General features: G+C 48.3%; 10 protein-coding genes, 8 pseudogenes and 1 gene segment (V, D, J or C); 13 read left to right on the top strand and 6 right to left on the bottom strand.

Moving 5' to 3' along the window:
* The first annotated feature begins 3,341 nt into the window (after positions 1-3,341).
* On the top strand, positions 3,342-3,668 carry LOC117006573 (feather keratin Cos2-2-like). Its single transcript, XM_033079099.1, has one exon. It carries the CDS (start codon positions 3,342-3,344, stop codon positions 3,666-3,668), a length of 327 nt encoding a protein of 108 aa, XP_032934990.1.
* Positions 3,669-4,907: 1,239 nt separating this feature from the next.
* LOC117006624 lies at positions 4,908-5,693 on the top strand (annotated as a pseudogene).
* Positions 5,694-10,192: 4,499 nt separating this feature from the next.
* On the top strand, positions 10,193-10,489 carry LOC117006622 (feather keratin Cos1-2-like). The gene has a single exon (XM_033079161.1). The coding sequence runs from the start codon at positions 10,193-10,195 to the stop codon at positions 10,487-10,489; it is 297 nt and encodes a 98-aa protein (XP_032935052.1).
* A 4,510-nt stretch (positions 10,490-14,999) lies between these two features.
* LOC117006641 (feather keratin Cos2-2-like) lies at positions 15,000-15,305 on the top strand. The gene has a single exon (XM_033079187.1). The coding sequence runs from the start codon at positions 15,000-15,002 to the stop codon at positions 15,303-15,305; it is 306 nt and encodes a 101-aa protein (XP_032935078.1).
* Positions 15,306-16,572: 1,267 nt separating this feature from the next.
* LOC117006566 lies at positions 16,573-17,341 on the top strand (annotated as a pseudogene).
* A 2,536-nt stretch (positions 17,342-19,877) lies between these two features.
* On the top strand, positions 19,878-29,501 carry LOC117006313 (annotated as a pseudogene).
* An 8,761-nt stretch (positions 29,502-38,262) lies between these two features.
* On the top strand, positions 38,263-39,042 carry LOC117006564 (annotated as a pseudogene).
* Positions 39,043-45,952: 6,910 nt separating this feature from the next.
* Positions 45,953-46,700, bottom strand: LOC117006535 (annotated as a pseudogene).
* Positions 46,701-51,552: 4,852 nt separating this feature from the next.
* Positions 51,553-52,332, top strand: LOC117006466 (annotated as a pseudogene).
* Positions 52,333-62,670: 10,338 nt separating this feature from the next.
* On the bottom strand, positions 62,671-63,433 carry LOC117006557 (annotated as a pseudogene).
* Positions 63,434-69,057: 5,624 nt separating this feature from the next.
* Positions 69,058-69,826, top strand: LOC117006559 (annotated as a pseudogene).
* Positions 69,827-79,077: 9,251 nt separating this feature from the next.
* On the bottom strand, positions 79,078-79,898 carry LOC117006469 (feather keratin Cos1-1/Cos1-3/Cos2-1-like). Its single transcript, XM_033078942.1, is given in 3 exon segments — positions 79,078-79,404; positions 79,765-79,860; positions 79,863-79,898. Coding segments are annotated over 3 exon segments (459 nt in total).
* Positions 79,899-86,029: 6,131 nt separating this feature from the next.
* On the bottom strand, positions 86,030-86,745 carry LOC117006546 (feather keratin Cos1-1/Cos1-3/Cos2-1-like). The gene is made up of 2 exons (XM_033079071.1): positions 86,717-86,745; positions 86,030-86,356 (listed from the first exon to the last, which is right to left on the bottom strand). Exon 2 carries the CDS (start codon positions 86,333-86,335, stop codon positions 86,030-86,032), a length of 306 nt encoding a protein of 101 aa, XP_032934962.1. The 5' UTR covers positions 86,336-86,356; positions 86,717-86,745.
* Positions 86,746-90,015: 3,270 nt separating this feature from the next.
* Positions 90,016-92,653, bottom strand: LOC117006550 (olfactory receptor 6F1). The gene is made up of 2 exons (XM_033079074.1): positions 92,517-92,653; positions 90,016-91,250 (listed from the first exon to the last, which is right to left on the bottom strand). Exons 1-2 carry the CDS (start codon positions 92,604-92,606, stop codon positions 90,306-90,308), a joined length of 1,035 nt encoding a protein of 344 aa, XP_032934965.1. The 5' UTR covers positions 92,607-92,653; the 3' UTR covers positions 90,016-90,305.
* Positions 92,654-94,518: 1,865 nt separating this feature from the next.
* On the bottom strand, positions 94,519-108,878 carry LOC117006396 (feather keratin Cos1-2). Of its 2 annotated transcripts, none has more exons than XM_033078819.1 (3): positions 108,802-108,878; positions 95,585-96,139; positions 94,519-95,235 (listed from the first exon to the last, which is right to left on the bottom strand). In XM_033078819.1, exon 3 carries the CDS (start codon positions 95,212-95,214, stop codon positions 94,909-94,911), a length of 306 nt encoding a protein of 101 aa, XP_032934710.1. In that variant the 5' UTR covers positions 95,215-95,235; positions 95,585-96,139; positions 108,802-108,878; the 3' UTR covers positions 94,519-94,908. The 2 variants fall into 2 exon arrangements, with proteins under 2 accessions (XP_032934710.1, XP_032934711.1); XM_033078820.1 differs by lacking the exon at positions 108,802-108,878 and adding an exon at positions 108,670-108,753.
* On the top strand, positions 102,002-104,175 carry LOC117006312. The segment is given in 3 exon segments: positions 102,002-102,053; positions 102,622-103,100; positions 104,134-104,175. Coding segments are annotated over 3 exon segments (573 nt in total).
* Positions 105,145-110,069, top strand: LOC117006311. Its single transcript, XM_033078685.2, has 3 exons — positions 105,145-105,702; positions 108,926-109,404; positions 110,016-110,069. The coding sequence occupies exons 1-3, from the start codon at positions 105,426-105,428 to the stop codon at positions 110,067-110,069; spliced, it is 810 nt and encodes a 269-aa protein (XP_032934576.1). The 5' UTR covers positions 105,145-105,425.
* Positions 110,070-117,457: 7,388 nt separating this feature from the next.
* On the top strand, positions 117,458-120,284 carry LOC117006310. The gene is made up of 3 exons (XM_033078684.1): positions 117,458-117,646; positions 117,792-117,916; positions 118,067-120,284. Exons 1-3 carry the CDS (start codon positions 117,458-117,460, stop codon positions 120,108-120,110), a joined length of 2,358 nt encoding a protein of 785 aa, XP_032934575.1. The 3' UTR covers positions 120,111-120,284.
* Positions 120,285-126,280: 5,996 nt separating this feature from the next.
* Positions 126,281-127,960, top strand: LOC117006309 (inositol 1,4,5-trisphosphate receptor-interacting protein-like 1). Its single transcript, XM_033078683.2, has one exon. The coding sequence runs from the start codon at positions 126,425-126,427 to the stop codon at positions 127,958-127,960; it is 1,536 nt and encodes a 511-aa protein (XP_032934574.2). The 5' UTR covers positions 126,281-126,424.
* Positions 127,961-139,495: the final 11,535 nt, after the last annotated feature.

The raw sequence follows: 139,495 nt of genomic DNA, 5'->3' as shown, positions 1-139,495 counted from the left end.
CCTGAGGATTTCCCACAAGCTCCTCTCTTCAAATCCCTCGCTCACATTAGCCTTCTTCTGCTCAGCTTCTCACCCCACAGGCAGTGTGGAGGCCCAAGGCCACATTGAGGCTGTGGCCCTTCCCTGGAAGGAAAGCCCTTAAGGCCAAATGCTCACACCTGTCCTCCAGGGGAAAGCACCCTTAGGGGATCTCCTTCCTCGCTCATGGGAAGAGAAAAATCTCTCCCACCGTGACACTCATTTACACATTAATACTGTGTATCCCATTGGCCTTTCCCCTTTTTTCTGCCCCTCTAATCTCAGAATATTGTCCTTTTTGCTGTGCCCACCCCCCTGCCTTTCCTATATACAGTAAAGCACAATTATAAGCCGCACCATTTTGACTAAAATATTGCTCCTACCCTGGAAATGTGGCTTACACTCAGGAGTAACTGATATGTGAAAAATTTTCTGAAATTTCCAACCCCGGAAGTGCAGCCGAGTTGCCGAGCCGAGCACCTGCCAGTAAAACCGGGATTGTGCGATTGTTACCAATTGGTTGCTCTGTTGCGCGGCGGGTGGAGGTGGGTTCTGTGCCGGCAGCGTGGGGGCGCGGGGGGGGAAGTGCAGGGCTCCGTGCTGCAATCCGCATGGCTCGGGGGGGTGGCGGGGACACCTCCTGCCAGCCCCGTGGCCCTGGGGGGAGGCAGGGGACTCCTGCCACTGTCACTGCAGGAGCTGGCAGGCTTCGTCCCCGCCTGCCACTGCTGCCGTGGCTGCAGGGGCGCTCCTTCCCCTCCTCCCGCCGCCGCCATTGGTGCCGGCAGGCTCCATCCCAGCCTTCCACCGTGGGGCAGCGCCAGGCCAAGGCAAGCGAGCCCGGTGGCAGCGGCGGCCGGCCCTGAGGGGCCCCGCTGAGCGGTAGCGCCGAGCTGGGCCACCTGGGCCTGTCGGCAGCCCCGAGCGGGCCGAGCGCACACAGGCCGAGCCGAGCCAGTAAACCACACGATCCAGCTATTCTGTTACTAATTGGCAACTTTGTTGTGCGCAGGTCCTCGCTGCAAACAACAGAGTGGCTCATAATCAGGTGTGGCTTATGTATGGACAAAGAACGCAATGTTGCCGGCACCCGGAGATGCGGCTTATAGTCAGTGCGGCTTGTAATCGTGAAATTATCGTAATCCCAGCTCCCTCAAACCCAGCCAGCACTTCCTTGTCCTTGGGCCCCTTTGCGAGAGAAGAATAAAAGGACTCCCTCGAGCCCCATATAAACACTCCCGTCCCATTCTTCCACATCACCCTCAATGGCTCACACAGGAGAAGTGAAATCACTCAGGGGAGGGCAGACATGCCTGTGCACCTTGCGGTGTCTTTCTAAGGCGCTTCCACAGGAAGCTCACCACGCTCTACCATGCTCACCCACTGCAACAAGGCAGAGTTTAGGGGTTTCACAGGATCAAATGAGCATGAGGACAGAACCCAAACCATGCTACCACCGATGTTGGAGGCTGCCATTGTTTTTCCCCATCTAGCTATGGAAGAGGAGCAACTCTCCCATCTTCGGGCCTGCACCTCCCAGACATTGTCCAACACTTTTCGCCACACACCTCATTCTCTTTGACAGAAACCTTTTCTTACAGATAATGGCTCAGGATGAAGACCACTTTGGCCACAGGGCCACTGACACATTGCCAGTCTGCCCAGCTGTGCACAGAGATGAAGCCAGACACACAGAGGCCGGCACACGTGCACCGGCACACGGGTAGGGGGGCTGCACACAAGTGCTCTGTCCTGTGCACAACCATCCCCACATAGGCCAGAGGCTCTCAGGGGTGTTCCCACGAGGGCACAAGCACAGGTATGTGCAGATACTCGCACACACTGGGGCACAGCCACACTCCCACACACATCACTGCACATGGCTGAGCACATGGACCACGGGCTGTGGCAAGGGATGGGACTGAGGAGATGCTGGTGAGGCAATTATGAAATGGGGTCTTAAGGATTGTATGCATGAAGCCATAATTAAGACAAAAACCAGAGTTGATACACATTTTCACCTATTGGTAAAAATAGCGCACGTATAATATTTAAACAATTGCTAAATTTTCACTATGTAACATTGCTAAATCAAAGCCTCCCTCCGAGCTAACCAGGGATGTACAGCACTAGTGTGATACCCACAAAGCAGCATACTCAGCACCATGTGCCAAGCACTTCCTCTTATATTCCTTCTTAAAATTCTTGGTAAATCTTGTCAAAGCTGGGCGTCTACTGCAGCTCACACATCCTTGTCGGTTGTGACAAGCTGAGCAGTGGTCGCAGTTATGCTCTCTTGCTGTATTCCCACAAGCAGATGCTGGGCAGCACCTCTCCAGAGCTGCTTCAGAGCACACAAAGCAGGACCCAGGCTCAGGCAGCAGTGCTACATGAGTCTCAAGGATGGTGCAGGGTGAAAAGGCGGGCAAAGAAGGTTCATTAAAAAGACAAGGCAGATACGGAAACGTTAGGTGCAGAGCAAAAGACTGGAAGGGCTCAGAGAAGATAAGGCCCTTGCAGTCAGCAGGAATTACAAACATCTGGCAGCATTATAAACCCCCACCAGAGTGCCCCAGGCTGCCATCACCTGCCATCCTTTGCATCCCTTCTGCACTTAGTTCTCGTCTTCTGCCCACACTGACGCATCCCTGCCCCCAGGAAATCTGGAATAATCTTGCATACCAGCAGTCAGAAGAAGTGTCCTTGAGGGAATGGGAATGATGTAAGCCGGGAAATGCCAAGTCATTGTAGAGGGAAAATCCAACTCATGCTGTACTGTTCCCAGAGATGTTTCCATTCATCTGGGATCATGCAGGAATATTGTCACTCATGCAGCATGAACTGTGGGCCCTGAGGCACTGTGGGACCAGGATAAAAGGCAGCCTAACCGGTGGCTCTGTCATCCCCTTCTGTCACCTCCTTCTGCTTGGGAACCAGGTGAGTTGCAAGCCCCTTTCTCCTCCTCCTATCTCTCTAGGACACCACTGAGCTATCCTGCCCTTCTTCTGCTTGTTTTTCTGGGAATGTTCTGCAATGGTGGTGGTGTGGGCAGAGGGGAGACCGTGTGTTCTGGCCAGAGGCTGAGGCTGGGCTGAGGTGCTGATTTTCGTGCAGGCCAGGCAGGAGCACGGCTGGGCCTGGCTGAGCTCTGCAGGACTGTGCTGGTGAGGCAAAGGATGCCCAGTTTGGGGCTGCACAGCCTGGAGCTCGGCAGGCAGTAGGGCCTTGTCTTGTTTGGGGTGCCTTGTGAGCTGTGTCTCAGGTGTGCGTGTGCTCTGCTTCCTCCCTGCCCTGTGTGCCAGCTGCAGCGCCAGGCTCCAGACATGTCCTGCCCTGAGAAGTGCCAGCAGTGCCAGCCCTGCAACCCTTGCTGCCAGCCCTGCGGCCCCTGCCCGCTGGCCAACAGCTGCAATGAGTGCTGTGTCAGGCAGTGCCAGAGCTCCCACGTGGTCATTGAGCCGCCTGCTGTGCTGGTGACCCTGCCTGGCCCCATCCTCAGCTCCTTCCCCCAGAACACCGTGGTGGGATCCTCCACCTCCGCTGCCGTTGGCAGCATCCTCAGCTCTGAGGGAGTGCCCATCAGCTCCGGGGGCTTTGACATCTCCTGCATCACCCACGGTTATGGTGAGAGATGTTGTCGTCCCTGCTAAAGATGCTGCAGCCAGCATCCTTGGGCAAGAACCTCCAAGACCTCTGAGCACACTGCGGCAATGAAGACAGAACTTTAAGGCTCTGGATTTAGAGGATCAGACGGTGGGTTTCCTTCTGCTCTTCCTCCTCTCATTTATCTTTTCCATTCCTTTCCTTACCCCACCACTCTGAGTCATCCTAGCGGCACTGTGGCCTCCTTCCCTCGGTAGGCCAGCACGTCAGACATTCCCACCGCATCTTAATGGTTACCTTAGTGGATACCTCTGGGAGCCACATCCTTTCTTCTTTTGACTCAATAAAGTTGCTTTAGCATTCAAACTTCAGCCTCTGATTTGTCCTTCTTTCTCTGACAGCACTACAATTGGTCATTGTCAAAGATGTGGAGAATAAGGGCACTGCAATCACTGTAGTGCAATTTTCTTTTTTGGCTTCCTTTAGAGTAAACAAAGATTACACTCTCTGTGCGGGTGGTGAGGCATGGAAAGGAATTACCAGAATGATTTGGGTACCTCAGCCTTGGAAATCTGCAAGACCTGGCTGAACAGTGCCCTCTGCCAAGTGATTCTGAGGGTGGCATCACTGCCCATCTGTTGAGGGCAGAAGGAGTGGAATGAAATGGCCTTGAAGTGTCTTTCCAGCCCAAACCATTTATAATGAAATCCAATTTCACATAGGCAGCAGCAGCGTGACAAATGTTCTCAGTGTCGAGCAGTGCTGAATGTCCTTGGGACACAGTTGGAGCTGACTCTGTCACACATGGCAGGAGACCCTTGACTCTTCTAATAGAGACCATTCCTGAAGCCGTATTTCCAAAGTTTTCCTTTTGAGCAACCAGTACACATTAGGAAGCCCCGCCTCCTGGGGAAAATGCAGACATTACTTCCTGAGAGCAGTAGGGCATAAATTTTTTTTTCAGTTCACATGTGGATGCATTGGGAGGGAGAGTTGGGCAGCTACACAAGAAAAATGGAGGAATCCCCTGAGAATTTGCCACAACAAACCCACAGGAATGAACACACATTCATGTCATCTGTCTGCATGGAATGCCACCAGACCATGATCCAAGCGTTCTGCCGACTCTGACGTGTTTATATCCAGGAAATTATTGGTGCTCTCATCCAGGTATTTATAGAAGTCTTCAGATAAAAAAAAAAATGGCAGAAGCCAGGAAATACAGTCAATTGTGCAGGAAACCAGGACAAAGCCCCTAGGATTAGTTGTGAGGGCGCACATTTTACATGAGCTGGTCACAAAATTATGACTTCCACTAAGTCACCTCTGGACCTGAGGCAGTGCAGGACTGCTATAAAAGGAAGCCCAAGTCTCTGTGCTCTCATCCACTGCTCCACACCTCCTTCTCCTCAGGAATCAGGTGAGTGGGAAGCCTCTTCTACTACTTGCTCATCCTCCTCTGATGATGATGCTTCAACACCAGTCCTTTCCTGGCTCTAGGTCTCAGCTGACGGGGGCTGTCAGAGTCAAGGGGCTGGGAGCTGCTTGTGCTGGGAGAGGGCAGGGGAGAGAAGATCTTTTGCATACAGAGAGAGGCAGGGACTTGGCTGAGGAGGCTCCTGGGCTTTGAGCTGGGCAGTGCAATGTGTGCCAGCAGGTGCTGACCTGGCTGCAGGCTCTTTGGGAGCAGTGCTGCTCCTCATGTGTCCTCACTTTCTGCTTCTCCCTGCCCTCTGTACCAGGTGCTCCTGTGACCCCGAGCCATGTCCTGCTGCCAGCCCTGCAACCCTTGCTGCCAGCCCTGCGGCCCCTGCCCGCTGGCCAACAGCTGCAATGAGTGCTGTGTCAGGCAGTGCCAGAGCTCCCACGTGGCCATTGAGCCGCCTGCTGTGCTGGTGACCCTGCCCGGCCCCATCCTCAGCTCCTTCCCCCAGAAACACCGTGGTGGATCCTCCACCTCTGCTGCTGTTGGCAACATCCTCAGTTCTAGCGGAGTGCCCATCAGCTCTGGGGGCTTTGACCTCTCCTGCATCACCAACTGCTATGGCAGCAGATGTTGTCCCCCCTGCTAAATCTGCTGGCAACTTCCTCGCACAAGAACCTCTACGACCTCAGAATGTGGAGGTGCACTGAAGATGGATCTTTGGAACGTTGGATTTGTGCCCTTGGTTTTCTGTTGTTTTCTTCCACTCTCTTGCCTTCTCTTCCTTTCCCATCAGGTTTTCCCTGTGCCAGCCCAGTGGGACCTGTTTGCCTCCCTCCATCCCTCTGCAGGCCACCCGAATGGACACCCCCTCTGCACCCCAGTGGCTGCTCCTGGTGTCCTCTTTCAACTACCTCCTTTCCTTCCTTACACTCAATAAAGTTGTTTTGCATCCAAACCTGGCCCTCTGCTTTCTCCTTCCTTGCCTGGGAACTCTTCCATTCAGCTCAGGACAAAAGGTGCAGGAAGCCGAGGGTGCACACTCCGTGGTGGATTTCTCTTTGTGCCTTTACTATTGGAGCTCACAAACACAACCCTGTCTTCTCTAAAATAGTGACCATCCGGAGAAGATTATGTCAAAAGGTCACAAAAGAAGGAATGGGAAACAACAATACCTGAGGATTTCCCACAAGCTCCGCTCTTCAAATCCCTCACTCACATTAGCCTTCTTCTGCCGCTTCTCATCCCACAGGCAGTGTGGAGGCCCAAGGCCACATTGAGGCTGTGGCCCTTCCCTGGAAGGAAAGCCCTTAAGGCCAATGCTCACACTTGTCCTCCAGGGGGAAAGCACCCTTAGGGGATCTCCTCCCTCACTCATGGGAAGAGAAAAATCTCTCCCACCGTGACACTCATTTACCGCATTAATACTTTTTACCCCATTGGTTCTTCCCCTTTTTTCCACACCTATAACCTCAGAGTATTATCCCTGTCACTCATCCCACCCTCCTGCCTCTCCTATATTTTCCCAGCTCCCTCAAACCCAGCCAGCATTTCCTTGTCCTTGGGCCCCTTTGCGTGAGAAGTATAAAAGGTCTCCATTGAGTCCCATACAAACACTCCCGTCCCATTCTTCCACATCACCCTCAATGACTCACACAAGAGAGCTGAGATCACTCAGGGAAGGGCAGACATGCCTGTGCACCTTGTGGTGTCTTTCTAAGGCGCTTCCAGGAAACTCGCCACACTCTACCATGCTCACCCACTGCAACAAGGCAGAGTTTAGGGGTTTCACAGGATCAAATGAGCATGAGGACAGAACCCAAACCATGCTACCACCGATGTTGGAGGCTGCCATTCTTTTTTCCCATCTAGCTGCGGGAGAGGAGCAACTCTCCCACAGTCGGGCCTGCACCTCCCAGACATGGTCCAACACTTTTCTCCACACACCTCATTCTCTTTGACAGAAACCTTTTCCCATAGCTCATGGCTCAGGATGAAGACCACTGTGGCCACAGGGCCACTGACACATTGCCAGTCTGCCCAGCTGTGCACAGAGATGAAGCCAGACACACAGAGCCTGCACACCACGCACCGGCACACGGGCAGGGGGGGCTGCACACAAGTGCTCTGCGCTGTGCACAACCATCCCCACATAGGCCAGAGGCTCTCAGGGGTGTTCCCACGAGGGCACAAGCACAGGCATGTGCAGATACTCGCACACACTGGGGCACAGCCACACTCCCGCACACTTCACTGCACATGGTTGAGCACATGGGCCACGGGCTACGGCAAGGGATGGGACTGAGGAGATGCTGGGGAGCTCTGGTCCAGAGCTGCTTCAGGGAACACAAAGCAGGACACACATGTTCAGGCAGGAGTGCTACAGGAATCTAAACGATTCTTCATGAGGAGGCAACAAGGATTGATTAAGAGGACAACGCACATAGTGGAGCAGATAGGTGCTGAGAAAAGGACTCAATGTGCTGCTAACAGAGGAGGCTGTTCCAGTCGGTAGGAATTACAAGCATCTTGTCACATTATAAATCTTCAGAACTCCCCAGACTTGCATCCCCTGCCATCCTTTGGATGCCTTTGGCACTTAGTTCATGTCTCTTGCTCACACTGAAACATCCTTGCCCCCAGGAAACCTGAATCTCGCACACCAGCATGCAGGAGAATTGTCCTTGAGGAATGGGAATAATGAAAGCTACGAAATGCAAAGTCATTTTAGAAGAAAAAACCAACTCATGGCATACTGGTCCAAGAGATCATTCCTTTCATTTGATTGTGCTGTAAATTTGTTACTTCTTTGTCACACCATGGTCTTTGGACCCTCAGGATAAAAGGCAGTCTACCTGGTGGCTCTGTCAACCACTTCTGCCACCTCCTTCTGCTTGGGAAGCAGGTGTGTTTGGAAATTGTTTCTCCTTTTTGAATGCCATTCTCACACCCTTCTTTTGCTTCTTCAGAAAGGCAAGAGTATATTTTGTCTAAAGATGCATCTTCATGCAGTTTCTTCTAGGTGAGCCAGTACTATCTCTGGAATGTGTCAAATGTCAATCTAGCAGCCACTTCAATCCTGCTGTATGTATCAGAGTTGACCAAAGAGCTGGAAAACCTGTGCTATGAGTGAAGGTTTGGAGCCTTTCTCTCTCTAAAGCAGAAGGTTTTGGAAAACTCCATCCAGTTTTTCAGCAGTTCAAGGATTGCAAGGAAAATTATGGGCCTCTTTCCTTCTAAGCAGTCCCATGGAAAGGGACCCATTTCCAATGGGTGCACTTGTTCAACAGAATGCTCCAGTGCAGGTCCCAAAAGGGGAAGAAGTCCTGCCCACAGGACTGGTTCCATCTTGGCTGTCTCTCCACTGCAGTGGAAATTCCTGCCAGGAATCTTTTCTGGTGCAGGCTCCTCCTGGGGTTACAGCATCCTTCATGGTGCATTCAGCTGCAAACATCTTCTGGAAACAGCTCAACCCAATCAACTCTTCTGTGTGGGTGATGCCAAACCTAAGCCATGAAACTCCTCATCCTGTGTGTCTGGACAGCAGCTGGGCAGAACAGTAAATGTGAGGGAGGTGCCAGAAAAGAAGAGGTTAAGGGCTATCCCAAGCACTGCTGATCCCCATCTACCTCCTTTCACCCTCCCTTTCTGTCAAGTTTTGAAATCAGCTTCTTTCCTATGTATTGCAGTGGAGTAGTGAGGGGTGTGTTTGTGACCTCCAAAAGAAAAGGCACAAAGTAAAATCCACTGTAGGGAGTGCCAACCTGAGCTTCCTCCACCTTTTGCCCTGAGCTCACTAAAAAAGTTGACACAGATGGAAAGAGAAACAGAGGCCAAGCCTTGGATGCAAAACAACTTTATTGGCTCTAAGCCGTGAGTTGATTCCAAGAGTACCAGGAGCAGACATTTAGGTGCAGAGGGGGGTGTTTGTCTGCTGGTCTGCAGAAGGATGGAGGGTGGCAAACAGGTTGCACTAGGATGGCATTGGGTGTTGCTGACGGGAAAGGAAGAGAAGGGAAGAGAGTGGAAAAAAGCAAAAGAAAACCACGGGCACAAATCCGGTGTTCCAAAGATCTATATTCAGTGCACAGTCATAAGAATTATGCTTTAGCATACATTCAAATCTTAATATTCTAGTTGCTTTCCTTCCCATTTTCTCCTCCTTGTGCATCACAGAAGGCGAAATGATAGAGTGGCTGAAGGGCTCTGGCCATGCAGCCAAGGTCAAGCCATCATAGCTGGTAATAAAACCAAGGATTGACAGTAAGAGTATGAGGTGAAAAAGACAAGCAAGTGGCTGGGGTCCAACAGAGGTAGGGCAGCAATTTTCTGGGAGAAGTGATCTTGTGGTGGTTGCTGGAGAGAAGTAAAATGAGAGAGGGGAAGAGAAGGAATGAGGTGGATAAATGGGCATGGACTGATGACCGAAGGCTGACCCAGTAGGGAGGAATCAAGACATATCATGTGCCTACATGGAATGCCACCAGAACCATGATCCAAGCCTTCTGCCAATTCTGACATGTTTATATCCTGGAAATCCTGGGGGGTCTCATCCTGGCTTTACAGAAGTCCTCAGACAGGAACGCACATGGCAGAAGCCAGGAAATACAGTCCCACAGTGCAGGAAACCAGGACACAGTCCCTATTATTAGCTGCAATGATGCACATTTTAACATGAACTGATCACAAAATTATGACTTCCAGGAAGGTACCTCTGCGCATGAGGCAGTGTAGGACTGCTATAAAAGGCAGCCCAAGTCTCTGTGCTCTCATCCACTTCTCTCACGTGTTTTTCTCCACCGAAATCAGGTGAGTGGGAAGCTTCTTCTCCTCCTTCTCTTCCTCCTATTGCTGCAGCTGCTTCAAGACCAGCTCTTTCCTGGCTGTAGGTCTCAGCTGACACGAGCTGTCAGAGCCCAGAGCTGGGAGCTGCTTGTGGTGAGAGAGGGCAGGGGAGAGAAGGTTTTGTGCAGACAGAGAGAGGCTGGGACTTGGCTGAGGTGGCTCCTGGGCTTTGAGCTGGGCAGTGCAATGTGGACCAGCAGGTGCCTTGGCTGCAGGCTGTTTGGGTGCAGTGCTGCTCCTCATGTGTCCTCACTTTCTGCTTCTCCCTGCCCTCTGTGCCAGGTGCACCTGTGACATTGAGCCATGTCCTGCAACCCTTGCTGCCAGTCCTGCGGCCCCTGCCCGCTGGCCAACAGCTGCAATGAGTGCTGTGTCAGGCAGTGCCAGAGCTCCCACGTGGCCATTGAGCCGCCTGCTGTGCTGGTGACCCTGCCTGGCCCCATCCTCAGCTCCTTCCCCCAGAACACCGTGGTGGGATCTTCCACCTCTGCTGCTGTTGGCAACATCCTCAGCTGTGGCGGAGTGCCCATCAGCTCTGGGGGCTTTGACCTCTCCTGCATCACCAGCTGCTATGGCAGCAGATGTTGTCCCCCCTGCTAAATCTGCTGGCAACATCCTCAGGCAAGAACCTCGACAGCCTCAGACCATGGAGCGGCAATGAAGATGGATCTTGGAACACTATATTTATGCCTTAGCTTCCTGTTTGCTTCCACCACTCCCTTCTCTTTCTCTTCCTTCCTTTCCCGCAGCATCAACCAATTCTAGCACAGTGGGACCTGTTTTGCTTTGCACCATTCCTCTGGAAGCCAAGCTGACAAACACCCTCACTGGTACCCTTGTGGTGGCCCCTGGTGCTCCCTGGGAGCTTCTGCCTTTTTTCCTTAGACTCAGTAAAGTCATTTTGCATCCAAACCTGGCCTCTGCTTTGTTCTTTCTTTCATGGGAGCTCTTGCATTGGAGGTGGAAGAAGCCAAGGGTGGACACCCCGTGGTGGATTTTATTATTTGCCCATTCCAAGGGAGCTGATAAACACATCCCTGGCTGCTCCACAGAAATGACTGTCAGGTTGAAGATGGCAGGGAACGGAAAGGAGCAAGGCCTGGGATAGCCCACAGCCTCCTCCCTTCCAACTCTGCCTTTCACAGTTAGTGTTCAGCTCAGCTTCTGTCCTTACAGACAGGACTGAGGCATTTCATGATTAGTATTGGTATCTGACAAAAAATAGAGCTCATTCAGAACAACTTTTCTGTGGACTCCTTTGCTGGTTCATGCAGGAACCACCAAACTCCTCCAATGTGAAAAATGCAACCAAGTGGGGATTTCTTACCATGCCCTCTTTAGATTTTCCACTGCACATTTCCAAATACTAGACCAAAAATATTACTGTATTGATACAAATACAAACACAAGACTATTATCAACTGATGAACCAAGTCAAATATAAGATTCCAGATTACCAAAAAACTCATGCCAGTACCACAAGATCACACATCTTATACAGGTAAGATTGCCCAAAGAAGGCCTTAGTATCAAATGGCATGTTACTTGTGTCCCAGATTGGTTTGTGGGTCTGTGGTCTTCCCCAGAAAAGTCACAGTGTGTGCCAGAGATCTGCCAGATCAAAGGAGATCAGCAGCCAGAAAAAACAGAACACGTTTTTGAGTATTAGAAAGGAGGAATTCTTCACTGCAGCTTTGGGCACTCGAGGGCATCCATCCTCTAACAGAGCACACCAGGCATACAGGTAAAGAGATTTTTATTCAGAGGTAGTGATTACATACTCATTAGTTAGCCCAAACCGACTTTATTTTACATAGTTGTCATCCATATCCGCTGTCCTTCTCTGCTTCTTTGGGAAGTATCCTCAAGTCTGATGTCTTTCTTTGGTAGCTGGTCCTCAACTGCCACATTTGAGTAGGCCCAATATTGTTGTCTTGCAGAACATCTGTTTTATCAGCCTTGGAGAACTGAGAGGTCATCCTGCTTGACTTCTGCATAACTTCTGTTTGTCCATGTTAGATCCTTTAGGTATTTCTCCAAGGATGTGCTCTTTGAGGATGCTGTTTTTATTGGAATAAAATGCAGTTCTATTCTGTTGTGCTTTTTACCTCCGCACATCTACATCCAAAGCACAGTAAACTCTTCCCTCCATCCACTTCATGCTGTGTGACAGAAACTTATTCCCATTGGTTATGGTTCAGGATAAATGTTATTGTGGCCACAGGACTCTCCAGTCACCCCATTCCCACCAGAACACTGTAACCTCAAAGCCACTTCATGAGGCAGAAGCAAGGGCCCTGGGAAAAAAAGCTGAGTGCACCAAGGCTGCCTGGAGATGACATCAAGGGAATGGCCTGGCTTTGGGATTGGGGTCATTGAGCCGCCTGCTGTGCTGGTGACCCTGCCCGGCCCCATCCTCAGCTCCTTCCCCCAGAACACCGTGGTGGGATCCTCCACCTCTGCTGCTGTTGGCAACATCCTCAGTTTCTAGCGGAGTGCCCATCAGCTCTGGGGGCTTTGACCTCTCCTGCATCACCAACTGCTATGGTGGCAGCAGATGTTGTCCCCCTGCTAAATCTGCTGGCAACATACTTGTGCAAGAACCTCCACAACCTAAGAAGACGGTACTGCACTGAAGATGGATCTTTGGAACGTTGGATTTGTGCCCCTTGGTTTTCTGTTGTTTTCTTCCACACTCTTCTCTTCATTTCCCATCAGCACCACCCAATGCTAGCCCAGTGGACCTGTTTGCCTCCCTCCGTCCCTCTGCAGGTCACCCAATGGACACCCCCTCTGCACCCAATGTCTTCTCCTTGTGTCCTGTTTCAGTTACCTCCTTTTCTTCCTTACACTCAGTAAAGTTCTTTTGCATCCAAATCTGGACCTCTCCTTTTCTTTCATTGCCTGGGAACTCTTGCATTCAGCTCCTGGCAAAAGGAGCTGGAAGACAAGGGTGAACAGTCCATGATGGATTTTACTTTGTGCTTTTAGTATTGGAGCTTACAAATACATCCCTGGTTTCCCTAGAATGGTGACCACACAGAGAAGATGATGTCAAAAGGTCGGACGAGAGGGAATGGGAAACAGCAATGCCTCCTAATAGTCAACACGGTTCTCTCTTAAAAAAATTCACTCTTTCTCTTTGACAGAAACCTTTTCCCATAGCTCATGACTCAGGACGAAGGTCACAGTGGCCACAGGGCCACTGACACATTGCCAGCCCTGCCCAGCTGTGCACAGAGATGAAGCCAGACACACAGAGCCCGGGACACGTGCACAGGCACACGGGCAGGCGGGCTGCACACAAGTGCTCTGTCCTGTGCACAACCATCCCCACATAGACGAGAGGCTCTTAGGGGTGTTCCCACGAGGGCACAAGCACAGGCATGTGCAGATACTCGCACACACTGGGGCACAGCCACACTCCCACACACATCACTGCACATGGCTGGAGCACATGGGCCACGGGCTACGGCAAGGGATGGACTGAGGAGATGTTGGGGAGCTCTGGCCCAGAGTTGCTTTAGGGCACAAAAAGCAGGACACATGCTCAGACTGCAATGCAACATGTGTCTCAAGGATGGTGCATGTCATAAGTACATATTATATTACTGTTTTTTCGTCTATATTGAGATGGATATTATGTTTGCGATGTTGGAAATCTTTGCGATATGAATACATGTTATTTATCTTTTGCTATTAACAAAACTAAGAAATCGTAGTGCCATCAATATATTTTTCTTGGATTGTAGCATGGAATGTAGGAAGATTTTATTATTTTAATAACTAAGAATGTCAAAAGATAATCAGGACATTCTATACAGCCTTGGATTATCCTATCTGGATGTAGATAGCAGCGACAGAAACCAAAACACCAGAGAAAGAAACTTATTGATCATCAGTTATCAGGGGATGCGTGACAGGACGGAGGCACAAGGAGAAATAAAAAATAGTGGATTAGAGGATGGAAGGAGGGCCAGGTAGGGGGAACTCAAATCGACGGGTTTGGTATAATGTATGATAGTCTCTGACTGAGCAACCTGTGGATGCATTTAAAGAAGTGCTTTCTGAGCTAGGCTGTGCACTTGGCAGAATGCCAGAACCCAGAAGTATAACCTTTGGATTATTGTCTGTCTCTTATTGTGCTTTATTAAACTTTTAATGCTACCAAGAGAGTGAACCTAATTTTCACAGTGCAGGCTGAGAGGAGGGAAAAGTGGATTCATTAAAAAGACAAGACACACAGTGGAGCCATTAGGTGCTGACAAAAAGACTGGAAGGGTTGGGAGAAGATAAGGCCCTTGCAGTGAGCAGAATTAAAACATCTGGCATCATTATAATTACCTACAAGACTGCACCGGGTTGGAATCAGCTGCCATCCTTTGAAACACTTCTGAACTTAGTTATTGTTTTCTGCCCACACTGACACATCCTTGCCCCCGGAAATCTGGAATAATCTTGCATACCGGCAGTCAGAATAAGTGTCCTTGAGGGAATGGAATGATGTAAGCCGGGAAATGCCAAGTCATTGTAGATAGAAAATCCAACTCAAACCATTCCATTCCCAAAGTTGTTCCATTCATTTTGGGATCATGCAGGAATATCGTCACTCATGCAGCACGAACTGTGGGCCCTCAGGCACTGTGGGGCCAGGATAAAAGGCAGCTAACTGGTGGCTCTGTCATCCCCTTCTGTCACCTCCTTCTGCTTGGGAACCAGGTGAGTTGCAAGCCCCTTTCTCCTCCTCCTATCTCTCTAGGACACCACTGAACTATCCTGCCCTTCTTCCTGCTCCTTGTTCTTCTGGGAATGTTCTGCAATGGTGGTGGTGTGGGCAGAGGGGAGACCGTGTGTTCTGGCCAGAGACTGAGGCTGGGCTGAGGTGCTGATCTTCATGCAGGCCAGGCAGGAGCACGACTGGGCCTGGCTGAGCTCTGCAGGACCATGCTGGCCTGAGGCAAAGGATGCCCAGTTTGGGCCTGCACAGCCTGAGTTCGGCAGGCAGTAGGACCTTGTCTTGTTTGGGGTGCCTTGTGAGCTGTGTCTCAGGTGTGCGTGTGCTCTGCTTCCTCCCTGCCCTGTTTGCCAGCTGCAGCGCCAGGCTCCAGACATGTCCTGCCCTGAGAAGTGCCAGCAGTGCCAGCCCTGCAACCCTTGCTGCCAGTCCTGCGGCCCCTGCCCACTGGCCAACAGCTGCAATGAGTGCTGTGTCAGGCAGTGCCAGAGCTCCCACGTGGTCATTGAGCCGCCTGCTGTGCTGGTGACCCTGCCCGGCCCCATCCTCAGCTCCTTCCCCCAGAACACCGTGGTGGGATCCTCCACCTCCGCTGCCGTTGGCAGCATCCTCAGCTCTGAGGGTGTGCCCATCAGCTCCGGGGGCTTTGACATCTCCTGCATCACCCCGCGGTTATGGTGAGAGATGCTGTTCGTCCCTGCTAAAGATGCTGCATGCCAGCATCCTGGGCAAGAACCTCCAAGACCTCTGAGCACACTGCTGCAATGAAGACAGAACTTTAAGGCTCCAGATTTAGAGAATCAGACCGTGGTTTTACTTCTGCTCTTCCTCCTCTCATTTATCTTTTCCATTCCTTTCCTTACTCCACCACTCAATGTCATCCTAGTGGGATCTGTTGGCCCCCATCCATCAGCAGCCAGGACGTCAGACATTCCCCTCTGCATCTTAGTGGCTGCCTTCTCCCGCCCTCTGGGAACCACATCCTTTTCTTCTTTTGACTCAATAAAGTTGCTTTAGCATTCAAACCTCTGCCTTCTTATTTCTCTTTCTTTCTGTGACAGCTCTTCCAATTTGGTCATTGTCAAAGAAGTGGAGGAAGAAGAACATTGCAGTCACTGCCATTCAGTTTTTTTCATTCCTTTCCCTTGGAGCTAACAACTATGTCCCTCTCTCTGAGGGTGATGAGGCATGGTAATAATGATCAAGAAGGGTTTTTGGGTTCCTCAATCCTGAAGTGTGCAAGACCTGGTTGAACAAAGCTTTTACCAAACTGGTTTAGAGGGTGGATTCATTGCCAATTGTGTTTAAAGCAGGAGGAGTGAAATCAAATGACCTTGAAGTGTCTTTCCAGCCAAACCATTTTTATGAAATCCACTTTCACAGAGGCTGTAGCAGTGTGACACATGTTCTCAGTGTTGAGCAGCGCTGAATGCCCTTGGGACACACTTGGACCTGACCCAGTCACACATGGCAGGAGCCTCTGGACTCTTGTCATAGAGCCCATTCCTGTAGCCTTATTTGCAGTGTTTGCTTTTGAGAGCAAGCACAACATATGAGGAAGCCCTGCTACTTGAGGAACTGCCAACCATTACTTCCTGAGAGCAGTGTGGCATATTTTTTTTCCAGTGTACACGTGCATGCTTAGGAAGAAGTGATGGGCAGGTATACAAGAAGAATGAGAGGGATGCCCTGAGAACTTTGCCACAAACAAACCCACAGTAATGGCAAAGGCTTATGCCTGTGCTTGTATGGAATGCCACCAGACCATGATCCAAGCCTTCTGCCGACTCTGACGTGTTTATATCCAGGAAATTATTGGGACTCTCATCCCAGCACTTCTAGAAATCTTCAGATAGGAACACACATAGCAGAAGCCAGGAAATAGAGGTCACAGTGCAGGAAATCAGGACACAGCCCCTACCATTAACTGGGAGGGTGCACATTTGAAATGAGCTGGCTACAAAATTATGACTTCCACTGAGGTGCCCTCTGGGCCTGAGGACAGTGCAGGACTGCTATAAAAGGCAGCCCAAGTCTCTGTGCTCTCATCCACTTCTCTCACCTCCTTCTCCTCAGCAACCAGGTGAGTGGAAAGCCTCTCTCCTGCTGCTGCTGCTTCAAGACCAGCCCTTTCCTGGCTGTAGGTTTTAGCTGACAGGGCCTGTCATAGCCAGGGCTGGTACCTGCTTGTCCTGTGAGAGGGCAGGGGAGAGAAGGTCTTGTGCAGACAGAGAGAGGCTGGGACATGGCTGAGGTGGCTCCTGGGCTTTGAGCTGGGCAGTGCAATGTGTGCCAGCAGGTGCTGACCTGGCTGCAGGTTGTTTGGGTACAGTGCTGCTCCTCATGTGTCCTCACTTTCTGCTTCTCCCTGCCCTCTGTGCCAGGTGCTCCTGTGACCCCGAGCCATGTCCTGCTGCCAGCCCTGCAACCCTTGCTGCCAGCCCTGCGGCCCCTGCCCGCTGGCCAACAGCTGCAATGAGTGCTGTGTCAGGCAGTGCCAGAGCTCCCACGTGGCCATTGAGCCACCTGCTGTGCTGGTGACCCTGCCTGGCCCCATCCTCAGCTCCTTCCCCCAGAACACCGTGGTGGGATCCTCCACCTCTGCTGCTGTTGGCAACATCCTCAGCTGTGGTGGAGTGCCCATCAGCTCTGGGGGCTTTGACCTCTCCTGCATCACCAACTGCTATGGTGGCAGCAGATGTTGTCCCCCCTGCTAAATCTGCTGGCAACTTCCTTGCGCAAGAACCTCTGTGACCTCAGAAGGTGGTACTGCACTGAAGATGGATCTTCGGAAAGCTGGATTTGTGCCTTTGGTCTTCTGCTGTTGTCTTCCACTCCTTTCTGTTTTCTTCCTTTTCCATCAGCACCACCCAATACCAGTCCAGTGGGACCTGTTTGCCTCCCTCCATCCCTCTGCAGGCCACCCAAATGGACACCCCCTCTGCACCCCAGTGGCTGCTCCTGGTGTCCCCTTTCAGCTACCTCCTTTCCTTCCTTACACTCAATAAAGTCGTTTTGCATCCAAACCTGGCCCTCTGCTTTCTCCTTCCTTGTCTGGGAACTCTTCCATTCAGCTGAGGCCAGAAGGAGCAGGGAGCTGATGATGCACACTCCGTGGTGGATTTTGCTTTGTGCCTTTACTATTGGAGCTCACAAATACATCCCTGGCTTCCCCAGAATGGTGACCATGAGGAGAAGATGATGTCAAAAGGTCACACAGGAGGGAATGGGAAACACAATGCGTGGGGATAGCCCACTCCGTCCCCTCTTCAAATCCCTCGCTCACATTAGCCTTCTTCTGCCAAGCTTCTAACCAGACAGGTAGGGCTGAGGGAGTTCACAGGATCAGCTGAGCATGTGGAGCACCCAAACCCTGCTCCCACCGTGTTGGAGGCTACCACTCTGTCCCCTTGTTGCTGTTGGAAAGGAGCAACTCTCCCGTCCTTGAAATGGAGACTAAAACCAGGGGATTCACCTGGTTCCCATCTGTTTGCCCAAGAAGTTCTTTGTAATTTTGGGATTTTTTTCCCCCTGTGACAGCAGTCAGCATCATCTTTCCCCTTACCAATTTCCATCCTGTTGTGAGTTTTTTTTCTTTCCCTGCCATTATGGGTTTTTTGGTGTGGGGTGTGTGCAGGGAGTAATGTCTGACTTTCAATATCTACATTTATTTACCTTTTCCCCTGCTGTGTGGGCACCCTGTCAATATATGGTTGGGGTTTTTTCACTTTCATTCACTGTTTATTCACTTCTTATTGGTAGAAATGGATTTCTGGAACTTTTTTTTAGTGTAAACACTCATTCCAGTGTGTTTTTCTCCCAAACTTGTCTCTAAACTGGGACAGTGTGGTCCTTTCCTGTATGGATCCCCAGTAAACATGTCCTGTGAGAAAAGAGATACCCTGTGTAGTGGACCCTTTTTATTTCTTAGGTGTTAGGAGTTCCAGGGGCTCTGGGATTTTCAGGAGGTCCCAAGCACACAAGGAAATGTTCCTCTTGCTGTGGATCGACCTGTGCTGGAGAAAGGTTCTCAGATAGAAAATGGCTACATAGATAGATAGATAGATAGGTAGATAGATAGGTAGATAGATATACCTTGGCTTGAACCCAGATCCTCTGCTTCACCTTCCCCCCATGTCCAGGAGAAGGGGCATGGAAAGGCAAGGATACCTCGGGCAGTTCCCCTGCTCCTCTGGCACAGCCTTGCAACGCCCTGTGCAACCCCAGCTGTTCACCGCACACATTGCAGGGCTGAGGTGTCCTGCAGACAGAGCATCACCAACTCCTATCAGACAGAGCACCTCTGGGACAAGAGAGCCTGGAGCCCATGGGGGAGCAGCCCTAATGCTTGAACCTCAGCAGTTTGGGGCTACCAGACAGTTAAGACAGTCTGAAAGACCTATCTGGGAAAACATGGCGAGTGGCTGGGCTGGAAAGTACTGGTTATGAGGGGTGAATTGTTCAGGGAAAAAATGTGTGTGGAGGGGTGTTGAGACAATTGAGGAAGCCACTGTCTTTTCTTTGTCATCTGTTCTGATGTTAGATGTTTTCAAACAGAGTCAAAAGCAGCCAAAGGAAGCAGATCCATCAGCACAGCAGCTCCCTTTTACAGCTTTTCCCTGACATTTGCCTTAAAGGTCTACTTGTTCAGCTGTGGCTACTGCAGGAGGTTGGTGCGCTGAGCTCTGCCTGTGCCTGCAAACCTGCCAGTAGCTCCCAGATCACAGCACAAAAGCCAAACGACAGCATTGCCCACTGTCCTCTGAGGGGAACAGTGGGAGAAATAAATTTGCTCCTGGTGGCACACATAGAAATCAGACAAAAACTCATGTAAATGAAATACAAGAAAGACATTTCTAATTACCATAATTGTTACAAAGCAACAGAGACCTTAACTAGCTTCCAGACACCCCAGCTGCTGTCTTACTCTCTATCTTTTATGGGTCACAGGAAAGTAACTTGGAAAAGGATGTGAATTAAGTTCAAGACAGTGGGATTACTCACCATTACCATCAGAGGAAAGGCAGGCTTGACTTGGGGAACATCCATTCTATTGCAAGAAATAGACAAAAAAGACTAAAATGCCTTCACTCCATCCTCACCTGTTTTTCACCCTTTTCCTCTTCTGCATTCCTGATTCTTCTATTTCCTCCACCCTTAACCAGCACTGTCAGATGCACAGTGGGGGATTGCAGTTGGTAGCAACAATTTCATTCTCTGCAATATTGCTGGACCTGCATAAGAAAACGCAGCATGAATTTGTCAGTGTGTCCTAAGACACATTTTTCCTGCTCCAAAGACACACTTGCTAGGCCCTGAGATTCAGGGGTTTTTTTGCAGGATATAGAAAACCTCGGCTAGAAAAGCCAAGGAGTCTGACTCAAAGCTGTTGACTCCTCCAGAGAAACCCTCCTACATCTCACAGCAGAGCAGTACATGAACACAGTGCCTTCAGTTCAATACATACTTGTAAGGAAGGTCTCAACCTTTGCGTCAGCTGAGCTGTAGAAATGCATCTGGCATTGACCCTGACATGAGAGGCTGTGTACCAGCCTGGTGACCAGCAACACCACAACTGAAGGAATTGATTCAGGATGATTCAGCCTTCAGAGGCCAGCAGGATTTATTGGCCTTTCTCCCCGAACATAAAGCAAGAAAGGAAGGGTACAGGAGGCAGTGGCTGTGTTTCAGTTCTCTGGACACTCCTCTGCAAAGATTGAAGGCTGCACCATTTAGCTGTAATTGGTCCCTTCTACAGGTGCAACTGACAACACTTTGGAGCTCAAGGATATACTGGGGAGAATCCTCTGGCCATGACCTGTACTCATGCTCTCAGGATGAGGCTTCCAGGCTCAGACTGACACACATGTGCTCACACACATTTACATGGAGCTAAACAAAAAATCTGTGCACTCGTATAAGGCCAAAAAACATCACCATCTCGGAACTCTGCTGTGGAGATACAGCAATCGCCTCACAGTAGAGTCCTTGGGCCTGTGGAAGTGAAGCACATGAGTGATGCTTAATTCCTGACAACTTGGACAAAAACAAACCCTCAGGAATGAGACAGGTGAACATCATCTGCTCACAGTGGATGCCACTGGCCCTTGAAAAGAGACTACTGCCTGTGCTGACACCTTTATGCCCAGGAAATCATTGAACCTCTCATCCCAAGCACTTACAGAAAGAAATCTTCATACAGGAAAGCACGCGGAATTAGCCAGGAAATGAAAAGGCAGCAACGCAGGAACCCAGAACACAGCCCCTACCATTAGGTGAGATGTGCAAATTTCACGAGCTGGTCACAAAATTATGACTTCCACTAAGGTGCCTCTGGGCTTGAGGCAGTGCAGGACTGCTATAAAAGGCAGCCCAAGACTCTGCTTCCTCATCCACTTCTCTCACCTCCTTCTCCTCAGGAATCAGGTGAGTGGGAAGCCTCTTCTCCTGCTGCTGCTGCAGCTTCAAGACCAGATCTTTCCTGGCTGTAGGTCTCAGCGGGCAGAGGCTGTCATAGCCCCGGGCTGGGAGCTGCTTGTGCTGGGAGAGGGCAGGGGAGAGAAGGTTTTGTGCAGAGAGAGGCTGGGACTTGGCTGAGGTGGCTCCTGGGCTTTGAGCTGGGCAGTGCAAGGTGTGCCAGCAGGTGCCTTGGCTGTAGGATGTTTGGGTACAGTGCTGCTCCCTCATGTGTCCTCACTTTCTGCTTCTCCCTGCCCTCTGTGCCAGGTTGCACCTGTGACATTGAGCCATGTCCTGCAACCCTTGCTGCCAGCCCTGCGGCCCCTGCCCGCTGGCCAACAGCTGCAATGAGTGCTGTGTCAGGCAGTGCCAGAGCTCCCACGTGGTCATTGAGCCGCCCTGCTGTGCTGGTGACCCTGCCTGGCCCCATCCTCAGCTCCTTCCCCCAGAACACCGCTGTGGGATCCTCCACCTCTGCTGCTGTTGGCAACATCCTCAGCTGTGGCGGAGTGCCATCAGCTCTGGGGGCTTGACCTCTCCTGCATCACCAGCTGCTATGGCAGCAGATGTTGTCCCCCCTGCTAAATCTGCTGGCAATGTCCTTGGAACCTCCGTGACCTCAAAACATTGTATTTAGAGCTTTGGACCGTCACTTCCTTTCTACTCTTCTGTCCTTTTCTGTCTCTCCTCCCCAGGCCAGTCTGATGTGGACCTCTCGTCCTTCCTCCCTCTCCAGACCAGTGTAAAGAACACCATATGGGAGCTCTGTCTTAGTGCTGCTCCTGGTTCTCCCTGTAAGCCATCTGCTTTTCATCTTTAGCTTATTAAAATTGCTGCATTCTAGCCTCAGCCTCTGAGTCGTCTGTTGTTCTGCAGCAACTCTTCCAGTCTGCTCACAAAAAAGGTGGAGAAAGCAATATGTGTGGCTGGCTGCAGTGGATTTTACTTTGTGCACTTTTCACTTGGAGCTGATGAAGAACATCCCTGGCTACTCGGCAGCCAAGGCCATCATGGAGACTTTAGCTCCAAAGTGTTTTAAGGAGTGGGGATTGGAAAAACAATGCCTCAGGACAGCCACAATTTCATCTCCTCCTATCCTTCCTTCATTACGTGGCCTAGGGTCTGTGGCCAGCACACCTGGAAAGAAGCAGATGAGGGGAAAGGGTTGGGGGGTGAGGGGGGGAACTGAAGTAGTGTGTTTTCTAGCAATTTGTTAACTGCAGTAGTTCCGTCCTTACTGGGTTGGGAGTATAGATTGTCATGCGGTGCTTCTCACCTTGGAGCTCTCCTATGCCGCTATTGTTTTCAACACTGCCATGCAGCTCTGCCCGTTGCCAGTTTGTGAGCCCATTTGCTCGCAAGAGACAAACACAGAGAGTGACATGGTCCACCTGGATGCCAGGGTGGGAGTCATCCCTTTCCCCCTCCTCCCCTGGGGCCGCCCTGTGAAGGGCTGCCTGGAGCAGTGCAATACCCCTAACAGCCCTTTTCTCTGTAGAGTAGTGCAACATCATGGTAAAGCCCTGCCTCCCTTCCCAGTGTGTACCGGCTGCTCTTAACAGTGCCAAAGACTGATCACTGCTCACGTGGGTGCTGGGGCACTCAGCCCTTTTTTCCCCTCTTCCTCATGTGAGCCACCATCACAACCAGGGAGGTCCTGATCTTGCATCAGAGCACCCCTGAAGCTGGGAGGGAGTCACTGGAGCCTCTCTGCCTCAACAGGAGCCGACAGTGCCCACCAAAGGGGAAAGTGCTTGACGGGTAGGAACAGGCTGTTATTGGGTTTTTCCTTTCTCTTTATATTGCTGCTGTTGCTGTTGTTGCTTGCGTGGGTTTATATATATATGTATTCTAGCAAAGAACTGCTTTCGTTTTCCCATATCTTCACCTGAAGGCCCCATAATTTCAAAGTTATATTAATTTGGAGAGAGGGTGTCATTTTTTCCATTTCAGAAGGTTCAAGACTTCCTTGTTAAACACCTGTCTTTTAAATCAGGACACTTTTCCTCAGCACATGTTCTTCAGCCCTTTGCTCATCTTTGACACACACAGCAGGGTGGGAGCAGCTGCTGGATCAGGATTAGTGGAGGCCACATCAAGGGACTTGGATTAAACAATGCCTTGCTGGTGCAAAAGGGACAGTCGTCAGGAGAACCACGTGGGTGAAAATGACCCCAAAACCAATGTACATATGGCCAGGGCTTGCAGGAAGTAGATTTTCTTTTTCATGACAATGGTGTAACAGAACAATGTGCAGTTAGTGGGATCTCAACCAAAGGACATTACTGAGAGATCATTTCTGACGGCCCAGTCCCCACAGTTGCAGACAACGGGGAGTCTGCTTGTCCCTGGAGCCACCCTCTTCAGCCATGAGAATACAACACTGAGACACTGCTTGATGCAGAGGAGCCCTGGGTGGCCCTGAATCCCTGGGAAGAACCACTAGAGAGCTTTAAGTGTTCTTGTAATTAGTGCTCAGGTATTTGAAACTATCCCTGAGCATGAAGAAATTGTCAAAAGCCCTCGAGGAGAACATTTGGCCATTCATATCACTGCGGTGGTGGTGTTTGGGGCGGACGTGACACATGAAAGGATGTTTTACCTTTCAGAGGGGTACAGTAATTTCACGTATACAAGTCGCACTGAGTATAAACCGCATCTCTGGGTGTTGGCAAATATTTCGGTTTTTTGTCCATAAATAAGCTGCACCCGAGTATAAACCTCCCTGTCGTTCACAAGCGAGGACCCGCGTGCAACAAAGTTGCCAAATAGTAACAGAACCATGGCAGGGCGGGGTTTACTGGCTCGGCTCAGGCTGTGCAGGCTCGGCCCGCTCGGGGCTGCTGACGAGGCCAGGTGGCCCAGCCCGGCGCTGCCGCTCGGCGGGGCCGCTCAGGCCGGCCACCACTGCCACTGGGCTCAGTCACCACGGCCCGATGCTGCCCCCGTGGTGGCAGGCAGGGACGGAACTCCCCCCCACTCCTGCAGCGGCGGGCGGGGACGGAGCACCCCGCCTCCTCCTGAGCAGCGGCAGTGGCGGCCTGGGACCCCCACCACCTCCCCGAGCCGTGGCTGTGGCAAGCACGGGGCCCCCGCCGCCTCCCTGAGCCGCGGCAGTGGCAGTCCGGGACCCCCTGCCACCTCCCCGAGCCACAGCAATGGCGGCGCGGGGCCCTCCCGTCTCTCCCCCGGGCTGCGACAGAACAAGGGAAGGAGAGAGTTCTCCCTCCTCTCTCCCCACCCCCCGTGCTGACTGCAGGGAACCAGGCTCTACCCGTGGCGCAACAGAGTAACAATTTGTAACAATCGCGAAATGCCGGCTTTTACTGGCAGCTTGCTCGACTCGGCACTCTGGTTGGCACTTCTGAGGTTGTAAATGTCAGAAAATTATTCACATATTAGCCGCTCCTGAGTATAAGCCGCAATTTCCGGTTTGGGAGAAAAATCTTAGTCAAAATGGTGCGGCTTGTATTCGTGAAATTACTGTAATATCTGTTTATTGCAACAGTTAGTTGTATTTTATACCCCCTACTTTATCCATTGGTTACAACAAATCAACATAACATTTATTGGTGTAAAACTATCTCCACCTCTCTTTTTCTCAAAACTTTTCTAAAAAATACTTTTCCTAGCTGCAGGTTTCCTCTTGCTTATCTTCTTCTCCTTCTCCTCTCAGTCTCCATATCAATGGTCTTGGTAAAATTCCTTTCAGAAGTAAGCCTTTTCCATTAACTCTCTCTGGTTCACACACAGTTGTAAGCCCCATTCCATATGGCGGTAAACAAGTTTAAGCTACACTTGGTCAAAATTACCTCCCCTTCCTAACAGGAATTCCATGACGCTCACTGCAAAAGAACTTTGGAGAGATGGAAATGGGAGGTTGAGTGCCACCAGAGAGGTCCAGTCCAAGAAACATCAGGAGAAGTCCAACAGGGTGTTCCTGGTCAGTGCCTGAGAAAAAGAAAGCTTTCAGAATAAAAATTATTCAACAAAAAAGGGAAGAACACAACAGTCCCTTCCGCCCCTCCTTCCTCCCCCCATTTTTCCCTACACTAACGTGAGCCGGTCTGTCACAGATGGAGTAGAGCTTCAGACAGAGTTTATATAAAGAAACCTGGGCCATTGAGTCATGAGAAGACCCCCTTGCTCTCTAAACCCCTTCTCAGAGAGAGGAGTCCAGGGTTGGCTGGATCTTATCTTAGCCTCAGACTGTCCTGTTGGAGTTACCTGACCAGTTAACAAACAAGAGATAAACTGTTAGGGCAGATAAGATGTCCTGCTACACCATCTCACAGCCTGAAGTCTTTCCAGATCTGCTCCCATGAGAGTCCTTTTCACAGGCTGCAGTCCTTACGGATAAGGCTGTTCCAGGGGCCACATTCCTCCTGCAGATTTCCATCTGCTCTGGTGTGGGGTTATCCATGAGCTCCAGGGTGGACAATCTGCCCCACCATCTCTCCCACAGGCTGCAGGAAATCGCCTTCCCATCACCAGAGGTGCCTCCTCCACTTCTTCTCTGATCCTTGTGTTTGCAGGATTTTTAATGTACAGTAATTTCACGAATACAAGCCACACCATTTTGACTAAGATTTTCTCCCAAACAGGAAATGCGGCTTATACTCAGGAGCGGTTAATATGTGAATAATTTTCTGACACTTACAACCTCAGAAGTGTCAGCCAGAATGCCGAGCCGAGCAGCTGCAAAGCCGGCATTTCGTGATTGTTACAAATTGTTACTCTGTTGCACCGCGGGTGGAACCTGGCTCCCTGCCAGGCAGCACGGGGGGTAGGGAGAGAGGAGGAAGAACTCTCTCCTTCCCTCGTCTGTCGCAGCCCGGGGGAGAGACAGGGGCGCCCCGAGCTGCCATTACCACGGCCCGGGGAGGCGGTGGGGGCCCCGCGCTGCCATTGCCACGGCTCGGGGAGGAGGTGCGGTGCTCCGTTCCCACCCACCGCCGCCACTGCGGGAGCGAGGGGGGCTCCGTCCCTGCCTGCCACCACGGGGCAGTGCCGGGCCATGGTGACCGAGCCCAGTGGCAGCGCCAGGTTGGGCCACCTGGCCCCGTCAGCAGCGGGCCGAGCCTGCAAAACCTGAGCCGAACCAGTAAACCCCACCCTGCCGCGGTTCTGTTACTATTTGGCAACTTTGCTGCAAGCGGGTCCTCGCTGCGAACAACAGAGCTGTTTATAATCGGGTGCGGCTTATTTATGGACAAAAAACCGAAATATTGCCAACACCCAGAGATGCGGCTTATACTCAGTGCGGCTTGTATTCGTGAATTTACTGTAATCTACTGGTTCTGTTTTTTAAATCCCACACTTCCTGTGCAATGTTTTGCATTTTCTTCAATATGTTTTTATAAGGGCTTGAGCAGTGTCACCAAGAAGCTTAATCTTGGCCAGCACTGAATCGATTCTTTAGCTGTCTGGATCTGGATTTGTAAAACATGGGAACAGTGCTTGGGATCTTCTTGTAACATCCTCACTGTTACAAAATCCTTGTCATGTACTGGGGGGTACAAGGGAGTATAAAGCAAATTTAGGTGAATAAAAAATTCAGAAGGAAAGAACCAGTTCATGCTGGTTTTAGATAGTATAACATTTTTTAATTTAATTAATTTCAAATTCAGCAGGAAAACAACATTTCAGCTTCAATAAAGGGCAGATGGAACTTTGAATAATCTTAAAATAAGATATTATGCTGTATGATTTGGAAAGAAATGCTCAAAAAAATGCCACCATCTAAAGTCCTTGGTAGATCTACTTCATGTCTCTGGCAAGTTGAACAGACAGAGCTAGTTAAGGTGATTCCATAAGGTTATTATCTGGAGATCTGAACTGCAGTATTTCACATTCCCACTGCATCTCTTTGAACCCACAGCACATTTTCCCAAAGGATTCTTCCTGGCAAGCCCTTAAGGCAACAAAAAACTGCATTTATGGAGTTCAAGCGTGCAATTTTGCCCTCTATTCTGCACAACCACTGCACACCACAGACAGGAGAGCTGCCCCAGCTTTCCCCAAAATCCCAGTAAGGTCCCAGGTCTGCAAAACTTAACTATGTCCCTGCTCATGTTCTGCCTCGGGCTTCTGTCTTGCACGTGTCCAGAGTCAAGTTGGAAAAACAAGTCAGTGAGTCAGAGAGTACAAGGTCAGGATGAGACCTCATGACAGAATTCAAGGATCAACAATATCCAGTGATTGCGAGGAGCGTTCACAGAGGTAAGGAAGTGCCAAGTCAAGCTGGGACATCACACATACGTATCTCAGAGTCCAAACTGAGCTTGGTGAGGTCCATGGCCACATGCAGGCACAGATGTGGCACAGCAGGAGCTGGACTCTGCTCATGACCAAGAACTAGAATTTCAGTTTGAGAGCTCCTCCTGTGGAAACAGAATTTGGACCTGGTTGAAGCATCCTGGCAGCACCATCTGCCAAAGTTCCCAGGAAGGCCACTAAAGGGAAGGGAGCAGCACTCAGCTATGCTATGTGGGTGGATCCAACTGTCCTACATCTCACAACAGAGTAACACCTGGATATGGGTTTTTTCTTTCCAAGACCCATTTGCTGGGACGTGACAGCCCTGCTCAGTCAGCACCTGGCTGCTGAGCTGTAGAAGCACATCTGGCATTTACCCCAGACAGCAGGAGCCTGTGTCCCACCCAGTCATCAGCAATGTTCCACCAGAAGGGGATCCACAGAATGATAACAACCTACAGAAGTGGACAGGTTTCCTTGGTCTTTCTCCCTTTCCATAAAACAAGAACTGGAGTGTGTAGGAGGCAGAAAAGGACTTCAGTGCTAGTTCTCTGCAGCTTGAAGCCATGAGCATTCAGCTGTAGATTCCATACCAAGTGCCATTCCTGATGTCAAAGGGAACAAGTTTCTCTCTGAGACCATGAACACTCCAGGGAAGAGTCCTGCTACTCTGACTGCACATGCCCTCAGGAGGATCACCTAAGCACAAAATGATGCACGTGTGCTCAAACATGCCTGGATGGAATAATGCAAAGATCTGTACGCTCACACAGAGTCAGCAAAGAGTCAAGAACAGACTGAAAAGATGTGGCAGTTCTGGGAACTCTACTGAGGAGATACTGGGGACACAGTGAGGCAGAAAATCACTCAGGTATCCTGGAGAAGGATCAGGGCCCCAGACAACACCTGATAGTCCCAGAGGACCCACAGAGATTGCACAGGAAGACAATGAGCCAAATGAGGCAAACACAATTTCTGTCTGAACACTGTTAGAGTAGGAACAGGGTCCAACTCTCCCAGCAGATGCAACAGTGAGAGACTATCATGGACAGATGGGAAAAGGAAGAGAAAAATGATGTGTCATGTCCCCTCACGTGGCAGTCCTTGGGCATGTGGGCAAGAAGTATGAGCTGAGGCCCATTTTCTGACAACTTGGAAGAAAATGAACTGACAGGAATGACACAGATGAACACATTTGTCCATAGACGATGCTGCAGGCCAAAGTTCCAAGCATTCTAAATGCACTCAGCAATGTTTTGCCCGGGAAATTCTTGAATCTCTTATCCCAGCACTTAGAGAAATGACACTTTATGTAGGGAAGCATGCGGAATTAGCCAGGAAATGAAAAAGCAGCAATGCAGGAAACCAGGACACAGCCCCTACCATTAGTTGCGATGGTGCACATTTCACATGAGCTGGTCGCAAAATTATGACTTCCACTAAGGTGCCTCTGGGCCTGAGGCAGCACAGGACTGCTATATAAGGCAACCCAAGTCCTCTGCACTCTCATCCACTTCTCTCAGCTCCTTCTCCTCAGGAATCAGGTGAGTGGGAAACCTCTTCTCCTCCTGCTGCGACTTCAAGACCAGCTCTTTCCTGGCTGTAGGTCTCAACTGACAGGGGCTGTCCATAGCCCAGGGCTGGGAGCTGCTTGTGCTGGGAGAGGGCAGGGGAGAGAAGGTTTTGTGCAGAGAAAGGCTGGGACTTGGCTGAGGAGGCTCCTGGGCTTTGAGCTGGGCAGTGCAATGTGCACCAGCAGGTGCCTTGGCTGTAGGGTGTTTGGGTGCAGTGCTGCTCCTCATGTGTCCTCACTTTCTGCTTCTCCCTGCCCTCTGTGCCAGGTGCACCTGTGACCCCGAGCCATGTCCTGCAACCCTTGCTGCCAGCCCTGCGGCCCCTGCCCGCTGGCCAAACAGCTGCAATGAGTGCTGTGTCAGGCAGTGCCAGAGCTCCCACGTGGTCATTGAGCCGCCTGCTGTGCTGGTGACCCTGCCTGGCCCCATCCTCAGCTCCTTCCCCCAGAACACCGCTGTGGGATCATCCACCTCTGCTGCTGTTGGCAACATCCTCAGCTGTGGCGGAGTGCCCATCAGCTCTGGGGGCTTTGACCTCTCCTGTATCACCAACTGCTATGGTGGCAGCAGATGCCGCCCCTGCTAATATGCTGCTGGCAACCTCCTTGGGCAAGAACCTCAACAACCTCAGAACATAATTCTGGGAAGAAGATAAAGCTTTGGGACATTGTCTTTACAATGTCAAACCATTGTTCCCTTCTTCCAATATTTTTGTCTTTCCTTTGCTGTCCATTTCTTCCCTGGCCAGCCTAGGGGAATGTACTGGCCTCCCTCCCTCTTTGCAGATGGACACTCTGCAGAAGTTGCACTGTATCTTTTTTGGCTGCTCCTTGTATTCTCTGTAAGCCACCTCCTTTTCTTCTTTCAACTCATTAAATTTATTGCGCAACCAAGCCTTGGCCTCTAAATTGTCTTTCTTTCCACGGCAACTCTTCCCGTCTGCTCAGGATAAAAGGTGGAGAAACAGAGGGTGAGATTCCCTGCAGTGAATATTTCTTTGTGCCCTTTTGTGACGGCGGTGTAAATGTCATGATTTTTATTTCTCCAGTATAGTTAGAGTCTATTACTTCAGGGAGAACAAAAGATCTTGCGGGGTTACTGGAAGCTTTCCTTATCAGCCAAACGCCTTTTCGCCGTCCAGGTGATACGAAGATTCCTGTAGGGAGGAAATTAATAGAAGAATCAAGTAACGTTACTGTGACTGATATGGCCAAGTCCATTCTGGCACTACTTGTGGCTGCTGATTGAAGACTTGAGGAGACGCTACGTGGGACACCTGCGGTGGTGGCACTTGCGATGGCAATCTGCTGTGGTGGCACTTGCGATGGTATCTGTGGAGGCGGTCGGAGCATTTGTGTCAGAGCGCAGCAGCGCCGTCCTGCGCTGTGGGACCAGTTTCCCTGGATCAGGCGACCTTCAGAATCATCCTTAGAGCAACATTTGTTAGCAAAGTGCCATCCCTTTCGACATTGTGGACACAAAGCTGGTGCTTTCTCTGAGCAAACAGTCTTTCTTAAAGTGACCAGGCTTGCCACACCCATAGCAGACTTCTGCAGACTCAGAGGACCTCTTATGGCAGCAAGAGCTTTGGCCATAGTTTCATATTGATGTTCTAAGTCCCAATACGATTACATGCCTCAATAATTTCTGTTAACGTTGGGTTTTGATTTGGCAAAGACTTGAGTTTTTGCAGCCTGTGTTAGCATTTTCAACAGCAAGTTTCAAAGTAAGATTTCACGAGCTTCTGCATTTTTCAATTTGACGTTCGGGTGCTTGCTTAAGGCGGTCCACAAAATGCATGTATGGTTCTTGTGCCTCCTGAGTGATGGAGGTAAAAACTTTCTGGGGTCTTTTAGTATCAGGGACCTTAAAGAACGCCTGCCGAGCTGCTTCCCGGGTTCCATCTAAGGCTTCCCTCGGGCAGTCTTGAGCTTGGGCAGCAGGATCAGTATGTGGTCCCGTCCCCATGAGCTGTCTGATTGTAAGGTTTGCCAGAGCCATATTAGCATGACCCACATAAGTAACAAGCAAATTCTGCACACCTCTCTCCCACTCTTTCTCCCATAAAGTAAATTGGGCAGGTGTTTAGCAGCAACCGAACAAGTATCCTTAAATCATGTGGGGTCATTGTGTGGGCAGAGCACAGATTCCGGAACGCTCGTAAAAAATGGAGACCCAATGCCATGATCAGTAATTGCCCGTCGGAGCTCCTTAATTTCTTGGAAAGAAAGTGGTTCCTATTGGGCTGTCCGTTTTCGCGTTCCTGAATAAACAACCGGAGTGACAATATTTTCCAGCAATGTCCAGATCCCCCTGTATTAATGCTTGTTGTTTCAAATGAACACAGTTTTCGTGAGGGTCAGGGGGAAATAAATTTGGCACATCATCAGGATCAAGAGTCCCAGGATCAAAGGGATCCTCCTCTCCTTCTACTTCGCTGTCCTCTGGGCCGTAGCCAGTAGCGAAAGCCCAATGGCTTGTGAAAAGCCTTTCACCCTTACAGCTGGTCAAGGGGGGGCTGCGAGAGGGGGTGCCGTGGGTTGTGCAGAGAGAGATGGAACAGTCTCTCCTGTCTCTTTGGATTGCGAAGAGCTCTGAGTATCTGCCACAGAGGGGTGGGAGCATCCCCCTTATTTTGAGCCTGTGATTTTTCTTTGGCTTTTAAAGTTTCAAAGACGACCCTTCAAGAGGGAATCATATTTGCAGCCACTTTGTCTCCCTTAGTTACAGCATTCCAAAGTTTCACTCCCACTTCATCCCACAGATCTGTTGTAAAGATTGTGGTTTGGGAAACTCCCGGCAGCTTTAATGATGTCCATTTTAATAAAGTTTTTTACTGATTTGAAGGTAGATATCTGCCATGCTGCTGTAACAGTTTTAGCATAAGTTCAAAAACGTCCCTTTCATCTCTGGACATTGCCTGTCCCATGTTTCCCCGTAGCAAATTAGAATTCAGGGGAACCAGACCCTGTGGCTCATCTCTTCTCCAGAGGGGTTGAAGACTTGTTGCTGGCCAGCGTCTCCTGCTTCTCTGAGTGTCTCCCGCTTCTCCGAGCGTATCCTCCCTCCTGCTCTTCCGAGCAGAGTCTCGTCCTACTGGGGACGTCCAGTAGTTGCAGTCCTCACACAGGGCACGGCGGTGTAAAAGAAGGGAAGCGGTCTTCATGATTTGCAAGGTGCCATGAAGCCGTTTATTGATTCACAAAGCAAAGTTTATATACTTTTTCTATTGTTACTAAAAAATAGCCCACCAATAATATTTGTGTAACTAAGGTATATTGCTTACATGTAACTAGATAACATTGCTCAATCTAGGCCTCATCTAAGCTAGCCAGGTAGATAAAATATTTCTTGTAAATCCTCTAGAAATTGCAGGCAAAGCACTCTGTACCAAGCACCTTCTTATCTCTTTGCATTCCATCTCCAAAATCCCGCTTTCTTCTGCCAAGGCTTGGGCCTACTCACTCCTGCCAAGGTTTGCGGTCTACTATGACTAACAGATCCACATCGGTAGTAACAAGCTGAGCAGTACTAGCAGTTCTGCTTTCTAACTGTATTCCTACACTTTTGCCTGAGGAAAACATACCTGGATACTGCTCTGTCAATGCCCATCAGGAACACCAAGGATCCAAAGGGTAGCAGGTGGGTTGGTGTGTGAATGGATACATCCAAATCACCGAATCACAGCTGAAATGCAAAGAGTAGATTTATTTCATTACCTCATTAACTCAACGGTCCCCAAGGCACTGCCAGGCTGCAGTGACACATAAAATGGCAACAGTGGCACCATTAGGGTCAGTCCAATCCTGGCATGTCTCTGACTGTCCTAGTATCTCAAGGGGTCTCTGCATGTGCAGTTTATCACCCTGCTGTGCTCTTATGACCTTTGAATTTTTTGATCTCTCGCTCTTCCAGCAGGAGGCTCAAGACTGTCTGTGAGAAATGCCTCTATTAATGTTCTGATAGCTTTTATATCATCTCTCAAAAGAGAGACAGGATAATCAGCAGTAAATATGAGGTGTTTTCCCACATGGATCTTCTTAGTCTCCTTACCTACAAGGTCTCTTTGTGCAAATCTATCATCCTGCTCTCCAAATCTTTTGATTTTAACCTTTTCCTTCCAACTACTGGGAAACAGCAATGCACAGAAACAGCCCACAGCCTCATCTCTACCTTCTCCTCCCCTCCATTACTCAGTCTAGGGTCCATGACCTGCACCCAAAAGCACAGGCAGATGAGGTACACGTCTCAGAGGAGCCCTCAGCTCATGCAGTGGCTATCTCTGTCCTGAGATGCAGTGCTGAGATGTTTCAAAGGTTGGGATTAATATCAGCCATACTCAGGATATGTAGTGGTAAATGACTTTAGGTTGAGTTTGTGCAGAAGACATATGGTTTAACTATTAATTCACATTTCTCCCATGTATGGATAGATGTAATTTGTCCACAACACCTTCTCAACTGAAACCTTTGACCAAATCTGTACCAAGGGAGACTGCAAGACAGACAAAGGAAGATGGACCCTGGTGAAGACAGGGTCTGCCACAGACAGCCATAGATCATAGAGTCATTCCACAGTTTGTTTGACAATCTTGTCCCACCCCGCCATGGGCAGGGACACCTTCCACCAGACCAGGCTGCTCAAAGCCCCACTGTCACCAAAAAAGGGAAATAAACTCTCTGACCAATTTCCTGCTTCAGAAAGCTGACCTTACTTTATTAGCAGAGGGGATGCATGGGGATGTCTCCTCTAAACATGCCCAGTAACCTAACAGACCAGGTTGTATTCTAAAACTAATACATATTCATCACTTTTTTGGATACATGCACATAGGTTAAATATTTCCATCAGCTTGTCTGGATATGGTTCCAGATCTTCTGATGAATCTTTTCCCTGTGAAAGTGTCCCAAATATGTGGCCAGGTCATAAAGTACTACTCCATCATTCTTCACTCTGACACACAAACCTTGTACTCAAAACTAAGATACCGACTAAAACATATTAATCTTTGATATAAGTAAATGAGGAAACATTCGGCCACATTAACCTCTGGTATTTGTACTAAGCAATGTCTGTTACAAAACTGAGGATTGACCATGAATATAGAAATCATACACTGTGTGCTAAAATCAGAAGAATTTTCCAACATTTCCCCCACTGCTGCAAAGACTTCCTGAAGAAATGGAGCTTGTACGTAGCAAATCCCCCCATTGAGACTTTAATACCATTTCTTTAAAGTGTCATATTCAGTTATTATATTGACCTAGTCTGCAAAGCAGGAAGCACTGAATTGAACAACAAATGATAAAGCTCATGACTACCACATCACATCACATCACATCACATCACATCACATCACATCACATCACATCACAGTAAGTACAACAGATTGTTTTAACCATCCTAACCATCCGAACTGAGGAATGTCATCCCGCCCACAAAACTAGCCAAGAGAAAGCTAGTCCTTTTGTCTCTGTAGCACTTGCGGCTAGTTTCTTTAGTTGTTTCTTTCTTTTCTATTAGTCGGGTATTATTGGAAAGATTGAATCAACTAATCCCTTTTAATTCTTTACATTTCTGATTACATCTCAACACCAAGATGAGATTTCAAGGGCAGCTTCTCTGACTTCTGACATTTCTGTACTAAGGGCTGTTAATACTTGTGAAGTGTAATTTATATCTTTAACTAAAGCAGACATGCATCTCTTTATGGTGTGATAGTTCACAGCTACGTCCACTCCAAGTGTTCAAAAGGCAGCAGCACCAGTTCATTTTCACTGTATAGGGTAATTTGAGGATCACTGTCCTCTGCCAACTGATAAGCTGAACACCTCTCATGTTTCAAACCTTCTTGGTCAAGTAATAGAGGACTTGATCTACCAATGGCATTGGGCCCTCTAGAAGTTTTGGCCAGAACATATGAATAGGCCAGTCAGCCACACAGCAAAACCCATCCTATAGGTAACTTTGTGTGCTCCCAGGTGTAAGAAATTTACTCTTTGCTATTGCATTTTAAAGGAGGTTGTAGCTGTGTGTCCTGGTTTCAGTTCGAAACTGGGCAGAAACACCAATTTAGTGTAGTGGTTTTGGTTTGCCAATTTGAAATTTTCCTGCTGTGAGATAGGATTAGGAGGAAGGCAAAACAGGCTCAACTTTAAATCATACAAAGAGAAACTTTATTACTAGAAACGATAAGAGAAAAAAACCCAAAACAACCCAAAATCAAACTTTTGACCACTTTTCCTCACCCCTGTAAGGGTCGGTGTGAAGATTGCCTGATCTGCCTCACAATCATCATCAGAGACCCTGAGACCCTGAGACCCCGAGACCCCGAGACCCTGAGACCCCTACCACTCGCTTTGGACAGGAGTTGCCAGGCCTGGCCAAGGTGGGTGCTTGCCAAGGGACTGTGTATAGGTGCACTTGGTGTTTTGCCATGGTACACTGCTCTCAAGCAGAATACTGGTTATAGCATCCTGTTCCTGCACCTGATTTTTGAAGCCACCTGCCTCTGAACACAATAGTCCATAAATCTGCCCACCTTTTGGCCAGAGGCCACTCGCCTTGGAAACGGACTATAAAATGATTACTTTCTGAAGATACTCTTTGAGATCTCTTTCTCCCCACAGATGGAAGACATCAACGGATGACCTGAGGACGACGCCCCATCTGTTGGTAGTTTTTCCCCCCATCCTCTCTCCCTCTCTCTCTCCCTCTCTCTCTCTCTCTCCCCTGCCTCCTTTTACTTACTTTCCCTTTTCTCTCTCTCTCCTCTATCATAAACTAAGTTGCTGGCACTCAATAAAGTGCATGGTTGTTTGCTACAGAAGAAAACTTGAGTGCCTTGTTTGTCTTTTACACCTTGGGGTCGAACGAACCATCATGACTCCTGCTCAGGTTGTGACGGATTGTGACAACCCTCTCCCTTCTTTTCTTTCACACTGAAAATGTATGGAAAACAACTCAGCCAGTTTACAGTCTCCAAAATAGTCTTTCACCAATTCACTTGGGAGAGGAGATTTCTCCACAAGAAACAATTTTCTTCTGGCCTTGATGTCACAGTGATTAGCCGCCTGGGAGAATGGAGATCTGATCACTATGTAAAAATCCCTTCCTCGACTAACTGTTTTCCCACAACCATTATTAAGGACCATAACAACTTATGAGGCACACTTCAAGGATTATAACAGTTCAAACAAAAGCTCACTTGATCTTTGAAAACAGAGGTTTTTCTTCTTCTTGCTTGGGAAGCAGCAGGAGTCTTCTCACTATTCAAACTTACGGGATCACAGCAATTTCAGCATCTGTTTACTTAAACACCAACATCTCTGCTCATATCTACAGTTAGAAGATTCAATCCACCCCATAAATTCTTTATATGCTATAGGGAAACAAGAGTCTCTTCTTCATAGCATAAAAAAAGAGAAATTTCAGTCCATGACTCTCCTCCTTCCCTCAACCTGGACCTGACTCCTCCCTTTGTCTGACCTCAGAGTTTTCATGCTGTTTCTGTGCATATCATCATCTTGGTTCTCTTCTTTCACTCAGGAGAGAGAACAAAGTGTCTGCAAGTGTCATTCTGGGCAGTGAAAGAGTTAATACATTGCTCGGGCAGTGGAAGGTTCTATGACCTCTTCCAGGTCGAGGCCAGGAGTTGTTTTAGGATACAGAGTTTTTCAAGGCCACACTGGGACTGGCTAGGATTGTAGGCCCAGGCAGAAAATGGATTTCTGGTTCCATGGCTGTTTCCCGGCATTTGCTGCATTCCATTCCAGCCGGGGCTGGGGCTCTTCCCTCCCTGCCCAGCAGTCCAGGCTGGGGGCCCTGACCAGAACCGGCCCAGCTGTCTCTGCCCCAGGCCGCGGGGGTGGCGGGGAGGGCCCGGCTGCCCGGAGCCACTCTGGGCCAGCGGCAGGGCAGGATTCTGCAGAGCTGTGGCTCTCTGGCCGTGTCCAGGGGCTGGGATCTGAGCAACAGGCCTGTCCTCCTCCTGGCTATCAGGCCCTGGGTGAAAACGGGGCCCGGCAGCTCCCTGAGCCTGTGTCAGAGCCCACCTGGCCCTGCCCGGCCTGGGCCGTGTGGAGGGGGCACAGACCGGTGTTACCTTGTGAGAGGCCGGAAGGGAAAGAGAGTTTTCCTGGCGTATTTTGCCTTTACATGTGTTTTTCACAAACATAAACTTTCTCCTTGGTGTAACAATGCATCAGTCTTAAAAATCCGACACTGATTGGTCCTTGTCAGGTACAAGGGAGACTGCCATGGTCTCTGCAGGTAAAAATTTCAGGAAACTTTTACAAACCACCACACTGTGTTAGATATTAACACTTAGAGAAACAACTGACAAATGTTACACGTTACTTTTCTCTGCACAACCTGACTATAGCAGACACTATCCCAATTTGTGAATCACCTCAGCCCTGCATATCTGGACAGCAGCTGGGCCCTGCCAGGTACTGAAGGATTGTAGGAGGTACAGATGTTGTAAGGGTGTTGTGCCTTTGACCATGCTCATGGACCAGGAAATGGAGAGGAGAAGGAAGGGATGAGGTGTTAGGCTGTTCCTCTGACAATGAAGACTGCTTTTCATATTCACTGCTGCCACTCTGCATCCAGGATCTCCCCAATGGCCATTGGCTGCAGAATAGCCAGGGATGTCTTTGTCTGCTTCAAGGGAAAGGTCACAAAGTAAAATCTACTCAGGGACTCCCACCCACAGCTTCTCTACCTTTTTCACTATACAGACTGGAAGTGTGGCCACATAACAAAAGTTGACTCAGACTCCCAGGTTTGGATGCACAAAGAATTTGATGAGTCTACCTAAGAAAAGAAAGTAACCAGGGTAACAGAGGAACCAGGGCCAGCCACTAAGATGCAGTGGAGCTCCTGCAGGGTGTCCATCTGCCTCTCAGGCTGAGGGAGAGACAGGAACACATCCCACTAGTCCGGCCTGGGGAAACATAGAGAACAGGGGGTAAGAAGGAAAAGAGTGGAAGATGGAAAGAACATCATAATCTCTGTCATGTCCACTCACATTGCAGTTTTTAGGCATGTGAACAAGAAGCAGAAGTGTGGTGCCCATTTCCTGACAACTTTGCCACAAACAACCCAAATAGACATGACCCAAGTGAACATCACCTGCCCACAAGAGATGCCACCAGGCCTTGATCAGAGCATTCTGCCTGTACTGACGTCTTCTGCCTCAGAAATCAATGACCTGCTCATCACAGCAATTACAGAATTAGCCTTTCATATAGGAAAACATACAGTAGAAACCAGGAAATGAAGAGGCAGCAATACAGGAAACCAGGACACAGCCCCACTATTAGCTTGGATGGTTTACATAGGCCATGAGCTGGTCACAAAATAATCACTTCCACAAAGGTTCTGCTAGGCCTGAGGCAGTGCGGGACTGCTATAAAAGGCAGCCAAAGTCTCTGTGTTCTCATCCACTTCCCAAATCTCCTCCTCCTCAGGAATCAGGTAAATGGGATCCTCTTCTTCTTCTCCTCCTTCCTCCTCCTGCTGCTGTTTCAAGACCAGCTCTTTCCTGGCTGTAGGTCTCAGCTGACAGGGGCTGTCATAGCCCAGGGCTGGGAGCTGCTTGTGCTGGGGGTTGCAGGGGAGAAAAGGTCTTGTGCAGACCAAGAGAGGCTGGCATTTGGCTGAGGTGGGTCCTGGGCTTTGAGCTGGGCAGTGCAATGTGTGCCAGCAGGTGTTGACCTGGCTGCAGGCTGTCTGGGTGCAGTGTTGCTCCTCATGTGTCTTCACTTTCTGCTTCTCCCTGCCCTCTGTGCCAGGTGCTCCTGTGACACTGAGCCATGTCCTGCTGCCAGCCCTGCAACCCTTGTTGCCAGCCCTGCGGCCCCTGCCCGCTGGCCAACAGCTGCAATGAGTGCTGTGTCAGGCAGTGCCAGAGTTCCCACGTGGTCATTGAGCCGCCTGCTGTGCTGGTGACACTGCCTGGCCCCATCCTCAGCTCCTTCCCCCAGAACACCGCTGTGGGATCATCCACCTCTGCTGCTGTTGGCAACATCCTCAGCTGTGGTGGAGTGCCCATCAGCTCTGGGGGCTTTGACATCTCCTGCATCACCAACTGCTATGGCAGTAGATGTTGTCCCCCCTGCTAAATCTGCTGGCAACATCCTCGTGCAAGAGCCTCCATGACCTCCAAGCATGGTCTTGGGCAGGAGACAGAGCTTTGCGACACTGTAACTAGAGTTTCCATCCACTGTCAACTTCTCCTCTCTCCTCTTTACCTTACTCTTTTGCTATCTATGTCTCCCTAGACCAACATGGGAGTACCTTTTGCCCTTCCTCTTTCTCCCTCTTTAGGATGGGCAGATAGACACCCTGCAGGAGCTGCACTGTATTGTAGTGGGTCTTCCCACTATGGTCTGTGTGAGGCATCTCCTTTACTTCTTTAGACTTAATAAAGTTATTTTGCAACCAAGCCATGGTCTCCAAATCTTCCTTCTTTCCATGAAAGCTCTACGAGTCAACTTAAGGAAAAAGTTGGAGAAAGCAAGTGTTGGGACTCCCTGCAGTGAATTTTACTTCACACCTTTTCTTTTGGAGCTGCCCAAATCTTCCCTGGCAAGCCTACAGAGAATGGTCTTCAGAGAGACCCTGGCTTTGAAGTGTCATAGCAATAGAGATGGGAAACAAAGTCCAACCTCACCTCTGCCCTCTTCTCCCCTTCATCGCCTGATCTACAGTCCATGGTCAGCACACAAAGTTAGACAGATGAGACATGCACCCCATACACTCTTTCATTACCTGGCAAGACCCAGCTGCCTTCCGCACACGTGAGACGGAAATGAATCACAAGGTGGTATCAGTATCTGCCATATTCAGGCTTTGCAGTTGCAGTCCCCATTCCTGTGAACCGAAAACCCCTATGGGCTATTGCCTGGCTGGGCTTTTGCTCTTGCTTGGGAAGAGGCTTCTTCGTTTTTGGGTTCTCAATTTGGTTTTGTTCCTTTGTCTCAGAGAGACTACAGGTAGCAGTTTTGAGCTGCCTGGAGGTGAATCCCAGAGGTACTGCCTGTCACTGCAGGCAGCTATGCTCCAGGCAAGCTGGTCAAAATGGATTAGCCCCCACTATGGGAAAGAAGAATGCAGAAACAGAGACTCTTTCTATTTCATGGCAGTTTTCGGTGAAGGCGAGATTTTGGCTTTGAAGGTAGTTGCTTTGGATTTCCAACTGTAACCACATGTAAAGATTGCATTTCACAATTCGAAACTGTTTTGAAATGAGTTTCAAAAACTTTGCCAGCAGTGAGAAAGGCAGCAAGTTCCTGGGGTTGGACCACCTGTGCTGGTGTGGACAGACCTGTCCTTTCCCCTCCACCACAGCCACACAGCAGAGCACAGCAGCAGCACCAGGGCAGCCCCATGAATGTCAGGAGGAAGCAACCTCAGTGCAAACCCCACGTGAACCGGCAAGTCTTCATGGGTCACTAGAATTGCTCTACAGGCTCTTGCCTTTCCCGGTAGGATTTACCATTGTCTTGCCCCTTTTTTCCTGGGCCCACACGGTCCCCTGCCATCTTGGAAGGAAAGGGCGTGATGTCATCTTCCCCTTGTTCCTCAAGCCATGCAGTCACCTTGGGAAGGATGTTTCAGGAATTTCATGTCTCTCTTTGTTCCCATGCATTTTGTGAGTTCCAGCAATTTTGTGTCTAGCTGTAATTTACTGTTATTTTTTGCTGTTCTGTTTGTTAGTAGACTGTTTTTTTCACTTATATCTATTCATGTTTTGTTCTTTATTGGTGGAAAGGGATTGGTTAGAATTAAAGGAAGATTACTCATTTTAGCGTGCCCAGCTCTTTAAATTATCTTAATACAAGACAACCCCAAGTGAAATTTTCAAAACTTTCTCTGTTCCATTTTCTTTAGGACAATTGCAAATTTTCCATTGTAACTTAACCAATTCTGTTGCAGAGTGAGACAATATTACTGTGTACTCTGCCTCCTGATAAATGAATTTCATCTTTACAAATGGGCAGAGCTTGGGGCAAAGGTAAGGGAAGAAGGGTTGGCTTTGCGACTCAAACCCCTTGTCTGGGGAGTGAAATGATGTCAGGCTCAGGGAGTCCTGCCTCCCTCTCTGCCTCCTCAGATTTTACAGGAGATAAGGGTGTGGGGTTTTTTGCTACATTAAACTCAAAAGGGCTGAGGATTGTGACGTTGTGTTCAAGGAGGTCCACCTTTTCCTCAGGGCTAAAAAACTCATTCTCCACACCTCCCTCCCAAATTAACACTGCAGTGTTAATTTCAACTCCAAAGCTCTTTGGCTTTGGACAAGTTTGTTTAACTGGTTTTTCAGGTTTTGGGCTAGCTTCTTCTGGCCTTTCTATTCTTGATCTGCCCTGAAGTGGGCTATTGTTTCAACCCCCAAGGTAATTTGCAACTCAATCAGGTCATTCTGTTGCTGCTCCACAACATATTTCTCTTTGAGTTCAGTCTCCACCAGTAAGTATAGCAGACCTTTTCCCTTGCTGGGGCTTTTCCCCCGTCTTTTGCCAAAGGACAAGTTTTCTCTGCCACTAACTGCAGATTTTGCCAATTTTTCTTAGCTCACATCCCTCTGTGAGACATGACACTCACTTTTGAAAATTTAAAAGGTTTATTAATCCCTAGCAAAATACAACAGAAGACTGAAGAAGGAAAAACTACAGCACTGGGAGTCTTTGTGAGTGCAAAATGGTTGCTTCCCCTTTTATACCTGGTGTTGTATCAGACAACCCTGGCCCCTCCCAAAGTCTGTCTGTCAACTCTTTTTTCACCACATGGTGGAGATCACTTTCTTGCAACTTGGTTGGAGGTCAGGTCATGCCGCACCTCCTAGTAACAAGCCTGCCCTCCTCCCAAATGCCCTGACTACCAAGACCATCCAGTGACAGCAATACAAGGGGGAGGGAAAAGAGGACTATGGGGAGAACAAATCACAATAACTTAATTATGCATCAATAAAACTACTCTTAACATACACAAAATATTAATCCCTTAATTATGAGAACCAACTATTGCATTACCCATTTATGAGGTTAGACAAGGTTCATAAGCTTTTAGCAATTCTGTCAGTGGAGAACAGGTCAGATCAGTTTTTACCCAGGATTCTATGACTTTTTGCTGGAGAATATTGGTTTCAAGTAAAAATTACTGTAATTTCATGCACATAAGGCACACCCTTTTGACTAAAATTTTGGTCCGAACCCAGAAGTGCGCCTTATACCCCTGAGCACCTTATATATGGGCAAAGTTCGGAGATTTGCCCTTACCTGATACGGTGCTGCTCCTGTCCCGTGCAAAAATGGGTTGAAACTGATTAGCTTCTGTTGTTCAGATGATAATCAATCAGAAAAAAGTTTCTTGCCTGCCTGTGGATGAAGGTGTTACTGGGGGGGGGTGGTGTTAACGGGGTGAGTTACTCCAAAATGGCTGCACAAAGGAGACTTGTTTACCATGCAAAGTTTAAATTGAAAGCAATCGACTACGCAAAAGAACATGGGAATAGATGCAGCTAGAGAATTCTCCGCAGCTAGAGAATTCAGCATTAATGAATCCATGGTACGCAAATGGAGAAAGCAGGAAGATGACCTTCGTCTTACAAGAAAGACAAAGAAAAGTTTCCACGGCAACAAAGTAAGGTGACCAGAGCTGGAAGACTGACTTGACCGTTGGATCTCTGAGCTAAGGGCAGCTGGTCGAAGCTTATCAACTGTCACCGTTTGGATAGAAACCAAAGCAATTGCAAATTAATTGCATATCCAAGAATTTAAAGTAGGACCTTCTTGGTGCTTCTGTTTCATGAAACGACGGCAGATCTCTATCCATACAAGGACGACCGTTTCTCAGCAGTTGCCAGCACATTAAGAGGAAAAGGTGACCACCTTCAGGAGTTACTGCAAAAGTAAGATCTCTGAAAAAAAAAAAATACAGCCAGACCGCATCATCAACACGGACGAAGTCCCCCTCACCTTTGATATGCCGCTGAATGAACCGTGGAGAGAATGGGCACTTCCATGCTACCAATCCGCACCACAGGGAACAAAAAGACATCGTTTGCAGTCATCCTTGGCATTTTGTCAAATGGACAGAAATTCCTCCAATGGTAATTTTTAAAAGAAAAACATAGCCTAAAGAAACATTTCCAGCTGGAATAATTGTTGTAATGAATACAAAAGGCTGGATGGATGAAGAGATAATGAGGACTTGACTAATGGAACTTTATGTTTGCAGACCAGATGGCTTCTTTCGTACTTCGCCAGCATTGTTGATTTTCGATTCCATGTGTGCCCACAAAACCGAAAGCATAAAAACCCTGGTGAAAAAGATGAACTCAGAGCTTGCTGTAATACCAGATAGTTTGATCAAAGAAGTGCAACCACTGGACATAAGTGTTATTTGTTCCTTCAAGGTGAAACTGCGAATTATGTGGGAAAACTGGATGGTGGAAGGAGACCACTCTTTCACAAAAATCGGAAGGCTACGCCGGGCAAGTTATGCCACTGTGTGCCAGTGGATACCAGATGCCGCCACAGCTATCGTCCAAGGCTTCACAAAGGCCGACATCATTCCTGGACTGACCAGCAATGTCATCGAGAGTACCAAAACTGATGATTCTGACGATGAAGGTACAGGTGATACTGGTTTGGGTTTGCAGATGCCGCCATTGCCCAACTGGTGATTTCCGATACAGAGGATGAAGAGTTCGAAGGTTTCATGGAAGATGAATAAAGCCGAATAAAAAATAAATCTGTTTAAAAGTTTGATCAAAGTGAGTGATATTTCTCTGTATTTTTTCAGTGTCTTCAGTCTGCTGCGGCTGCACGGCTGAGTGGCTGCGCAACTGTTTAAAGGCAATGCGGATCTGTTGGAAATGCTTGCGAAATTACCACACTATTGTTTGTATCTTTTTTCGCTTGGAAATAATGTTTCCAGGGTGAGCAGCTGCAGCTATTGTTTATATCTTTTTTCACTTGGAAATAATGTTTCCAAGGTCAGCACCTGCCAGTAAACCCCGTGATCTCGCAATTCTGTTACTAATTGGCAACTTTGTGAAAGTTGCACGCAGATCCTAGCTGCTAACGAAAATGCATCTTATATGGTGGTGTGCCTTATATATGGACAAAGTTTGGAAAATTGCCAGCACCCGGAAGTGTGCCTTATAATCCAGAGCACCTTGTACTCCAGTGTGCCTTATACTCATGAAATTACTGTAATTTCTCCCTTATTCTGCAATTAGCAGTTCTCACTGTATAAAATACTCTTCATCACCTCCAGAGTACCTGCTCACTGTGCCAATTAAAATGTAAGGCCCCCAAAATCTCGTTCAGTGTGACTCTTAAAAGGACTTTGGTTTTTCATGCACTTCGAGTTAGACATACAGGAGAAATACCAAGAAGATATTCTCGAGAGGTCACTAAAACCAAAAAACCCTTTACTGGCAACTTCAGAAAATCAAATAACTTTGACAAAAGGTTTCAAGCAGCATCCAGTCAACACAAAACACTTCTCAAAGCATTAATTTAATCCATTTAATTTAACAGACTCTAAAAGCATCTGATTTCAAGTTACTCACAATTCTGAGAAAGGAATTAGAAGAAAGGGAAAGAAAGAAAGACAGAAAATGAATAGAAAAGAGCAAACACAGCTACCATTTCTGGTTCCAGTGGTGTTCAACTTATAGAAATTCCAAGAACAGGAAGGGTCAAGAAACACGTTTGCCTTGTGTCGCACATCAAATACCCTTTGACTTTTCTGGGTCCCGGTGGGACTTTCAGCCATCTGGCCACTCTGGGGATGGACTGGGGTGCAGGGGTAGGGTGTGAAGCGTTGCCTCTGGTTTTCCAGGGATTGGCAGCCATTGAAGGGTTTGGATAGAGGTCCAGAGAATGGGGTGTATGGAGTAGGATATCACCTCACTCAGACAGAGCCCAAGATGTCCCTTCCTCTATGCAAAATCAGGTGAAATATTTCAAGCCAGTAATCCTTCCATTCTCTCACTTATGAGGCTTGGAACATCCCGATCTTGATAAAGGCACCTGTGATTTTGGCACCTGGGTGGGATTAGATGATCTGTATGATCCATTCTAACCCAAACCATTCTATGACTCCATGATCTGTGGGCTGTCTCTGGCAGACCATTTGTTCACCAGGGTCTGTCATCCTTTACTTGATACTCTTGGGCAAGGGTTTGGTCAAAAGGGAAGAGGATGTTCAGATAACATCCATCCATAAAAGGAAGAAATGTGAACGTACAGTGAAGTCCTAAGTCATTTGCACAAACTCAATCAAAAGTCATTTACCACTGCTTACCCTGAGTATGGTTGATACTAATCCCAACTTGTTAATTGTCTCAGCCCTGCATGTCTCAACAGCAGTTTTGCCTGCCTGTGCTGAGGGAGTGCATCTCATCTGCCTGTGCTTCTATTTGCCATGGAGCCTAGGCCGGTAAGGGAGTGGTGGAGAAGGAAGAGATGAGGTTGTGGACTGGTCACAAGAATTATTTTTCCCTTCCCCAATCCTACCACCCTTTGGAGTCAATCCCCCTGATGGTCTTTGGCTGCTGAGAAGTCGAGGATGACCTTTTCAGTGCCAAGGGAAAAGGCACAAAGGAAAATCCACTACATGGAATCCCACCATTTGCTTTCTCCAGCTATTTTCCCTGAGCATGCTGGAAGAGTTGTTACAGAAAGAAGGAGGACTCAGAGGCCCATATACGGATGCAAAACAGCTTTATTGAGTGTAGAGAAAAAAATACTCGGAGTGTCTCAGAGAGGTCACCAGGAGTAGCCACAAAGATTTAGTGGGGGTGTCCCTCCACTTGGCCTGCAGAGGGAGGGAAGGGCAGCAGGTCTCCACTAGACTGGCTTGAGGAGACATGGACAGCAAAATAAAAAGCAAAAGGGAGAGGAGAAGAAGGGGACAATGGCTTGAAACTCTAATTATGCTGTCCCAAAGCTCTATCTCCTGCCCAGAACCAGGTCCTGAGGTTGTGGAGGTTCTTGCCCGAGAATGTTGCCAGCAGAATTAGCAGGGACGGTATCTGTTGCCACCATAGCGATTGGTGATGCAGGAGAGATCAAAGCCCCCAGAGTTGATGGGCACTCCATCACAATTGAGGATGCTGCCAACAGCAGCGGAGGTGGAGGATCCCACCACGGTGTTCTGGGGGAAGGAGCTGAGGATGGGGCCAGGCAGGGTCACTACCACAGGCGAGGGTTGGATGGCCACATGGGAGTCTTGGCACTGCCTGACACAGCACTCATTGCAGCTGTTGGCCAGCGGGGTGGGGCCACAGGGCTGGCAGCAAGGGTTGCAGGACATGGCTTGGGGTCACAGGAGCACCTGGCACAGAGGGCAGGGAGAAGCAGAAAGTGAGGACACATGAGGAGCAGCACTGCACCCAAACATCCTGCAGCCAAGGCACCTGCTGGCTCACATTGCACTGCCCAGCTCAAAGCCCAGGAGCCACCTCAGCCAAATCCCAGCTTCTCTCTGTCTGCACTAGACCTTCTCTCCCCTGCCCTCTCACAGGACAAACAGCTCCCAGCCCTGGGCTATGACAGCCCCTGTCAACTGAGACCTACAGCCAGGAAAGAGCTACTCTTGAAGCAGGAAGAGGAGAAGAGGTTTCACACTCACCTGATTCCTGAGGAGAAGAAGGTGAGAGAAATGGATGAGGGAGCAGAGACTTGGACTACCTTTTATAGCAGTCCTGCACTGCCTCAGGCCCAGTAGCACCTTTGTGGCAGTAATAATTTTCTGACCAGCTCATTTCAAATGCAAACTATCCCAGCTAATGGTAGGTGCTGTCCTGATTTCTTGCACTGCTGCCTTTTCATTTCCTAGTGCATTCCACATGGTTTTTTTATGCAAACTTCTGTAAGTGTCAAGATGAGAGGTTCAAGAACTTCAGGGCAGAAGGATGTCAGCACAGTCACAATGCTCAGATCAAGGGCTGGCAGCATCCCCTGTGGGCTGGTGATGTGAACTTGTTTCACGCCTGCAGATTTGTTTACGGCAAAGTTGTCAGGAAAGTGGCAGTGCTTTAGTGCTTCTTACTTGCATGCCCAAAGTTTCCATTGTTTGGGCACATGACACAGCTTCAGGTTGCTATTTCCTTCTTCCACTTTTCTCTTTCTTTCGTCGTCTTTATCTCCCCAGGCCAGTCTAGTGGGGACATGTTGCCCTCCCTCCTTCCACAGGAGAGGCTGATGGAGGACCTGTAGGATTTCCACAGCATCTTAGTGGCTGTCCCTGATACTCCCTGTAGGAACTATTCCAGTCTGCTCAGGGAAAAAGATAGAGGAAGAAGAGGATGGGAGTACCTGCAATGGATTTTACTTTTTGCCCTTTGCCTTGGAGCTGATGAAGGCATACGCTGCTACTCTGCAGCCAATGGCAACTAGACCACCAATCCCCCTAATTCTTGGGGTTCAAATACTGCTTTGGGAAGTTCTTTCACCCAAATGTTCCAATCCAGTGCAGGATTGCTCCCATTGTCGATTTCACCAGGGTTAACATGAAGTTCCTTTTTCATCAAGGGCAAATCCTTTACTGGCACACCAACCAGACAGGTTGAGAATGGCTTTTTTGGTTCTGAGTTAAACAAATATATGATATCTGAGCCTGCTGCCTTGACTAAAGTCACCAATACATTTGTTTTTGGCTGTTCCACAGGCAAATCTGCATTACAAGAAAAAATTAAAACCAACCAACACCAGTCTATTTTGCTCCATCCTTTTCATAAGCTAATTTCTGACAAAAGATTTTCCAAAATACTTCAATTAAAAACTTTGATTTTGACCTCTAATAAAAATTTCACCTTTGAAAATCCAATAGAGAACATCTATAACATAACAAGACAAAAGTTGCGCTTTTGCAAAAAAAAAAACCCCTCTACAAAACCAATAGTTGGTACATTTATAAATAACACAAAGTCAGAGTTTGCAGGTTCCACCAAAGAACAAGGAACATCAGGAGTGACCTGTGGTCCCTCTGTTCAGCTCATGTCTGCGTACTTGTTTCTATGGTCTTCAACTTGTCAACACGTTTTTGGGTGCAATACGGTTTGACGTTTTTGCTGGGTCCACTTAACTCCTGCACCTGTCAAGCCACAGCATACCCTTTGCCCCAGGTTATTAATTGGAAAGGACATTCAATTTGTCCTGTCGCAGGGATTCTAATTAAAACAGGAGGATTTTCTTTCAATTTTGCATGTGTATTATTTGAAAAATATCTAAAAATTGGGGAATCAAGTTCTGTAAAAGGACTGTTCAAGAAATTAAAAACATATAAAGCTTTGTTCAACCTCATCTGTGGTGTGACCTCTACTCCCCCACATCTGTTGATTAAAAATACGTTTTAATGTTTGATGGGTCTTCTTAATAGTTGCTTGGCTTGTGGGAGAATGAGGAATACTGAAGATGTGATGAACACTTTAAGAGTTTAAAAATGTGGCTAATTTTTGAGATATATATGCAGGACTATTGTTAGTTTTTATTTCTTGTGCCACACTTAATGAAGTAAAAGTTTGCAAAAGATATTGACAGGCATGATTACTTGTTTTACTTGTATGGACAGAAGCAAAAACTGCATTAGAGAAGGTGTTTACTAAAACATGAACACTTTTAAATTTACTAAAGCAAGGGTATTTATTTATATTTATTTGTTATAATTACAGGCTTTGCAAACCCTGCAGGTTGATGGCTCCTGCAGAAATAGGAGGTTGTTCAAGTTGACTATTAGTGCAAGTGCTAATGATAGCTTTAGCTTGACTTTTGGAAATTTGAAAGATTTGCATAAGTGTTTGAGTGTTTTGGTGAAAAAAGGCATGACTTAGTTTTGCTTGTTTAAAAATGTTTGGTAAAGTGTTTGAAATAATTATTGTTAATTTGTCTGCTTTTGTGGTTTTTTTTACTAAAAATTTTGGAAGCAGTGAATGAGTCTTAATGTGAGAAACAAAATATGGATTAGTTTTATATTGTAAAATTATATAAATACATGAAAGCTAACCATATAAAGTGTTATTATTAACATTTTTTAGAATTTATTTTTTAATTTTTTAAATTGCATTATAAACATAAGCAGAATCTGTAAATAAATAAAAAGTTTGTGGGAAGAGATGAAAAGCTTGAAATACAGTAGCAATAATTTGAGGAGATTTGTCTACAATTTGAACACCTGAGTTTTAGTAGGGTTGAGAGCATTTTCTCAAAACCCTCTGATTTTAAGGATTCCCACACCTGGTCACCAGACAGAAGAGATCTGTATCTGCCCCTCCACAAGTCACAGATTCTACTGAGGTGTCCCCTCAGCCTCCCTTTATCCAGACTAAATACACCAAGTGACTTCAGTGATTCCTCGTATGGTTTCCCCTCCAGAACTTCACCACTTTTGTGTCCCTTCTTTGGACACTCTCTAACAGCTCAATATCTTTCTTATATTGTGGTGCCCAAAACTACCCCCAGAACTCAGGGTGAGGCTGCCCCAGTGCTGAGCAGAGTAGCACAATGCCCTCCCTTGCCCAGCTTGCAAAGTTGAGCCTGATGCCCTTCAAGACGTAGTTGGCCTTCCTGGTTGCCAGGGCATTGCTAACTCATACCCAACTTGCCATCTACCTGGACCCCCAAGTCACTTTCCTCATCTCTGATCTCCAGCCTCTCTGTCCCCAGTTTGTCTGTACATCCATGGTTGCCCCATCCCAGGTGCAGAACTTGATACTTGCCCTTGTTGAACTTCGTATAGTTGGTGATTGCCCATCTCTAATTTGGTCTCTTTGCAGAGCTCTCTGCCTTTGAGGGACTTGATAGTTCCTCTCAGTTTGGTATACTCTGTGAATTTAGTATTTGTTCAAGTCCTGCATCCCAGTTGTTCATAGAAATGTTGAAAAAGATTGACCCTAAAAGTGAGGACCTCATTGGAGACCAGCTGCCAGTCTGTCACCTTTTGTGTCTGACCCATGAGCTAGTTGCTCACCCACCACACAATGTATTTATCCAGATGTGTCCTGGGCATTTCGTCCAGAAGGATCCTGTGAGAAATGGTATCAAAAAACTTTATAGAAATGCAAAAAAGATGCAATGATGCAACTGATGAAATTGCATCAGTTGGCTACCATTCATCAACAAGGTGGGCTGCCTTGTTGTGAAAGGAAATTAGGTTTGACAAGCAAGACTTCCCTCTCATGAACTCACATTGCTTGTGAGAAATGGCTGCCTTGTTATTCATGTGTTTTTGAATACCTCCCGGAATAATCTTCCTGCTAATTTGACCAGGGATTTTACTACAAGCCTAGACTGACACACATGTGCTCATACATGTCTTCATGGAGCAAACAAAAATCTGTACATTCAAATAAGGTTTGGAAATGTCATTAGCTAAGAACTGGGTTGTGGAGATGTAGCATGTTCCCTCATAGCGGAGTCCTTGGACATGTGGGAGAGATACACAATAGCAGTGCCCATTTTCTGAGTACAGTAATTTCACTATTATAAGATGCACCTGATTATAAGCTGCACGTCCGGGTGTTGGTAACTGTCTTGGATTACAATACAGAGTGTGATAAAAGGTATCTGTTCTATCACCATCTGTTGAGGGTGGGGGCAGTGATCTTTATCTCCGCGGGAGATATTCTGCTAATGGGTCATCCATTGAAACCAGGTGGGGCAGTGTTCTTTGTCTTTTCACAACCCATCCTTCCTCCGGCCAGTCATTTTCTGCTAATGGCCCTTTGAGTCCCATTGTGTGACTGATAAAATTACTTTGTCCCATTGGAAGTTGCTCCAGCCAGGGGGAAGAGCCCAACATTTCTTACCAAGATAAACACAGAGGTTTTGGGACACTAAGATAGTCCCTTTCTCCACTGGACTCCAGAGGAAAACTGGATTTCACCACATCACCACTGGAGCTCCGGAGGGAAACTGCACCTTGTACAGGAGCACTGCTCCATCTGAATCACATCTGTCACTGCAAGGGGACTGCAGCCACCATTTAATGGGACTGCTACCAACACCCTGCCTGACGGGGTGTCAGGTTGTACTCTGACTTTGTCAGGGCTTGGAGTTTGTTTCTTTGTAGTACTGTATTTCTATTTTAATTTCCCTAGTAAAGAACTGTTATTCCTAATTCCCATATCTTTGCCTGAAAGCCCCTTGATTTTAAAATTATAATAATTTGAAGGGAGGGGGTTTACATTCTCCATTTCAAAGAGAAGTTCCTGCCTTTCTCAGCAGACACCAGTCCTCCAAACTAAAACAGTAACTTTTAGTTCTTTGTCCATATATAAGCTGCACCTGATTATAAGCCGCACTTCCAGGTTTGGACCAAAATTTTAGTCAAAATGGTGCAGCTTATAATTGTGAAATTACTGTACTTTGCCTCGAGACCACAGGAATGACACAAGTAAACGTCACCTGCCCACAGGGGATGACAATGGTAATTAATCTGAGACTTCTGCCTGTGCTGACGTCTTTCTGCCCTGGAAATCATTGATGCTGTCATACCAGCACTTACAGAAAGAGATCTTCATACAGGAAAGCACGCGGAATTAGCCAGGAAATGAAAAGGTAGCAGTGCAGGAAACCAGGACACAGCCCTACCATTAGATGGGATGGTTTGCATTTGAAATGAGCTGGTCACAAAATCATAACTTCCACTAAGGAGCCTCTGGACCTGAGGCAGTGCAGGACTGCTATAAAAGGCAGTCCAAGTCTCTGTGCTCTCTCATCCATTTCTCTTACCTCCTTCTCCTCAGGAATCAGGTGAGTGGGAAGCTTCTTCTCCTCCTTCTCTTCGTCCTGCTGCTGCGGCTTCAAGACCAGCCCTTTCCTGGCTGTAGGTCTCAGCTGACAGGGGCTGTCAGAGTCCAGGGCTGGGAGCTGCTTGTGCTGGGAGAGGGCAGGGGAGAGAAGGTCTTGTGCAGACAGAGAGAGGCTGCGACTTGGTTGAGGTGGCTCCTGGGCTTTGAGCTGGGCAGTGCAATGTGAGCCAGCAGGTGCCTTGGCTGCAGGATGTTTGGGTGCAGTGCTGCTCCTCATGTGTCCTCACTTTCTGCTTCTCCCTACCGTCTGTGCCAGGTGCTCCTGTGACCCCGAGCCATGACCAGCTGCCAGCCCTGCAACCCTTGCTGCCAGCCCTGTGGCCCCACCCCACTGGCCAACAGCTGCAATGAGTGCTGTGTCAGGCAGTGTCAGGACTCCCATGTGGCCATCCAGCCCTCGCCTGTGGTAGTGACCCTGCCTGGCCCCATCCTCAGCTCCTTCCCCCAGAACACCGCTGTGGGATCTTCCACCTCTGCTGCTGTTGGCAACATCCTGAGCTGTGGCGGAGTGCCCATCAACTCTGGGGGCTTTGACCTCTCCTGCATCACCAACTGCTATGGTGGCAGCAGATGTCGTCCCTGCTAAAGCTGCCTAAAGTCTTCAGGCAAGAACTTCCAACACCTCAATACCTGGCTCTGGGCAGAGATAGAGCTTTAATACATTGTATTCAGTGTCTGAGTCATTGTTCCCTTTTTCCACTTTATTTTGTCTTTCCTTTGCTGTCCATGCATCCCCTGGCCAGCCTAGGGGGATGTGTTGCCCTGTCTCCCTCTTTAGGGCAGGCATATGGACACCCTGCAGGAGCTTCACTGTACCTTAGTGGCTGCACCTTGTGCTCTCTGTGAGTCACCTCTGTTTCTACCTTACATTCATTAAAGTTGTGCATCCAAGCCTTGGCCTCTAAGTTGACCTTTTTTCTGTGGCAATTCTTGCAGTCTAGTCTGCTCAGGGTGAAAGTTGGAGGCACAGAATGTGAGACTCCCTGTTGTGGATTTAACTCTGTGCCTTTTCCTTTGAAGCTGCTGAAGAACATCCCTGGCTACACCCCAGCCAGTGACAAACAGGGAAAAGATGGCTCCAAAGGGTGGCAGGAATGAGGAAGGGAAGCAGCAATGTTCAGGAACAGCCCAGAGTCTCATCTCTTCCTTCTCCTCCCCTGGATTACCCAGTCTAGGCCCCATCAGCAGCACATGTTTGTTTAAAAGACAGATGTCTTCCAAGGATGGTGGAAACATTAATGAAATGGAAATATGACCCCTTTCCCTCCAAATTATTATAACTTTGAAACTAGGGGCTTTCAGGCTAAGATATAGGAAGAGGAATAACAGTCCTTTACTAATAAATATATCTATAGCAAACAAACAACCCCACCGGTAGCAGCACCAAAGAGAAGCAGACACCAGTCCCAGCTGCTCTCGGCTGTAGGCACTTTCCCCTTGGGTGCAGTTCCAGGCACAGCCAGCAGGGGCGCTGCTGGCTCCTGGCCGGGCAGGGCGGGTGCGATGATTGCCCTGCAGGGGGCGCTGTGGTGCGAGCTCGGCCATGTCTCCCTCACGCGGTAATGGTGGCGCAGGCGGGGGAGGAGAGCAGAGGGGTCTTCCTTTGCAAAACTCACAGGGAGCAGCCAGTTGCAGTGCCACTCTCGGTGGTAAAACGTGCTGTAGTAGGAACCCTGGAGTAGCAAGCTGGAGTCGCAGAGGTGAGCAGGCTTGGGGAGGCAAACGAAGCATAGCAAAAAACCCCAAAGCCATGGCAGGAGCAGCAGGGGGCTAGGTAGATATGGGGAGTTGAATTAAAATGAAGCAAAAACTGCCAAAGCTGGGGCAAAAAACAGCAGGGCTGGGTGGCCCCAAAAGGTGAAAAAAAGTGGAGAGAGGGAGTTGTTTTGGATTCTCCCCTGGCTCTCACATCTCCTGTGTGATATCCTGGGGATGGCAGAGGCAGACAGGCTCCTGCAAGTAGCTAGGAGATCCTCCCTCCAGAGAGAGGGAGCACATCCGGGTCCCAGGATTCCCCCAAGCAGATGATGAGGGTCCTTCCCAGTGAGATCCGGTGTAGAAAAGGTCCCAATTCAGTAAGGTCAGAAGAAGCAGTGAAGACCAAAACTCTGCAGTGGCAGCGAATTGTCCCCACAGAGCAGCCCAGCACCAAAATCACAGCCATCTCCACTCTGATCCTGCAAGAGAGAAGGCGAGAAGGGGCTAAGCCCAGTCCCTGACTCCCAACCAAGTCTTGCAGTGTCTCTGCATTTCGCAAGGGGAAGCACTCCCATCCACCAAACTCACTCCCTAGCTAAGAGACTGCAGCCAGCTGCACCCCTTCTGTATACAGTTACCAAGATATCAAATTTCCAGTAAAAGTATAGAAGACTTCCACAGGACCTGGAAAGGGAGTTGGAAACTGAATATGTGTGGAGTGTTCCTGATGGTGATGATCAAATTATGCTGCTTAAGGAAGTAGCCCAAGGATACTGAGGGCTGGGAGTGTTAGGCATTAGTGGCATTAGGATTTTAGTTGATTCTCATCAACAATCAATAAAATTTGTAATAGATACGGGTGCACAACATTCAGTAGTAATGCAGTGGGAGACTGAGAAGTTGTGTGTGTGGGTTAAGTTAAAATCACCAAAGCAGATGGAGCATCTTAAACTGAATGATAAGGGTAATTTATCATGAGAAGTGGTTGTCAGCTCTACTCCCTTCCTGAAGATCACAGTGAAAATATTTTGAGTTCTGAATTATCAAACCTGGTGTCTGCTGGACAGAAGTGTGTGGACCTTGAGTTCAAATGTTAACCCTAATCCTAAAAGAAATCCAGAGACTCCAGTGTGCTCGCTTCATGTGGTGACTGCATTCCCTGTTTCAAGGATTGCTTATGTATCTCGGTGCTGGCCTTTAGCTGTGGCATAAGGGAGAGTTTCTGTAGTTCCAACCAATTTGGCTCAAGTGTCCAATATTGCAAACCTAACAGCCACACTTGAAGCAGTCATGTGCTTGGGCATTGATGGGGTGGTAGCAGATCAGGAGAAAAGACTCACTCACTCACTCACTCACTCACTCACTCACTCACTCACTCACTCACTCACTCACTCACTCTCCTGTTCTAATTCTCCTTTCTGGCTCCTGAAAGAGCTGAAGAGAATCATATCTTACTGTTTATTACAGGCAATTGATTGCCAATAGTGTACCTTCAACTGCTGCTGTGCTAAATTCTGCAGAACTGGCAACTCAAATTTAGAGAGCCTCCCACTCGTGTATAGAAGCCCTGGATGTAAAATAAATGTTTATTTATGATTCCATGCCAGGAACATGACAAGGCTCAATTTGCACTTGCCTGGAAGGGTGGACAATACACTTTTATCAGATTCTCATATGGGCATACGGGTATAAACATTTCTCCACAATTGTACAGGCTGTGCTTGCCAAACATTTACAGGCAATCTCACTTTCTCTGGACATGTAATTATGTAATATTCTAATATTCTATTGTAATATTCTAATATTCTAAAGGAGACACCACCACCATTCCCCTCTGAAAAAGTGGGGGAAGCAGCAACAGTAGTGTGGCAAGCAGTTAATGAACTACAAACTGAGATTACACACCTGAGGCCAAACTGGCCCTGATGAACCAAAGACATTTTTATTACTCGACTAACTGCATTTAAAAAGACAGAACACAGACACTCTGAGTGAGAAAAGGTACTTTTGTCATTATTCCAAGCTGTTATATAGTTCGAGCAACTAAGGGGTAACCTGTCTAGGCCAATTCTGCTGAGACTTGTACTGTTTTATCTTTCCAGGAACATTACCGGGAATTGTGCCAGAACATCCCATTGAAGATTGAGTTACTTATCAAAGAACTGCTTATTGTTTTTGCAGCAGCAAGCATTGCCAGAAGGAACAAAATTAGGTTCACACATCAACGAGCTCAACCAACGGGGTTGAAACCCTCATTTCTTTTGTTTATGCTAATCAGTATGGTAACCATATGCATTCTGGACTACACACATTTCTCTCTTGTGGGTACAATTTACTGGGGTAGCAATTACAAAGGAAGGTGGCGTTCAAAAAGTAACCTGGGATAATACAAAAGGGAATTAAACTCCTAGCAAATAGATAATAGTAGCAACTTTTAATTTTCCTTTATGACCCCTCAAACTGTAAACCACAATTTCTGTTGTAACAGTGCATGGTGCTTCAGCATATGCCATATACCCAATCATTATGTCAGGATTAAATCCCAATGGAGATGCACTCTAGCCCCTAGAGTACAGAGTATGGACCTGATGGAACTGATGTGCTTGTGTGAGAATCCCTTGTGATTTTATATTTGTAGACAACATTATTGTACATACAAGTACCCTAATATTTGTGCTTGCAACTTGCTTGATATTATGGGATGTGATTTTGGTTATTCAGCTCCTCTTATATCTACCAATTGTTATCAATTAATTATACACTGACTTAACACCAGCAGCCTATTCCTACTGAATGAATCTCACTTGGATGGGAAAAATGCAATTTGAGGAAGCTTGGGAAAACAGACTGAAATTTTTTATTACCATTCATCCTGATGTAGAAAAATCCATCGAGTGATAGAGTAACCAAAGAGAGATAGGGAATATCATTGTTGGGACTTTTTATTTGGATGGTCACCAAGAGCAACTGAAGTTCTTAATAACACCCTGTAATTGTCCTGATGTTTACCTTTTTGCCTTTTATTTTCATAATCAGATTGTATATTAAAATGTGGGGCATTATAAAGACATTAACCCCAAAATTTAGAGATAGCTTATACAGTTTTTCCCCTTTCTCTCTTGTGGGCACTGTCAGAGGCCTGGGAAAAATCCTGTGAGGATTTATCAGTTCTGATTCTTTCCCAGAGAAAGTTTCTTCAGAGAAGCTTTAGCTCTGACTCTTTCCCAGGAGAAAGGTTTCAGCGAATTCAATATCATAGATAAACACCTGCTAAGGATGTGATGTTTTCCACAGAGCATGTTTTTAAAGAGGTGTTCTTCCTCTAACCAATGCATCCTCTCTGATTTGTTTTGTATGATATATATTATTTAAACCCATGATTTCCTTGAATAAATTGCTCTTCTTCACCTCAACAAGAAGGAGTGCCATGTTACTGTCTCCATCACCGTTCCATAACATCATACAGTAACACACTCTCTTTCTCTACTTCTCCTTTTTTAGTCCAAGTCCATATTGATGTTTGAGCCACAGGTGGTGCAGAACCCTAGATGATAAGGTGTCTCAAACACCAATAACCAGATAGACATGGAGCCAACCAAGGACTGTTGCTAAGAAGGCAATGTGAGAAAAAACATGCTGTGACTGGAGAAAGGGGTCGTACAGAGGTAGGCAGCATATTTTTGCAACAAACATTCTTGTACTCTCTCCTGGAAACAAGCACAACACAGTACGGTGCAAACACAGGAATGAATCACAAAGTGAGCGTGGACTGTCAACCAAAGGTTGATCCAGCAGCAATGAGCACTGGTTTGGTCAAAGGCCTCATCCAGGAAGAACTCAATGGACAAACTACATACATTCATATAAGCAAGAAATGTCACAAATTTATAATGAAGCCATAAGACTTTTGTACAAATTCAACTGAAAGTCATTTACCATTGCAGTAGCCTGAGTATGGCTGATAGCAAACTTGTGAATTACCTCAGCCCTGCATGTCTGGATACCAGCTGAGTCCTGCCTGTGCTGAAGGAGTGTATATCACCTACCCGTTCTCCTGTGTGCAGGCTATGTATAAGGGTCAGTCCAAAGACTGCCTGATCTGCCTCAAAATCATCATCAGAGACTGAGACCCTGAGACCCTTGAGACCCCTGGACCCCACCTCTCACTCTGGGCAGGAGTTCTGGTCTGGCCAAGGTGGATGCTTGCCAAGGGTCTGTGTAGAGGTGTGTGTGCTGTACTGTCACGGTACAATGGACTCAGGCAGGTATGGGGCTAGAACAGTCGTACTTCCTGCACCTGATTCTTGAAGCCATGGTCCTCTGAACACAATAGTCCATAAATCTCCCACCTTTTGGCCAGCGGCCCCTCGCCTTGAAATGGACTATAAAATTATTACTCTCCGAAGAGACCTTTGAGACTTCTTTCTCCCCACGGATGGAAGACATCACCGGATAATCCGAGGACGTCCCATCTGTTGGTAGCTATTCCCCCTATTCTCTCTCTCTCTGTGTCTCTCTCTATCTGTCTCTCTCTTTCTCTGTCTCTGTCCCTGTCTCTGTCTCCGTCTCCGTCTCCGTCTCCGTCTCCATCTCCGTCTCTGTCTCTGTCTCTGTCTCTGTCTCTGTCTCCGTCTCTCTCTGTCTCTCTCTCCCTCCCTACTTTGTCATCTTTTTATGTCTCTCCTTCTCACCATTACCCCAAAACTGAATTGTTGGCCCTCAATAAATTGCTTTGTTGCTTGTTGCTGAACAAAACCTTAGTCTCTTGCTGCTGTCTTTTGCACCCTGCGGTCGAACGAACCATCACAAACACCGTTCAGGTTGTGTGGACCGTACCATTAAATGGTGTAGTCAGCGGGATTTCTGACAGACAGAAGGGTTGCTGGTTGTGTGTAGTCTGTAACAGGAGAAGGACATCTTGCTCCAGCTTCACGTAGCTGGCCACCTCGAAAGGGGTGAGTTTGTCTAGAAAGCAAGGGGGGCATTTCAGATTTCCCACAGACTGCACACACCTAGGTGAACAAAGCATCCCTACACTCGTTTGAGGGCTCTGTCTGCAGAAATTCACAAAAGACCTCAGTGCAAACGGCAAGACTGTGTGATCCTCCCTCTCTATTCTTGTTTGAATGTAATATTACCCCTCTTGCTAAATGTTAGTGGGGGGGTACTACGCAGGTTGTGTATGAATGTTTGTGTTTGTATTGTCCATTGACCTTCCTTGAAGACAGGAAGAGTGCTGCACTAGCCATTCCACTCAGGGTCAGGGTTTGGTAGTGCCAGTTTTTGCGATTTTGACCTTCCTTGAAGTCAGGAAGGGTGCTGTGCAGGCTATTCGACTCAGGGTGAGTGTTTAGCTGTGCAAGATTTGTTTGTGTTGTCTTTTGACCTTCCTTGAATTCAGGAAGGGTGTTGCACTAACTATTCCACTCAGGGTGAGGGTTTAAGTTGTGCAAGTTTTTCCTGTTGTTATATATGTTGTATTGACTTTGCTTGAAGAAAGGGTGCTTCCTGTATAGCTTGTATGTGTGTGTAATTTCTGCTTCTTTTCTTTTTCTCTGGGAAATAAGGGGCTTAACACAGTGAAGGCTGTGTGTGTGATTTACAGTAATTTCACGAATACAAGCCACACCATTTTGACTAAGATTTTGTTCCCAAACCGGAAATGTGGTTTATACTCAGGAGCGGGTAATATGTGAATAATTTTCTGACATTTAAAACCTCAGAAGTGTCAGACAGAGTGTCGAACCGAGCAGCTGCAAAGTCGGCATTTCGTGATTGTTACAAATTGTTACTCTGTTGCGCTGTGGGTGGAGCCTGGCTGCCTGCAGGTAGCACGGGGGGCGGGGAGAGAGGAGGGAGAACTCCCTCCTTCCCTCCTCTCCCATAGCCCAGGGGAGAGATGGGGGGGCCCCGTGCCACCATCGCCGCGGCTCAGGGAGGAGGCGGGGTGCTCCGTCGCCGCCTGCTGCTGCCGCCGCGGGAGCGGGGGGGCTCGGTCCCTGCCTGCCACCATGGGGCAGAGCCGGGCTGTGGTGACCGAGCCCAGTGGCAGCGGCGGCTGGTCGTGAGCGGCCCCGCCGAGCAGCAGTGCCGGGCTGGGCCACCCTGCCCCATCGACAGCCCTGAGCGGGTCGAGCCTGCACAGCCCGAGCCGAGCCAGTAAACCCCGCCCTGCCGTGGTTCTGTTACTATTTGGCAACTTTGTTGCATGCGGGTCCTCGCTGCGAACGACAGAGCGGCTTATACTCAGGTGCAACTTATTTATGGACAAAAAACGAAATACTTGCCAACACCCAGAGATGCGGCTTATACTCAGTGCAGCTTGTATTCGTGAAATTACTGTAAGTTACTAGTTTTCCTATAGTAGTTCTACTTCTCTAACTCGTAAAATGAGTGAAAATTATAGTACAGAAGATAAAACTGCATTTTATGCTTTGCTAACTTAATACAATTCCAAACCATCTAAAGGGGGGGAAGAATGGACACACAATCACTGGTTTAATCTAGAAAATATGATTGATAGAATACAATCTTTGCAACACGAAACAAAATTCAAACTGGGTCAAAATAAGACCATTCTCTGCTCAGTTTTAGGAGCCTACCTTACAGCAGCTATAGAAACTCGCTCTTGGCGAAGAAGTGAGGAAAAAACAATTAATGACTCTCTGCAATGGTTGTGCATGCTTAAGAACTGCTTGTGATAGTGTTTCTGTAGAGAATTTAGTAGTAAGTACTAAAAATCATTCAGATCTTTGTGTTTGTAACTTTACTAAAATTACAGGACATGACTTTTCTTTTGTAGCCCCGGTTATCTCTCATCACCTTCTACAGTCCAATTGCACACTGACCTCTCATCTATTGCCTACTCCCATTGGAATGAACCTCTCTCTGGTAAAGCAATTGCTGCTTCACCAAGACCTGATTGGCATTTTGGAAAAGATTAAGAGAAATGAACAAAAAATTTAATGACTGTTTATCACAATTTGAAAGAAATTCATCATGTTCTGGAAAGACTAAAAAGAGTTGCTGAACACCAATGGTGGGATACTCTTTTTGGGTGCTCACCTACTGCCACAGGGGTCCTAAACAAACTGAGTCATCTCATCATCATCCTCCTGATTCTGGTCTTGATTGGTTTTGTTTTATCAGCAATTCTCTATATTATGAATTGGAGAATCATGAAACGGTCAACACAATTGACATCCACGCTAAATTTACACAAATCTGTCACCATTGACATCCCTAAGGTTATCGATGCAAGGAGAACTGTGTGATCTGGAAATAAGACAAAACATGTTCTTGATTAAAAATCACTTTCTTTTGGTCATCCTGTAATTTGAATGATAGTTAAAATGGATTATTTTTTATTATCTTAGATGTTGAATATTAATTTAAAATTGCTTCGTTTAGTCATATTATATTTTGAACATTGATCAAAATTGATTATTTTAGTTGCATTGTATTTTTATTGAAATTGATCATTTTCTCTGTTATCAGAAATTGTTTTTATGTAATGAAAAACAATTGAATAATTGAAAATTGATTATTTGTTTGTTTTCTTTTTCTCTTTTTCTTTCCGTTATCTTTCTCCTACTCCTTGATCCTGTCCATTTTCCTGTCTCTGTTTTTCTGGGATGTGCTATCAACTCGGACAAGTCCTGAAGACTTGAGAACAATGCCATGAAGAAGCGCTCCTGACAATGATCATGAGTCACAGGGTGGTGTAAGGGTCGGTCCAAAGATTGCCTGATTCTGCCTCACAATCATCGTCAGAGACTGAGACCTTGAGAGACCCTTGAGACCCTGAGACCCTTGAGACCCCTGGTCCCCACCTCTCACTCTGGGCAGGAGTTCTGGTCTGGCCAAGGTGGATGCTTGCCAAGGGACTGTGTAGAGGTGTGTGTGCTGTACTGTCACGGTACAATGGACTCAGGCAGGTACGGGGCTAGAACAGCCGTACTTCCTACACCTGATTCTTGAAGCCATGGTCCTCTGAACACAATAGTCCATAAATCTCCCCACCTTTCGACCAGCGGCCCCTTGCCTTGAAATGGACTATAAAATTATTACTCTCCGAAGAGACCTTTGAGACTTCTTTCTCCCCATGGATGGAAGACATTGTCAGATGATCTGAGGACATCCCATCTGTTGGTAGCTATTGCCCCCTATTCTCTCTGTCTCCCTGTCTCCCTGTCTCCCTATTTCTCTCTCTCTCTCTCTCTCTTTCTCTCTGTGTCCCTTCTCTCCCTCTCTACTTTGTCATCTTCTTATCTCTCTCTCTCTCTCTCACCATTACCCCAAAACTGAATTGTTGCCCTCAATAAATTGCTTTGCTGCTGATCAAAACCTTAGTCTCTTGCTGTTGTCTTTTGCACCCTGTGGTCGAACGAACCATCACGACCCCCGCTCAGGTTATGTGGACTGTTGTCTCACGGATGGAGGCGTGACGATCCAGTTTGAAAGGAGAGACACGTCAGCATACGTACAGGCCTGACGGACAGATCGTACACTTACACCAATGTGGTGGATGGCGAAATGCGTTTTATTTTCTGCACACGCATCCTTTTATACCCGTGATACGCTTGCGTCACGGCTGTCACGTCACTTGTTACAACATTATTGGTTAACACCTTTGGAGAGGGTGGGGACCCTATCTTTCCCGTACACCGCGTGATCTTCCGATCGGCTTGCCTGTCTAACCACAGCGGACTGTGACACCATGGACTGTAGACCACGTAATGGAGGGCAGGGGAAGGCAGAGGTGAAGTAGTAGGCTGTCCCCAGACAATGTTTTTTCCCTTCAAAACTGTTGCCAAACTTTGGAGCCATGGTCTTGTTGATGATCTTCAGTTGTTGAGTAACCAGGGATGACTTAGTCAGCTTCAAGGGAGTTGAACCCTCTTCTTCCTCCACCATTTTCCCTAAGCAATATGGAAGGTTTGCCTGAAAATGAAGGATGACTCAGAGACCAAGGCTTGGATGCAAAAGTATTTTATTGAGTGTAAATAAAACAACATGGCTCACAGAGAGTACCAGAAGCAGCCACTAAGATGCAGTGGAGCTGCACCTGGGGAGACATGGATAGCACAGAAAGAAGATGCAATAGTAGGAGGGAGAAACATCATCCTAAAGCTGTAAATAGAATGTCCAGAAGCTCTGTCTCCTGCCCAGAATCATATTCTGAGATCTTGGAGGTTCTCGCCCAAGGATGTTGACAGCAGCATCTTTAGCAGGGACGACATCTGCTGCCACCATAGCAGTTGGTGATGCAGGAGAGGTCAAAGCCCCCAGAGCTGATGGGCACTCCGCCACAGCTCAGGATGTTGCCAACAGCAGCAGAGGTGGAGGATCCCACAGCGGTGTTCTGGGGGAAGGTGCTGAGGATGGGGCCAGGCAGGGTCACCACCACAGGGGAGGGCTGGATGGCCACATGGGAGTCCTGGCACTGCCTGACACAGCACTCATTGCAGCTGTTGGCCAGTGGGGTGGGGCCACAGGGCTGGCAGCAAGGGTTGCAGGGCTGGCAGCAGGACATGGCTCAGTGTCACAGGAGCACCTGGCACAGATGGTAGGGAGAAGCAGAAAGTGAGGACACATGAGGATCAGCACTGCACCCAAACACCCTGTAGTCAAGGCACCTGCTAGCACACATTGTACTGCCCAGCTCAAAGCCCAGGAACCACCTCAGCCAAGTCCCAGTCTCCCTCTGTCTGCGCAAGACCTTTTCTCCCCTGCCCAGTAGAAGCAGCTCCCAGCCCTGGGCTATGACAGCCCCTGTCAGTTGAGACCTACAGCCAGGAAAGGGCTGCTCTTGAAGCAGCAGCAGGAGGACAAGGAGAAGAGGCTTCCCACTCACCTGGTTTCTGAGGAGAAGGAGGTGAGAGAAGTGGATGAGAGCACAGAGACTTGGGCTGCCTTTTATAGCAGTCCTGCACTGCCTCAGGCCCAGAGGCACCTTAGTGGAAGTCATAATTTTGTGACCAGCTCATGTGTAATACGAACCATCTCAGCTAATGTTAGGGCTGGTTTCCTGCTCTGCTGCCTTTTCATTTCCTGGCTTCTGCCACGTGCTTTCCTATATGAAGGCTAATTTCTCAAAGTGTCAGTATGAGACCATCAGGGATTTCAAGGCAGAAAGACATCATGGACAAAGAAGGTTTAGATCAAGGACCATTGGCATCCCATGCAGTCAAGTGATTTGTACTTGTGTCACTCCTCTGAACTCCTCTGGTGTCCAGAAATTAACCCTGCTCCCGTGCTTCTTGTACACTTGCCCAAGGTCCACATGTGATATGACACATCTTTTCTTTTTTCCTTCATCACTCTGTGATCAACACTCAAGAGTTATACTCAGGTGGGCTTCTGCTGGGAAGGTTTGACCCTAGTGCTGTACTGAGAGTACGCAGAAAAATTGTGCAATCTCATTGACCTCACCCCATCTCTGTTTAGGTCCTCTGTCCTTCTCTGGTGTACTTGAGTCTATTCTGCCAGTGTGAAGGTTCCATGCAGACCACATGTGTGGGCTTGTGAGACCTTCATCCTGAAAGCACGTGCAGTTCATGGTAGGGGATTCTCCCCTGTTGTGCCTTGAGCCCCACAGTGTTGCAGCTGCCCTTGCTGGAAGGAGACAATTTACAGTTCAACAGCTTCAACCTTGCAAAAAAGTGTCCAGAGAATTGAAATGTCACCTCTGCCTCCTGCACCCTCCATTTTTGCTTTATGTTTAGGTAGAAATGTCAAGGATGTCTGTCCACTACTGCAGGCTGTAATCCCTAACAGATTGCTTCTGGTGTGACATTGCTGATGATAGGGAAGGGACACAGGGTCCCCATATCCAGGCCAGTGCCTGATACACTTCTACAGCTCACCAACCTGGTGCTGAGTGAGGCAGGGCTCAGCAAATGGATCTTGGACCTTGCCCGTGGTCAGGTGTTGCTCTGCTGAGACCTGTAGGACAGTTGGACCAACCCAACATAAGGGTTGCATTGCTGAGTGTTTCTCCCTTCCCTTTGCTGGCCTTGCGGAGATCATTGCCAGGCACATCTGCTGAGAGGCTTCAGCCAGAATCAACTCTGCTTCCTATTGGGACAGCTTTCAAGATTAGGTCCCAGTGCTCATAATCGGAATTAGATCTCCAGCTGTGACACATCTATTCCTGTATCTGGCCATTGCTCTGAATTTGGACTTTGAGAAACATGTACAGTAATTTCACAACTATAAGGCGCACCCTTTTGATTAAAATTCTGGCTCGGACCCGGAAGTGGCCTTATAGTCTGGTGCGCCTTATATATGGACAAAGTTCGGAAATTTGCCAACTCGGAAGTGTGAGCCGCAAGCTGGGGGGGAGCCGGCAGGGTCGTGGTTGCAGGGTGCAGGAGAGCCCAGGGGCCCGTGGTGCCGCAGCTGCTGCCTGCAGGTGGGCCCAGGGGCCCATGGTGCCATGGCTGCTGGCTGCAGGCAAGCCCAGGGACCCGCAGTGCCACAGCTGCCAGGTACAGGGGGCCCGGGGGCCTGGGGCTGCCGGGTGCAGGCAAGCCTGGGGGCCTGTGGTGCCACAGCTGCTGGGTACAGGCGGGTCCGTGGTGCAGCGGTTGCCGGGTACAGGTGAGCCCGGGGGCCCGCAGTGCCACAGCTATTGGATACAGGTGAGCCCGGGGGGCCATGGCTGCCAGGTGCAGGCAAGCCCGGGAGCCTGTGGTGCCTCGGTTGCCGGGTGCAGGGGGACCCAAGGACCCGTGGTTGCCGTGTACAGGCATGCCTGGGGTCCCACAGCTGCCGGGTGCAGGTGAGCCTGGGGGCCCACGGTACCATGGCTGCCGGGTAGAGGCGGGGCCTCAGCCAGCAACTGCGCAGGGGGAGCCGGCAGTGGATCCTCGCTGCAAAAAAACCACCTGCGCCTTATAGTCCGGCGCACCTTACGTATCAGCAAAAGTTTGGAGATTTGCTGACACCCAGGAGTGCGCCTTACAATCCAGTGCGTTTTATAGTCGTGAAATTACTGTAACTGCCAAACTTGACCTGGGACCTGTCTCACGTCTGTGAGCGCACACGGTGATTGCTAAACTTTGCTGAACCCTGGTTATTCTCATGGGACCTCATCCAGACATCATCTGATGATGCCAACATTAAGGAAATCACCATAATAACCTCCATATGTTTCATTTCCTGAAGGACCTACCAAGGACATTGGATGACTTAGATGGCTGTATTTTTAGAGTACAGTAATTTCACGACCATAAGGCGCACCGGACTATAAGGCACAGCGAGGAGCTGCGTGGTGCTCAACAAAGTAATGAATTACTGGCAGGTACTCAATTTGCAAACATTCTTCAAAGATCGGTGTAGCCTTTAAATGCAGCCCCAGGTGCCCTCCCCATGCAGTGGGCCCTGGCACTCCCGCCCACCCCCGGTGCCGGCTGGCACAGCTCACAGCTCCCAGCTTCCACCACATGGCTGCGCTGCGTCTCGGCTTCCTCGTGGCTGGAGACTGCGCCACTTGTCACCGCTTCCCCGCAGCAGCACTGCTTCTCACCGCTTCCCCACGGCTGGTGGCGGTGGTGCCGCTTTTTGCTGCTTCCCTGCGGCTGGCGGCTGTACCGCTTCCCCCTGCTTCTCCCTGGCCGGCGGCCACGCCGCATCCCCCCGCCCAGCAGCTGCGGCTCCTGCGGTTCCCGACTCAGCTTGCAGCTCGCACTTCCGGCTTTGCAAATTTTGCAACTTTGTACATTATATAAGGCGCACCGGGCTATAAGGCGCACTTCCAGGTTCGGACCAAAATTTTAGTCAAAAGGGTGCGCCTTATAGTCGTGAAATTATTGTATTTCTTCTGAATTTTTAAGCATGACTAGTAATACCATTTTTCTTGAGAATATTCCAAGTTTTTTCCTGCTTCCTATCTGTTCCAGCAGGAACAATGGCCTTCTCCCAGGTTTTTCCTCTCAGAAGACTGTGGGCAGTGATAACAATTGGCCCTTGTACTTGTCTACCTGGAGACCAGTGTCAGGTTTAGAGCTTTTCTCTTCCCAACCTTCCATCCCCCAGTGCCTCCCTCTCCCAGCCCAATCACTCTTCATGTTTCTCAGAAAGGACAGAAAATCTGAACTGTCTTTGTAGTCTCAAATTTCCTTGGTGCTGCCCTGAACCCAAGTGCAGAACCTTTCACATGATCTTCCTAGACTTCATGAGTTTTGCACAGGCCCAGGTCTCAGAGTCCACCAAGGTCCCTATGGAGCATGTTTAGTGCTGTCTGTAAAGGTGAGCCAGCCTTGCCTCAAGAATTTTTCAAGCTCAGAAGGGATTTCTCAGATTTCCATCCATTCCCACCTCAGGCTTGTTTCCCTGAAGACAAAGCAACAGCTTCACTTGACAATATGGTAAATTAATTTTGTGTTTTCATGAATTAATTAATTGCTGTGGAGGAATGCTCAGCTCAGTTATGTGTCCCGCTATAACTTTAGCTCCCTTGGGTACAAACCATGGCAGACCTCAATCCGTGTTCTCTCCTCTTCCCAATGACATGTGATAATACCTCCACCTATGATCTAGCTTATAGAGAGAACTGGATTTATTTCGTCTGGAGAAAAGGAGGCCAAGGGGAAAGTTTATCACTCTAACACTACCTGGAAGGAGGCTGTAAGTGAGGTGGATGTCAGTCTCTGCTCCCAAGTAACAAGTGATAGGACAGAAGGAATTGGCCTCAAGTTGTAGCAGGGGAGGTTTAGATTGGATATTAGGGAAAAAATCTTCCCTGAAAGGATTATCAAGCACTGGAACACACTGTTGAGGGAGGTGGTTGAGTCACCACTCCCGGAGGTGATTTCAAAGAAGTGTAGATGTGGCACATAGGAACACAGGTTAGTGGTAGAGTGCGCAATGTTAGGTTTATGGTTGGACTTGATGATCTTGAAGGCATTTTCATGGTTCTGTGACTTGCAGATATCATGAGTCTTGGGCATTTGAATTAGATAATTAAGAATGAGACAATCAAAAGGTCAGTGCAACCAGGAATTACCACCGATATAATGAACTTTTTCTTCTCTACGTATCTTCTAACCCTGAAGAATGGCCTTCTCATTGTCCCTGTACGGAGCAATCAGTACCTGCAGACCTTACTTTATTTGTTCTTCCTCATCATGTTTCCTTTGTGAAGATCTGGCACTCCTCCACTTCTGCATCAAAGCTGATGGAGACTTTCCTTGTCCCCAGGAAAACCATTGCTTCCTGCAAGCCCTGGTCATATGTCCATTGGGTTTGTGGTCGTCTTCACCCAGGTGTTTCTGCTGACTGGCCCAGCTGTACCCAGGAAAGCCATTGTGTAATCCAAGTCTCCTGATGTGGCCTCTGCAGATCCTGGTCTGGCAGTTGCTCCCATCCCATTGTGTGTGTCAAAGAAAAGCAAGGAGTTGGAGAACCTGAGCTATGAGGAAAGACTGGAGGAGTGTAGCCTTTTCTCCCTGGAGAACAGGAGTCTTGGAGAGGACCTTAACACAATATTTTAGTGATTACATGGGATCTACCAAGAACACTGAGAGTTTTTCAGCACAAGGATCCACATGGAGGGGCTGTCCATGAGGGTCACACACTGAGTGAAGAGGAACTGGAGATTATTTGAGCGCTGGCAACAGAGATCAGTGCTTAGGTCTCAGCAGGAGCAGGTGAAACCTTGGTTTCTGATCATAGCACGATGTGCACAGGGGCCAGTAAGATGGAGAAAGATCATGTCTGCCCCGAACTGAGGGCAGGAATATGTACCTGAGTTGCACTCTGTACCTGAGTTGTTATTCTGAGTACACCAGTGCATTTAAGAGTCCATTTTCTGCATGTAGGAGAACATGGATATCTGGTGGATAACATGCATTAGAGCATTACTCAAGGCTGAAGCAAAGGAATTTCTGTGTCCCATCCCCACTGCTGCCATCCTTTGAACTTGTGGTTTCACTAGTGGCCTCTGTTTGTGCAGTAATCAGGGATGTCTTCATTAGCTCCAAGGGAAAGAGCACAGAGGAAAATCCACTGCAGAGACTCCTGCACTCTGCTTTTTTTTAACTATGTACATGAACAGATAGGAAGAGTTGCCACAGATGAAAGGAGAACTTGGAGACCAAGGCATGACAGCACAACTTTAATGAGTCTAAGGAAGAAAGGAGACCACTGAGACAGTCACTAAGATGCAGTGGAGCTCCTGAAGGGTGTCCATCTGCCTGCCATGCAGAGGGAGAGGGGGCAAAATATCCCCACTAGACTGGCCTGGGAGACACAGAGAACAGGTGGTAAGAAAAAGCAGAGTGGAAGAAGCTCTGTCATGTCTCCTCACGTGGCAGTCCTTGGATGTGTGGGCAAGAAGCACAAAAGGGGCGCCCATTTCCTGACAATTTGGACAAAAGCAAACCACTCAGAGATTACCCTAGTGAACATCACCTGCCCACAAGGAATGCCAATAGCCCTTGATCTGAGACTGCTGCCTCAGTGCCTCAGAAATCCTTGAGCCTCTCATCCCAGCACTTACAGAAAGGGATCGTAATAGAGGAAAGCACGTGGCAGAAGCCAGGAAATGAAAAGGCAGCAATGCAGGAAACCAGGACACAGCCCTTACCATTAACTGAGATGGTTCACATTTCACATGAGCTGGTCACGAAATTATGACTTCGAATAAGTCACCTCTGGACCTGAGGCAGTGCAGGACTGCTATAAAAGGCAGCCCAAGTCTCTGTGCTCTCATCCACTTCTCTCACCTCCTTCTCCTCAGAAACCAGGTGAGTGGGAAGCCTCTTCTCCTTGTCCTCCTGCTGCTGCTTCAAGAGCAGCCCTTTCCTGGCTGTAGGTCTCAACTGACAGGGGCTGTCATAGCCCAGGGCTGGGAGCTGCTTCTACTGGGCAGGGGAGAGAAGGTCTTGCGCAGACAGAGGGAGACTGGGACTTGGCTGAGGTGGTTCCTGGGCTTTGAGCTGGGCAGTACAATGTGTGCTAGCAGGTGCCTTGACTACAGGGTGTTTGGGTGCAGTGCTGATCCTCATGTGTCCTCACTTTCTGCTTCTCCCTGCCCTCTGTGCCAGGTGCTCCTGTGACACTGAGCCATGTCCTGCTGCCAGCCCTGCAACCCTTGCTGCCAGCCCTGTGGCCCCACCCCGCTGGCCAACAGCTGCAATGAGTGCTGTGTCAGGCAGTGCCAGGACTCCCATGTGGTCATCCAGCCCTCCCCTGTGGTGGTGACCCTGCCTGGCCCCATCCTCAGCTCCTTCCCCCAGAACACCGCTGTGGGATCCTCCACCTCTGCTGCTGTTGGCAGCATCCTCAGCTCTGGAGGAGTGCCCATCAGCTCTGGGGGCTTTGACCTCTCCTGCATCACCAACTGCTATGGTGGCAGCAGATGCCGTCCCTGCTAAAGATGCTGCTGTCAACATCCTTGGGCAAGAACCTCCACGACCTCAGAACATAGCTCTGGGAAGGAGATAAAGCTGTGGGACATTGTCTTTAAAATGTCAAGCCATTGTTCCCTTCTTCCACTTTTTTTGTCTTTCCTTTGCTGTCCATGTCTTCCCTGGCCAGCCTAGGGGGATGTACTGGCCTCCCTCCCTCTTTAGGGCAGGCAGATGGACACCCTGCAGGAGCTCCACTGCATCTTAGTGGCTGCACCTGATGCTCTCTGTGAGCTACCTCTTTTTCTACTTTACACTCAATAAAGTTGTTTTGCATCCAAGTCTGGGTCATTAAGTCCTCCTTTGTTCTCTAGCAAATCTTTCAGTTCTCTCAGGGAAAATAGCTGGAGGAAGCAGAGAATAGATTTTCCTCCAGCGGATTTTTCTTCCTTGCCCTTTTCCTTGGACAAAGTTACCCCTGGCTACTCAGCAGCTAAAGGTCATCAGGGAGACATCAGGCAACAGTTGTTAAGGGAAACAAGAATTCCTGGGTCCAGCCCACAGCTTCATCTTTTCCTTCTCCTCCACTCCCTTACCTAATCTAGGGCCCCTGGTTCCCACACAAGGGCAAAGGCAGATGAGATGCACACCCACAGCACAGGCAGGCAAAGGCAGACAAATCTGTCCAGATATGCAGGGCTGAGGTAACTCACAAGTTAGGATTTATGCCAGTCATATACTCAGGATGCAGCCTGGTAAAGGACTTTTGGTTGAGTTTGTGCAAAGGACTTATGGCTTCAATATTAAATCTCAACATTTCTCCCATATAGGGATGGATATAACCCATCCATCAATGTCTTCCTGACTGAAGCCTTGAATTATGTTTTGAATTACAATCAGATTATGGGAAACATCAGTTACAGTAGTTTCACAAATACAAGCCGCACGGAGTATAAGCCGCACTTCCGGTGCCTCGACAATGTTGCTGTCTTTGTCAATAGATAAGCCGCACCCCGAATATTAGCCGCACTTTCGTTCGTAGCGAGAATCCGTGCGCAGCTTTCACAAATTGGCCAATTAGTAACAGGATCGCGGCATAGCGGGGTTTACTGGCTCGGGGCGGGGCCAGGAAGGCTCGGCCCGCTCATGGTTGCCGACGGGGCCGGCCGGGTGGTGCTGCAGCCGCCACCGGGCTCACTGGCCCCCCTCTCCCGTCAGCACCACCTCGCTGCCGCGTTTGCTCGCCCTGCCAGCGGGCCAGCCACCGCCGCCGCTGCCAGGCACGACGGCTGCCCCGCTGCCGGGTTTGCTCGCCCAGCCGGAGGGCTGCCGCCGCCGCCGGGCTCGCTGGCCCCCCTCTCCCGTCAGCACCACCCCGCTGCCGCGCTTGCTCGTCCTGCCGGTGGGCCAGCCGCCGCCGCCGCTGCCAGGCACGCCGGCCGCCCCGCTGCTGCGTTTACTCGCCCTGCCGGCGGGCCAGCCGCTGCCGCCACTGCCAGGCACGCCGGCCGCCCCGCGCCATGTTTGCTCGCCTGGCCGGCAGGGCTGCCGCTGCCGCCAGGCTCGCCAGCCGCCCCCTCCCGTCTGCACCGCCGCCGCGTTTGCTCGCCCTGGCCGGCACTGCAGGCCCCCGCACCTCCAGGCTCCCCCACGCTGCTGGCCCCGATTCTGCTGGGCTTCCCCCGCTGCCAGGCAGCCCCACCCCCCGGGCTTCCTGCTTCTGCCATGCTCCCCTGCACTGCTAGCCCCAGTTCTCCCAGGCTCCCCCGCCCTGCTGGCCCGGGCTCTGCTGCCCCCCCTGCCCCGCCCTGCTGGCCCAGGCTCTGCCGCCCGCCCCCCACACTGCTGGCCCCGCCTCTGCCAGGCTTTCCCACCTCAGCCAGGGCCGGCCGGGCTCCAGCTTGGCTTGGGGCTGCCGCGGGCTCTCACTTCCGTGTTGGCAGCTTTTAGAATATTGTTCATGTATTAGCCGCCCTCGAATATTAGCCGCACTTCCGGGTTTCCACCAAACTTTTGGTCAAATTGGTGCGGCTTGTATTCGTGAAATTACTGTAATATGTTGGTTTGTGGCTGTTTTATCTAGATGCTGTTTGTTCTTGAAAACTTAAAAATAGTGAGAGAAAGGAAAACTATCTCCTCTCCTGATCATGTCAGATCCTTTGTCTTATTTTTCTCCCTCTAATCTTACATCGCTTCTGCATCTTCCTTCTGATCTGTCTCAGCCTAACCTTTCAGATGTATGTGAAGAAAAAGTATTGCAGAAGCTCTTTCTGTCTCTCCAGTAAACATTTTCTCTCCTTTGAACCCAGACAGGACCTTTGATAGCTGATGCAGAGACACAAAAGCTCTCTCATCCCACTCATTCTTAGGGTGTCTCAGTGTCCCCTCTAGTTGGCATGTGTTGTGCAGCATGCCCTAACTGTCCACTCCTCCTGCTTGTTTGCAGAGCCAAGGCTTGTTTTTTTTCCCTCTCCCTTAACCTTGGAGACTTCCAAAAGGACAACAAATGAGGAGCAGGATTAAACATCTCACGGTCTCTCATCCTGCTGGAGGTGTCCTAGAGCCAGCACAAAAGGACCAGGCACTACTGGTTGTTCCCTGGAGACTCTGGGCAGCACGATATTCAGTATGAAAGATCTGATCCTCTCTGGGGTATTTCTATGGGAGGCAAATGGCATTATTTTGCTGTGGGATACATGTTGAGCTGAGGTATCAATCCTCCTGCCTAAACACCCTCCTCCCTTGCTGGTCCCATAAATGTGGCTGTAGCACAGAGCAAGAAACAAAATAGGAGCCTTTTCTGCTGCTGCTTTGCATCCCCTTGCTTCACGTCTTGGAGCTTTTCCCTGCGGAATCACTGACCTGTGCTTTCTTCCAAGCACTATTGGGCAGATCACTGTCACCCAGCAATGACAAGTCAGAGGAGAGCAGAGAGCACCTTCCATTCAACTTGTGCCGGCCAGACCAATAACTTTTATGCCTGTTCTGGTACCAGTTGCAGAAGGGCCAAGGCCCCCAGCAGCTGGTCTCCAGTCAATCAGGGAGTGGCCTCAGGCACAGCGGCTGGATCACCACGCACCTGAACACCACGGGCAAATACAGTGTCCTGAAGGTGGAGGAAGTGCAGGTGTCTGACAGTGCCTTGTACCTGTGTGCTGTGCAAGACACCCTGGTGCAGGGAGCTTGCTCGGCTGTGCAACAACCCAGAGGAGGGAAAGGATGTTTCTGTGTGAGGCTGATCTTGGGGAAAGGCGAGCTCTTCTCCTGGAGCACTATTTCCCTGGGGGACCCAGAGACCTACAGACCATTACACTCTTCCAGAAGGAGTCAATGTCAGTGGCTTGAGAAGAGGGAAAGAGTGGTGAAAAAAACCCTGCACAGGGAACTGTTTTCCCTGTGCATCTTAGGACAGGAAAATATTTGCCATGTACTGTGCAGGGAACACTTGTCCATTCTCCTCTCTGTATGCTGCACATAGCACCAAGGGCTGACAGGAACCAGAGACTCACCCAAGCCTCTGCACCAGAGACTCACCCAAGCCTCTGTAGTACCTTTGATTCACCAGTTTCAATATACTCATTTCCTACTGTGAGATAATATTAGGAGCAAAAGCAAGGCAGGCTTAAAACATAAAGGGTGTAAAGAAAACTTTTATTGATAACCTAAAAGAATAATAGAATTCAGAATAAAACCTTCAGACCACCTCTCCTGCCCTCTCCCACAGCCTCTTCTCCTTCTTAACAACAACGTACAGAAATACTTCAGTCAGTTACCAACTAAAGAATAGTCTTTTTTTCAATTCCCTCTAAGGTGAGGAGTCTTCTGTTGTCAGGCTATAGGGACTTCTCCACAAGAGAAAAAAAACAGTTCTATTGTGGCTTCACTTTTCACAAATAACAACCACCCACTAATCTACAATCGTGAAACTCCTCATGAAACATCAATGTTCCCAGAGCTGGGCTTATGGGCCATGTCAAACTCATGGGGTATTTACTTTAAAGAATGAACTGTTCAAAAACAAAAATTCTCTTAATCTATCTTTAAAATCATCTTCATCTCTAGGAACAGAGGTCTTCTTGTCACCTCGGGGCAAAGGGTCTTCATCACTCTTCTCTCTTTGCTCATGCACAGGTACCTTTGCTCATGATCTACAAGTTGAACACTCCACCCCCCCCATGTCTTTCTCCACAGTTTATAGGAATTTTTAGTGTAGTACAGTCCATCTCCATAGCTTACAAAAGGATTTTCAGCCTAAATTCATGGCATCTCCTCATTCTCCTTCCATCTGGGATCTGATTCCTGTTTCACTGACCTCAGTGTCTTCTGTCTGTTCTTTTTTCCTCTCACTCAAGGGAGGATTGAAGGTCTGTAAGTTTTATCTGAGCATTGAAAAAGTTAAGATCTCACACAGGGAATGCAAAGGCTGTGGCCAGGCCATGCTGGAGCTGTGCCAGGATCTCAGGAGACTCAGGCCACGCTGGGAGGGGCTGGTCTGAACCAGAAATATCAACGGCTGCTCTGGAAAGGGTGGGGGATGGCTGGGATCCCAACCAGCCTCCCTGGGCTCAGCTGGCAACCACTGCCGATGGCCACCCCTCCTCCCTGACGGGACATGCCAGCCTCCCACACAGGGGCCCGGCGCTGCCCCCGCCAGGCCCACAGGCCGGCAGTGGAGCCAGGCCAGGCCCTGTTACCTGCCCTCCTGCTGGAAGAGAAACGAGCCCTTCCCAGGTATGTTCGCTTCAAGTGCTAATTCACAGAGGTGTACAAATCCTCCTGTTGGTTTTGAGGGCTGTCATCAGCCAAACAGGCCTCCAGTGGTCCCATCAACTCACAGTGGAAGTTTTCTTCCATGGATGCTACTGAAGTGCCAACTAATGCAAAACCAGCACGGCCTCGTAGTCATTTCCTGTGAAAAAGTCTGGGTTTTTTGTGTTTGTTTTCTTTTTTAATAAACAGTCTTCATTTAGTTCCCTGAGCTTTTCTCAAAACCCCATCACTCATTGCAGCTGTTGGCCAGTGGGGTGGGGCTGCAAGGCGGGCACTACTGTATGCAGGACATGTCTCAGGGCACGAGGGGCACTTGGAAAGAGGGCAGGGAGGAAGAAAAATATAAGGATACATGAGGAGCACCACACCAGGAGTGAGTTAAAGAACATGTTGGACCAGGAGGTAGAGGCTCTGCAGAGATGTATGAGGGCTTGTTGGGCTTATCCTGCCAGGCTTCAAAAGAGCTACCAGATCCTATGCAGCCACTGCCCAGCGCCGAGTTATTTTCTGTCACACTCATCTTGAATGCAAAATATCACATTTGAAATGCAAAACATAATGCTATGGGCTGTGTGGGCTGTGGCTTGGCTTCCTGAATGACTGTGGGTTTTTTTCCTGTATTATTTTTCATCTCAGGCACATTTCCCAGTGAACTTTTTTTTGTTTTTGTTTTTGTTTTTTGTGGCAAGATAAAAGGCCCAAACAATTCAATTCTGGATCAAAACACATCAGCTACGGCAGAAGACTCATATGATACACTGGAGAAGCGTATTTAGTTAAAGCAAATGATGTTTGTCTGGATCACTGCTTTGGGGGTTTTAGTGGCCCTGTTGGCAAGGAATGACTCAGCTCATTTTATGGATTTTATGTTGTCCTGCCTAACAATGAACCCAGAAAAATTCTGCTCCTCCTTCTCTTCCCGAGAGAAGTATGTGGAGCCCATGTCTGGAGCCTTGTTCCTCTCCAGAATGCTTCAGTCCAGTCACAATCATCTCCACATATCCACAGCAGAGGCCACGATTCATTCTTTCACACAATCACAGAATATGCTGAGTTGGAAGGACCCAGAAGGATCATAGAGTCCAGCTCGTAGCCCAGCACAGGGAACTGCCAGGAGTCACCCTATGTGCCTGAGAATGTTGTTTAAACTTTTGTTGAACTCTGTCAGGCTTGGTGCTGTGCCTACTGCCCTGGGGAGCCTAGTCCAGTACCCGACCACCCTCTGGACGAAGAACATTTTTCTAATATCCAACATAAACTTCTTCTGACACAACTTCACCCTATTCTTTCTAGTCCTGTCCCCACAAAGCAGAGGTCAGTGCCTTCCCTCCTCTTCCCCTCACGAGGAAGTTGTAGACTGAAATGAGGTCTGACCTCAATCTCCTCCTCCTGAGGCTGAACAGACCAAGCGACCTCAGATGCTCCTCATACAACTTCCCCTCAAGGCCCTTCCCAATCCTTGTGGCCTCCTTTGTACACTCTCCAATAGCACAATGTGTTCTTTTAAATTGTGATGCCCACAGCTGCATCCAGAACTCAGGGCGAGGCCACCCAGTGCTGAGCAGAGTGGGACAATTCCCTCCCTTTCTCTGCTGGTGATGCTGGCCCCGATACCCCCCAGGGCACTGTTGGCCTTCCTGGCTGCCAGGGCACTGCCAACTCATATCCAACTTGTTATCAATCATGACCCCCAGATCCTTTTCCATGACACTGCTTTCCAGGCTCTTGTTCCCCAGTCTGTCTGTACATTCAGGGTTGCCCCATTCCAGGTGCAGAATCTGGCACTTGTCCTTGTTGAGCTTCATATGGTTGGTGATTGCCCAGCCCTCTAATTTGTGGAGGACCCTCTGCAGGGTGTCCCTGCCTTTGAGGGAGTTGACAGCTCCTCCCCGTTTTGTATCATCCATGAACTTGCTTAGTTTCCCTTCCAGTCCTGCACTCCAGTCATTTATGTAGATGATGAAGAGCCCAGGGCCAAGGACGAAGCACTACATAACCCCAATAGTGACAGGTTACCGGTCTGATGTCACCCCAGTCACTGTCATGCTTTGTGCCTGACCTGTGAGCCGGTTGCTCACCCATCCCATGATGTGTGGGCTGGACATTGTGTCCAGAAGGATCCTGGGGGAGACTGTTTCAAAAGCTTCACTGAAGTGAAAAAGATTATATCAACTGCCTTTCTGTGATTAAGCAGGTGAGTTACCTTGTCATAAAAGGAAATCTGATCTGACAAGCAGGACTTCCCTCTCATGAAGCTGTGACTTTTTATGTTCTTGTCTCATGTGCACTTGTGTGCAGCCGTGACTGTGAATATACATAGGTGCCAAAATTTGTGCATGATTCCTTTCTGATGTGCATAAGTGTGTGTGTGCCCCTCCTCATGATGCTCCACTTACAGCAGTGACGTTCTCCACTGCTCTACCAATAAGCTCCACAGAGCACCCAGAGTCTGAAGGGACTTCAGTGTAGCCAAGCAATAACAGAATAAACCTGGCAGAGAATTATCCTCACCACAGGCACTGAAATGCAGTCTTCTCTATCTTTAATCATCCTTTTCCTACTGCTTCAAAGCTCACACTCTGCTGCTGCTGATTCCTAGACTGAATGTTGGGGGTTGGGGGAGTTTTAGAAATTTTTCCCATTATTATGTTAAGCTGGCTGGGCGGCTCCCCTTTAGCTGTTAAGTGCTCAATGGCTGGGCTGGTTCGATTGGCTCAATTGCGGAGGGGGGTTTGAGGGGTAGGGGGGTTTGAGGGGTAGGGGGGTTTGAGGGGTGGGGGGGTGGGTGGTCAGGGGGTACTCATGCTGGCCGGCCGAATGCGGAGGAGAGAACTTCTTCTTGCTCTGTGGTGGGACCAAGCCCTGCACTCCGACACTGCTACAGCTTTCTGCTTCTGAGAACGGTGAGCGGAGGTTTCTTTTCCTTCACCCGTCTCTCATCTGGGACAGCCCTGCCGCGGCTGCCTGCCTGCTCCTGCAGTTACTGCGACTGAGGAAAATGCCACTCCACCCCCTACTCCACCGGGACCGTGTGGCCTGACTGGACAAAAGGACTGAGACTGAGTTTCGTTCTGTTATGTCACTGATCTGTTAATAACTGATGTGGTTCTTGTTTGTCTTGTAGATATATCAGTAAAGAACTGTTATTCCAAAACCCATACCTTTTGCCTGAGAGTTCCTTAATTTCCAAATTATAGTAAACAGGGAGGGAGGGAATTTTTTTTTCACTATCCATTTTGGGAAAAAAACTCTTGCCTTTTTCTGGCACTACTGTCCCTTAAACCAGGACACTGAATTAGGATGATTTAATACAGTTTGGATCCTTAGTTTAATTCATTGTAAACAATATTAGGAATGTCTAAATATGGCTTGCTGTTCTCATTCTCTGCTTCTCCAGGCCAGGACGTGGCTCTCCCAAGATCTAGGGACTTCAAAAGGATGAGGCTTGCTTTATGGACACCAGAAAGGCTAAGAATTCCTGCCAGCTTCATCTAGGCTATGCTCAAATGAGTTTACTTGCACTGCAATGTCAGTGCTGTCTGGTGTGAAACACGTCTCTGCCTTGTGTTCAAGCCAATGCCAAATGTGCCAGCTCAGGCCTGGTGCTGTGCTAGGCAGAGGCTGAGACCACAGATTCAACATAGTCTCATCTAAAGGACCATGGCATAGGGAAAAGAAAGTGCTCAATGGTATTCATCCTCACTTTTTAATAAGTCATGAAGGGGAGAGGAAGATGAAGTAGAAACCATGATTTTTCTCTGCATTGCAACTCCCATTATTCTGCACAGGAAATTATGTCCAAGACCCTCACACCAATGACCCTAGTGCAGCTCTGACCATACTGACAAGAACACCATTCCTCAGGATATCATGGGGCTGCTATTGCTTCAAGGTCCCCCAACGTTCTGGGCATTTGTGGGCAAAGACATCAAGACAAGGCTTGATGGTGTCTGAAAGCAGAGCAGCCAGGGGATGTCTTCCTCAGCTCCAAGAGATTGTACCTTAATAGTTTCCCCTGCCTGGTGCTCCAAAATTCCACTCCTCCGAGAATGGAGAAGGGTCTCCTTATGCCCTCACCCACTTCCATGACTAAGTAACACCTTTCTCCTTTGGCATTCAGAAGTGCAACGGGGGAAGGACCACACAGACACCAGACTTGAATGCAGCAGAACTTTAATGAAATGAAAGAAGGAAACAAAGCCACTGAAAGCAAAGGTCAGCAGCACAGGCAGCACCAAGGCCAGCACAGAGTCTGCACTCCTTGGCTCTGGAATAGCTCCTGCATAATATTGGTCTACCTGTCCCACAAAGGGGAGAAACCTGATGGTCCCTACCAAGCTGGCCTTGGAGGAACATTGCAGCACATAGGAACCAATGCAAACAATGAAAAGGGAGAGAAAGGCAAGTTCGGTCAGCTATCCGGCAAACAGCACCCAAAACCTAGATCCTCTGCCCAACACCATGTTCTGAGTTCCTCAAGATGTCTCATTGGAGCTGCACCAGCAGCTTTAGCAGGGACGAGATCGGTTGCCACCGTAGCGCCTGGTGATGCAGGAGAGGTCAAAGCCCCCAGAGTTGATGGGCACTCCGTCACAGCTCAGGATGTTGCCAACAGCAGCAGAGGTGGAGGATCCCACCACGGTGTTCTGGGGGAAGGAGCTGAGGATGGGGCCAGGCAGGGTCACCACCACAGCAGGCGGCTCAATGACAACAGTGGAGTTCTGGCATTGCCTGACACAGGGCTCATTGCAGCTGTTGGCCAGCGGGGTGGGACCACAGGGCTGGCAGGGACGGCACTGGGTGTTGCAGGACATGGCTTGAGGTTGCAGGTGCACCTGGCAGAGACAGAAGAGAGGAAACAGAGCACAAGGCTGGGTAGGTGGATGGGAGGGTGGATGGGTGGGTGGGTGAGGAGCAGCCTGGTTACCCCATCACTAAAGAGCCAAGGCCATCACGAGTGGGAAGCTGGAGACTGGGCCAGGAGCCCTACAAAGAGCAGCAGGAAGTTCTCTCCCAGGACATAAAGCAAAAGGCACCACCATCACCAGCCTCCCTCTCTGCCAGCCTTCTCCCCACTTTCTTCTCTCATGACCGCATGCTCCAATCCCCAACTATGAGAAAGTCAACATCAGCTGAGATGTCCATCAAGTGGAGATGTCACTTTGGAAGAGAAAGAGAAGGGGCTTCAGACTCACCTGGTTCCCAAGTAGAAGGAAGCAAGAGAAGTGGATGAGAGAGCAGAGACTTGGGCTGCCTTTTATACCTGCCTTTCACTGCCGCAGGACCAGGGGCAGCCTTTGCAGAGGTAACAATTTCCCAGCAAACTCATCTTGAATGCAAACCAGCACACCTAATGATATGGGCTGTGCTTTCATTTCCTGCACTGCTGCCTTTTCATTTCCAGGTTTGTTCCATGCCTGTTCCCCAATGAAGGCTTCTTCTGATCCCTGGGATTAAAGGCCCCAGGATTTCTAAGGCAGGAATGCAGCAGTGCAGGCAGAAGACTCAGTTTATGTACTGCATGTGCCCAGGCCAGGCAAGTGATGCTATCCTGATCACTCTTCTGGGGTTGTTTGAAGTGTTGTTTTCAGGAAGAAGCTGCAGCACTCATAGAAACATAGAATCTTATAATCATAGAATGGCTTGGTCTTGATGGAACTCCTTCATAAAGAGAAGCAGTGACACTCACTAGATTAGGTTGTACCAAGCCCCATCCCCTGGCCTGGAACACTTCAGGGATGTGGCAGCCACATCTTCTATGAGAAGTTCCATTGCCTCACCACCCTATGAATAAGGAATTTGTCCCATACATCTAATCTATATCTTTCCTCTTTTACTTTAAACCATTCCACTTTGTCCTATCAGAGTCTGCCTATGTAAAAAGTCAGTATCCATCTATTTGTAAGTCACCTTCACACTGACAGGCCTCAATGAGGTTTCCTCAAAGCCTTCTGTTCTCCATGCAGAACAACCCCAACTCTCAGCCTGTCTTCATAGGAGATTTGCTCCAGCCCTCTGAGCATCTTTGTAGCCTCCTACTAACCTACTCTAACAGGTGCTTGATATTCTTGTGCTGAAGACTCCATGTCTGAACCCAGGTGGGGTCTCAGAAGATCAGAACAGATGAGGAGAATCACTGCCTTCAAGCTGCCAGTCATGCCTTTTGTGATGGAACCCAGGATGCAGTTGGCTTTCTGGGCTGCAAATGCAAACTGTTGGCTCATGTCCAGGTTTTCATCCACCAGTGCTCCCAAGTCTTTCTTCTCAGGTCTGCTCTCAATGAGTTCATCTCCCAGTCTGTACTCATGTCTGGGATTTCCTGACGCAGGTGCTGCACCCTGCACTTGAACTTCTTAAACTTCATCAGGTTCTCCTGGGCCCACTTCTCAAGTTTCTCTAGGTCCCCTGGATGGAAATCTCTTCCTGTGGTGTCAGCTGCACTGCTCAGCTTTTTGTCACCTGCAAATATGCCAAGGGAACACTAGATATAATATCTCTGTGATTGAAAAAGATACTAAAAGCACCAGTCCCAAGACAAAGCCTTGAGACATGCCCCTCTACCTTCATGTGGTCATAGAGCCACAGACTAAAGCCATGTCCATCCAGACATTTTCATATTCACAATAGTACACCCTTCAAATCCATGTGTATTGGGTTTGCATGGCCTGATTTTGGAAGTGGGAGGGCTACAGGGTTCTGTGGCTCCTGAGAGAAGTTGCTGGAAGCTTTCTCAGTGTCCAGCAGAGCCAAAGGCAGCTGGCTCCAGGACAGACCCAATGCTGGCCAGGGTCAGCCCATCAGAAATGGAAGTAATGCCTCAGGAATAAGTTAAAGAAGAAAAAAGTTATTGCACAGGTATAATTGTGCCAGAGAAGAGCAGAGTGAGAATATGTGAAAGGAACAGCTCTGCAGACACTGAAGTCAGTGGAGAAGGAGGAGCAGGCATTGCTCCAAGATCTGGATCTGAGATTCCTCTGAAGCCCATGGTGAAGAACACAGTGAGGCAGCTGTGCCCCTGCAGCCAACAGAGGGATTGGGGGTGCAGAGATGCACCTACAGCCCCTGCAGGAGCCAACACCAGAGCAGGTGGATGCCTGAGAGGAGGCCATGACCCTGAGGGAAGTCTGTGCTGGAGCAGAGTCCTGGTTTGCTGGAATGATTTGTGACCCTGTGAGGGTTCCTGAAGGACTGACCCTGTGGAGGAGTGACTCATTTTGTAGCAGTTTGTGGGGAACCATAGCCTGTGGGAAGGACTCATTTTGTTCATGGAGAACTTCTCCCATGGGAGGGACCCCACCCTGGAGCAGGGGAAGGACTCCCACTCCTCTCCATGAGCAGCAGCAGGAACAACCTGTGATGAATTGACCATGAGCCCCATTCCTGTCTCCCTGCTCTGCTGGGGGAGGAGGAGGTAAAGCTTGGAAGGACAGGGAGGTAGGGGGAAGATGCTTTTTTTTTTGGGGTTTTTTATAAGACTTATTTTACTTTTCACTATCCTCCTCTGATTGTGCTGATAATAAATTCAATTAATACACCTTAGTTGAGTCTGTTAGGCCTGTGACAGTATTTGGTGAAGCATCTCTTTCAGTCCTTAACTCATGAATCATTGTTACACTTTCTCTCCCCTATGCACTTGTAGAGAAGAGTGATAAAGTGGCTTTGGTGGGTGCCTGGCATCCAGCCAGGGTCAACCCCCTACACCATTTCTCCAATTTGTATTTAAAGATGTTGTGTGGAGTATGTTGAAGGCCTAAGAGAAGTTTAGGTAGATGACACTGGCCAGTCTTCCCCTGCTGACTGTTTCAGTCACTCCATCATTGAAGGTCACCAGATTGCTCAGACATGACTTGCCCTAGGAGAAGGCTTGCTGCCTGTTTTGGATCACCTCCTTGTCCTGAATATGACTCACAGCTGCTTTCATGAGGATATGCTCCATGATCTCCCCAGGCACAGAGGTGAGGTTTACCAGTCTGTTATTCCTCAGGTCTTTCGGATTGTGTCTTTAAAAATCCAGTCAGCTGCTGGATGTCTAAGCACTCCTGTGTATGAGGATGGGCCATGTCCTTCCCTATCCCTCCCTCCTCAGCTCACCCTGATGGTTATTTGCTGTTGTCTCGCCATGTGTGTGCATTGGGCTGCAGGGTCTGACCCCGTCCTACCTAACCCTGCCCTCAGGAAAAACTTCTGGCTTGTTTTGACTTGTCCACTCTCTGTGAGTGTGAGTCTGTGAGCACATAAATAATGCTGTGAGCTTGCCTGGGGCCTTGCCCTTCCCCAGAAGGCTCCAGCCCTGCTGCGGCTGTCTCCTGGTGTCCTCAGCAGAGTTCACAGTAGGGTGTGCTCCTACATGTATTCATTCTTTGGTGCTCTTGTGTGCAACCAGACTTATGTGAATGTACCACAGGTGCATATTTGACAGGTGTATATGAACATGTCCTTTTGTGTCTCTCCTCACAAATAGACTGTGTCACTCATGGAAACTCTCCAGGCTCTGTTCATGAGCTCTGCAAAGCAGCAGGAGCCCAAGTGCAGCTGAAAGGTACTGGCTTCAGCCTCCTAGAAATCCCTCCAAAAAGAGGGACTGTAATCAACCTGCTTCCTGAGCCTTCCTTCTCCTGATCCTCCAAAGCTCATACTCCACTGATGGTGATGCCAAGCCCCAACAAGGACTCCCAGTTTAGATCCTTAATTTAGTTCAGTCTAACAGGATTGGAACAGGATCATGGGCAGTCCCCCTCTGCCTGCCTCACCAGGTCAGGACACAGCTGGAGAGTTCAAAAGGATGGGGTTTACTTTATCCTGGAGAGAGAATAAGGAATGCTACTTATTCTTCTTGTTCAGACCGTGTCCAAATCGATCTGCTTCCAGTGACTTGTTAGTGCTTCCAGGTGTGGGACACAGCCTTCTTTCACGCCAAAGCCAATGTCAAATGTATTTGTCCAGCTCATGGACCTGGTGCTGTGTCAGGCTGAGGTCTTGGCCCAAACCAGTGCTGAATTAAAGAATCACAGTACATGTTATTGGTGTGCACTGGACTGGAAAGACAAAGACACTGTGTTTCTCACAGGAAAAGTCAATAAACAGGGTTATTGGGCAGGTGGGCACAATTGGGGGATGCCCAGCAGTTGCTCTGTGGTGCAGATGTCACCATGTCCCCAGGTAGGAGTGGTGCTTGTGCCCTGGGTCTGCCTGTGGAGCAGAGAGAGAGTGAGGGACTCTAAGGGTGCCAGGCAGAGCAAGGAGCTGGGTTGCCCCTATATTAGCAATTTACCTGGTGACAGCAATGGAGGTCTTGTGGGTGAAAAGGTGAGGCTGGGCGTCACTAGGACATGTCCATTGGCCAAAGAGATGGAGAAGTTCAGAGACTCTTCCCTAAATCTCCAGCAGGAAGAATGTGCAGGGAACTTTCCCTGTTGGTCCCTTCATGTTTCAGCCCCTGCTTTGAGCTTAGCTTTGCCTTCATCAGCTCCCTCCCTACATTCAGGGAACTGTTGACATCTGAGATGTCCCAACCTTTTAATCATTCACTTAAGCTGAGGGTGGAAGTTGAAAAAGAAATTTTGGAGTATGACAGAGAAAAAACTCTTAAATGTCTGCATTAATAGTGAAGCCAGATATTCTTCATGGAGACTCAAAGATTAATGCCATGACTGTGATGTGGAAAGGAAGAAGAATGTTGTACACTAGTAGGCCCAACTTTCTCTGGGGACACTGTGCCATGCTGTCATCAACCCTGTTACCCATCCATAAACAGCAAAGGGATGGCTAAAAAACGGGGATTTCCAACAGGTATGCACAGGGTACAATCATTCATTAGAACTGCAGCCTGCAGGACTTTGCTTACACAGTCCTCATCAACCTGACTGCCAAGAGAGACATGTTCAGTGCTCTAATACCTCTGTCACCCTGACTGACTATTGGTCAAACAGGGAAGAGGAGGCAATGTCATCAACGGACTTCACAACCTCATTTTCTGAAGTAAAGGACATCTGTCTGCATTCCAGACTCCCAAATGGGGAAAGGGCAATTTACACAGTCTTCATCATAGATGGATGGATGGATGGATGGATGGATGGATGGATGGATGGATGGATGGATGGATGGATTCTGTTCATCCAGGCCTTCCTGACTGTGGCCTCTGATGTGCTTCAAAACAGTGCCCAGAGCATCAGACTAAGCAAGAGGGATGTTTGCGAACAAAACTTGTCTGCCACAGACAGCTCACAGATACTGCTGAGTGTGTCCAGGATGACTTTGCACAGAGCTTTTCCGGAGCAGCACTGATCCTGACACAGGAGGGCCTTTGAGGCCTGAGCCTGAGCAGAGCTGCTCCATCTGTGGTTGGGAGTGACAGGAACACGGAGCAGTGAAGGGTCTGTGGGCATCTGTTACTGTCCTTGGACTGCCCTGGCCCATAAGGGGTCATGGGGACTCCAGTGTGAGACCCAGCATGCTTAATCCCAGCACTGACTTGTGATTGATGCCAGGCCTGCATGCCTGCCAAAACCTAGGCCCTGCCACAGGCCTTTTGTGTGGTGGTGGGGCTACAACAAGGAGCTGATCCCAGCTGCCCACACCCATTTCTGCTGGCCATGGTCTGAGACTGGGCAGTGGAGTGAAGATGGAGATGAGGCCATAGGCCAGTTCTGAGGCTATTCCACACAGCCATACTTCTGACATCCTTTGGGAACATTTTCTGTCTAGCCCACACAGCACAGAGCAAGAGGTGCTGCGTCCTGCAGGTTGGTTTGTCTCCAGGACCTCCCACGGAATTCTGTTGTTACATGAGGACAGCAGAGGTTTTTGCAGGAGGTGTTGGGGGTATATCTGGGCAGAGACACTGAAGGGAAAGGGCTGCTCACCCTGGGGTAGCTGGGGATGTTTTGCATCCTGCCCCAGGATTGTTCCCCTCATAGGACCCTCTGCAGTGTATTCCAACCTCACAGTTTTTCTGGATGAACGGTCTCTCTACACTGTCACCTTATCCCCCAGGAACAACACCATCCTACACCGGCAGCTTGCAAGTGGAGGGAAGAACAACCTGGAGACCCAGCCTGAGATGCAAAAATCTTTATTGAGTTTAAAGAGGGAATCAAGGTTTTTACAAGCACAGGCCCTCAGTGCAGGCACCTAGAGGGACAAGCAAGACATTTCACCTCTTGGCCATGGTGAAGTCCATGCAGGGCATCCATTTGCTTTGCCTGTAGACTGCAGGATGGCTTGGAGGAGCCTTGCAGCCCAGGGGAGCAGAAGGACACAATGAAAATAAAGACAAAAAGATATGTAGGAAAGACATAGGGCATGCCCAGCCTGAGCTAGTCCCTTCCTTCCAGCATTTTCAGGAGGAACTAAAGATGGCCAGTTCCTTGGACAGAAATGACCTGAAGATTCTTCCTTTGTCTAGCACCATGCCTAGAGATCCTGGGGACACTTCCCAAGACCTATACATGCCCAGCAACTTTAGCAAGGGAGGCCCCTCCTTCCACCGTAGCGCCTGGTGATGCAGGAGAGGTCAAAGCCCCCAGAGTTGATGGGCACTCCATCACAGCTCAGGATGTTGCCAACAGCAGCAGAGGTGGAGGATCCCACAACAGTGTTCTGGGGGAAGGAGCTGAGGATGGGGCCGGGCAGGGTCACCACCACAGCAGGCGGTTCAATGACAACGGTGGAGTCCTGGCACTGCCTGACACAGCACTCATTGCAGCTGTTGGCCAGCGGGGTGGGACCACAGGGCTGGCAGGGACGGCACTGGGTGTTGCAGGACATGGCTTGAGGTTGCAGGTGCACCTGGCAGAGACAGAAGAGAGGAAACAGAGCACAAGGCTGGGTAGGTGGATGGGAGGGTGGATGGGTGGGTGGGTGAGGAGCAGCCTGGTTACCCCATCACTAAAGAGCCAAGGCCATCACGAGTGGGAAGCTGGAGACTGGGCCAGGAGCCCTACAAAGAGCAGCAGGAAGTTCTCTCCCAGGACATAAAGCAAAAGGCACCACCATCACCAGCCTCCCTCTCTGCCAGCCTTCTCCCCACTTTCTTCTCTCATGACCGCATGCTCCAATCCCCAACTATGAGAAAGCCAACATCAGCTGTAATGTCCACCAAGTGGAGATCTCACTTTGGAAGAGAAAGAGAAGGGGCTTCAGACTCACCTGGTTCCCAAGTAGAAGGAAGCAAGAGAAGTGGATGAGAGAGCAGAGACTTGGGCTGCCTTTTATACCTGCCTTTCACTGCCACAGGACCAGGGGCAGCCTTTGCAGAGGTAACAATTTCCCAGCAAGCTCATCTTGAATGCAAACCAGCACACCTAATGATATGGGCTGTGCTTTCATTTCCTGCACTGCTGCCTTTTCATTTCCAGGTTTGTTCCATGCCTGTTCCCCAATGAAGGCTTCTTCTGATCCCTGGGATTAAAGGCCCCAGGATTTCTAAGGCAGGAATGCAGCAGTGCAGGCAGAAGACTCAGTTTATGTACTGCATGTGCCCAGGCCAGGCAAGTGATATTACAGTCTGTATAACTCTGGTGGGGCTGTTTGGTTTTCAGCAATCCTCAGCTGGCTGCCCTATGACTTCTGTACATGTGGATATGTCCTATCCTTCTCCTTCCTATGGTCACTTCTCCCCTCCCCATGTCTGTGGACTCTGCAACTGGTTTTGGCCCTAACCTACCTAACTCTGCTATCAGGAGAAAATTCTAGCTTTTTTTAACTCATCCCCTCTTTGTGCAGCACAGCCAGTCTTGTCTGGCTCCTTGTCCCTCCTCACAATCCTCCAGCCCTACTGCAGTTGTGCCCAGGTGTCCTCAGCACAGTCCACAGTGTGTTCTGTTCCTACAACCTTAACTTCTGCAGGACAGAGAGGGTGGGCCCATGTAAGCCTCATGAAGCTTAAGAAGGCCAAGTGTAAGATCCTGAATTTGGGTTGGGTCATTCCCAAGGATGGACACAGACTGGGTAATGAGTAAACTGAGAGCAGCCCAGCCAAGAAGGACTAGGGTGTACTGGCAAATGAGAGGCTGGACATGACCTGCAATGTTCACAGGCAGCCCTGGAATTGTATCCCAGAATTGTATTGCACCAAAAGAAGAGCAACTACCAGGTATAGAGAAGTGTTTTCCCCCAATACTCTGCTCTTCTGAGACCCCAGCTGGTCCAGTTCTGGAGCCCAGAAGATGCTGAAGCAGGTCCAGAAGATGCCATGAAGATGTTCAAAGGGCTGCACCCCTTCTGCTATGGAGACAGGGCTGGGAAAGATGAACATGTTTAGCCTGAAAATGGTTCTAGGGATATTTTAAATCACATTCCAGTGCCCAAAAAGGATCCAAGAGAGATGAAAATGACTTTTTTATAAGGGCATGGAGTGACAGGACAAGGAGGAATGGCTTCCCACTGAAACAGAGATAGGTTCATACTAGTTACTAAGAAAAAATTCTTCCCTTTGAGGATGGTGAGACCCTGGCACAGGTTGTGAAGAGAAGCTCTGGCTGCCCCATCCCTGGAAGTGGCTGCTGTGCTGCTGCGAATCACATACTTGTGTGACTTTCACAGTTGCTTCTAGATCCAGGGATTTTGATACTGAAAACTATCCAAAAAACCTGACTTGGGGCAGATGTGTTGGAGGCTACACCATAAACAAGCCAAACCAGCCTTGTCAATATTCTCTGCTTAAAATAATGCTGAAATTCTCAGAGCAAGTAGCCTACTGGCTCTTCTTCCTGTTTCCTCTCCATGGGCCTCCACTGACAGGCACAGCTGGAGAATGAGGCCTTTGGCAGGAGACACAATTGCTCTTATGATTTTGCCACTGTGATCACAAAAGCCCAAGATGGAAACTGCTCTTCCTTACCCTGCATCAGCAAGTGGAAAACAGCCATCTGCCAGAGTCTGGGCAAGATTCTTCCTGCACTCATCCACTGCCAGACAGTGGTCCCACTCTTTTTCATGTCTCTTCAGGGAAATCACCAGCGCTGGAGGGATCTCCCATGTTCTTGAGTCCATGACAGTTTCTCTGTCCAACAGCTGGTAACATCTCAGTGATCTCCTTTTCCTCCCATGAGCTAAAGGAAGGGTTCTGGGCACCTATTTTCAGGCAACCCCACTACAGCATTGAGCTCAAAGGTGCTGAGTTTCCAGATGGATCCCACCCTTTGAATTGGAATCTGTTGCTCATGAAGTATCATGCCCTTTGCCTGAGAAATCTCAGGGTACTAATTTGTTTTTCTGCTGCTGTTCCAGAATAGCCTGCCTCTCCCAAACGGCAAAGGTCTGCTCTGACAGCCCTGTGTGAGGCTTTGCATGCCCCTGTTTATCTCAGAGGGCTCTAAGCAGTGTTGATGAGGAATTCACAGCAGGTCTTAGTGTCCTGCACTCTGCTGTGTCTTGGATTTCCTGGACATTTCAGGCCCTGCTTTTTGTTGCTTTCTAGGACTGTAGAGGGCTTCAACACTCCAAATATACGATTTTCTCCAAAATGCATCATTCTTAGGCAGAAATGACTAGCAGTGATATCTGAGGATAAATCCAGTCTCAGACTCTCTCTGCTGTCCCAGGCATTTTCCCAAATGCCACTGAAAAAGAGCACACCTGACAAAGAGTGGCAATCAGCCTGTGCCTTGGGCAATGGTGCCTGGATACAGGACTAAGTGCCAAGTGCCCAGGTGGATACAGGAGGCTTGTGAATCTCCTACAGAAATGCCATGGCTTCTAGAAGGGAAGAGTGGATGTTCAGTTCAGACTCAATCATCTCCCTCTAAACTCAGATTAAATTAATCTCACACTCTCCATAAAGGTGTGTCTACCAAATTGATGCCTCCTCCTTATGAAGTGGTTACATGGACTATCTTCACTGTCAGGGTGCAAAAAGAAAAGCTTTGAGAACATGACTAATCTGTTCTGAAATGAAAATTGGGAGGGGAAAATCAAATGTTGTTTGGAAGTGTTAATATCATCCCAATGAGTGTAAAGAGAGACTTGCTTCCCAGCCAACCTTCCACAACTCTGCACTTTGACTGCTTTGCCAATCCCATTAAAGTTTTTCCACAACAAAGACCAAAATGGGTGGAACAATGTACTGTTAAAAATGATGTGGGGTTTTAGATGTGGAAATGCCCTGACACATCTCATATGAAGCACACCATTTTGCATAATTTTAATTAAAAATAAGAGAGTAGATTCAGATAGTATTTTATTATAATTTTGTTTGCAGTATTATGCTCGGAATAATGGCTATGGGTAGAGATATCAGACATTGTGCCAAATTTTATCCTGAATCAGAGTATGATTTGATGACATAGCTACAAGAATGTGGCATAGATACATCACAAAACATGAGGCTAAATGCAGAAACATAAGTCTACTTCCTAAAGGAATATTTCCTAAAGTTGGTGGGATTTCTTTAGGAGATTCAGACAAACCCTAACAAAATGAAGCACTTGGCAAACTGGGGTAGAAACCTGTGGGACTACCACTCCTCTGGCTCTGCTATGGAACAATTTTTTATGGATGGGAATTGTGGCCCTTTCCAAGCACATCACTTTAAAGGACTGGGAGGCATTCTGAATTCACAGGGAATGAACAGAGGGTGGTGGGAGCAGCAGAACTCAGGCTCAGCCCAGCCAGAGATGGCTTCTTGCTGCCTGGGATGCTCACACAGACTCACGCTTCAGTGGGGATCTTGTGCAGGGCAGAAGTCATGGGAGGGTGGGGATGAATCTGTTCAACTGATGCCCTGTGGAGAGTCACTTCACTTTTTCCGAAAAGCCCGTCCCAGAGCGAGCTTCACCTCTTTGTTTCTGAGTGTGTAAATGAAGGGGTTCAACAAAGGAGTTACCACTGTGTTAAAGGTATTCACAATTTTGTTCACATCCAGGGAGTTCTGGGCTGATGGCTTGACATACAGGAAAATGGTGGAGCCATACCAGATTGTGACGACACTGAGATGGGCAGAGCAGGTGGAAAAGGCCTTTTTCCGGCCATGGGCTGACTGGATCCGCAGGATGGAAGAAATTATGTACATGTAGGAGACCAACGTGACCACACAGGAGGCCACCACAACAATTATAGAGATGAGGAAAGTTGCAAGCTCCACAGGCCATGTATCACTGCAGGAAAGGGCAAGGCAGGAATCTATATCACATAGAAAATGATTGATGACATCTGGCCCACAGAAAGTCAGCCTGGATGTCAGAAAGGCCAGCAGGGAAATAGCCAAAAAGCCTCCCAGCCAGGAGCTGAGTGCCAGCCGAACAGAGAGGATGCTGTTCATGAGGGAGCAGTACCTCAGGGGGTAGCATATGGCTAAGTAGCGGTCATAGGCCATGACAGACAGGAGAAAACACTCAGTGGAGCCTAGAGAGAGAAGAAAGAATAACTGGAGGATGCAGGCACTGAAGGAGATGGTCAGGCTAGTCCCCAGCATAACTCCTATGGCTTTGGGAACAACACCTGTAGTGTACCAGATCTCCAGAAAGGAGAGATTACATAGGAAAAAGTACATTGGGCTGTGTAGGTTGCTGCTTCTCCACACAAGGGCTATAATGGATGCATTGCCTATTACAGTCAGGGTGTACATCAGTGCAAATAGCACCACAAAGGAGACTCGGAATTGCCATGTGCCTGGGAAGCCAAGAAGGATGAATTCTTCCACACTTGTCCCATTTGCTGTGTCCTTCCAAATGCTGAGGTCAGTCTGGAAAGAAAGAAAAGTTTCTGTGAAAGTTTGCGTGCTTGTGCTGGTCCTTCAGATGCTGCAAGTAGTGAGGAAAAAAAATCACCACCCCTGAAAATACAGTTGGTGCACGGCATGGGAAAATGTCGTTTATCCTATGTTAAACTTGTCAGAGAAATCCTTCCCTGATGAAACACATTTGGACAACTAGATCGAACCCTAAAAATCAGGCATACCCCAACAAATGAACACTTGGAGAAGTATTTATCAGAACATGCACCTCCTTTACAGCATGGGGAATGTAGTCACTCCTGTGAGATGGAAATCCCACTTGGGAAACTATGACAACAGGCTGAGGCACTCCAGCTATGGGGAAAGTTGTTACAAGTAAGAACAGAATAACATAACCTGTAGTCTCCAAGGCAGGCAATACTGATATGTGATATCAGCAAATGCAATTGAGGAATACAAATATTCTCATGATAATGTGACACTGCAAGAGATTTTTCCACCTCTTCTATGACAGTTTATTACAAGGGATTGAGATTGAGCTGCAGCCACGTAGGGCAGTAGGTTAGTATGACAGACACTACTCAAGCTCTCCTATACTTGCTTTCTTCCAAGCCTCAGAACAGGAAGCTTTTGCAAATACCTCCGTTTTCCTTGCTGATGTATGCTTCTCAGCATAGCTACTAGGGGTACGATTCACCTCTTTGCAATTTTGCTATCTTAGAGTCAGGGGAAGGATTTCTGCTGACCAAGCTGAAATATCTACAGTGAAAAACTATCTCAGCTCCTCAGCTTACCCCCCTTCTTTCTTCACAGACAGAGAAAAAGCATGAGGGGAAACATGGCTCATTTTGTCTTATCAACATGCCTAAAAGCCCTCTAGAAGTGCCAAGTTGTCTCTGAGGTCCAAGGCAGGAATCTAGTAAGCACCTGGATGTTAGACTTCTCAACTTGGGCAGAGATAGTCAGTCTCAGCAACTGAAGGCAAAATCCTCTGAGTTTAATCCCATTAAAGGTAGCTCTGCTGAACTGTTCCTGCACACAAGGGAGGATTCTTGATCAGTTCTCTAGAGAGAACAGATCTTCAGGTGGATGTGGAAGAGAGATGGACTAAATCACTATCTGAATCATCTCTTTCTCTCTTATCTTCCTCCACAGCAATATATACCAGAAATTTTATGTACTTAAAGAGCAAAGAAATCTCTCTTAAATCAGCTCTCCTTAAACATGCAAGGCATTGGAAGTCTGTGCTATATGTCTGGAGCAGGCTTCACTCACCAGATTTGCCTGTGGAAATGATCCAAATGACATTTTCTCGTGCACCATCTTCCCAAGGTTGTCATGGTCCCCTTGGCTAATGGAGAGCATTGGAAAAAGGTAAATTTATTGGGGGGAACTCTGGATTCAGGTGAAAGTGTGTGGATGAGCAGCTCTCCCCTTGCTGACTCACTTCAAGCCGATGACAACTGCCTGACCTGATTTCCTCTCCATCCAGTAGGATCTGACAGCTTCCACTCCTGATCTTTTTCCTCTCACAGCCACCACCGTAATTCCGCTAAAGGGAGCTTTGTGTGCACACACAAAAAGTGTAAACTCTCCTCAGCTTAGCTTCATATAGTGAGATCATACACCAGAGAGTGCCAGCATCATTAGCATAAGAACATCTCCACACCCACCTCATTAACACAAGGAAGCTCCAGCTGGCCGCGCCTAGGAGACTGTTTTCTGTTTTCCCTCTGGTGTGCCCCAGGGAGTTTGACCTCTGGGAGGTCTTAGATGAATAGTACTCTTTCTTCACACAGGCCAATTAAAGAGCAGCAATACAACTCCTGAAGGGGCTGCTAGGCTGGCTGTTTGCCTCATACCTGCTGCTGTGGTATGAGAGCCTTGTCAGGAACTCAGCTGACATGGAGATGTCTGAAATAGTCATGTTCCAAGAGACTGGAACTGTCAAGTATTTGGTGCTGGATACTAAGGTGGCCATGAAACCTCCAGACCAGGAAGTAACTAAAGGCAACTATGGGCACATGAATACAGAGACTGTAAAGTAAGGGATTCACCTACCTTCATTTCAGAGCCCCTAAATGCAGTTAAGGCCTCTGTCTTCAGCTTTAATTGAAGAACTGAGTAAGCATCTAAGTTCAGAATCAGACTAGACATTAGTAGTGGAAAACTTATTTCTTGTATAGAGCTACTCATCTTTGCTCCATTCATCATCAGCTGAAATAGGCACACTCAAACCTTAGTTCAACCCTTACAAAATATGATCACTTACAGTTCAAGAAATACAGGCCTTACAGACACCTCTTTTTCCTCTGTTCACACTCAAGATAAACTAGTTAGCTGGCTTAGACCACACACACACACAAACAAAAATAAACATGCTTATCCTGCAGACATCTTGAGTTAGATTCACCTCCAGAGAGAGTCTGCCTGCACTATCCAGGACCACCACACATGTTGGACTTGACAGAGATGTTTTCTGCAAGTCCTGTGTCCCAGGCTTTGGTGTGGTTGAGAAAAAAACTGACCTGGACTTGGTGTGAGGTGGAGATGCAGCTAATGGGAGTAAAGTACTCAGCTTGAGCCTATTTGCTGACCATGAAACCATCTCCCTGCTATCTATCTGTCCTATCCATGGAAATGGATGTGGGGTTTAGCCGTGGGAGGGAGGTGTTGGAGCATGTGGGTTCATTTGTGATCGCTTAAGGAAGCAAGGCATGCACATATCACCAGGTATGTAGGCCCTGCTGTGAGCTCGTCCTAGGTAAGGAGTTCAGAGGCTGCCTCTGGTCAGCTGCAGGATTTGTGTCTCCAGAAAGAACATTCATGCCATTTTCTATGCACATCTCCTTTGGGATGGAGTAAGTCCCCTGGGTGATCTTATCTCCCATCACTGACTGTGGGAAGAGTCTACAGTCTGTTACATCTGGTCCTGAAGATGGGTTGTACTCCCCATCTGCAGGGCACACTCTGAGACCAAGGAGTCATATCTGAGCAGAAATGTTAGAAGGCTGAGCCTGATCCCTGCTGTCTGTGGAGAAATCAGGGATGTCTTCCTCAGCTCCAAGAGACAGTGCCTGAAAGGGCCCCATTTCTGTGTTTCCCACCCTCCACTTCCTCTGGGAATAATCAATGATTCACTTGTGTCCCCATCTTTTCCCCCACCACCCATGGCAATGCCTTTTGGTCTCAGCAACTTGAGACAAGGACACCAAAAAAAGGATTACATGGAGGCTGAGGGTGAGATGCAGAAAGCTTTATTGTCATTGAAGTGGGAAATTAGTTCCCTTATAGAGGAGGCTACTGATGGTGGTGCTGGGAGACCACATGTAACCACGGAAAGTCTGTGCCCGCTTTGGCACAGACACTGGAGAGCCACTGGAGAGCCAACAGGGCATCCATCTGCCTGCCTCACAGTAGGCAGGGGTTAGCAGATCCCCCAGAGAGGCTCTGAAAGTCTTACAGTCCAGAAGTATGGAAGCAAGAGAGAGAGTAATGCAGAGAAAGCAAACAGTGGCCATGGTTTCAGAGAGCTCCACTTGCCCTCCTTCAGAAGGGCAGCATTGGTTGCTCAGCACCTCTGAATTTGATGGCCAGGAGCTCTGTCCTCAGTCCAGCATCAGCTTCTGGGTTCCTGGGGGTCCTCATGAGGGCTGCACCAGTGGCTTTAGCAGGGACGACATCTGCTGCCACCATAGCGGTTGGTGATGCAGGAGAGGTCAAAGCCCCCAGAGTTGATGGGCACTCCGTCACAGCTGAGGATGTTGCCAACAGCAGCAGAGGTGGAGGATCCCACCACGGTGTTCTGGGGGAAGGAGCTGAGGATGGGGCCAGGCAGGGTCACCACCACAGGCGAGGGCTGGATGGCCACGGTGGAGTCCTGGCACTGCCTGACACAGGGCTCATTGCAGCTGTTGGCCAGCGGGGTGGGGCCACAGGGCTGGCAGGGCCGGCACGGGCTGTAGCAGGACATGGCTTGGGGCTGGAGATGCACCTGAGAGAGAGGGAAGGAAAGGAAGCAGAGCACAGGCACATGTGAGGAGCCATCGACCATGAGTCCATCATCCCACTGCAATAATTGCAATGGTACCTGCTTGTGCCAGAAGGGAGAAACTAGGCAGTGAGAGAAAGGGATTTTCAGCCTCATCCTGACACAATACTGCAAAGTTTCACCTTATTTCTTCAATAAAAAGCTCCCTCAGCCAAATCCTTGGCACTGTCTAAGTCAGACCTTAATTCTTCTCTGATCCGTCAGCAGCAGCAGCACTAAGATTTCTCACAGGCTATAGGAACACACGTCTGCTTTACCGAAAAAGGACAGGGGAAAAGAGCTTCAGACTCACCTGGGTCCCAAGGAGAAGGAGGCAGGAGAAGTGGATGAGAGAGCATGAAGTTGAGCTGGCTTTTATGGTTGCTCTGAGTTGCCCCAGGCCCAGAGGTGGCTTCTATGAAAGTGGTAATTTCCTAAAGGTGCTCATGATGTATGGAAAACATCCCAGCTAATGAATGGGCTGGACGCTTGTTTTCCGCGTTGCCACCTTTTCATTTCCTAGCTCATGTCATAGACATTTCTTCATGGAAGCTTCTTCCGAGTGCTGAGATTGAGACGCCTCAGGATTTCCAGGGCAGGAATGTGTCAGTGTCTGCAGACAGCAATCTCAGTGAAGAGGGGAGGTAGGTGTTCCAGGTGACCCCATGAAAGCTCATGCTGGATCAGGCTTCTGTCAGGACCTGTGACTGTGAGAGTGACTGGCCCGTGCTAGAATGGTTTGCAGGCAGGACTTGTGAAGAACTGTAGCCCATGTGAAGAACTCACATTGGTGAAGTTTATGGAGTACTGTCTTCTCATGGCAGGGACCCCATGCTGGCATAGAGGAAGAATGTGAGAGTTCCTTCTCCTAAGGACAGAAGAGCCACAGAGACATATGTTGAACTGACCACAACTCCCATTCCCCATCCCTTTGGAGGGGAGAAAATCAGGAGTAAAGTTGAGCTGAAGAAAAAGGGAGGGGTGGGGGGAAATGTGGTTTTAGATTTTAGGTTTATTTCTCATTACCCTATTCTGACTGGATTGTAATAAATCAAATAAATTTCCCCAATCTGAGTTGATATTTCTCTTGAGGGTAAATGGTAAGTGATCCTTCCTCTCCTTACCTAGACCCAGGAACCTCTTGTATTTTCTCTCCTCTGTCCAGCTGAGGAGGGGGAGTGATGGAACAGCTTTGGTGGGTGTATGGCATCCAGCTAGTGTCAAAGCACCACACCTTCCTTTCAGGTATTTGAAACATATCATATATATTGGTAAAATTCATCTAAGCCTTTTCTTCTCTGTAATGAAGAGTCCCAGCTCTCTCAGCCTTTCCTTATAGGAGAGATGCTCCTGTAAGAGAGTTCCTGCGTCCTTTTTTTTTGTCTCTTCATTGGATTCTCTCCAGCACTTCCACAGCTCCCTTGTACTGGGGAGTCTAGAACAGGAGCCATTACTCCAGGTGCAGCCTCACCAGTGTTGAATAGAGAGGAACAGTCCTCTTCCTGGACTTTCTGGCAGGAGAAGATGCTTCCTTCCGCTGCAGGCCAGAACACTGTAGGCTTTCTTTGAGGAAAGGGCTCATTGCTGGCTCATTGTCAACTCAGTGTGCAGCAGAACAACCCAGATCTTCTTCCTGCAAAGGGCTTTACAGCTGAGGGGTGCCCAACACATACTGATGCACGGGGTTGTTCCTCCCCACATGCAGGACTTTGCTGAACTGCAGGAGGTTCCTGTCAGGCCACTTCTTCAGCCTGTCCAAGTCCCTCTAAAAGGCAGCATCAGGTGCTCCTGGGTAAACAAGGGCAGCACAAATGCATTTCTTTGTGGGAGAACAACGGAAGTTTTTTATACAAGTAAGATAGCATTAAAGGATCCAGTCTGCTTGATTTAGTCCAGTGTGATTTTCAATCTTCTGGCCCATTGAGCCTAAGAACACCAACAGACTCTTGTTACTAAGGAAACCCGTGATGATTGTCACATCTTTTGTCAGGGGAAAACAGCCAGGTTTTCTGGGAGCAAAGTGAAAGTGTCTGATGAGGGCTGAGAAGTATCACATGCAGCACCTAATAAAAGAAAAATCCCTAAATGCAGGAAAAATCCCAATAATGTGTACTGGTCAGACTATAATATTCATAGAATCATGAAGTCGTAAGTTAGTTTATGTTAGAAGGGACATTTGAAAGGTCATCCAATCCAACCCCTTCAATTGTAAGGTGTGTGGAGGGGGTAAGGAACTTGTATTAAAAAACTTAAAACTTTTTCTCTTTTTAGTGTGAAATTAAAAACACACATTGGAGTGGGGTGAAGCAGCCTGACCTGGTCTGCTCTGAAAGACCACACAGACGCTTCCAATTGGATTATAAATTTTATTTAAAGAACACATTAAGGAAAATTGCTACAAGAGATGCTAGTCTAAACCTTCTGAAACATTTTGAGTAGCTATGATCATGGGAAAGATCCATCTTCATATTTTTCAAAAAGCATCAGCATGCAATAATTCTTCATCTGGATTGCTAGAATGAAGTTTGCAAATCTGTTCAGAATAAGAACCCTTTTTGCAGTGGTGCAGGGAAAAGACACAGTGGTACCCACTGGCCATGGAGGAGCGGTGCCACAGTACTTCCTCTGGGAAGCAGCATCCATAGAAATGTGCTTTAAAAGGCCATGATTCTTTCTGTTTGGAGGGAAGCCGTAGGAGTCAAAACCTTGCAGAGTTCAGATGTGCCAAGAAAAGTGCTTGCTGGTGCTTTCCAGGCTGTGGATGTGTCTTTATCACCAATCCTGAGGAAGTGTGGGCCTTAGGGAGCCAGTTGTTGAGGGAAGTGCCTAGAAATATGTTCTTGGTGTAGGACTGCTGAGAAAATGAAAAAGATCTTGTCCATCTCAGATCTCTGTCGTAGGAGAAAATTCTGCCCCTGAAGTATCTGTTAATTATTGCTCTAATCTGTTCTACAGATGTGGAGGAGGTCCCAGGAGGACCAGATCTGAGCGAGAGTGCCAGGGCCAGAGCCGGTGCTGGGGCTCAGGGCAAGGCCAGACTCAGGAGAGGCCCATGAGCAGGATCCATCCTGTGACTGCCATGGGTGGTGAAGGGGCCTGTCCAGAACACGAGTACAGAATAAGAGTTCTTGGACAAGAGTAGCTCAGGCCAGACGCAGGCACTGAGAGAGCAGAGCTGGGACAGGCCTGTGTTAGGCCTGGGCTATCATGGAGACCCTGGCAGGGACCAAGGTGGAGCTGAGCCCATGGCTGAACTGGGTCCAGGTGATCTTGGTCCTGGTGTTCCCTGTGCTGGGGTCACCTGCTGACTCTTGACTCCCACAGACTCTGTCTGGGGTAGAAGTGCACTTGTGGCTGGGTTGTGACACCTGTGGGGCCGTAGAGTTTTGGGCCTCAGGACAGCTGCTCTGTCCTGAGGCAAGACAAGGCAGAACAAAGTCCTGTTTTGCCACCACTCCCTGTCCCGGGGCTGGCTTCACCTGATGGGTGCTGGGTTCAAAGGGAGAAGGGACTCCAGTGTGGGGCTGATCCCACTGATTCCCACTGGGAACACTTCAGCACCTGGAGTACCAGGTGAACCAGGCCAGAGGCTGTGCTGAAGGGGGAGAGGGCTGCATGGGGAAGTTGTCTCTGCTGCCCATGACCAGGCATGTTGATCATGGCCCCTGGATCAGGTGATGGAGGAGAGGAGCAGTGGAATAGGGAATGTAGGCCATTCCAAGGCTATTAACCCATTTCCAGTTCCTGCCAGTCTTTGACTTGTGAGCCATCTTGCCCAACACAACTTCACACAAAGCAAGAGAAGCACTCTTCCCTAAGAACCTGTGGAAATGCTGACCTCCTCAGGGCTTCCCACATGCCTGCAGTTCTCTTCTAGAGAACAGCAGTTTTCAGGAGTCCTGACCATATGATGCGCTTCAGGTCCAAGTGGAATTTCTGAGAGGAGATGCAGCCAGGCAAGGACTGACAGCCACTGTCAGTGGAATAACTAAGGATGTCTTCCTTCATAAATGAAAGGCTGGATATGAATTGTAGATGTGCTCTTGCAGCCCAGAAAGCTGACTGTTTCCTGATTTTGCCCCTCTACACTGAGACCCCATCTCGCATACTGCCTCCAGCTCTGGAGTCCTCAGCACAGGGAAGACATAGATCTTTTGGAGCAAGCCCAGAGGAGGCCACAAAAATGATCTGAGGGCAGGAGCACTTCTCTTATGAGTACAGGCTGAGACAATTGGGCTCATTCAGCCTGGAGAAGACAAGGCTTTGAGGAGAATTTGTTGCAGCCTTTCAGCATGTAAAAGGGGACTTGAAAGAAATCTTTTTGCAGCTTTTGTTGTGATAGGGCAGGGGAAACAGTTTTAAACAGACTAGCTATGAAGGAATTGTTTACAGAGAGGGTGGTAATACAGAGGAATATGTTGCCCAGAGAGATGATAGATCCCTGTACGTGTTCTAGGTCAGGCTTTGTGTGAGGCTTTGAACAACCTGGTCTAGCGGAAGGTGTCACTACTCATTGTAGGGAGATTGGACCAGGAGAAATTTAAATGACCTTTCCAACCCAAAGTTCTATGAAATTCTGTGATGCTTCAGTGTATGGAAGCAGTGCTGGAAAGTCAAACCCAGGAACAAGAACACTTTTTTGAGACAAAGGACCCTTAAGAGCCCAATGGAGTGACCCAGACTGACATAATTTATTTTTAATGGACTCCTACAGCATGTGGTGTGAGTCCTGGGCTGACGCTGATGTGTTTTGATCCAGAAATGCTTGGGCCTCTCATTTTGTCATGCAAAAGATGCCTTCATTGAGGAATGTGCCAGAAATAAAGCAGGAAGTGAAAACACAGCCATTTAAGAAGCCAAACCACAGCTCACAGCATTAAATGTTTTGCATTCAAGATGAATTTGTCAGAAAATGACCACCTGTAGAAATGACCGCCTCTGGCAGCCTGGAGCAGTAAAGCTCCATGATAAAAGTCAGGATCAGAGGACACACACCCTTGATGGAAGGAGATCAGCTCGGTGAATCCTTAGCAAACTGCACATATTTAGGCCCTGTTGGAATGCACACATGAGTGGTAAGGGAACCAGCTCCTGTCGTTGTCAGGCCACTCATGGTTACCTTCAGCTGACCATGGTGACTGGGTACTGAAGCAAAGCAAATGCCACTTCTGTTTTCAGAAAGAGGGAAAGAAGAACCCAGGGAGCTACAGCCTTCACAGGCTCACCTTAGCCCCATAGAAGGTGATGGAGCAGCTAATCCTGAAAAGCTCTCCTAATCAAGGCGTGTCAGTGATGAGAAAGTCAGCAGGAGCAGGTCAGTGTGGCTTCACCAAGGGGAAGTTATGCCTGATCTTCTTGATAATGTGCTATGGTGATGTGACAGGCTCAGGAAAGGAAGAAATAATGGTGGATCTTCTCTACCTGGACATAAGCAAGGCCTTTGACACTTTTGTGTGGATTCCTGTAGGAGCCTCTCAGAGAAGCTCTTGATGTTGGATGAGCAGACAGTGAGGTAGAATGAAAACTGACTGGCCAGGCACAGGGATCAGTGATGAACAGCACAAAATAAAGTTGGAGACCAGTGACTGGTGGTGCATCCAAAGGGTCAAGACTTGATGGGTCTTGTTTATCAACTTCATTGATGATGTGAGTGAGGGGACAGAGTGAACCCTCAGCAGGTTTGCAGATAACACCAAACTGGGAGGAGAGGATTATGCATCAGAGAGTCAGGCCAGCATCCAGAGGGACCACAGCAAGCAGGAGAAATGGCCTGATGGGAAACTCATGCACTTGAACAAGGGAAAGTGCACATTCTCTTCTGTCATGAAGTCCAACAGTATCCTTAGCTCCATTAGACCAGGTACCAGGAGCTCAAGAGAGGTGACTGCTTCCCTTTATGCATCACTGTGGGGGACACAGCTGAAATGGCCTCCTCTGCCACCCTTCCTCTGTGACCACATTGCTGACAAAAGGGATCTGTAAGAGAGCGATGAGTGGAAAATTGTCTTACCAGGCTTACAGAGTTGTGGCCATTGCTTCAAACCCCAGCTGGCAGACAACTGTGGAGTCTCTCAGGAATTAGCAGCATAGTGTTGCATGTTCCCATGAATGTCATGAATAGTGGGAAGAAGGAAACTCTCGGCAAATTTAGAGGTGACATCAAACAACAAAGAACAGGCAGTGAATGGGCTCTCTTGCCCAAGTGGTTCACAGAAAATCCTGGAACCACCTGCGCAAAGGAAACAGGGAATACATACTAGACTCGAAGTTCTCTGCAACAGGAGACTAGGCTACCAAGAGTTGCTGGAACATGGCACTCTCAGCCTCCTCACAGCCATCTGCAGAAAATCGCTGGCTGCTGTTTCCAGCCCCTGAGCCTGGAGACAGCTGGGGGAAGCTGCTCCACTCCTGGTTCAGGGTCCTGCTGCTGCCTCAGACTGCAGCTGTTTCTGTGCCAGCTGATTCTGGCCGGGATTTCCTAGCTGAAGGAGGGGAAGAGTCCATTCGCCAGGACACCAAGCTGTGCTGGTGCAGAGTCCCTGAGTGCTCTGAGCCCGGGCGAGAGCCCGGGCGGGGCTGGCGCAGGGTTCAGCCCCGGGCGGAGCTGGCAGCGGCGGGGAAGGGAGGCGAGAGAAGGGAAGGGAGGCAAGAGAAGGGGAGGGGAAAGAAGGGAAGAGAAGAGGAGCCGGGGCGGGACAGAGCAGCGATGCTCGGCCGGCGGAGCGGCGCCATGCGGCGGTGTCGGGGCGCGGGGCTGGCGGCGCTGGCCGCGGTGCTGCTCGGTGCGCGGGGGTGGCGGCGGAGAATGAGGGTCGGGGCTGGGACTGGGATGCTCCCCAGAGATCCCGGCGCCAGCTCCTCTGTGTCTGTCAACGTCTCTTCCCCCCTTTTTTGCGTCTCTGTCCTCTCTCAGTCCCCTTTCCAAATCCTCCGAGTCCCCATCTCTCCTGTCATGAGCTTGCTTGTATTTGTGCCAGCTTTTCAATGCACCCTTCTCCTTCCCCTGCCTGTCCAAGTTATCATTGCCCTGATTGCAGCCCTCTTACCTCTAACCCCTAACCTTCTAACCTTCATTGAGTGTTGCACACTCAAACCTCCTGTCCCTTTGTTTCCTTGCTGTCCCTCCCTCCATGCAGCCAACATTTTTTATTTCTCCAGGCATCAATTTCAAATTCCCGCCCAAACCAGCATCACGCACCATGCCCAGTAACATGCATTGCACCCCATTTGTTTTCGGCCTGGCTCAGTCTCACTGCCCGTACTCCAGACTAACTCTGTGGGAAAACAGACAACAAAGCAGAGTAACCAAAGCTGATCTTCGGGCTTTCTGCCTTTCTTCTTTCTTGGCAGTGGCTGTGGGCAGAGCTCAGGTGCAGCAGGAGCCATTCCTGGAGACGGCAGAAGGCACCAGTATCACCATCAAGTGCTCACACTCCAATATCCGAATGGGCGATTTCATCCATTTCTACCGTCAGCTCCCGGGCCAAAGACCTCAACTCCTGGCGGTCACTGCTAAAGCGCCCCAGCAAGTTCGATCCGCTGAAGGGCGTCTGTCGGTGTCGGCAGATCGGAGTTCGAGCTCGCTGTGGCTCAGGCGGCCCCGGCGCGGGGACGCGGCCGTGTATTACTGTGCGCTGGGCCCACGGGCAGAGGAGCCGGGGCTGCGGCCGGGCACGAACCGGGGCGGGCGGGGCCCGCAGGGGCCGGGGGCACAGCGCCGCCCGCGGCCAGCAGGGGGCGCTGCCGCTCCGCCCGCCGGGCCCCAGGCGGCTCCGCAGCTCCTTCAGTGCCCCGAGCCCGCGCACAGCGACAGCGCCCAGCCCGCCACGGCCCCGACACACGGCTGCCAGCCTGCCTGCTGCGGGACACAGCCGCCACACACAGCCCGCCACGGCCCCGACACACGGCTGCCAGCCTGCCTGCTGCGGGACACAGCCGCCACACACAGCCCGCCACGGCCCCGACACACGGCTGCCAGCCTGCCTGCTGCGGGACACAGCCGCCACACACAGCCCGCCACGGCCCCGACACACGGCTGCCAGCCTGCCTGCTGCGGGACACAGCCGCCACACACAGCCCGCCACGGCCCCGACACACGGCTGCCAGCCGGCCTGCTGCTCTCAGCCTGCTTTGTAAAGCTGCTCCGGGAGAGCATCTGTGCTGGGAGCTGACAAAGCAGCTGCACTGATAGACACACAGGGGCTAATTCAGGTATTGCTGTCACTTCAGTAGGTCATGGCATGAGAGGTGTTTGCAGTGAGGCTTTCTGAGATGACAGAGGAATCTCCAACTCTGTCCCTGCAGAAATGTCCGTGTTTTATATTGGAAGGTGCATAAGCAGCATTGTTACAGGGATGGGCGAGGGCGGTGTACTTTGAATCCCAACTTATACCAGAATTCACTTGTCTACATTTTCTGCTCATCCACAAATTTCCCTAAACACCCTTCGATGTGCAATCAGCATCTTCCCGAAACAGCAGAACATCTGGGAGGGAAAGGTATAAATCTGTTGCAGTAGCAAAGCTTTTCCAAACAACTGGGGTTCTTTCCAGCCTTCCACTCTAAACTGTTTGGTCCCTTTTCCTTCATGTTATGAACCAAGCAGGCATGCTGAAAAGTAGATGCCAGGGTTCAGCAATGTTCAAGTGTTGGAGGGAGTCAATTGAAAGGATAACCTCCACACGAGATTTCTGTCCTGATACTTGCTCTAGAGACCCCATTTCCTTTGGGGACAGGAGCCTTTCAGCATCTTCAGGAACTCATTGCAATGAGCAAGTTCAGCAGAGGCCACAGTCAGGCCATGTGAAAGGCGAGAGTGTCTGCTTCTCTCATGCTCACATCACATCCATTTTCCTTCCCAAGGAAAAAACAAGGAAAGGGGAGAGCAATGACCAGAGCACATAAGACACCAATGTACCAGTAGGTGATAAGGGAGAGAAAGAGGGAATTCAGAGCTCATCAGCTTCTAACAAATGATGAATTAGGAAACTACTGTGAAGTGGCTCAGGCTGAGCTTTATCAGTGACAAGGAGTGATAAGAGGAACATTTGGAAAATGGAGATTTGGGGGGGTCTTGTGGTGTTAGGGAGCACTCACCAAGGAATGCTTATGAGGTTGTGCTGTCTCCAGCCTAGGAGTTCTCCAACAGCCCTCTCAACGTGTCCTGGGCAACCTGCTCTGTGTGAGTCTTTCTGTGCAGGGGCTTGGACCAAATTACCACAAAAGAGGTCCCTTGCAAGGGAAACCATGATGTGACTCCATAATCTGAGATGTGAGGAGAGGATGAGAGGAATGATCGAGCTTTCAAAGCAGAAGTGAATGTGAGAGATTTCAATCTTGAAAGAGTTCCTTGGAGGATGGAGAGGGAAGGGAGTCAGACGTGCTGAAGAAGCTGTGAAGGCAGACACAGAGATGGAGCCAAGGCAGATAAGAGGCTGGGGATGATGAGAGAGGACACACAACACCCAGGAAAGGAGAATCTGCAGTAAGGTGGCCCCGGGGTCAGCAAGGATGTTTGCAGGTTTCTTGTCTCAGCACAAATACAGAATTCTCACATAACTGTACATATTTGATCGACTTATCGCTGCTCTGAAGTCTAAGAAGGCACAACCATTGAAGAAGCCCTAAGCAGGGTAAGTTTCATGTTGCTGTTTCACCTGGAAAGTCTGTGAAAATCTCAGTTCCCAGCACTTCTCTGGAAACCTGCTTATAAACCATGGAGCGGTGCAGCACCTGCATGAGAATGTTCCTACTATACCCATTATCATTACCTGCATCGTTGATCATGTTATTACAGGAAGATTTTTGTGACAGATACATCTTAGAGAAAAACAAAATGACCACTATGGGATCACTCTGCCGTTGATATGGAAAAGAGGGTGGCAGTGATGGACCTGGGAGAGAGGCATTTGTCCCAGGCAGATGAAGAATGGCACGGCAGAAGGGGCACAGACACACGAGTCCCCTGCTCACAGAGGAAATTGCAATGAGCCCAGACAGCTGAGAAAGCTCAGTGGGGAAGAAGCCGCTGAGCTCGCCAATGGGCAGCACGGGGTGTGCAGCAGAGCTGGCGATTGCAGCTGCGGAGGTGAGGAGTGCAGTGCGAGCTGAGCGGGAAGAGCCCCTTGCCATGGCTGAGGCCGCAGAGGCACGGAATGCTCCGAATGCCAGTGGCTGAGGGAGCCACGGCGGCTGCTGCTGGACGAGCGAGAAACGCAGCAGGAGCATTTCAGGCACGGCAAGGACAGGCCATTGCTCTGCCTGCTGCCGCTGCTGCTCCCGCTGCTCCCGCACACAGTCGTTTCCGGCACCTCTGTTCTCTCGCCGCTGCGACGTGCTTTCTGCCTCTTCCTCACTCAGCAAACACGCAGCTTGCTCTCGCCATGCACCTCGCACATCTCATCCTCACCGTCTTCCTGGCACAGCTCCTGGGTAAATCCTGCCTTCTCCCCAAGGCTCTCTTCTTTTTTCCCTTCCCCAGGAAACCCTCAACAGCCCGTTCGGGACCGTGTTAGGAAATGTCAGTGATTAGAGGGGAAAGGCTGAGAAAAATCGGCTCCTTTTCTGTTTTTGCAAGTGTTTATTCAAGAAGATTTTCCATTTGTAAACGAAAAGGAGAGGTAGAAAAACCTCAGACCCTTTCTTTTTCTTTTCTCTCACCTTCAGTCCATCTTCCTCTGACCCTCTCTTCTCATCCTCCTGCTGTCACCTCAGGCTCAGCTGTCTCTGTAGTGCCGTATTGCTCCTGTTTTAATGCAAATTCCTCAGATCCTTTCAAGCCTGCCCCACCAAGCTCAAAGTTCTCATTTCACTGACATTAAGAGGGTGTCCCTTTCTGCCTCCAGGCTGAGACATCTCTGCCAAACCTCCCAGTGTTCTCTGGGCTGGCAGCAAAAACCAGGGTTCCCTCTGTCCAAGCTCAGCTTTGTGTGTACTTAGGGGCCCCTTAGTCAAGGATGGGAAAGCAGCATGGATCCTTTTGCTGAACCTCGGTGGGTTCCACAGCCTGAGTCAGCACAGAAAATTCAGGGTGTTCCCAGATCGTGCAAGCAGTAAAGTAGGAGCACTGACACAGCTGCACTCTTGTCAGGGTCCAGGGCAGCTGAGAGCTCTGAAACACTCTGCAAAATAACTCCCGCCTGTCTGTCTGCACATCTGAGGCCGTTTTTGCAGGGCAGAGAGCATTGTCTACCAGGGGTTTGCACCTAACATGTTTTTGCAAATGGTAGTTCTTCACAGTGAAGATGCTGACATTGACTTTCTTCCAGGCACCACGGGGCAGATCACGGTCACCCAGGAAGATGCACAAGTCACGGTGAAGCAGGGACACCCCTTCCACACCACCTGCAAATACACGAGCACTGATTTTAGGGGATTGCACTGGTACCAGGTGAAGAAAGGCCAAGCCCCCCAGCTGATCTCCATTCAATCAGGGAGTGGCCCCAGGCACAGCGGCCGGATCACCACGCACCTGAACACCACGGGCAAATACAGTGTCCTGAAGGTGGAGGAAGTGCAGGTGTCTGACAGTGCCTTGTACCTGTGTGCTGTGCAAGACACCCTGGTGCAGGGAGCTTGTTCGGCTGTGCAACAACCCAGGGGAGGGAGGGGATGTGTCAGTGCAAGACTCAGGTTGGGAAACCTGTACCTCGGTGGGCTCCTGAGGCAGCTAGAGTGGTGCTGGTTCATGCGCACAAAATTCAGGCATGACAGGCTGCTCCCTGCTCCTCTGAGCAGTAGGAGCAGGAGGAGAGATACAGTCCAGCTCACCTCTGGGTGATACAAAGCAAAGAGCTCAGAATTCATGCTCAAAACCTCTCAGGATTTCCCTGCTGTATGACAGGGATTTTTCTCCACCAGGTTTTTCCATGCATATCGTTTTACTTCCTATAGTCCTTCCCTGCAGAGCTGCTGACATTGACTTTCTTCCAGGCACCTCGGGGCAGATCACGGTCACCCAGGAAGATGCACAAGTCACGGTGAAGCAGGAACACCCCTTCCACACCACCTGCAAATACCACACGAGTGGTTTTTATGGCTTGTACTGGTACCAGCTGAGGAAAGGCCAAGCCCCCCAGCTGGTCTCCAGTCAATCAGGGACTGGCCCCAGGCACAGCGGCCGGATCACCACGCACCTGAACACCACGGGCAAATACAGTGTCCTGAAGGTGGAGGAAGTGCAGATGTCTGACAGTGCCTTGTACCTGTGTGCTGTGCAAGACACCCTGGTGCAGGGAGCTTGTTCGGCTGTGCAACAACCCAGGGGAGGGAGAGGGTGTGTCAGTGCAAGCCAGAGACTGGGAAAGGGACACAGATCTCACCCCAGTGCTCGCCAGAACTCTCATCCCATATGAATACAGTGGTCTGACAGTTTTCACTATGCCAATCCTGACATTCCCTTCGGAAAATATTCTGGAAAATTCTGACTCATTTCCACATTGTGCAGTCTCTAAGTAAAGAAAAATATCCCCTGTGCATGCCTGGGACCTTGTCCTTCCACAATGCAGCCCTGCTGCTTTTGGTCCCACATGTTCTCAGCAGAGCCCAGGGCTGGTTCTGTGTTCCTGTCCTGGGTGCTCTTGCAGCAGCCCCGTTTGCATGGACACACGTGAAGCACAGATTTGTGGATGGTTCCACGCTGGTGTGCACGATCCTGTGTCCGTCCGTGTGTGTCCCTTATGCGAGGGAATTCCCTGACTATGCCAGGGAGACCGAGCACTGCTCTGGCCCTGCAGAGCACAGAGCAGCAGCTTGCCAGGCTCAGAAGGAGCCCGAGTGCAGCTGAATGCTGCCGGCAGCTGCTGGCTAGAGATGTGTGCAGGGAAGAGGCGCTGAAATGCAGCCCCTGTGTCCCGAATCCTCCCTTTCCTGCCCCTCCAAAGCTCACGCTCGGCTGCTGTGGAGGGATGGGCTGGCGATGCAGTGTGGGTGGTGTGTGGGATGGCACACAGCTGTGTCCTGGCCATGGCAAACGTCCTTGTGTCGCTCGTTGTGGCGGTGCTGGGAGAGGTGGGGTCTGAGGGCGGCCGGGGCGGAGCTGTTGGCGTGTCAGAGGAGGCGGCAGGGCCGCAGCAGAGAGCCGGGGCTGAGGGGCACAGCGATGCTCGGCCGGCGGAGCGGCGCCATGCGGCGGTGTCGGGGCGCGGGGCTGGCGGCGCTGGCCGCGGTGCTGCTCGGTGCGCGGGGGTGGCGGCCACGGGGCCGCGGCCGGGGCGGTGCTGATCTCGCACGTCCCTGGAGGCTGCCGTCCTGCCTGGCTTCTCCACACACCTCTTCCCGAGAACTGTTCTCTTGTTCATCCCTCCCTCTTCTCCAACCCGATACTCCCTCAGAGATCCCCGGATTCCATTCTCTGCCCGACCCTGCACAATCATTCCTTCTTTATAACTCACGACTGACCCTTTCTAACTTTTCTGTCTCTTCGTGATTTCTCCCACATCCTCCCATTCTCCAGTGCATCCCTTGAGGGTTCTTTCATTCATGTATTCATCTCTGCACAAACTATTAGTGGACATCTCCATTTCTGCATACCTTGAAATCCTTTGGGAACTGTTTTCCTCACCGTTTCTGTACGTCCCTGACTGTTTCTGCGAGCTTTGTTCTGTGCACTGGGGCAATGTAGGATTTCAGGTTTGTGCTTTTTCTTTTCCTGCAGTGGCTTCAGGCAGAGCCCAGGTGCTGCAGGAGCCATTCCTGGAGACCACCGAGGGCATCGGAATAAACATCAGCTGCTCCCACCCCAGCAAACTGAGCGGCGATTACATCCATTTCTACCGTCAGCTCCCGGGCCAAAGCCCCGAACTCCTGGCACTCGCTGCTAGAAATTCCAAGGATGTGCCGGACATAGCAGGAAAGTTGTCAGTGTCAGCGGACGGGCAGAGCAACGCGCTGTGGCTCGGGCAACCCCGGCGCCGGGACGCGGCCGTGTATTACTGCGCGCTGGTGGCACGGGCAGAGGAGCCGGGGCTGCGGCCGGGCACGAACCGGGGCGGGCGGGGCCCGCAGGGGCCGGGGGCACAGCGCCGCCCGCTGCCAGCAGGGGGCGCTGCCGCTCCGCCCGCCGGGCCCCAGGCGGCTCCGCAGCTCCTTCAGTGCCCCGAGCCCGCGCACAGCGACAGCGCCCAGCCCGCCACGGCCCCGACACACGGCTGCCAGCCTGCCTGCTGCAGGACACAGCCGCCACACACAGCCCGCCACGGCCCCGACACACGGCTGCCAGCCTGCCTGCTGCGGGACACAGCCGCCACACACAGCCCGCCACGGCCCCGACACACGGCTGCCAGCCTGCCTGCTGCGGGACACAGCCGCCACACACAGCCCGCCACGCGTGGGGCAAATCATAGCTCCTTTATTCCGCTGGAAATGCCCCTGTTTCAGCCGGATGTGTGCATGGCTTCCTTCCCTGGTTGGTCTTGCTGGTGATAATTAACACAGTGCAGTGCTATTTCCAAGCTGAAGCCAAGGTGGGAAAGCAGCTTTAGCTTCAGAATTTTTTTTTTTTGCAGACTCTTTTCCTCATTTGTTTTGGATCTGTTCATGTTGAGGAAGTTTTCAAATGTGTTGGTCCTTAGCTGACGTATCAAAGAACTAAACAAACCAGTGTTTTTTCCTTCTCTGCCTTAATTCTTCTTACTTTTAGGGGTGGGGGGAAGAATGGGGGAGTCAGATTTGCTTTTAGATTTTACATTTTATTTCTGCTCATGGGACTGTTTGCTTCTGATTAGTGTGACTGTGGGTCTTTTCAGCACAGGACACTGATTGACATTGCATGTGTTATAGAGAGGAAGGCTATTTCCTGAAGATTATTGGCAAGGTAGTTGGCCTGAAGTTCATTAATCTGAGCTAAACCGTTGGAAGGACACTGTGTGGAAGCTGGAATTGTATTAGATGATCATCATAAACTAAAAATATATGTGACAATCTGGCCAGATTGCAATGAATCTAAAGACAGGACAAGGTTGGTGTGAGCTGAATTCAGAGCAGCTGAATCCAGTGTAAACTAACTGCCTTGTGAAAGCAAATGGTTTTTCACAGACATTATTCAAATAAAAGGGATAAGGGGACAAAAACTCAACAATAACAAAAAAAAAGGTTCCCGTTAGCAAAAATACCCTAAATGAAAAAGTGAGGTTGTGAGCTATGGCCAGAGGGCCGACTATGGTGCTGATTCTCAATCAGTTCAGCAAATGACAGTGCACTGACACAACTGTTTTTTTAGTAAAATTTAGTCTTGATTATTTGCAGTAATTTGCATCAAGAAAATGAACCCCAAATCATTTGGTGAATTCCCTGTTGACTGAGGCCCAGACCTTCAGCCCATGACTTCTCAACATACTTGCTGTGAGACTGGTTCCCTCTTAATTGCTTCTTTTAGAAGTACGGTTTAAAGGCAATTTAACCCTGGGATAGTCTAATCCACATCAGTCCTTCGTGGTCCACTCTCAAATAGATGTCTTGGTCCAGAAGAAATAAGGATCTTCTCTTGGGACGTCATACTGTAATAAAAGGAAGGAAAAGATGAAACAGGCATTTCATGTTTGTCTCTTTTCTCCTCATGTCATTTCATGGACATGTACTCACACTTGGCCAAGAGCAGTGCACTGAATGTGAGTGTTGAAGAGGGGACTGAGGAGAAAGAAGCTCAGCGTTCTGCAATAGGAGGTACGCTTTGGGCATTTTACAAATTGTTTCTCTTATTCTCTTTCGCCATCGTGCTCTTCTTGCACACTCCCTTGTCTTTTCCCATTGACAGAAGGTCTGGAGGCTCAGAAAGCCCAAGTTTCATCTGAGAGATTTCCTCTGTCAGTGAGAACTGTTTCCATGCTTTCAGCCAGGAAGGATGTGCCTGCATCAGGAGGTGCTGAATTGGTTCTGGGTGCTCACAGAATTGCCTGAGCCAGTGCTGCCGGAGCTGCAGTGCCAGACCAGGGGCCACAAGCTGTGCTGCATCTCTCATGGGCTTCTAAGGAACCTCTCCTTTGATGTCTGTCCAAGTGCTGGCTGATGTGGGTACTAGGATTGCTCTTTTAATCAGGCAGTTTCAGTACCTTTCAGAAAAGAATTTTCATGGCAAGTCATGAACCATTAATCTCTCGACTAACCATAACATTTCCTTACTCCTTGGTTTTACAGCATTACTCAAACACTGATATTTGTCATTTCACCAGCCATCTCCCTTGACCTCTAGCATCATGCACTTGCAGGAGGAAAGATCTGGTCTTACAAATATTTTCATACTCTGATCTCTGTGATTTATTAACCATCAAGTTTTGCCTTCAGTACTCAAGATGCCATTTCAAATAATTTCATGTGCAAAAGTGGAGTTATTTGGGAAAAGGGATCCTTGATAGCTGGGCACAAAAGACGTCAGGATTGCTGTTGCTATTTTCTTTTCAACTACTGTGCTAGCTGAGTGACCTTGAGGAAATAGGTTCACTGCAGCTTTATGGTTCTGTTTTTGCATAGGGAAAATAAGGACAGTGATATTTGCTTTCATTTGTAAAACACTTCAAGATTTATGGAATATGAATGACACTTATTAAGTGAAAAGTGCTGCAAAGCTGGCTTAGTTGCACACTGTGCTAACAAAATCTCGTATCAGCCTATTGACCCCAGCCTGAAACACTCATCAAAGTTTATAGGACATTTTGGTGGATGAGTTGAGGCTGTTATTCTGCTGGAAATACCATACTTAAATCTATCATCAGCATTGACTTTTTTTTGTATTGAAACTAAAAACAACTGCTTATTCTATCAAATTTTCTTAGTTTATTTATGAAAGTTTTGATGGGTATGTGCTCACTATTTACTTCACTTGTACCCCCATTGCATCTGACACATTACAGTTCATTCTAGTCATAGCATAAACATGCAATAGCTGTTGTACTGAGATAAAAAGAGTTATAAAACATTAATATATCCAGTGGGCTGGTATGAACTGACAAGCTGTGTGATCACTTTTGAATGGTAAATGTTCTTTTTGTGGATACTGCATAAATTTAATTTGCTTAAACTTTAGCGATATTAAACACGTGTTTGAAAAGTTTACATACTTTTCCAATGTCAAAATGTGTAAATTTAGTACTAAAGTAACAAAACATTTTTACTTGTACTAGGGGAAAAAGTATTTCTGTAGCAAAGAAATTAAATGAGTTGCTCTTTAAAGATAGGTCTGGCTTGCTTACAGAATTATTATTTATGCAGTAATTCAGGTCTACAGATGTTTTCCTTTTTTTCTTCCAGATAAAACTTGGCTTGTTGAGAAGTGGGGAGATACTTCACCATAGTGCGAAAGAAGGTAGAGAAGAAGAAGAGAGCAGAATGAGAGCTTTGCAAGTGCCACATGCCTGCAGCCTGCTGTCTTTAGTGACACTGTTCCTTCCAGTCACTGGAACATCAAAACAAAACATCCCAAGACTGAAGCTTTCCTGTAAAGGTAAACTTCTCAGTATTTTTTCTGATTCTGCCACTTTTGTTTTGATATGATGTTGCCAGCAGTTCATTTGTATTACTTCCCAGGAAAGCAAAACACTGTCTCAGTAATACATAATAGAAGACTTAAGAATGGATAAATTCTGCCTAGGGATGGTATTAAATTGCATGGGTTTTTGGTGTGTGGGGGCACATATTTATGAAATATAACTATCTTTTTAAGCTGTTATTTCTGTTTGCTTCAAGAGGATATTAACAGACTATGTAAATTAGAAGGGAGTGGTACTTGGAACATTCTAGGCGCATTGTGACATTTCCCTGTGGCTGATAGGGATTATGTGAGACATGGAGGACATTCACCCCTTCCTAGAGCATCAGAGAAAATCGAGAGCACTTTCGAGTCGAGTGTTTAAAGGGGACTGACATTTATTTTTTTAAATTCTTTTTCTGTCACTAAGTTGGCACGTTAAACTCTTCATGCGTGGTTTTCTATGACAGCACGGAGCTGGACTCGGTGCGTCACAAAGGGAGGAGGGGTTTGGCTGCAGAGAGCCAAACCCTGACGAGAACACGAGCCATTGGCCAGTGAGGTGGGCGGTGACCAATCACAGCCAACCGGGTTCAAACATGGAGTCTTTAGCAGGGGGTATAAGAACTGTGCAATATACCCATTAAACGCTTTCTCTGCTGAACCAACCGCGGGTGGTGTGTCGTGTCTCTGACACGCCTAGTTGTGACAGTTTTCTTTCTCCTTGCCTGTTTGGGTCACAAAGGCGTGTTTCTCTGTGGAATTTCTTGGTCTTGTGTGTAGTTCTTGTTGAGAATGGTGCAGTCTGAGGGGTTTTAACACAGACGTATTTGTGTATTAATGGACAGTTTTTAAAGAAGGTAGATTTCTTGTTGCTTTAAATGTCCAGTACACCTTCACAGGCACAGAGAGGTGTCACTGATGCTGTCTTCTTTAGCTAGAACAAATGCTTTCCAGTTAGCTATGTTTCAACTATGTCAGCACCCTGCCCTTATGGGAGCTATTTCTGCTCTGTTTTTCAAACTTCAGTCTTCCTATGCATCGCAGAATTGCACCCAGCAGGGTATGATGGGACAGTCTGTAAAGCCTTCATCGGGGCTTATGATATGTTTTTCAGGAGTTTAACACCCAGAGGAATTTACTGAGTAAGCAGAATGACCTGCTATTTATTTACAAGCTTCTCTTTTACTAGGTTTCCCTGCCACGGTGCATGCTATTCCACTGTGTATAGATGTGTTTGGATGTGTTTGTGTGAGATGGACAGAGGAAGCAAGCTCAAGGGATCTTGACAACATTTTTATAAATTCAGGAAACTGTTGCACTCACTGAAGCTAATGAGTACAGAAACTGGAAGACCTGACATGAGTTATGAAAGTTAGCAGTAAAACCCTCCGAACACACAACCAGCCTTCTCACAGCTCGACCTTTTGAGATAATTCCCAAAAGCAGCATATACCATATGGCAATGGCATTTATTGTGGATTTGACACTCACAAATAGTGAATTCCTCTCAACTTCAAAAGCAGATAGCCTTTGGCAAAATCCTGATGGATGCATTTGGCAGGTAAAGAGAGGGAGAAAGAAAAATTATTGAGGTCAACACAGGGAAAAAAGAAACGGCTGAAATCTTAGTTTAAAATAGTGACAGAGACCTACTAGGAGCAGTTGGGAAAATGCCTGAGCTCGTTTAAAAAGACAATGAGCAGATGATTGATATGTAGACCCTGACCCAAACTTTTATTAGCAACTTTATAAACCTTTCAGTTTGACTTGAGGGACCATTTCCTGTCCAAACTTACCCACCTATATCCCTGTAGGGGGGAAAATCAACAACAGATACAGATGTAAAATAGCACATAAATCTTAATTTGGAGACCTGTGATGGAGCTGAAAAGTCAGAAGAAATAGAATGACGAGAATTTATTGTGCCTTGTCCTACTTTCTTGGGGGGGTGAAAGGTGTGTGTTTTTCCACATGGAAAAAAAAAATACTGCTGTTTTTTCACACTTACGTATTGTAAATGATTCCAGTATGGCATATGATAATCAAACCCTATTTTTGTTGTTGATAACAGGATGTCAGAAGTACTGAATATTTAATAAAGTTGTCATAATTAAGACTACCTTCCTTCCCCGAAGTGTTTCAGACAGAATAATTCCAAGGTTTCTACGAGTAAGATGTAGGAGAAATGAACTGTCTTGCCAGTTCTCATAAAATTGTTAGTCATGTCACTGACAAGTCTTGGCATCTCTGTTCTTTGGAATTAACACTTCAAATATAATGAGAAGGAGAATACAGAGTTCTTTCCCTTCTTTAGCCATGTTCAAGGATTGTTTAGTTTCATGCAGTGTTTGCACACAGGATTTTCTTCACCCTAAGAGTGATCCATTCTTTAAACATGGTGCAAAAGTAAACAGAGAACATTTTGGTGCCAGGAATTCTTTTGAAAATTTAACTGGATGAGTACACTTGCTTAATGTTCAAAAATGGTCCTTCGAACATGCTACTTTACAGTGTTAGGCATTCCGTTCTCTATATTATGTTTGCTTTAAACCTGTTTCATTTTATAACTGATGAGATGCTTAACTGTTGCATCAGAGCAGTTAGTTGTTAAGTTTCAGTACAGGCTTATATCCATGTCATGCATCGTTTAGTTATACATATAAAATATAGTTAAAATTGTACAGCTCCTTGAGCCTCACTTAAACTGTCTGGCACTGCAGTAATCCCAGTACGCTCATGGGGTGTTGCACAACTGTGACTGGTTGGAATGCAGGTAGTAAACTGGTGATGTATAAGAGAGCCTAGAAGTGAGTTTGCATTTTGCAGCTGTGCTTGCTCTGCTGGAAGAGGAAGTAAAACCAGAAAAAAACCTGCTTTTGTGGTAGTATCAGCAGCTGTAAATCTGAGTGCTTATGAAAATCAAGGCACATGTGCTGAGTGAGGAAGTGGTGTTTTTCCCGTGTTTGTTATTTCATTAAGTTTTGATGGTTTGTTATTTCTCAGAAAAATCTACCTCAGATTCCTTTGTGCAAAAACATGATGTGTTTATGTGAGAGTAAAAATCTCTCAACTGGATGATTGTATAGTTATGCAAAAGACGTTGCCTGTTTTGTGTCAAATATGCTTTCTGGAGGCAGTGATCATTGAGACTTAAATTATACTGAACTTGAAGATGGTTGGGCACTGCTGTCCGTGTGAGGAAAGTCTCTTGTATATGCAATAAACTAAAAATAAATGTGAAGGCATTTTGGGATGAGAAAACCAGAAAATTTCTTATGGACTTTTTTTTTCTTTTTTTAAGCTACTGAACTTGGAGGTCAGATCCAACTGTATGTTGCATTTTCTGTCATATAATTATCATATATATAATGTCCTGGAGAGCAACCTCCAGTCACTGGCATCAACAGTTTATATAGCAGATGAACTAAGAATAATCTTGGAGAACTGACCCATGTCAACCTCTTAACAGTGTAAACCATAGCTCACAAGAGTTTGTGCTTTTTCTTGGTCACAGAAGGGCCTCAATTGGATAAAAGAAGAATTGTGTTAAAAAAATACAAAACTATTCTGCTGAACGTTCACTTTAGTAAATCTTGGAAGATGAGAGGAAACAAAACTCAAAGAATACTTGACAAATAATTTTTGCTCCCTTGTAAGAAGAAGGATATGACACATCAAAAACAGCTTCCACAGAAGAATGCGGGCAAGATACAGATAAGTGTCATCAGCTAGGAAGAGGGTTCAAAACGCTTTCTTTGACTACTTTTACTAATGACATTTGTTAGGCAAATCCAATTCAGAGCAGTTTCAGAAACTCCAACATTGTTCTCCTTTTGTGTACTAATGGGAGGGCATGATCTGCCTGACATCAGTGTGTGTGTCTAGCAGTGGACATCTGTGGTCACTATGCAGGTACTCGAGTCACATCCTGTTTCCCTTTCCTCCCTCTCCATTCCTGCAGTTCCATTTATAGATGAGTTCCCCAAAGAAGGGCTGAGTATAATCTCTCCTGTACTCACAGTCCTTTGGAAATATATACACAAAGAGATAGCAAAAAGAGACAGAAGTTCATTTATCAGTCAGAGAGATTGGCTAACTCTGTTTAAGGGTAACAATTTTGAAGGTGGTGGCAGAGACAGAGGTACATCTTTGCACAGATTTGAAAAAAAAAAGACGTTCTACTTTCTGAACAAAATCCTGGCTGTACCAGAATTTTGCACGGTGTTGAACCATAGTTTGAGACCTAAGAGGTTATTTAAGACACTGAAATTTTGTAATTAAATTATTTGACCTTTTTAGAATGGTATTAAATCTTCCTGTGCATCATCAAAGCAACCTGGATTTCTGTCAGAAAGATTCCTCACTACATTTGTAACAAAACGCTAACCTACATGACACCCAGCCCCAAAAGTATTAAGTACATATACTAATAATAAATGTACTCCTCCAGTACTAAATTAAAGCCTACACCTCTAAATTGAGAACATCCATGGGTCACGTCACCCAAATTTATATTTGACAAGGATTGTGTGGAAGGGCGCTTGTGCCTGCTCTGTAAAGGGCAGTTCTGGGGTTCCCAGGTTCCCCAGTGATGGGTCTGCAGTTGCTGTCTGCAGGGACTTTGGGTGCCCAGGGCCATGATGAGTTCCCTGAGCCAGGTTGGGGATGGCGGGCGGGGCTGGGCTGTGACGCTCTGGGGTTGTGACACCACAGGCTCATGTCACAATGGGGGCAGCTATAAAAGGCCCCAGTGGGTGCTACTACCCCAGTAGAGCCTGGACAAGCGGTGAGTGCACACGCAGAGAGGAGATGGGGCTGGAGGAGGGCTGGGGCAGCAGCGCCGACCCCGGGCCGTGTGTTCTGCCCCTGCAGCCAGGGCCCAGCCCCTGGCGGGAGCGCCTTGCTCAGGGCATGGTACTTGCTGGGCCAGCGGTGCAGGCCTTGCCGCCTGCCAGCTGCTGGGGCCTCTCCTTCCTGCCTCCACGTCCCTGCCGCTCCTGCCCCCCCTGCCTGTCTGCATTGCAGCCCCACTGAACCCCTTCTGTGTGTCCTCCTGCAGACCATGGCTTTACTGTCATTGATCCTCGTGCTCGTGCAAAGCCTGATCCAGTACCCCCAGCCAGCTGGGGATGGGCTGGATGAGGCCACGCACCGGCGGATGCAGGAGCGCCAGGAGCTGCTGGAGCAGGAGATGGCTCGGCTGCTGCAGGAGCTGGAGCAGGGGCCCCCAGAGCAGCAGGACCAGGACTGGGGAGCCGTGCTCTTTGGTGCTCTGCAGCAGTGGCCATTCTGGGCTCTTGCTGGAGTCCTGCTCCTCTTGGGCCTGTGGTTTAGCTTCAGGAGAAGGAGCCATGACACCAGCAGCAGTGACAAGGACCAGAGCTCCTGCAAGACTGTAGAAGATGTGAAAGGAAAAGAAAAGGAAGAAGTCGCTGTTGATGTAAAGAAAGGTGGAGAAAAAATTGATGTCATTGTGGAGGCGGACAACAGCAAGAGTGGACATGACATAGAAGGAAGTCCTGTGGCAGCAAAGGAAGGAGAGAACGATGATGCTATCGAAGGCAACAGTGATGTGAAGGTGAAGGAAGAAAGTGATGTTAAGAGCAGCAATTACCATGACTTAAAGAAGGATGAAGGATGGAGTGATGGGAATGCACCAGGAGATAATGGTGAAGGAAATGAAGACGGAAATGGCAATGTTGCTGGAGATCCGGAAGGTCAAGATGAAGGAAATGAAGGAGAAAAAAAGGATGTGCAGGTGGATCAAGAAAAGAATGCTGGAAATGCTGCAACTATGAAGGCGAGCAACAGTGATGATGTAAATGAAGGTGAAGACAATGTAAATGAAGGTGAAGACCATGTAGACAGCAAAGAAGAATACACAGATGTGAAGGAGCAGGAAAGCAGTGATGCCAGTGAGAAAAGGAACAGTGATTGGACTGGGCAGGAAAATTGCAGCAATAGTGGGAATGAAGTAGACCATAGTGGTGTTGCTGAAACTGAGGTAGAAAATAAGGAAGTTAGAAAAGAGGATGACAGTGATGGAAGCAAGGATGGTGTAAATGTGGAGGGAAGCAAGAACGAAGATAGAGAAGAAGTCGAAGAAGGTAACGTGGCTGCCAGAGAAAAAGAAGGCAGTGATGGTGGCAAGGAAGAAAGCAGCAGTGGCCGAATTCAAGACAGAGAAGACACCCGAGATGCTGGGAATAAGGAAGGCATCCTTTTATTAGATCGCATACAGTGGCCTGTGGAAGACCTGGAGAGAGGTTGCTCAGTGATAGCTGAGCTGATGGAGAGCTTCAGGCGTGTCTTTGTGGACAGCGTGAGCAATAGTTTCTACCCGGTGCCTCAGGAAGCCATTGGGGTGGGCAGTGCCTTTGAGGGCTGGAGTCCCGGGGATTGGGATGGCGTGTACCGTGTGCTGGTCCCGCTGAATCCCCCGCCAGGGCACGCCTTCCACCTAGAGCTGAACAGCGCAGGGCAGGTGGCAGCAAGGACCTTCAGTGTCCATGTGGAGCTGGTGTGCAGGTGTGAGAGGGAGCAGCTGGGGGAGAAGCTGTTGTGCTTGCTGCACCACTCGCAGGAGGAGCTGCAGCAGAAGCAGAAGCGCAGCCTCCTAGAGACTCTCTGCACCGGCTCCTACCTGGATGTGGAGAAAACCTGCCGCTGGTTCCGCCAGTTGGTGAGATGCTCGTGGCTGCGTGTGCCTCAGTCCTGCTCATGGCACTTGGTGTTTCAGCCCTGCATCCGGTCCTGCCGATTTGAGCTGAGCAGAGGCCAGAAGAGCCTGATGGTGGAGATGCTCTTGGGAGTACGCCAAGGGGACTCTGACATCTTTGTGGTCAGCCAGCCCGCTGAGGCCCAGAAAGGCGGCTCCAGCATCTTTGTGAGCAGCCAGCCCACTGAGGCCAACTTCACTGCACGCACAGCGTGGGCCGAGACATCTGCTGTGGCAGAGGTGAAGTTCTTCTGGCATGTTGCAGGGCAGGTGCCGTGTGAGAACTTGCACCTAAAATGCCTGCAGGTCTTCACCCGCATCCTGAGGGGCACAGGTTTCTCCAGCTCTACCTGGAAGACTGTGGTCATGCACGTGCTGACCACCGTACCGCTGGACCGGTGGAGCAGGAGGGAATTTGCACGGAGACTCTGGGACATCATGACCTGCCTGCGCCACTGCCTCAAGTCAAAACGCCTGGAGCACTTTGTGCTAGGAAATAAGAAACTTCCTGCAGAGATCAGCTTGCCATCAGCAATGAGAGGGGTCGAGCCACCCAACCTCTTTGAGCACCTGGCCCGAGATCCGGCTGCCCACAGAGAGGCGATGAAGGCTTACGGCCAGCTGCGATTTCGCCTTTGGGTGCTGCTGTCCAGCCGCTGAGAGGAGTTCCCTGCACAGAGCTGTGCTGGGAGGGCTCACACCTTTGTCACTGGCAATCCTGAAGCTGCTTTCCTGCTCCTGTGGAAGGAAGATGCTGTGGCACATGGATTCCTTGTGCACTCGCACGTCGGCCTTGCCCTTCACCTTCCAGTTACAACTGTGCTGTTGCCTGAGTCTGTGAGGCAGAAACTGGCTCCACCTGCACATGGTCACAGAAGAGAGTGAAGCTGATGGAGATTGCTTGGAACACCTTGCTTGGAAACCTAGCCTGTTAGGGACTTAATGTAGTTTTTCTGTGAGCTTTAGCTGTAATGGTTTTGTAAGGATGTAGTTTGTAGTATGTGAAAGTAGAACAGATAGATTTAACTCCCTTTTCCGTAGGAGAATAGGTAGTCCCCATTTTCATAATGAGACTTGTTTATTAGTATTTGTTCCAGAGGCCCTTTAGTGTTGTCAGTGTGTAACTATTTTGCAGTTACCCTTAGTTTAGGGAATTGAACTACCCTTCTGTAATTGCTTGCCTGCTTTTCAGTAATATTTGAATATCTATGTTTCAAAACTTAATAAAAAGAGAAAAAAATTCTCAAATTGCCTGAAATGTGACATTCTTTGTATTTAACCCTCTGCATCTTAGAGAATGTCCTTCGTATGTTCCTACCTGTAATAATGACTTTTTGTAAACAGAAATGTTGGATATATTAAGTATGCTGTCTCTCAAGCAATCCCATAGAAATGCTTGAAGCTTGGAGTGAAAATGCCCTGAAGTGCCAGAAATTTTGCAGAAGAATACTCCTGAATTTTTTTAGGAATCTTTGGAAAAGTTTTCTTTACATAGTCACTTTTTTAGGTTCCTGGGGAGCAATTCAGTCCTAAAAGATGAACAGAGAAGTCCCTCCCTGCAAAACATGTGCTTTAATACATAGTTCTTTTTCTGGCTCCTCATAACAAAGGTTTTGACATAAAATTGTGGCAACAGAAAGGCATGTTTTCTCTATTCCTGGTTATCTGTCTCCTTCTGGATAGGCCCTGCTGTTCTATGAAAATAACCTTTTCCACCAGGTCTAATAATATTGTGTAGCAATGAGAACCACTTTGCATGCACGTCTTTGTCCATGGTGAGATGCAGCTAATCAAAAGATAATTTACTTCTTTCAGTACATAGTAGAGATTGGTAGTAGTTTGGAAGTATTTATTCTCTTTGCCTTTGTACATCTGGGGTTAAGTGGTCAATTTTAAATTCAGAATACCTTAGGAATTGTATAAATTGCTGCAGTCATGCTGTAAATGCTCTTCTTTATCTCAGAAGTTTATTTGATAATTTCTGCAGTGCTCACAGAAATCTTCATGTGTATTCTCCAACATGAGAAACAACTTGCTCCTACCTAAAGAAAAGTAGTGCAGTCTTTGTTCTTTGCTGTGTATGAAAATGATACAGCCTTTAATTTCAGAGTCCTTCAAAGGTGTCATTATGTATAACTGTTTTGGAAGTGGTTGAGATGTTCCCTTTCTGCTAAGTTAGGTGTGGCTTGTCATTAAAAATATCTGTAACTAGATTTAAAGGGAATTCTGAATCTCAACCAAGTTGTTTCTACATTGCTGCATTCTTACACCATGCTGGAGTTGAGGAATGGTAGCATGGTCACCACACATGTGACTCAATGCTAAGAAGTCTAAGTATGTTTTATGAATGCAAATACATGTTATCAGAACAGAATGACATTTTTGGTTTTGAAGGCTTTTTGCTGTGACTCTGCTGCTGGAGGTTTTAAAGCAAGCAGTGCCACTGTTATCAGCCAAGTCCACTGAGATACTGTGCTAAATGAATAAAACCCAGTCTCTATTCCAACTTCTACCACTCAACAGTGAAATATTAACCCAGAAGGGGAATTAGCTGGATGCTTATTTAATCACCAGGCTGAAAAAAACTATTTCATTTTGCGGAAAACAGCAGATAGAGACTATAGAACTGAGTGCTGAACATGTACTCAGGAAAGATCATTGCTTTGTTGTAATTAACTTTGTTACTGTGCCTTGTGAGAATGCTGGTCTGTGTTAGCCAGGCTGCAGAGATGCAGTGATTCCAATTGACAGCTTGCTCTAAGCTTGAAAATCATTGGGAAATGTGCTTTTCACAGTAAATTTTTACAGTGTAATATCCTTGGTGATATGTGTAAATATGTGTCACTGTGATGGGAAATTTCACTGCATACGGTAGGATTGTGTTGATTTAATCAATCCTCTGTTAATGTTTCCTTGTGAAATTTTATTAGGGCACATCACACTTACAATCTTATCAATGGTCATGCTCAGAGTCTTATTTCCAAGCTGTTTTCAATAGTAAATGACTGACCAAACCTGATTCTTCACCACTTTGCAGCCTCTGTGGTCATCTGCATCAGTAAGGAGTGTGCAGTGTTGTCATTTCAATCTAGAATAATCTACAGATGTTTTCATTATGATGTAATGAAATAAATGATTGTGCAAGGCATCAGACAGGTCACATTCCCACTTGGGCCTTCCAGTCATGAGGCAGCATTTTCCCTCACTGTTGTAGCTGATCTAGGTGGGGATTTTTCATTGAGAAATTCTAGAACTGTTAAACAACAGATGGCAAATGTCCGTTTGGAATGGTCTCTTCAGAGATCATTCCTTTCAAATAAGAAGGAAATGGGAAGTAGAGAGCAATCTCAGTCATCATCCTTCATGTGTGTGGAGAATCAAATCCACGTATTTTTGCAATTGACAGACTTGCAAAGGCTCATGCTTTTCAGGGCTCGAAGCAGGGAAAGTGCTTTAGAGTATTTACACAAGCATATCATTTATCCTTCCTTAGATCAAATTGCCATGGGTGAAGATGGGAAGGAATTTCCCCTCATACTCTGTATGTTAGTTATTTGTGTCCTGCAAGTGAGACCTGAGGTTTTTATAGTATCATGTTAATCATAAGTTGCTCCTAAGTGATCTTGCTGGCAATTCATAAGCAGATCTCTTAAAATGTTACTGGTTTAGAAAACAAACCCCGACCTCTTTGTCTTCACAAAAAACATGTGAGAAAGGACATTGCTGGTGTATAGCAGTGTAGTGCCCAGAATTGGATAGAATTTTTCAATGTGAAGTGTGATTTTTTTTCCAACATACTGCCAAATAAATTTCACCTAGGGGAATAGGAGTGGCAGTGAAGGACAATTTGTTTTCAGATTGTACCTTAACAGCACCCTGCACTGAGCCAGACAAGCACACACAAACTTAAGTAGAAGTGACTGAGCCAAAAAATAACTGTCTTAAATATATTCCAGTTAGATTAGTCATGATAAAATATTCTTCCCAGAGTGCTGTTTATTAGCCAGCACCAGAACTTAATCTTTTCTTGCCATGGTTCATGAGAGCCCTTGAAGAAAAATGTTTGGGTGGGGTTTTTTTTCTCTTTTATTTCATTCAGGACTTTTTTTTCCAAAACAGTGGCCCTAATTTTTATCATGATCAGGATATGCAAAAACTTCAGCAGTAAGTCTGGCTTTTATAGCAGGAATGCTACGTTGTCCATCCAGTGCCAGGAAGGTGGAAATACCCTTAATTTTATGTTCAGTTAAATACAGGATTTGCCTTTCTCTCTGATGATTTCCAAATACTTTAGCTTGGAGAGTTTGCTTGTGGAAGAACTGATTTACATGTTTATTTTCTTTTCCCCAAAGTACTGACTATCCAGCAAGACTTTACTATCCTTGTGCTCTTTTCTATATGTTGTTTGTATCCTCGTCCAGAATTATGTCCACACGGTATTCATTAGGCAGAATGTTACAGAATTTTTATTTTACCACCCTTTAGCTTTTTTGCAACTGTCATGGTTTAACATAACTTGATTTTATTTAAAGAGAAAATCCATCAGTTACGGAAGTGAATCTCTGGGAGGACTGCTGACAGCTTCCTCCAGATCCAACAGAGCCAATCAGCTGCTAGTTTTGGATATTGACATGCAGCTAAACCACTTCAGAAAGCTAGATAAAGCTCTGTGAATCACATTTCAGAATGAACAAACCCCAGGGAGCTCTCTCTTGTTCCCGGCCTTTGAAGAGAGAAGTTCCCCCGTTGGCCGGGCAGGGCAGGGGAGGCCGTGGGCCCAGGTGAGGCTGGGTCGGGCCATCGCTGCTGACATCTTGCCAACACTGAGCCCTGCTCCGCTGCCTGCCCGGGCCTAGCTGGGGTCCGTGGGACCCCAGGAGCAGCTCCGGGCCAGGCCAGGCCAGAACTGCTCTTCCTGGGGCCCACAGGCCTGGTGGGGTGGGCTGGGCCGAGCTGGGCCCCGCCGCTGCTGCAGCGCTGGCCGGGCCGCGCTTCCTTCCCCACCGTGGCCACCGAAAATTCCTCCACCATAAACAGCTCCGGCCGCTGCCTGCCACAGATAACATGGCCATGCGCAGGCCTGGGCAAGATTACAGGAATTTCACAACTATAAGGCACACCAAATTGTAAGGCACACTTCCAGGTTTGGACCTAAATTTTAGTCAAAAGGGTGTGCCTTGTAGTCGTGAAATTACTGTAACTCTTTGAGTGCACAGATGAAACCTGCAAACATAAATCCTCTTTTGAGTGAGAAAAAGGAAAGAGTGAAGATACCTAGAGAGATCAGCGTGAGACATGAAGGACAGTAAAGAAGAAATCAAGTCCCAGATGGGAGGAGAATGAGGAGATGCCTTAGTCTTGGGCTGACATTCTTTTGTAGGCCATGGTGATGGACTGTGATACACTGAAATATCCCTGGAACTAGTTGAAAAGTGTGGGGGATGGAGTGTTCACATTGTAGACAGGAGCAAAGACATCGATGCTGAAAGAAGCAGATCTTGAAGTATTTGTGACTCCAGAAGTTTATACAGAGAGAGAGAAGAGTGATGAAGACCCTTTGCCTCATGTAGAGAAGAAGACCACTGATCTCAGACATGAAGATAATCTCAGAAATAGCTGAAGAGAACAGTGGTTTCTGAACAGCTCATCCTTAAGAGTGTACCACAAACATCGATGGGTCGTGTCACCCAAATCTATATTGACAGGGGTTGTGTGGAAGGGCGCTTGTGTCTGCTTTGTAAAGGGCAGCTCTGGGGTTCCCAGGTTCCCCAGGTTCCCCAGTGATGGGTCTGCACTTGGTGTCTGCTGGGACTTTGGGTGCCCAGGGCCATGATGAGTTCCCTGAGCCAGGTTGGGAACGGCGGGCGGGGCTGGGCTGTGACGCTCTGGGGCTGTGACACCACAGGCTCGTGTCACAATGGGGGCAGCTATAAAAGGCCCCAGCGGGCGCTGCTGCCCCGGTAGAGCCTGGACAAGCAGTGAGTGCACACGCAGAGAGGAGATGGGGCTGGAGCAGCAGCGCCGGCCCCGGGCCGTGTGTTCTGCCCCTGCAGCCAGGGCCCAGCCCCTGGCAGGAGCGCCTTGCTCAGGGCACGGTGCTTGCTGGGCCAGCGGTGCAGGCCTTGCCGCCTGCCAGCTGCTGGGGCCTCTCCTTCCTGCCTCCACGTCCCTGCCGCTCCTGCCCCCCCGCCTGTCTGCATTGCAGCCCCACTGAACCCCTTCTGTGTGTCCTCCTGCAGACCATGGCTTTACTGTCATTGATCCTCGTGCTCGTGCAAAGCCTGATCCAGTACCCCCAGCCAGCTGGGGATGGGCTGGATGAAGCCACGCACCGGCGGATGCAGGAGCGCCAGGAGCTGCTGGAGCAGGAGATGGCTCGGCTGCTGCAGGAGCTGGAGCAGGGGCCCCCAGAGCAGCAGGACCAGGGCTGGGGAGCTGTGCTCTTTGGTGCTCTGCAGCAGTGGCCATTCTGGGCTCTTGCTGGAGTCCTGCTCCTCTTGGGCCTGTGGTTTAGCTTCAGGAGAAGGAGCCATGATGCCTGCAGCAGTGGCAAGGACCAGAGCTCCTGCAAGATGGTAGAAGATGTGAAAGGAAAAGAAAAGGAGAAAGTCGCTGTTGATGTACAGAAAGGTGGAGAAAAAATTGATGTCATTGTGGAGGCGGACAACAGCAACAGTGGACATGACATAGAAGGAAGTCCTGTGGCAGCAAAGGAAGGAGAGAACGATGATGCCATTGAAGGCAATAGTGGTGCGAAGGTGAAGGAAGAAAGTGATGTTAAGAGCAGTAATGGCCATGACTTAAAGAAGGATGAAGGATGGAGTGATGGAAGTGTGCCAGGAGATAATGCTGAAGGAAACGAAGACGGAAATGGCAATGTTGCTGGAGATCCGGAAGGTCAAGATGAAGGAAATGAAGGAGAAAAAAAGGATGTGCAGGTGGAGCAAGACAAGGATGTTGAAAATGCTGCAATTATGAAGGCTAGCAACAGTGATGATGTAAATGAAGGTGAAGACAATGTGAATGAAGGTGAAGACCATGTAGACAGCAAAGAAGAATACACAGATGTGAAGGAGCAGGAAAGCAGTGATGCCAGTGAGAAAAGGAACAGTGATTGGACTGGGCAGGAAAATTGCAGCAATAGTGGGAATGAAGTAGACCATAGTGGTGTTGCTGAAACTGAGGTAGAAAATAAGGAAGTTAGAAAAGAGGATGACAGTGATGGAAGCAAGGATGGTGTAAATGTGGAGGGAAGCAAGAATGAAGATAGAGAAGAAGTCGAAGAAGGTAACGTGGCTGCCAGAGAAAAAGAAGGCAGTGATGGTGGCAAGGAAGAAAGCAGCAGTGGCCGAATTCAAGACAGAGGAGACACCCGAGATGCTGGGAATAAGGAAGGCATCCTTTTATTAGATCGCATACAGTGGCCTGTGGAGGACCTGGAGAGAGGTTGCTCAGTGATAACTGAGCTGATGGAGAGCTTCGGGCGTGTCTTTGTGGACAGCGTGAGCAATAGTTTCTACCCGGTGCCTCAGGAAGCCATTGGGGTGGGCAGTGCCTTTGAGGGCTGGAGTCCCGGGGATTGGGATGGCGTGTACCATGTGCTGGTCCCGCTGAATCCCCCGCCAGGGCACGCCTTCCACCTAGAGCTGAACAGCGCAGGGCAGGTGGCAGCAAAGACCTTCAGTGTCCATGTGGAGCTGGTGTGCAGGTGTGAGAGGGAGCAGCTAGGGGAGAAGCTGTTGTGCTTGCTGCACCACTCGCAGGAGGAGCTGCAGCAGAAGCAGAAGCGCAGCCTCCTGGAGACTCTCTGCACCGGCTCCTACCTGGATGTGGAGAAAACCTGCCGCTGGTTCCGCCAGTTGGTGAGATGCTCGTGGCTGCGTGTGCCTCAGTCCTGCTCATGGCACTTGGTGTTTCAGCCCTGCATCCGGTCCTGCCGATTTGAGCTGAGCAGAGGCCAGAAGAGCCTGATGGTGGAGATGCTCTTGGGAGTGCGCCAAGGGGACTCTGACATCTTTGTGAGCAGCCAGCCCACTGAGGCCAACTTCACTGCACGCACAGCGTGGGCCGAGACATCTGCTGTGGCAGAGGTGAAGTTCTTCTGGCATGTTGCAAGGCAGGTGCCGTGTGAGAGCTTGCACCTGAAATGCCTGCAGGTCTTCACCCGCATCCTGAGGGGCACAGGTTTCTCCAGCTCTACCTGGAAGACTGTGGTCATGCACGTGCTGACCACCGTACCACTGGACCGGTGGAGCAGGAGAGAATTTGCACGGAGACTCTGGGACATCATGGCCTGCCTGCGCCACTGCCTCAAGTCAAAACACCTGGAGCACTTTGTGCTAGGAAATAAGAAACTTCCTGCAGAGATCAGCTTGCCACCAGCAATGAGAGGGGTCGAGCCACCCAACCTCTTTGAGCACCTGGCCCGAGATCCGTCTGCCCACAGAGAGGCGATGAAGGCTTACGGCCAGCTGCGATTTCGCCTTTGGGTGCTGCTGTCCAGCCGCTGAGAGGAGTTCCCTGCACAGAGCTGTGCTGGAAGGGCTCACACCTTTGTCACTGGCAATCCTGAAGCTGCTTTCCTGCTCCTGTGGAAGGAAGATGCTGTGGCACATGGATTCCTTGTGCACTCGCACGTCGGCCTTGCCCTTCACCTTCCAGTTACAACTGTGCTGTTGCCTGAGTCTGTGAGGCAGAAACTGGCTCCACCTGCACATGGTCACAGAAGAGAGGGAAGCTGATGGAGATTACTTGGAACACCTTGCTTGGAAACCTAGCCTGTTAGGGACTTAATGTAGTTTTTCTGTGAGCTTTAGCTGTAATGGTTTTGAAGGATGTAGTTTGTAGTATGTGAAAGTAGAACAGATAGATTTAACTCCCTTTTCCATAGGAGAATAGGTAGTCCCCATTTTCATAATGAGACTTGTTTATTAGTATTTGTTCCAGAGGCCCTTTAGTGTTGTCAGTGTGTAACTATTTTGCAGTTACCCTTAGTTTAGGGAATTGAACTACCCTTCTGTAGTTGCTTGCCTGCTTTTCAGTAATATTTGAATTTCAAAACTTAATAAAAAGAGAAAAAAATTCTCAAATTGCCTGAAATGTGACATTCTTTGTATTTAACCCTCTGCATCTTAGAGAATGTCCTTCGTATGTTCCTACCTGTAATAATGACTTTTTGTAAACAGAAATGTTGGATATATTAAGTATGCTGTCTCTCAAGCAATCCCATAGAAATGCTTGAAGCTTGGAGTGAAAATGCCCTGAAGTGCCAGAAATTTTGCAGAAGAATACTCCGGAATTTTTTTAGGAATCTTTGGAAAAGTTTTCTTTACATAGTCACTTTTTTAGGTTCCTGGGGAGCAATTCAGTCCTAAAAGATGAACAGAGAAGTCCCTCCTTGCAAAACATGTGCTTTAATACATAGTTCTTTTTCTGGCTCCTCATAACAAAGGTTTTGACATAAAATTGTGGCAACAGAAAGGCATGTTTTCTCTGTTCCTGGTTATCTGTCTCCTTCTGGATAGGCCCTGCTGTTCTATGAAAATAACCTTTTCCACCAGGTCTAATAATATTGTGTAGCAATGAGAACCACTTTGCATGCACGTCTTTGTCCATGGTGAGATGCAGCTAATCAAAAGATAATTTACTTCTTTCAGTACATAGTAGAGATTGGTAGTAGTTTGGAAGTGTTTATACATCTGTCATCAAGCGGTATTCTCTTTGTACCAATACATCTGGGGTTAAGTGGTCAATTTTAAATTCAGAATACAGTAATTTCACGAATACAAGCCGCACCAATTTGACCAAAATTTTGGTGGAAACCCGGAAGTGCGGCTAATATTCCGGGGCGGCTAATCTATTAACAAAATTCTAAAAGCTGCCAACACGGAAGTGAGAGCCCGCGGCAGCCCCAAGCCAAGCTGGAGCCCGGCCGGCCCCGGCAGAGGTGGGAAAGCCTGGCAGAGGCGGGGCCAGCAGTGTGGGGGCGGGCGGCAGAGCCTGAGCCAGCAGGGCGGGGCAGGGAGGGCGGCAGAGCCTGAGCCAGCAGGGCGGGGGAGCCCGGGAGAACTGGGGCTAGCAGTGCAGGGGAGCATGGCAGAAGCAGGAAGGCCGGCGGGTGGGGCTGCCTGGCAGCCGGGGAAGCCCAGCAGAATCGGGGCCAGCAGCGTGGGGGAGCCCGGCGGTGCGGGGGCCTGCAGTGCCGGCCAGGGCGAGGAAACGCGGCGGCGGTGCAGACGGGAGGGGGCGGCCGGCGAGCCTGGTGGCGGCGGCGGCAGCCCTGCCGGCGGGGCGAGCGAAAGCGGCGCTCGCGAAGCGCCGCCGCCGCTCGCGAAGCGCCGCCGCGGCGAGCGAGCGAAGCGCCGCCGCGGCGACCGAGCGCAGCGCCGCCGCGGCGACCGAGCGAAGCGCCGCCGCCGCGGCGACCGAGCGCAGCGCCGCCGCCGCTCGCGGAAGCGCCGCGGCGAGCGAAGCGCCGCCGCCGCTCGCGAGCGAAGCGCCGCCGCGGCGAGCGAGCGAAGCGCCGCCACGGCGACCGAGCGCAGCGCCGCCGCCGCTCGCGAGCGAAGCGCCGCCGCGGCGAGCGACCGAAGCGCCGCCGCGGCGACCAAGCGCAGCGCCGCCGCCGCTCGCGAGCGAAGCGCCGCCGCGGCGACCGAGCGCAGCGCCGCCGCTGCTCGCGAGCGAAACGCCGCCGCCGCTCGCGAGCGAAGCGCCGCCGCCGCTCGCGAGCGCAGCGCCGCCGCCGCTCGCGAGCGAAGCGCCGCCGCCGCTCGCGAGCGAAGCGCCGCCGCGGCGAGCGAGCGAAGCGCCGCCGCCGCTCGCGAGCGAAGCGCCGCCGCGGCGACCGAGCGCAGCGCCGCCGCCGCTCGCGAGCGCAGCGCCGCCGCCGCTCGCGAGCGAAACGCCGCCGCCGCTCGCGAGCGAAGCGCCACCGCTCGCGAGCGAAGCGCCACCGCTCGCGAGCGAAGCGCCGTCGCCGCGAGCGAAAGCGCCGCCGCGAGCGAAAGCGCCGGGGGGCGGGCGCGGCGCTCGCGAGGCGCGGCGCAGGGCGAGCGAAAGCGGCAGCGGGGCGAGCGAAAGCGGCAGCGGGGCGGTGCTGACGGGAGAGGGGGGCCAGCGAGCCCGGCGGCGGCGGCAGCACCAGCCGGCCAGCCCCGCCGAGCCGTGGCGCTGAGCTGGGCCACCCGGCCCCGTCGGCAACCATGAGCGGGCCGAGCCTGCCTGGCCCCGCCCCGAGCCAGTAAAGCCCGCTATGCCGCGATCCTGTTACTAATTGGCCAATTTGTGAAAGCTGCGCACGGATTCTCGCGACGAACGAAAGTGCGGCTAATATTCGGGGTGCGGCTTATCTATTGACAAAGACAGCAACATTGTCGAGGCACCGGGGGTGCGGCTTATAATCCGTGCGGCTTGTATTCGTGAAACTACTGTACCTTAGGAACTGGACAAATTGCTGCAAATCAAAGCCACTATAGCAGCATTACAGTTTCTTTCATTAGTTTCAGAGCTTAATTTTTTTCTTAATTACCTTTTTAAAGGAATTTGAAGCTATTGTTAATTCGCGGTTAAACTTTATTTTCATTTTTTAATTTTAGTAGGACTCTGAGAATTGTTGCTACTGGATGTTCCCCTTACTATACCATCCTCATTGGATTGGAATAAATTATCTTTTAAAATCCTGTGATTGGCTGGAGAAGGCCTGTGTAAACCATGTGTGTTTCAACAAGGCCCAGTGCAAGATCCTACACCTACGTCAGGGCAATACTTGGTGTCAGCATAGACTGGATGATTAATAGATTGTGTGATGAATAGCTTGAGTGCATCCCTGCAGACAAGGACTTGGTGATACTGGTGAATGAGAAAATGGATATGAGCCAGTAATGTGTGCTCACAGCCTGCAGAACGAGCCGTACCCTGGGGTGTACCACAAGAAGTGTGTTCAGCAGATAGAGGGAGGGGATTCTGCCTCTGCAGTCTGCTCTGGTGAGACCCCCCCCTGCAGTCCTACGTTCAGTTCTGGGGCACCCAGTTCAAGAAGGACATGGTACTTGAAATGAATTTTGAGAAGAGCCCTGATAATGGTGAGAGGGCTGTTATATCTTCCGTATGAGGGCAGGCTCAGAGGTTTGGGGTTGCTCTGCTAGGAGAAAAGATGACGCTGAGGAAACTTTATTGCAGCTTTTCAATATATAAAAGGGACTTGTAAAAAAGATGAGCAAGAGCTTTTTACCAAAGCCTTTAGTGGCAAGACAGGGGCAATACTTTTGAACTGGAAGAGAGTAGATAAAAACTGGATATAAGACATTTTCTATTATGAGATTGGTGAGAAACTGGCACAGGTTGCCCAGAGAAACTGTGGATGCCCCATCCCTGGAAGTGTTCAAGGCCATTTTAGGTGGGGCTTTGACCTTGCTGATCTAGTGAATGATGTTCCTCTCCATACTGAGGGAGTTTAATAGGATTATCTTCAAATGTCCCTACCTGCTATTTCCTGATCCCTATTATTCTTGGCTGGCATTGACCTCTTTGCTCCTTTATATTTGGAGCACCAAATATGGTGAGGTATTGATCCTTGAACATGTATATCCATGAGTATGATAATATAAATGTAATTAGTTTTCTTAGAATGAAGGAATGATATAGCACACATTTTGCAAAGATTTTCCCATGGTTTCTAATTTAGGTTGAATTTCTGATTCTCTCATGCCACACAGATAATTTATTAAGAAAATTTTACATAGAAAAATATTCTGTGAAAGTAAATACTACCCAATTTGGAAGTAAAAAAGCCCCCAGAGTACTCCAAATGTAACAGGAACTGCATTACGACTCTGGAAAGACATGCTCCAAGACTGCACTTATCTCACTGGTACACTCCTTGCTGGTTTCATATATTTATAAAAGACACTGATGAGTCAAAAATAAACATTTTGATTGCAAAGATTTTCTTTGTTTTCCCACAGACTTGCTGGTTTCAAGCAGTTGCATCCCATTCCTGGGCTCAGCAGAGGGGCTTGATTTTCAAACCCTGCTGCTAGATGAGGAGAGGGGCTGGCTGCTGGTTGGGACAAAGGACCACATCTTCCTGCTCCACTTGGTTGATGTAAACAAAAATGTAGAAAATGTCAGTGCCTTTTCCGATGAGTTTATTTTGTAAGCTAAATTCTGTTAAATTCTTGTTTGGTTGGTTGGTTTTGTGGGGGGTTTTTTATTTCTTTCTTCACTGAGTAATTGCAGATTCGTTGTACAATGCTATTTACCAAGATTTGATAGTGTCACCTCCCATAGTTATACATATTATCTTTAATCAATTGAATTTCTCATCCTTTATGACTCCTGCGTGACATGACCTGCAAGATATCAGCTATGTGGAAGAGCCCTGCATTGCGTGAAAATAGCATCAAAATGTCAGCAAGCAGGAAAAACGTAGCTCAGAGTGTTCACTTCTCACCTCCTCTTGTCATGGTTACCCTCCTCATTTAAAAGCATTTGGAAGGAAATAACTGAAGACAGCATTTTCACTGCTTCCTGGCATCAATGGGGTTGCTTGACTATAATACTGAACAGAGCAGAGGCAATTTGGGTGGTTTAAATTATAGTAAAATATAAGTGGCAATTTTAGTATTTCTGTTAATATCTAGAATTACTAATGATAGCAAAAGCTTACACTGGGATCTGCTGTGATCCCTCGCCTGTGCCCAGTGACAATGTGTTAAGTTGAGATAATAAGATGACAATTTAACCTTCAATATTTCTAGCAGACATGGTGAACTGGAGCTTTTGTAAACCAGAGGCTTGCACAGGAACACATGAAAACTGGTTTCCTTCCAGATATGAAGAAAATTTGAATTCTTAGCTGTTTTTGGTATTTTCTTTAGGCACCAGAGGGGGGTTTCAAATTACTGTGTTCTGCTGCCAGCTCTGAAGAGGTAACTGACCCTGAATTAATGCAATTGCCGGCAGGGACTGAACAGGTGGAACAAGAGACTATTTTGCCCACGTCTGAGAGCAACACTTGATCATGTATAGAAGAGATACAGTACCAGGCAAATATCTTGTTCCTCATTTTAATTTCAGCAATGCAGCACATGCCAGGTTTTGTAAAACTCAGATTCTGAGTATTTCAGGAAAATTATTCTTGGTTTGCTTTATCCAGCTTTACCTTGCTTCCGTCATCTCAGTAATTGACTCAAAATCCACCACCTCCTCAGGATATTGCATTAATAACAACACTGCTAATTATAATTGCAAATTATCAGACTACAAATTGATTTTTGGTATAGGTATTCTGTAGAAAACAAGTTTTGTTTGTGTGACAAGCAGACTTCTGTTTCTGTGGGGTGCTGCTTGCCTCCTGAGACATGCTGTCACCTCCCATTATGTTCAGTGGGGCTTTATGAGCCCAGACCTTGCTGGAGGTGGCACCACCCTGCATGAGCGGCGCCTCAGTCCAGGCTGGTGACATTTTCCCTTTGGCCAAACCACCACTGATCATTATGGATCTTGTGCTTTCCAAGAGGAGCAGAACACAGACAGAGCCAGGAGAACTAACCTGCAATTGGACAGTGATATAGATGTTACAGAGAAAAGACTCTATTGGAAGGAAATTTTGCATTTCCTAAGATGAATAGAGGATGTATGCTTACATATCTGTGGTAGCCTGAGAGGAGGGAATAAAATTCTTAACCACTTGCATATTTGGACTAAATATGTGTTCAGGTTCAAATACTTCTTTTAGTAGTAAACTAATAGTTTAACTGTTCAGATAGTATTAAACTTTTCAGAAGAAAAAACACATGAGGCAAAATAAATTTGGCTGGGAAGAACTGACTGTGAAAGGCCTTGCAGAGCATCCTGGTGTGATGATTTCCAAGGCCTCTATGAGCATTTAGCAACTTTGTAAGCATATCTTCTTCTGTAAATGCCCAGGTAACACAAGGCAATGCCACATAAGTGTTTCTCTTTAATTCCTCTGCACTTGGCTGGTTGAATCTTGTCAGTGGAGGGATGGGATGAGATGAAGGAGGTTGTCTGAGGAACCGAGTATAAATCTCAGTGGCTGAGGAGGATACTAGAGGATACTGTAGCAATGAAGTGTCAGAAAGTAGCATTTGCCAGTGCTGTGTTTGGACTGACCTTAGTTTGGGTTGGCACCAGGCCAGGCGGCTGCTTCCAGGCTTTCCCAGTGTGAGGCAACCACACATGATGGGACTACAAGGGTCTGAAGTGTGTCCTTTGTACTCCTCTGGAGGATGAGTTGTCTGGAAAAAATAATCTGCTTACATACAGCCAATGAGTAGAAAATTATTAGAATATTAAGTTTCTGTCTATTAATGATGTGTTTATTAATGAATTTGAGGAAGGAGTATTAAAAGCAAGCTGAGGGGACAAGAGAGGTATAACACCTTAGAGACTAGAATGCAAGATTGTGCACAGTTTAGGATTTCCTTTCTTTAAAACAAAGCTGAACATGAACTTTAAAATGCTCTGTGCTGTGTAGATTCATCTTATTTTAATAAAGCTCTGAATTTCAGATATTTGTTTTGTTAGGAGCTACTGATACCTCCAAAAACCAAGTCAGAATCCCCAGCAATTTATTCCCATATGTGGATATAATTACTTGGCAAGGTTATACTTCTGAGTCTAAAGCTGTATATTAAGACATTTCTGGAATAGTAATCAAAGAAGCATCCAAAGCATTGTATCCTGCTCCCTTCTGTAACGTATACATTTATACAATTTAATAACTTCCTTTTAAAAGCCTGTTTATTTACCTAAATTAGTTAATTTGACTTACATATATTAAGTTATGGCTTTATTTCCTGGTCCATTTTTCCTTATGAAATAAATCAATAGTTCTGCTGGAGTACCAGTTTCTTAAATGACAGGCAAATGCAGAAAGCTAAAGTGATTATAGTCAATAAATATATTAAGTTTAACAACAGGTAATCATCTTTCCGTAGCAGGGATACATTTTCTCTGAAGTTTTCCTGTACAGAAACCTTCACCTCCTGCTGAGGAGTGGCATTATCAAGTGCCACAGTCTTTTTTTGAAAGATCCTCACATGCCTGACAAATTCTGCAAGCTCCTTGCAAACTGGAAGAATTGTGATTTCTTCTTATGAGTAAAATAAAGATGGTCAGCAAAAGAAAGCAATTCTACTGAAAGGCCTCTGTGCCATTCCCACCAGAAATGCCGTGTAAAACAAAAGGATGTTTAATGGCATGAGAGGCTTGAAAGCTGGAGAAGAAACTCTGTAGGAACACCAGGCTCTGGGATCCTGATGGAAATATTACTTTAGTACGTTGAGTTTTCTTGTGAGTTTGCTCAAAGTGTTTTCTGTTTTACTCCTTAAGCTAAATAAATACGAAATACAGAATGCAGCTGGGTAAACAGTCGGTAAATAGCTGCAAAGCAGTGGTGCCCCTTTCTGTGGCTGTGCTAACAGCGCACGCAGGGTTCCATGTCAGCGCGATTATCCCGGTGTGATCGCAGCACGACGCGCCCAGCACTGCAGGAATAGGAATGCTATAATGCCTGAAAAGCTTTGGAAAAGCTACCAACCTGCAGGAGCTGTCAGTGCTAGAAGACACAACCCCATGTGGGCCAAATAGATAAACATGTCAGATCCCCAATAGCAGCTTTGGAACAAGTTGTTTGCATCTGTCCCAGTGTGCACCGGCTCTGGGTCACAAATTATCATTGCTTAGAGCATCCTCACTTTTGGAGTTGCTACTGTTTTCTGGTGTGTGCAGCTGTCTTGTGACATCCTTGAATGCCCTCTTGGATTGACTATTATCTGCATTTTACAGGGAAGAATATACATAAGCATAAAAAATATGTATCTGCTGCATAAATGCTTATGAAATATTGGCACATGATTTTTTTTCTGTAACTCCAGTGCTTGCCAACAGTTCAAGCAGACTTGTATTTCAGCACTGTTTGCAGTGTGACCCGCCCATCTCTGCAAGAAAGGTAACATATATGCAAATACATCTGCATATTTATGTAAAATCACACCCTTAAGATACAGGAGCAGGATTTTACATTCATTGCTCTGAGAAACTTCCTGTCAGTCTATATAAGCATGGTCTCAATTAGGAATGAACCCAGTGGGAATTTAGCCAGTACTGAAAGGAGGCTTTGGTTCTTGCCATCAGACCTGAGCCTCAGGAATACATACAGTCTGAGCTGTTTACTGCAGCCTTGAAACACACTAATACCAAGATTGGTCCTTCTTAAAAAAATATGTGCTTCTTATTCTCAAGCTCAAAGGAAGTTAGCTTCCTACCTGTTAGCAAAACTGCAGACAGTCTGAGAGTGAAGCTTTCATGACCTGTCAGAAGAAAAAGTTTGCCAGGAAACATAATTGGAGGACTAAGAGTCATGTGGAAACCACTGGAGATATTTAAGCTTACGAAAGTGGGGCATCAGGACTGAGATAATCTGGGATAAACCCAGTGAAACTTCAGGTTAAGGGCTTCCAGAGGCAGAGGTGATAACTTTGTGCTTGTTAGCCTTTGGAGGGGTCTTACCTCTGAGCTATTTACTCTCTAAAGTTGTTTGACAGACTTAAATTTAGGCACCTGTGTAGACAAAGTGAAAGCTTTTGAAAAATGTTTACAGACAGAAAACAACAGATGGAGCAAGACGTGAAGAAAGCAGTATGAATCCAGAATGACAGCAGTCCTAGGTGGAAGAGAGTGTCTCTGTTATTTCCTTTTGCATTGTTACCATAAATTATGTTTACATAAACAGCCGCTGTCATTTTTATATTTTACCCGTGTGTTTAGCTATAAAGAATGGCCAGTATCCTGCCCCCTGAAAACATTTGCTTATATTCCTCACTGGTTTTTTCAAAGGTACAATTTGTTTTTTGTCTGAAGTGATAAACATGTCAGGAGCAATGCCATTTGCCCTAAAAATCCCGGTGTATGGTTTCCTTTTAGGAGAAACAGAAAGTAGTCAGAAGTCTGCTATGGTTATACTATAGAAAATAGAAAATAGAAAAGTGTAGAAGCACTGAAGCCTTTCAAGATTTAATCCATTGTAAATTAAATCAGCATCCGGTTTATTTTCTTTAAGCTTTCACATGTGCTTATAACATATATATGACAATGCACTTTTCAGAAAACCCTTGAGGCTGGAAGTATTGGCTGCTACTTAAGTTGGAGATCACAGTTTGAGAGGAAAACTGGGGCATGTGGAAATGTTGCTTTGTTCCAGACAGATGAAATAGCCCATTTGGTTCTAATATGAGGTTTCACTTTATCAGCCACCTGCCAAATTTAAGCTACCAAAGTCTTGTGAAGATGCCTTCCAAATACACAACTTTTATTTTCCTCTGACTTCCAGCGCATTTTACTCAGTTTGACAGCACCGTGCAAATACACTGACATACACTGACATGGGCATTCCTGCTGTGTTGTAAATCACTTTGAAACAAGCCTCATATTCTTTCTTTCCCCCTTCCTGTTACATTAGAATAAATCTATCAGAGATCCAATTTTCTGTTACTATGAAATAATTGGAGATGGAAATTCTGGTCTATTTATTTCTTGGATGTGTGTTGCAGATATGGGAAATAGTACCACAGGTGAAGGTCTGTGGCAGATTTAAAAAAGATTAAGGATATAGTCTTGGCTTTTAAGTATTTCTGGGAGTTACCTAAACCTTTATGAAACTGCTATAAAGAAAGCTAGATGAAAAACCTCTAAGGACAGCATGGTTAGTTTTCAAATACAGAGAGAAATTTAGATGAGGAAATTGGATGTTAGCTTCCTTTGTTTGCTGATGACTTTCAAATATTAAATTTCAGAGTACAGCAATTTTCAGTGGTATTCTGTTACAAGACCTGCTTGGGGTAACCTTCCTGTTGGGATTTGTATGTGAGAACAATCTGACCAGTTCCCCAAGCTGTGGACTTCCATACTGCCCACATTAATGCAGCAGATGTGAGATACTTAGAGAACAATTGGTATATGAATATGGTATGCTAAAATCATGCCATTTTCTCATTAATTAGAGCAGTTTGTTAGAGCATGGTGCTAATAATGTCAAGGTTATGGGTTCAGTCCCTTTACAGGCCATTAATTTAAGAGTTTAACTCGATGATCCTTGTGGGTCCCTTCCAACTCAGAATATTCTGTGATTCTCTGATAATTGGAACACTCCTTGTTTTCCACGAAATAATACAGAGAATGTATTAAATACTTTCCAGTGTGTTCTGGGAAATTCAGTAAATTCTTAGTGCTTGCAGTGATTTTCAGTGAAGTGACCTGAGGTCAGTATACAGCAGTGACAAATGTCCTAATTCTCAGGATGCAATCCATGAATACCCACTCTTACTGCATTGGGGCAGGGCATTCATGATATTGTCTTATGCAGCAGGGTGACATTCTTATTGGATCACTGTCGTATGTTTTCTCAGTGCTCCTTGATCTTACTGTTTTTCTTTGCTTTTGATTTTTGAGTTATGAGTTATAAAGTTATTCAGAAAATCAAGACAAAGATTTTAAAAAGAAAGTCACATTATTGTCATTTTCCTGGTGGGAAAATTGAGATCTGACTGTCACATACAGTAGGTAGGGCAATAACAAAACTAGGATTAGACTGTCTCCTGGTTTACTTCAGTCTGTTTGGGTCATATTGCCCTCTTTACTGTACTTGTTTTATGGTCGCATTGAGCCTAGACATGAATCCTTCTATTTTTATTTTTATTTTCACACAGAGAGATCGCTTTTCATGGAGAAGAGTTACTTATGAAGCAGGAGCATTTCAGGCACGGCAAGGACAGGCCATTGCTCTGCCTGCTGCCGCTGCTGCTCCCGCTGCTCCCGCACACAGTCGTTTCCGGCACCTCTGTTCTCTCGCCGCTGCGACGTGCTTTCTGCCTCTTCCTCACTCAGCAAACACGCAGCTTGCTCTCGCCATGCACCTCGCACATCTCATCCTCACCGTCTTCCTGGCACAGCTCCTCGGTAAGTCCTGCCTTCTCCTCAAGGCTTCCTTCTTATTCCTTTCCCAGGAGACCCTCAACAGC

This window comes from Catharus ustulatus, chromosome 23 (genome assembly GCF_009819885.2).
Source record: "Catharus ustulatus isolate bCatUst1 chromosome 23, bCatUst1.pri.v2, whole genome shotgun sequence".
Classification (NCBI taxonomy): Eukaryota; Metazoa; Chordata; class Aves; order Passeriformes; family Turdidae; genus Catharus; species Catharus ustulatus.
This window is presented reverse-complemented; position numbering and strand designations above follow the sequence as displayed.

Excerpts from the sequence above, each read along its gene's own strand:
- LOC117006573 (XM_033079099.1), top strand. The coding sequence starts at position 3,342 with ATGTCCTGCCCTGAGAAGTGCCAGCAGTGCCAGCCCTGCAACCCTTGC.
- LOC117006310 (XM_033078684.1), top strand. The coding sequence starts at position 117,458 with ATGGGGGCAGCTATAAAAGGCCCCAGTGGGTGCTACTACCCCAGTAGA. Across the intron at positions 117,647-117,791 it reads AGCGCCTTGCTCAGGGCATG|ACCATGGCTTTACTGTCATT; the intron begins GTACTTGCTGGG and ends GTCCTCCTGCAG. Across the intron at positions 117,917-118,066 it reads GAGCGCCAGGAGCTGCTGGA|CTTCAGGAGAAGGAGCCATG; the intron begins GCAGGAGATGGC and ends CCTGTGGTTTAG.
- LOC117006396 (XM_033078819.1), bottom strand. The coding sequence starts at position 95,214 with ATGTCCTGCTACAGCCCGTGCCGGCCCTGCCAGCCCTGTGGCCCCACC.
- LOC117006622 (XM_033079161.1), top strand. The coding sequence starts at position 10,193 with ATGTCCTGCAACCCTTGCTGCCAGTCCTGCGGCCCCTGCCCGCTGGCC.
- LOC117006550 (XM_033079074.1), bottom strand. The coding sequence starts at position 92,606 with ATGCTCTCCATTAGCCAAGGGGACCATGACAACCTTGGGAAGATGGTG. Across the intron at positions 91,251-92,516 it reads CATTTCCACAGGCAAATCTG|ACTGACCTCAGCATTTGGAA; the intron begins GTGAGTGAAGCC and ends CTTTCTTTCCAG.
- LOC117006546 (XM_033079071.1), bottom strand. The coding sequence starts at position 86,335 with ATGTCCTGCAACACCCAGTGCCGTCCCTGCCAGCCCTGTGGTCCCACC.
- LOC117006311 (XM_033078685.2), top strand. The coding sequence starts at position 105,426 with ATGCTCCGAATGCCAGTGGCTGAGGGAGCCACGGCGGCTGCTGCTGGA. Across the intron at positions 105,703-108,925 it reads CTTCCTGGCACAGCTCCTGG|TGGCTTCAGGCAGAGCCCAG; the intron begins GTAAATCCTGCC and ends CTTTTCCTGCAG. Across the intron at positions 109,405-110,015 it reads ACAGCGCCCAGCCCGCCACG|CACAGGACACTGATTGACAT; the intron begins GCCCCGACACAC and ends GGGTCTTTTCAG.
- LOC117006641 (XM_033079187.1), top strand. The coding sequence starts at position 15,000 with ATGTCCTGCCCTGAGAAGTGCCAGCAGTGCCAGCCCTGCAACCCTTGC.
- LOC117006309 (XM_033078683.2), top strand. The coding sequence starts at position 126,425 with ATGAAGGCTAGCAACAGTGATGATGTAAATGAAGGTGAAGACAATGTG.